This window comes from Drosophila takahashii, chromosome 3R (genome assembly GCF_030179915.1).
Source record: "Drosophila takahashii strain IR98-3 E-12201 chromosome 3R, DtakHiC1v2, whole genome shotgun sequence".
In the NCBI taxonomy this organism is placed as follows: domain Eukaryota; kingdom Metazoa; phylum Arthropoda; class Insecta; order Diptera; family Drosophilidae; genus Drosophila; species Drosophila takahashii.
This window is the reverse complement of record NC_091681.1, coordinates 3,345,703-3,489,881: the sequence shown is the minus strand read 5'-3', so window position 1 is coordinate 3,489,881 and position 144,179 is coordinate 3,345,703. Positions and strand designations below refer to the sequence as shown.

Genomic DNA, 144,179 nt, shown 5'->3' with positions numbered 1-144,179 from the left:
AACCATCAACTGATACAGTTTCAATAGCCACTAATCATGCGGTACCTTCGATTTCATCAATTCAATTGCCAAAGGTTTCCATTCCAAAATTTGATGGTAACTACTTAAAATGGCAACAATTCCATGACATTTTTAATAAAATGGTTCATGAATCAGCGATACCAAAAATACAAAAAATGTGGTATCTTAAGGCTAATCTGTCTGGAGAAGCAGAAAGATTAGTAAGGCATTTAGAGTTAACAGAAATTAACTACGACACTGCCTGGACAATGCTGAAAGAACGTTTTAATAATAAGCGTGTGCTGTCTACCGCAATATTTGAAAAACTTTTTGATCATCCTAACGTGTCAAATGATTCTCAATCAATAAAAAATCTGCATGACAATGTTAATGAATCGTTGCAAGCATTAAGAAATATGGGAATTATGACTGACACATGGGATCCGGTTCTAATTTTTCATATGACAAGAAAATTAGACCGAATTACTCATACTCTTTATGAGCAAACAATATTAGACACAAGGGAAATTCAAACAATAAAAGAATTTCTTGCGTTTCTAGAACAACGATTTCTGGCACTTGAAGCCATCAGTGGAAAGGCGCATAAGGAAAAACATAGAACAAGTGCCTCTGCAACAGCAAGTTCATACGCCTGCCTGTTTTGTCAAAAAGGGCATAGCATATACAAATGCGATAAATGTAAGGAAACTTCTCCTGCTGAAAGGCTGTCTTGGGTCCAGCGAAAGAAACTGTGTGTCAATTGCTTAAAGGCAGACCACATATCCAAACAATGCATGTCTAAATATACATGCATGAAATGTAACAAAAAACACAATACGTTGTTACATTTAAGTAACGGAAAATCTAATACTGAACAAAAAACAGCTGCTTCTGCTGCGACAAACAGTATTGAGAAAAGGTACACACTGTTAGCAATGGCTAGAGTGACAGTACAAGGAACCAATCGTCGAGAAGGAGACTTTCGAGCGCTCCTTGGTTCCGGTTCACAGATCAATTTAATCTCGGAAAGATTGGTAAAGCGGTTATCGTTAAAACTCTCCCCAACAAATTTACGAATTGAGGGAATTGGAGGCCAGCCGCGAATAAGCAAAGGACGCGTCAGTGTGTTAATCAAATCAAAACATAGTGACTTCGAAACAAGAGTTGAAGCCTTTGTTCTCCCGCACATGGTGGCAGATCAACCCACTGAACAAATAAAAATAACCGATCTAAAAATATCGAAAAACATTAATCTTGCGGATCCCAATTTTGATCGACCAGTTAAAATTGATTTGTTGCTAGGCGCAGAACATCATTTTTCCATTATTAAACCTGAGCAAATAAAAACATATCCAGGTTTTCCGATTCTACAAAATACTGAATTGGGTTGGATCGTTGCTGGAAAAGTTAACATGAGTGCAAAAATGCCACAGAACTGCATGGTAGTTTCCTCAGCTGAGGAAGCGAAATCATCGTTGGAAAGGTTTTGGAAGTTGGACCAATTAGAGCCAATTAGAAAATACAGGACTCCAGAAGAAAGGCACTGCGAAAAGCACTTTATTAATAATCTTCAGCACGCACAAGATGGCAGATTAATAGTCAGATTACCGTTTTCTGAAGATCCTTCAGCCCTGGGCAAGTCTTGCGATATCGCTACAAGGCGCTTCTATTCGTTGGAAAAAAGGACCTGTCCAGAAATTAAGAGGATGTACAACGAATTTATGGCAGAATATGAAAAACTTGGCCATATGAAGCAAGTAATGCCGGAACAAATACCGAAGGCTCACTACTTCATCCCACATCATTGTGTTCTGAAACCAGAGAGCACTACTACGAAATTAAGAGTAGTCTTTGATGTCTCCTGTAAAACGTCGTCAGGAAAATCTTTGAATGACGTGCTGCATCCAGGACCAGCTGTTCAGAGTGATCTGTTCTCTATATTATTGAGATTCAGAACTCACAAATATGTCTTCACTGCAGACATTGAAAAAATGTATCGCCAAGTATGGTTGAATCCAAATGATCAATTTAACCAAATGATTGTTTGGCGATATGATTCAAATGAACCAATAAAGTATTATAGGTTAAAGACGGTGACATATGGCACAACATCAGCTCCGTTCCTGGCCACTAAATGCTTGGAACATTTAGCCAATATTAACTCTGAAAAATGGCCACTAGGAGCAGCCGCATTAAAAAACGATTTTTATGTGGATGATTGCTTGACCGGAGCAGACACGATACAGGACGCAGAAAGGATTCAACAAGAACTAAATAAAATCCTGCTGCCGTGCGGATTTAAACTAAGAAAATGGTGCTCTAATACACACCAATTATTAAAAGGATTCCTACCTGAAGACGTCGTCAGCACCATAAATTTGGGTGCAGCTTTAGAACATACCAGTGTAAAAACACTGGGAAATATTGGGCTCCAAAGGACGATCATTTGTGTGGCAGAGCACAAGAGCAAAAAACTCAGAGCATTACTAAAAGAGTGGTAGCTTCTGAGGTCGGTCAAATCTTCGATCCTCTTGGCCTGTTTTCACCAGTGATAATAAGGGCCAAAATATTTCTGCAAACCCTGTCACTTCAACAACTGGATTGGGATACGGAAATATCAGATTCCCTAAAGGAAAGGTGGGAGGCCATCAGACAGGATCTGCAACATTTAAACAAAATGAAAATTCCACGTCACATTTATGATGGGAAAGTCCCACAAAAACAGGAGCTACACATATTCGTGGATGCTTCTGAGAGGGCATTTGGTGCAGCTGTTTACGTAAGAGCCATTTATAAAAACAAACAAACAACTGTACGTTTGTTGTGCGCTAAGTCAAGAGTAGCGCCTCTAGAAAAACAAACCCTACCACGGTTGGAGTTGTGCGCGGCTGTTCTAGGAGCCGAACTAGCCGACAAAGTCAAACAGGATCTAAGACTTAGCACAGAATCCATTAAAACATTTTACTGGACAGATTCAACAATAGTACTTTGTTGGATCAATGCAAAGGCATCGAATTTCCATACATTCGTTGCAAATAGATTGTCCAAAATACAAGACACATCCAGTCCAAACCAATGGAGACATGTGTCATCAAATCTCAACGCAGCAGATGTGTTATCAAGAGGAATCCCCGCATCTCAATTAGGCGCACACACTTTATGGTTATACGGACCACTATTTCTTCACGGACCTGAAGAGAAATGGCCATCCCTCTTTAAGGCCCCTAAAAACAACAGCATCTCATTGGAGAGAAAGCTAAAAATAGTCACTCTTGCAACAAGTTCGGACGGAGACGAAATATACCGTATTAACCACGGAAACTCATTTAATCGTCTACAACGTATAATTGCCTATATGTTACGATTCTGGTATCGTAAAAACAGGAAGGATACAGTGCTGCTAGAGTTGGACGAATTGGAACAAGCCAGGAGGATAATAGTACGATATGTACAACAAGCTGACTTCGCAGATGAGCTGAAACATTTACATGGACATCCTGAACGACCGATACCCAGCAGCAGTAAGGTGTCCTCTCTTGACTTGTTTTTGGACGAAAACTCTATTATTAGAGTAGGAACAAGAATCGAAAACGCACCAATTTCTCGTGATGCAAGGAATCCATATTTATTGCCTTACAACGACGAAATTGTGAAAATGTTGTTAGTAAAACTACATACCGAAAATATGCATTGTGGCCAAAATACCTTGAAGGGTATTGCTCGACAACAATATCATATTGTCAAAGCCACTTCCATGGTTAGGAATGTAATCATGAAATGCATTCCATGCACAAGATATCGTCCAAAATTGATGTCGCAAGTTATGGGAAAACTACCTGAGCATAGGGTTTCTCAAAATAGACCATTCCTAAACTCTGGAGTGGATTTTTGTGGACCCTTGAAGATTCATCATAAGGTCCGAGGCAAGCGACCTGATAAAGCATACATCGCCGTATTTGTATGTTTTGCGACGAAGGCGGTACATCTGGAAGTCGTTGGAGATTTAACAACTGCAGCATTTCTTGGAGCGCTACAAAGGTTCATAAGCCGTCGTGGAAGGTGCAAAACTTTATACTGCGACAATGCTACAAACTTTGTAGGAGCCAACAACCAGCTAATGGAATTGAAGGAAACTATACACTCTCAGGAAGCTAAGAACTCCATAGTGCAGCTATGTAACACAAAAGGAATTCAATTTAAATTCATTCCGCCAAGAGCACCTCACTTTGGTGGGTTATGGGAAGCAGCAGTAAAGTCAGCAAAAACATTATTGTTGAAAAAGGTGACCACTGCTGAGCTCACGTTTGAGCAGTTAAGCACAGTTATAACAAATGTCGAAGCTGTGTTAAATTCCCGACCACTAAATCCAATTTCTGATGATCCAAAGGATCGGACGTTCATTACACCTGGTCATTTCCTGATTGGAGAGCCACTTGTAGCACAACCAGATCCCGAGCCATTAAAAATAAAATCCCTATCTGCACAGTGGGATCAGGTGCAGTCACTGAAGCACGAATTTTGGATGCAATGGTCCAGTGAATACTTAACAAGTCTTCAACAACATCGTAAATGGAAAAAAGCATATCAAAACGTAAAAGAGGGCATGATGGTAATTCTAAAAGAAGACAATGTGCCTATGCTTCATTGGCCCATTGGACGGATTTTAAGGCTCCTTCCAGGCCCAGATGGATATGTACGAGTTGTAGAGGTTGACACTCCAAAAGGTGTATTAAAAAGAGCGATTCATAATCTTGCTCCACTTTTTCGTCAAGAGGATCCAGGAGAAAAACGTAAGGATATAAATGACGAAGATGAGAAGGATGAGAAGGATGATCAGGAACCAAAAAGGCGCAAAGGCACAACCCTTCCCCTCCTGTCAATGCCCTTGCTAATCCTTCTACTGCTGCTACCACTAGCTGCGGCAAGTCCAATAAATATAACCAGGTTGGGATCAAAACCTGGAATTTACTATGAAAAACTTGGGACAACTCAACTGGAAACTGCTGATTGGACAATTATCGCATATTACGATTTAAAACCTTATTTGGAGGACGTAAAAACATTTTACCTTGGAACGATAAAGGTCGGCCAAATGTGTTCTCACATACAACCAGTACAAGCATGTGCTGCGTTATACATGCATTTTCAACACGTCGACGAGGAAATCCGAACTGAGAATGAGTTACTCCATATGTCCAGGAATAGACGCTCGCCGCTGAACATTGTTGGAAATATTGCCAGCAGTCTCTTTGGAGTATTGGACACGGAGTATGCCAAAAAGATGTCGTTGACCATTGAAAAGGTCAAAACGAATGAAGATTATCTCTTGGAATTGGTGAAGAATCAAACATCAATAATTGATTCCACCATAAATATAATGAAAAGAGATGAGGCCGTCATTGACAGAAGAATCAGAATCATGAACCAGCAAAGAGTGGATTTAACCAACGCGCGACTTGATTCGTTAAAAACCTTTCAATGGTATATAGCACTAACCAATCAATTGAGTGTATTGGCGGCCAGTATTCAAAGAGTCCAGTCAGAAATTTCGCATGTGTTAACAAATGTTTATTACAATGAAATAAGTCCGCTGCTCGTATCGCCAAAACAACTTCAAGAGCATATACATAAACTTAAAACTCATATGCCTCAAGGAAAAATGCTTCCCATGGTTAAGGACGATGTGTTACAATTGTACAAGTTGATGAAAGCAGAAGCAAAGGTTGTAAAGGATTATGTCATCTTCAAAATTACACTGCCTTTGATCTCAACGCAGCTTTTTGAGCTTTATAATTTGGTACCAATACCTGTGATAGTCGACAACAAAATGATATCACTGGATATTGAACATCCAATTATAGCTGTGAATCAACACAGAGATCAATTCATTGCTATGACAGCTAAAGAATTTGATCAATGCAAGTCCATTAACGAGGACGTATATATTTGCTCAGATAAGCAAATGATATTTTCAATTGACAATCACTGCGAATTTCAATTAACAAATCGTCGTCACTATGCCAAACTGTGACATCTACGAAATCCCTTTCATGGCAAAGACTAAAGGCCAAAAATCAATGGATTTTCTCAATGCAAGCACCAATGGAGCTCTCTGCAGTATGTGGCGATCAATTATCAACCATTAATATTGATAATACTGGACTTCTAGTTTTGGACCCAAAGTGCACTCTACGAAACTCAATTCTTAGTGTGATTGGTCATCAAGTGACGTCAACAGGAGCGATGAAATTGTCATATGCTCGATTTGGCAATTTAAATCAATCGTCTGCAGCGGATACTAAGATTTCAAATTTAAATAATTCATTGAAGTTGAGTTATAATGAGCTAAATGATCTTAGTAAGGAATTACTTCCCAGGCTCAAAATAAAAATGCCAACAGAGATCATTGATCTACCACACCACCACATAAGTGCCTATGTTGCCTTGGTTTTGTCACTCGGAGTCATAGTCGTTTACTTGTGGAAACGATTCCAAAAGAAGACACCTCCACAAACGTCATCATCTTCAAAGGACATCGAACTAGCAGAACAACCTCGGTTACTCAGCTCATCAAGGATGCACCATCTGATGCCTTCGTCCGACGCCTTTGAGATCAACATTGGATGATGTTGAACACCTGTTCAACGGCCGGGAGTATGTTAGCGCCTGCACTTGAGTCCCTAAGATGTCAACAGCAGCCACAGCCAGCACCAGCTCAAACCCCGCTACCTGCCGTTCCAGCATTCTATTTTTACTAACCCTAGCCTATTAATCCCTTGCATGGGAGACAAATTGTATGACTTTGTATTTCTGTATATCTTAGAACCTAAGTGATGCAATGTATTTATAACTAACAAACCCCCATGCGATACCTTCGCCATGGTGGCCCCCTTGACTCTGAAATCATGTATATAAACCCCAGATATTCCCAAATAAAATCAGTACTCAAGCAATACTTGTGTATTCAACATCTCCGAGTTAACCCAATTCAAGTGTTGGTTTAGCGGCCTACTGTCACTAGATTATGTTCTAGGGGCAACCTAAAATTATAAAACAATAAAAAGTAATTCTACGAACAGTATTTTTAACGAATTTATTTTGATTTCCTAAGGTATTGCGTTGCATTTTTTGGGAGCCCGCCGAGAGAGCGAAACCCAGAGAGCGGATGCCAAGAGAGCAACGGCCGAGAGAGCAACAGCCAAGAAATGGGGAAGGGTAGTGCTGTAGGGCAAGGGGAGGGGAAAGAGGCAATTTAAGTTAAATTTGTTTTGGATTTTAAAAACTTAAACTCCGATCAAAACGATTTTCGATCAATAGTCAGTCCTGTGGATCAAATGCTTAGGTTTTATTTTTCATTTGGTAGCAGAAGTAAGTACCTTCTTAATTTCCACCATGGAAGAAAATAGAAAATTACTACAAATGCTGTAAGCAAAGCCAAATGTTTCCAAGTTAAATATTAATCTTAAGATTCGAACTTTTGACCAAATACGTATGTACATATGTATATTTGAATATGTTTTGATTTGCTTATATGTATATACAATACATGTACATACACACACTTAGGATGTTCAATTGCGTTGCAAACATTGTATAGTGTAAAAGTGTAAATCAATGCCAACAACAATTTCTATACAAAATAGTTTTCAAAAGTAGGCCTTTAAATTATTTGAAATGGGGCGCATATTTTGTCTCTTTTTGCTCGTATACGTTTTTCACAAGTGCATTCACCTGCGCTAGAGAGAGACGGAAGATGTGCTAGGCAGAATTGAAAGTTCTAGAAAGCCTCTTCTAGAAAGAGATCCCTGGGTAAAAATCGAGCGGCGAAAAGCAATATGCGTTCTTAATATTTCTATTAAGTTGTTTAGCTGAGTAACGGGTATCTAATAGTCGAGGCACTCGACTATAGCGTTCTCTCTTGTTAAATGTAAAATTAAACAATTTTTAAATGTAAAATTAAACAATTTTTAAGAGAATTGTCCAGCTAAGCGCTTAGCTAGACCGCGCAACACAGCTAAGAAGAAGAGCGTCGCATAACAGCTGTCCCTTGTTGTTGTTTTCGGCTGCTGCAGCGAGTCATCGGCTGCGTCCGATCGTAATTCAGTTCGTTTACTACCTCTCGCCTTTTCGTTTCGCATGCAAACGGCAAGCATTTGGCCTGCCGTCCTTGCAATCATTGAATTGAACTCATCAAACTTTGTACATACATTCGCCAATAAACAACGAATACTTATATTGTTAATTCGGACAATTTGTTTGTATTCAGTGGTTTAGTTATTGGATTCTCGAGCGCCGTATTGGGCAAAAGTGCTAGTGAAAAAGCTCATTCTAGCCGCAATATTTGGTGACCCCGACGTGATAGCAATTCGGCTATCAAATTAACAAATAATTAAAAATCAGTGCGAGCGTGCATTTTAGAATTGTCGCACACATTCATACGCGCATACAGTGAACGGGTTCAAATACAGTTTCGTGAACACCGGTCTCGCTGCAACGGTTCTTATCATCTGTATCTCATTCCACCTTCTTCGCGCCCGCGGCAACTGTACTCGCGTTCGAATTCGACTTTGGTGTTGAGTGCTAACAGAACATTGCGGTAAACTATGTCGGACGAAGAAGTGGGAAGTGAGACGCCGACGCAAAACAGGGTGTCTTTTAACAAACGCAAAGTAAATGCCCTTATTAAGCGAGTGCAAAGTATTAGCAATGAGCTTTCCCAAGGCGCTATTGGGGAGCTTAGTACCATTGATTTAAAAGTGCGTCTAAATTTAATAAACCAATTAGCAACTGTGATAGAATAAGTTGCACTCCGAATAGTTTGTAGTTTAAGTTTATGATCTTTATTTTATAGAACCGGCTTCTTCCACAGCTAAACACAAAGTGAATCGCACAGTCCACGTTCTCTCTTCCGCCCGCTCCTTCGTAAGAGCGGGACGGATATATGTATACAATTTATCTCTTAAGCTAGAGTGAAAGCTAGAAAGGGATGACCATATTACATTTCCAGTTTACAGTTATAATTACAGTTAACTTTATCGTTTAATTTAAAGTATAGTGAGTCTAAAAGAGAGTGTATGTGTGTCGGTATGTGTATGGGTGTGTGTGAGGGTATTTTTTTTTTTTTTTTTTAATCAGTCTGTTTATTATGGGGAATGGGTTTATAGAGATCTGGGAGTGGTGTGTACAGAGTTTTTTACATGGAAAATATAGTAAGACAGAGAATATAGAAGAAGAATTTGGTTCCTGATATCCCTGCGGGACTACCGCGTGGCTTTGCTTCGCAGGGTCAGGATTTACTCTGGGGCTCAGGGGCTCATCTCAAGGTCCCTCGTCGAACTTCGTCTCGAGCTGTCTCTATTTTCCGTAGGGTCTTCATGACTACGGCGGCATAGTTGCTCATCTGGGCCCAGAACTCTTCATCCGAGATCATGCGGTCTCCCAGGGCAACAGGGTCCCTGGTCTCGCCTAGGAATTCTTCCCTTTCACGCTCAAACCGTGGGCAGGTGAAGATCACGTGCTCGGCGGTCTCCTCCACTCCACATTGGGGGCAGTTGAAGCCCATGTCCGCTTAGGATCTGCGTTAGCCAGAAGTTTACTTCTCCTTTTCCTCTTTGCATCCACCTCTTAATGTCGGGAATGACCTGGAAGGTCCAGCGTCCTTTCGTGGATTGCTGCCAGCGGGCCTGCCATGCTCCTAAGCTCCTTTCCCTCGCCCTAGTTTTGATGTCGCGTCTCTGTAGGGGAGTGCATCGCCTTTCAAGCGCTTTGACTTTTTCGTGAATCTCCCTAGCCTCGATTGCCAGAAGGTCTATAGGGACCATTCCGGAGATCACAAGGGCTGCCTCATCCGATACCGTGCGGAATCCGGAGCAGACTCTTAGAGCGCATAGCCTGTAGGTTGATACCAGGCCCTTTATATACGACTCTGTGCCAACAGCTTCGGCCCATATAGGGGCGGCATAAAGCATTGTTGCCCAAATTACCGACTGCAGAAGGAGTCGACGCCCTTGTTTTGGTCTTCTTGTGTTAAGCATTATACGCGATAGAGCTCTAGCGGCATTTGCGGCCTTTTTGTTCGCTTCGAACAGGTGCTCCCTGAATGACAGTCTCGTGTCTATCAAGACTCCCAAGTAGCGTATTGCTCTTGCTGAGCGTATATAGGAGCCTCCAACTTGGATGCTCGCAGTCTCGACCGCCTTACAGCTGGATATGAGGACCGCCTCGGTTTTGTGGTGCGCTATGCTGAGACCTACCGACGAGAGCCACTCTTCGATAATTGCCACTGCTTCGTTTCCGAGTTGCTCTGCTTCCGGAATGGTTTTGGCCACGCTGGTTCTTCCTGGTAGTGCCAACCATAGAACTCCGTCGTACATTGCATTCCAGAGCAGCGGTCCAAGAACAGATCCTTGGGGTACTCCACAAGTAATCTTGTGCTCCATCGTCCCTCTGTCCGTGTCGTAGAGTAGGGTGCGGTCGCTGAAGTAAGACTGAACGATGCCTACTAGGGTTTCCGGTACTCCTAGTTGTCGGATTGGTTCCAGTGTAGCATCCCAGCGCGCTGAGTTGAAGGCATTTCTAATATCCAGGGTCACGACTAGGCAGTACTCCTTACTGCCTCCCCGCCATCTTGTACCTTCTATTGCCTTCGAAGCGATGTCCTTTACTGTCGAGATTGCATCCACCGTTGATCTTGCCTTCCCGAAGCCGAACTGCATGGGTGACAGGTCCCCGGCTGCTGAGATGGCTTCCTGCAGTCTGTTGCTGATGCACATTGCATTCCAGAGCAGCGGTCCAAGAACAGATCCTTGGGGTACTCCACAAGTAATCTTGTGCTCCATCGTCCCTCTGTCCGTGTCGTAGAGTAGGGTGCGGTCGCTGAAGTAAGACTGAACGATGCCTACTAGGGTTTCCGGTACTCCTAGTTGTCGGATTGCTTCCAGTGTAGCATCCCAGCGCGCTGAGTTGAAGGCATTTCTAATATCCAGGGTCCCGACTAGGCAGTACTCCTTACTGCCTCCCCGCCATCTTGTACCTTCTATTGCCTTCGAAGCGATGTCCTTTACTGTCGAGATTGCATCCACCGTTGATCTTGCCTTCCTGAAGCCGAACTGCATGGGTGACAGGTCCCCGGCTGCTGAGATGGCTTCCTGCAGTCTGTTGCTGATGCACCGTTCTAGAGCCTTGCCTACATGGTCGATCAGGCATATTGGCCTGTACGACGACGGGTTCTCTGGCGGTTTGTTCGGCTTGGGTAGCAGGACCAGCTTCTGGATCTTCCACCGCTTTGGGAAGGTATTTTCCCCGAGGCAATGGTTGAAGACGTCAGCGAATGCTTCAGGGTGCTCGAGCATCGCCAGCTTTACTGCCCTGTCCGGGATGCCGTCCGGACCTGGAGCCTTTCCTACGGGCAGGTCCCTGGCTACCTTCAGTATTTCATCCGGTTGGACAATACTCAGAGATGTAGCTGCTGCTGCTACCTGTTCGCGCTGTGGAACTGGGCGCACTGTTGGAAACAGGTGCTCTACTATCTCCTTCGTTTTGTTGGCTTCGCCTGCGGCGAGGGGTTTTGCCTGGCTCATCTTTTTGACCACCACTTTGTATGCTGAACCCCAGGGGTCCTGGTCGGCTGCATCGCACAGTTCCAGGAAGCATTTTCGCTTTGTCAGCTTGATGAGTCTCTTTAATACTCTGCTGGTTTCGGCGTATTCCTGCCTCCTGAGCTCAAGGTTTATGCGACCTCTCGCCCTCTGATGTAGCCTTCTGGCGCGCAGGCACTCGCTACGGGCTGCTGCAATCTCTTCTGTCCACCAGTAGACCGGTTCTAGGTCATGCTGGCTCTGCATGCCGTTGCCATGGCTTCCATTAGCTTCTCAGAGCTCCTCTCCACGTGCTCGCCCAAATCCGGGTCTCTCCATGTCCTGCGGAACGCGTCCTCCTGGAGCGTCTTTGGATTGAAGCGGCTGTGTGTTGGGGCTGATGCTGGCGGTCTATTTCGCGTTATTTCGCAGATTATGGCCTTGTGGTCGCTCGCGGAGTAGATCTCTCCAAGGCGCCATCGTGCTTGTTGAAACAGCGAGCTGCTGCAGAAGGTGAGGTCCACGACTGAGCCGGCTCCGCTTCTTCTGAAAGTGTGTTCCGATCCTGTGTTTAGTAGGGCTACATCGAGTGACGCGATGGTTTCGAGCAGGGTTTTCCCTCTCGCGTTCGTGTAGGCCGATCCCCACTCCTCTGCCCATGCGTTAAAGTTCCCAGCAATGACCACGTTCCTCTTTCCCCGTGCATCATCCACCAATTCGTCCAGAACTGATGTAAAGTCCGGGAGGGTGAGGCGCGGTGGCAGGTAGCAACTATACATGAGGAACTCGTTCACCATGGCCCGGATGAAGTAGGATCCGACGCGCACTTGTTGGGGTCGGGATGAGCCGATCGTCCAGATAGCTGTACACTTCTTCGCATCCAAAATGTAGTTCTGCCCGGCGGTCTTTTTGTATGGCTCACTGATCAGCGCTACGTCCGCATGGATTTCGCGCACGGTCTGGCTTAGCAGATCATGCGCGGCTTCGCAGTGGTTGATGTTAATCTGGATGATCTTCACCTCTCCGACGATTTTTTGCTCATGGGGCATCTCCTGCTGCCCGCGATGTGCTTCACGTCTGCCTTCCTAGCTCGGTCGCAAAGAAAGCATTTTGCTTCCTGCGAGCAGTCAGCGACCTTATGCCCGGGTTGCCCGCACTTCAGGCAGCAGTCGCTGCGGTCTACTCCGCTCTTGCACCGGAGCGCTATATGCCCAAACTCAAGGCACTTGTAGCACCTCCGTTCGGATGCCCTTTCTCGGACCCGGCAGCTCGACCAGCCCACCTTTACCCTCCCTTCTGCGAGGAGTTTTGCTGCTATTTGCGGCGCAAGTGCGAGCACCGCCATTTTTGTGCCCGCGTAAGCCGGGCGAAGCGCTTTGACGCTTGAAACGTCCACCTGGTGGCCCGTTAGGGCGTGCACGGCTGCTGCTACCTCCTCCTTGGTGGTCAGGTCGTCTAAGTCGCGTACTTCAACGTGGGCCTCTTCCACAACTGTCCGGACGCAAGCCAGGTCTCCAAGGACGTTGCCTAAGCTTTCCTTGATGGACTGGGTGTCCTCCCTTGATGCGCCATCCAGTTCCAGGAGGAGATCTCCCTTTGCTGTGCGCTTGATCCGGCGAACGTTCTTACGCACATCTTCCAGCTTGTTGTCCTCTCTCCTCGTTACCAGGTTGAGGATTTCGCTGTAAGAGTGCCCTTCAGTTCCCTTAATGATAAGGGCGTCAGGGCGGACCCTCTTGCTCGGCTTGCTCTTCTTCGGAGCCGTCTGCTCGGACGTCCTTGTCCGGACTCTGCACCACTCCGTGAGGGACCTTCCTGGCTCTGGCCCACGGGTGTTTGCCTCTCTGGCAACTTGGCTGTATGAAGCTAGGCCTGGCGTTGTCTGCGTAGCCGTGCGGGTTTTCAGCACCGCCGATTCCTCAACTTGCGCGCTGAGCTCTATCTGGATCTCCTTGATGCTCATCAGAGTATCTTTCATACTCTGGTTTATATGGCGCACCGCCGGCTTCTTCTCGATGCATGCAGCTATCAATCCATCTATGAGGCTTTCCAAGTCCTTCACCAGCACCATTTGGGATTTTTGGCGCTTGGTCTTCTTGGCCTTCTCTGGGCTTGAAGGGCTCGTGGGCTCCCTGCCCCTTTTTGGCGTCTCGCTTTCTCCGGTCTGCTCGAAAGGAAACATTTCCCCAGCCAGGACCGGCGGCGCTGAAGGTGGGGGCGTTCGACCGACCTTCGGCCGTTTGTCGAAACCCGTGAGGCTGCCGACTTCCGCCGCGGAGTCCATCGGTAAGCCTCTTAGCGGTCGCCCCTACCGTTGGCTGCTAATCGGTGAATTTCTTTTCGGTAGAACTCCCTCGCTGGCCGAGAAATTTCTTTCCGGCGCTCGATGGGGGTTTCACCGCCTAGGCCGCCTAGCGGTGGGGTTGGATGACAGTGCGATCCTTTGTCTTTACCTCTATTGTGCTACCGTCGAAGAATTCAAACCGAAATTCGCCTTGGCGGGCTTTGTTGTAAAGCAGTGTCGCGCTGTCAAAAGCTCTTGGCTGCGACACCTAGCAGAGCGACTACGGGTGTCTCCGATGTGGCAGCACTGGCCAAAAATGGCAGCACTGGCCAGGTGGCCGCACTGGCCTCTAGTGCGGCGGGGTGGCAACGCTGGCCTTGATCAGCTGGGCTCTGCTCGGGGTTTCTCAACACTAATCAGCTGTGATCGTGGGAGAAAAAACCGTGGAAAGGAGGAAAAACCAAAAGCAGATGCAGAAAAAGCGGAAAAAGCGGAAAAACGCGGGATTTGGATTACCCCCCGGCCCTGCCTCCTCTGTCCAGCAGAGAGATGCTCAGGGGCAACTTTCCGGATCTCGGCGGCTGTAGATTGGAGGATCTCACCCTGTGTTGGTTGCGTGAGTACCAAGCTTGCCGAGGTGCAGCAGTTTTCCTTTTTTTTGCAGCTGGGATTCCGATGCCCAAGAAGATTTACGGGAGAGCTACTTGAAAACACGTCCGCGCACTTTGAATATCACGCACATCTCCGTGTGAGGGTATGTGTATTTCTTAATACTTTCGAAATTACATAGGGTCCTTTGTTCTTTGGAATTAGTTTTCTTGATACACCTGCTGTGCTATCGAAATTCTTGACCATTACATAATCTCCTTTTTTATATTCTGACGGTTTACTGGCTGTCTCATCATACTGCAGTTTGTTGTAGGCTTGTGCTTTTTCCTGACATTTTTCTGCTTCGATCCTAATGGTTGTCAAATCTCTGTCTATCGGTTCACTGTACAATTCTTCTAATTTATCTTTCAACTCGTCTACTATTTTTCCTCTTTGTTCTAAACCAAATAACATTTTGCTTGGACATTGTCTAATGCTGCGGTGCTGTGTGTTATTTAATACATGTTCTACTTTATCTATTACCAAGTCCCAGTATATACCTTTTTCTGGTTCTGTCAGTTTTGCTATCATTGGTCCTAGGCTTCTGTTGATTCTTTCGACCTGGCCGTTTGCTTGGGGCGATCCCGTCGCTATCTTCATATGCTTAAAATAAAATCCATAATGCCATAAAATCGTCAAACTCTTTAGACGTGAAACAGCCTCCTCTATCTGAAATTATGCATTTGGGCTTGCTATACGCTCTAAAATAATCCTTAAGGGCTAAGATAACTTCCCGGGTATTTGTTGTTTTTGTTGTATATAAACGTACAAACTTTGTGAACCCGTCAACGACGACAAATATGTGTTTCTTTGATCTGCCCGAATCGACTGGACCATAATGATCAATGTGGATAAGTTCAAAGGGTTTGCTGCCCTTTGGAATTGAATGTAGGAATCCTTCTTTACCTATTTTGGGGGAAAATGCTATACATTTTAAACAGTTGTTGTTTAGACATTTATCCTTGGCATTTGGAAACCAATAACTTTTACCAATTATGTCTAACATTTTGTCTCTTCCTATGTGACCGATCTCATTGTGGTACTTAAAAAGAATATGCTCTTCCATATCTGTAGGTACGTAGAATAATAACCTGCCATCGTTGCTTTTCCTATAAATTATTCCGTTTCTCATCTCGAATAATTTGTGCTCATTTTCCTCTAACTGATTTTTTATCACTTGTATTTTTGGATCTTTGGCTTGGCAAATAACCAGATTGTCTTCGAATGAATTTGTTTCTACCACTAAGATGTTTGTACACCTGCTAAGAGCGTCCACGTGTTGCATTTTGTTGCCTTCCCGATGTATCAAATCGTAGTCGTAATTTTGTAGCTCTAATGCCCACCTAGCTATACGCGGGTTGAGTTCAATCTTGTTAAGCGTTAATGTGAGAGAGTTACAATCGGTAATGATCTTGAAATGCCTACCAAATAGATATATTCTAAGTCTACGCAATGCGTGAATAATTGCCATTGTCTCAAGCTCAAAACTATGATATTTCGATTCGGCAACGGTTGTGCGCTTGGAAAAGTAAAAAATTGGGTGCAGTTTACCGTCTTCTTTTTTCTGAAGCATTACGGCGCCAAAGCCCAGAGAACTGGCGTCGCAGTGTAGTTCTACCTCGTCCTTGTAGTTGTATATGGCTAATACTGGTGCTTTTACAAACTTATTTTTGAGCATCACAAAACAGCTCATTCCTTTTGTCCAAAATGGAATTTCTCGTCTTTTCTTAACAGATCATATAACGGTTTAGCTAAAGTCGAAAAATCTTTAATGAATCTGCGGAAATATGAGCATAGACCAAGAAAACTTTGGATTGCTTCTATTCCCTTGTCGTCTGCTCTAATGCCCTCGCCGTTTATAATAAAACCCAAATATTTAATACTAGATTGGAGAAACTCGCATTTATCCATTCGTAGTTCCAATTTATTTTTAGCAAGTCTAAAGAGTACTTCTTTTAAAATCTGGAAATGTTCATCAATATCCTTGCTAGCTATCATTATGTCGTCCATGTATACAATCACTTGATTGTTTCTAATCAGATCGTCGAAAATTTTATTTATGAATCTTTGAAACACTGCTGATGCAGTTTTAAGACCCATTGGCATTCTAAGAAATTCAAATTGACCTAATGGTGTCACAAATGAAGTGTACTTAACTGACTCCTTATTGACGAAAACGTGAAAATAACCGTTTTTTAAATCAAGTTTAGAAAATACTTTCTTATTTACTAATTTGTCTAGTAAGTCATCGATTAGGGGTATTGGATAATTGTCTTTAATTAAAACGTTATTAAGCTTTCTAAAATCTATACAAAGTCTTATGTCACCAGTCTTTTTCTTTACTAATACTATAGGCGAAGCGTATTCCGATTGGCTTGGCTGTATAATTCCGTTTTCTAAATAATCGTCCAATAATTTTTGCAATTTTTCTTTTTCGGCATAGGCGAGTCGTCGTGGGGCACAGCTAAAGGGTTTTGAATTCTCTAAATTGAGTTTTATTTCGATTTTAATCAACGGTTCTTTTGGTTTATCTACCTTCACGTAATGGTGTTCAATTATCTCTTTCAATTGTCGTATCAAGGCTGTATTATCATTTGTACCGCATAAGTAATCGGCTCTCTCGTCGTCAATATGGTTAATGTTCATAATTTCCTATATTGCAATTGTCATATCATTTTCGCTCTTATTGTTTGGTAAAACGTTATTACCAACAGGGTTGGAAACCGTTGGACCAATTGATTCACTAACAAGAGAGAACGCTTTAGTCGGGTGCCCCGACTATCAGATACCCGTTACTCAGCTAAAGGAAGTGCGATAATAGAGATAAAAACTTTGATCCGCCGTAACTTTTTAACGACTGGTCCGATTTAAAAAATTTCTTCTACGTTTCGATAGGTATTGATAAACACCATAAAACTGCATTTTTACTTCTCCGAAATATTGAAATTTCTAAAATCGTATATATGCGATTGTGGGTGTTAGAGGGGCGTGGCACCCTTTTGAAACAAACTTGCGCTGCGTAGGAACTCCTAGAATCTGCATGCAAAATGTCAATCTTCTAGCTTTTATAGTTTCCGAGATCTCAGCGTTCATACAGACAGACAGACAGACAGACGGACAGACAGACGGACAGACGGACATGGCTGGATCGACTCGGCTAGTAATCCTGATCAAGAATATATATAGTTTATAGGGTCGCAAACGCTTCCTTCTACCTGTTACATACTTTTGCACGAATCTAGTATACCCTTTTACTCTACGAGTAACGGGTATAACTATGGGGCTGCCTGATTTATTGCCTGTATCACCAACTATCTTACCAACTACCTTGCTAATTGTTCCATTACCTTTATAACTGACCGTCTTGCTAGTTGTATCACTAACTGCTTGGCTCGCTGCATTTGTGACTGTCTTACCGACTGTTTCAGCTGTATCTCTAACTGTGTCTTTCACAGTTTCACTAAATGTGCTGCTAACTGTAGGACTAACGGTTTCACTAACTGTAGGACTAACGGTTTCACTAACTGTAGGACTAACTGTAAGACTAACGGTTTCACTAACTGTAGGACTAACAGTTTCGCTAACTGTAGGACTAACGGTTTCACTAACTGTTTCACTGACTGTTTCACTGACTGTTTCACTAACTGGAGTACTAACTGCTTCACTAATTGTAAGACTAACTGTTTCCCTAAATGTAGGACTAACTGTTTCACTAACTGTAGAACTAACGGTTTCACTAACTGTTGCACTAACTGTTTCACTAACTCCAATAGCATTTTTCGGAATTTCGATAGCACTTTTCGGTTCGTAATTGATACTTAAATTTTGTGTTAAATTGCAGGTATTAGGATTGAGGGTATTATTCACATTCACAATATGTTCAGTATTCGCAGACTCTATTGTGACCATTTTTAGAACACTTAAATCTAATTATAACTTGCAAGCATCCATAAAATTTCTCCCAAGAACAATATCATGGCTCATAGATTCGGTAGGCACAATGTACAGGTAAAAATAACATTTTAATTTTTCTTTTATTATGTAACATAAAATTCATCCATAAATTTTCAGTTGGCTTTTGTTTAGCCCGAAGTAGTTTTCAGAAACGATATAATATTGGTTTTTGCGAATGATATAGGGCTACCCGTGTCTATGAGGCATGCTGAAATTAATTATTTGTATTTGCGCTCTTGCGCTCTGGGCATTGTCCCACGAAATGTCCAAATTTCCCACATGCGTAGCAGGAACTGGGCTCCCTTTTCGGTTTGCGGCAGTCTATGGCGTAGTGTCCCTTAGAATTGCAATTGGCGCAGCGGAAATCCTTGGTGGCTGCAATCTTTTCCGATGAGCGCTGCGAAGAATTGGCTTCGAACCTACGTTCAGGCAAACGAATTCCTGCAAAAGCTTTAAGCATTTGCATTGGTTCGGAGAAACACTGTATGCGCGCTTGATCGAGCAGTCCTGCGGCTGGAATCCCTTCGATGATGTTCTCTAGAAGCTCTTCTTTGTCGATGTTTATGTCGTTCGCCATCATGATTTTTTCATCGAAGTATGAAGCGAACTTTACTCCGGCACGCCACTGACGACTGTGGAACGCGTTCCTTAACTCTCCTTTTGTCATTTTGGCTCCAAAGGTCAAGATCAGCTGTTCACACAGGCGATCGGTCGGCTCCAGAATCCGGGTGGCGTTTGCGTGCAGCCAGATTTGAGCCTTTCCTTTGAGTTTGGCAATTAGGAGCATTCGCACACCAAAGGTATCCAACTTGTACACTTGCACTATGTTTTGTAGTTGTCGTAGTCCATTGTGACTTCTTTTGCCAATGCGATCGAAGTTGTTGGAGATTCCAGCAGTTTGTTTACATTTGGGACTTGGCGTTGTTCATCACTGTTTCCAATCTACTTTCCAGCACTGGATTTATCGATATCGATGCCTCTGTTGATGTTAGCCTCGTTGCTGTTAGGGTTAACAGTGGTGCTGTAAGCGCAATCGTTAGGGTTGCCGGACTTCTCAAAGCTGTTGTCGATGACGTCATGATATATATGTTGTGCAAGATTGGTTTTGTTCCTGGTGACGTCAGCGATCTCCGATTGAATGCGTTGTAACACGGTTTTATTTGCCTCGATCTCGTCTCGTATTTTCTGCAACATGGCCCTTTCGACGTCCACAAGAGAAAGCTGCTCCATGCGGATGTCGTAAACTGGTGACGTCACTGGATCAGGGCCGATTAAAGCCTCCAATGCGTGTGCGCTTCCCAATTGCTGCTCCATGGGCAAAGATGCGGCTCCGTCTGTCTCGGCTTCTGGCGGCTGCTCATCCTGAATTGTTGGTTTATTTGGTGGATTACCACGTGTCTCCGGTGAGACGGTTTGCAGACGCGCTATCAATTCCGCTTTTGGGCCCGAGGTTTGTAGCCCAAGCGCACTCAACCAGGTCTTTAATTGAACGACCGTAAACTGATTTAAATCGGTGTCAGGCATTGTGAGTAAGAACCACTTCTGATATTGTGATAGAATAAGTTGCACTCCGAATAGTTTGTAGTTTAAGTTTATGATCTTTATTTTATAGAACCGGCTTCTTCCACAGCTAAACACAAAGTGAATCGCACAGTCCACGTTCTCTCTTCCGCCCGCTCCTTCGTGAGAGCGGGACGGATATATGTATACAATTTATCTCTTAAGCTAAAGTGAAAGCTAGAAAGGGATGACCATATTACATTTGCAGTTTACAGTTATAATTACAGTTAACTTTATCGTTTAATTTAAAGTACAGTAAGTCTAAAAGAGAGTGTATGTGTGTGGGTATGTGTATGGGTGTGTGTGAGGGTATGTGTATGGGTGTGTGTGTGGGTATTTTTTTTTTATTAACAAGTTTAATACAAGTAACAGGGGTTGGGATGTGGGTAGGGTATGGATTGGGTGAGGTGTCCAGTCCCGCGGAACCGCCGCTAGGCATTACTTCACGGGACGGGAGGGGGGTCAATCATAACTGGAGTTCTGGCCCATTCTCGGTGTCGGAGCTCCTTCATGATGATAGCGGCCTTATTTGCCGCTGCTTTCCATGCAGCCTCGCTCGATAGCATGCGCTTCACCAGTGTGTCTGGCGAAAGATCCGGGATGTCATCTTCTAGGCGGCGCCTTTGTCTGCTGAAGAGTGGGCACCTGAAGAAGGAGTGCTCCACGTCTTCTATTTCCCCGTCCTTGCAGTACTCGCAGAAGGGGTCATCCGCATGCCCGAACCGATTGAGGTATGCTTTGAAGCAACCATGCCCCGTGAGTACTTGGCTTAGGTAAAAATCCACCTGGCCGTGTTTCCTGCGAGTCCATGCGTCTATGCTTGGGATGAGCCTCCGAGTCCAGCGGCCTGCGCTGGCATTATCCCACCTTCGTTGCCAGCTCTCGATGGTTTGGCATCGCTGTTCACGTGCGACGGAGTTTCCGGTTTGTCTCTCGTCAGCTTGTAGGTCTAGTGGTATCATACCGGATAACACCAGTGCCGCTTCCTCTGACACTGTGCAGAAGCAGCTGGATACCCTGAGGGCGCATAGCCTATAGCTGCGTCTGCACTCTTTGCCGTACGACTCCATTTTCATAGCTGGTGCCCAAATGCTCGATCCGTAGAGTATCACCGAGGATACTACGCTTGCTATGAGCTTCTTGCTTCGCTGTCTCGGCCCTGTCGTGTTTGCCATCATTCTGCTAATGGCACCTGTGGTTCTTGCAGCTTTTTCTCCGACGTATTGCAGATGGGCTTTAAATGTCAGCCGATCGTCAAGCATGATGCCGAGGTACTTTATGGACCTTCCAGTAGTGATTTCTGTAGCTCCAACGGTGACAGTAGCCTGCTCTACTTTTGTTCTGCTGCTCACCAAGACTGCCTCCGTCTTGTGTTCAGCCAGCTTGAGCCCGTTGCGTTGTAGCCACTGGCAAATATAGCCTACAGCGGCGTTGCAAGAAGCCTTTACTTCTTCGAGCTCCTTCCTCACCGAAACCAAGGCGATGTCGTCCGCAAAACCGATGAGGGTGCAGCCCTCCGGAAGTGGGAGCCGCAGGATGTCATCGTACATCGCGTTCCATAGCGTCGGTCCAAGAACTGAGCCTTGGGGGACACCTCCAGTCACTCTGTGTCGGCGTTGGCCTTGGTCCGTCTCGTAGATCAGCACTCGATCGGTGAAGTAGCTGCGTAGGATATCGATCAGATACTGTGATATCCCCCGCTTTGTGAGGGCCTCCAGGATGCGACTCCAATTGGCCGTGTTGAACGCGTACTGGACGTCTAGCGTGCACACAAGGCAGTAGTGTTTGTCCCCTCCTGCCCATCTGGTACCTGCAATAGCATCAGAGGCGAGTCTCACCACCGTGCTGATAGCGTCTACGGTGCTGCGCTTCTTCTTGAAGCCGTACTGCAGCTCGGAGATCCCGCGTTTGGCCGCTAGTTCGGTTTCCAACCGGTTGCAGACTATCCTCTCAAAGATCTTCCCTATTGAGTCTAGCATGCAAAGCGGGCGGTTTGCCGACGGGTCGCTAGGGTCCTTGACTGGTTTTGGAATAAACCAGCTTTTGGAGTTTCCAGGCCTTTGGTACTACTCGCTCTGTGATGCAACAGTTGTACATCTGCGCAAAGACCTCAGGGTGTGCGGCTATTATGTGCTTTAGCGCTGAGTTTGGTACTCCGTCGGGTCCCGGTGCCTTCCCATTTTTTAGTTTGGCTGCTGTTTCAAGGACTTCACGGTCCGTGGTTAGCTCTGCTTCTCCCAGAGTGTTGGGGTCTGGGCCTGCCTCAAGCGGTGCTTGGTTTGGGAAGAGCGACACGACTATGTCTTCCAGCTGAGCAGGGTCTCTGGGCATAGGAGGTCTGCATAGTTTCCCAGTTACTAGTTTATATGCAGCCCCAAATGGTTGGGCGTCTGCTGCATCGCACAGTTCCTGAAAGCACCTCTGCTTGCTTCGCTTGATGGCATCTTTAAGGGCCTTTCGCCTTTCTCTGAGGAGGACTTGGGCGTGGTCAAAGCTCCTTGAGTTTCTAGCTCTCTGTGAGAGCCTTCTGGCTGCGTGGCATTCCTTTCTTGCTTTGGCAATGTCTTCGTTCCACCAGGGTACCGGGCAGTGACGTCTTCCACCAATCCTAGCTTTCGTCATCGCCGCCTCGCATGCGTCGTTGATGGGTCGTGCCGTCAGGCCTTGTACTGCGCGAAGGAGCAGGCTTTGATTCAGCGTTCCCTCTCTGAATCGGGTGGCTCCGGATGTGAGCGAGGTTGTGGCCCTGCCGGCACCGGTGTCCGTGATCACCGCGAAGTGGTCGCTATGGGTGTACAGGTCTTCTACCGTCCATCTGGAAGTTCTGAAGATGACCGGGCTCGCAAAGGTCAGATCGATGATCGACTTCCCTCTTGCCTTTCTGTACGTTGGCTGACTTCCGACGTTCAGCAAGCACACATTTAGGGCACCAAAGGCATCCAGCAGGGATATTCCTGGTGGCGTTGAGCGGCTGGAACCCCACTCCGTAGCCCAGGCATTAAAGTCTCCCGCGATGATCACTGGTGACTTTCCACTCGCATCGCTGACCAGGTCGAAGATGATATCCTCAAATTCCGGTAGCGTGAAGCGGGGTGAAATGTAGCAGCTGTAGAGAAACGTCCCATTATATTTAGCCCTTGCGTATCCAGGCTTGGCTAGTCGCTCGGTTAGCTGTCCGCTGTTTGGTGAGCAGCTCCAGATTGCTGCGCCGCCGTCATGGCTTTGTAGCCATACTCCGTCATGTTTTGCTGTATATGGCTCACTGAGGATTGCCACATCTATGTTCTTCTCCAGGACTGTTTGCGCGAGCAGGTCCTGCGCTGCTCTGCAGTGGTTAAGGTTTAGCTGCAGTACCCTAACCATCTTTGAGCTGGGCTAGTGCCTTCTGGTATTCCGGGCAGCGTCGGTTGAAGACCGAGTGACCGGTTTCTGGAAGCCCCTTCCGAGTGCATAGCAAGCATTTCGGAGGGTTGCTGCAGTTCCTGCTATTGTGACCAGGCAGTCCGCATTTGAAGCACGTGTCCTTAGAGATTGCGTGTTTCGTGCGGCAGTTTCTGGCGGTATGTGCGTACCCCATACACTTAAAACATCTGGTTACCTCCAGTTTTCGTCTTATTCTGCTGACTACCCATCCGATGCGCATTTTACCGATTTTCAGCAGGTGCTCGGCGAGGCTGGGTTTAAGCCTAATCACCGCGGATTGCGTTCCTCTCATTGCGCTTTTCATTGTTGATGAAGCCTCTACTGGTATGTCCTCATCCAGAGAGGAGTATAGGGCCTCTAGGACTTCATCGCCTGTAGTTGACTCGTCGATATCCAGTATCTCAATCGGGGTGGTGTCTTGCATCGCCCGGACCTCTGCTTGACCTGAGAGCGCTGTCTTCATGGCCTCTTGGACCTCCTGGTTGTGTGTGTGGGTATGTGTATGGGTGTGTGTGTGGTTGTCCTACCACACAACCTCATTTAATATTGCGCACGATGCGCTTGAAGAATTAGACAACGACGAAATCGATAGCCAAACTCGTGAAGTTTTCGACAATTGTGTAATGGCAATTATATTGCGTGTTCGCAGCCAACTGCAGATTCGTAGGCCGGAGGAGCCGCCCTGCTCTACGTTCCGCCATGAAGACTCATCGGATCGGCCAACCGTCGTTGTGGCCAACAGATCGCGCGTCCCGGAAGTAAAATTGCCAACCTTAGCTGGCGGCTACACGGAGTTTGCAGGTTTCATCTCCGTTTTCAGATCAATAATACATAACGATTCGGAATTGTCAAATATCGAGAAGCTTTAATATCTGCGATCCTTCGAATATGGCCCGGCGTTAGATACAATCAGAGCGCTGGAGATTTCTGACGCAAACTATCTTGCAGCGCTAGATCTATTAAATAAACGTTTTAGTAACAAGCGTCTTGTATTTCAGGCACACATCAGCGTGATGTTTGGGCTTGAGAAGGTGGAGGTGCCGTCTGCAATAAAACTACGGAAACTATCGGACAAGAAATGCACATTTGCGCGCTCTTCTGGGAATGGGCACCTCGGAGGAGTTTTCTGGAGCAATATTTGCCTACATACTTCTTCAAAAATTGGACAGAGCTACTCAATCTAAATGGGAAGAAAATGCATCGATGGGGGAAATATCGAAGATCGCGGATTTCACATCGTTTTTAGAAGCACGATGCCATCGCCTGGAAACTATGGAACATGCCACGGCCACATACGCGTCTGGCAAGCAGGTTGGAAGGAACAAACTTAACAATAGTAGAAATTCATTTGTAGCAACTAATTCCAACGGTCAGGTTTGTGATTTTTGTAGAAATCCTAGCCACTCTATATACTCATGCACATCTTTCGGCAACCTTGCACCGTCTGCTCGATTAAGGGAGGTCAAAAAGGTTGGGCTATGTATCAATTGCCTTAAAGGAGGCCACCAACCCGCCGAACCACCTTCTCCAGTGGAAGAAACTTATTCGTCCCGCATTCTTATGGCCCAAAATCTGAATCAAGATGAAGTGCCTCTTGCGACAGTAGTCTTCCTTGCAAAAAAATTTGCTGAATTCTTCAGGCCTCAGCGCATTGATCTTCTCATAGGATCCAATTTGTTCTTTGATCTTCTCTCAGTCGGCCAAATCAGGTTGTCTCCGGAGCTACCAATACTTCAGAAAACGCGTTTCGGTTGGGTGGCTGCAGGAGGTAGCAGACAATCTCAGAGGACGGCATTAGTTGCAGCTCAATCCACGTCGCAATATGAACAAGAAGCTGATGAAAGAATCGATATGCTGCTAAGGCGTTTTTGGGTTATTGAATCTTGTGGCTTAAACTTGGAAAAGGTCAAACAAGAATATATAGATGGTGAGAATCACTTCAAATCCAATTTTTCTCGCCTTCCAACTGGGGAGTTCTCTGTAAGTGTTGAGGAACCCTATAACTAATCATAATAATTTGGTATATTTTATAGCATGTAAGATATTCCCTCTTGAGATGGTCTGGTCTCGCTATTTTTCTCTCTCTCTCTCTCTCTTGTTTCTGACCACGAACGGTCGACATGAAATAAAGCGTTCAATCTTTTTGTGAAATAATTGTGTATTATTCGATCAACCCAATTCGAAAGTGGTCTTACAAACCATTTAGCGTGATCTATTCACCATCATTGTCTGGTCCTTCGAGAGCCGGAACACTTTCGCATCCTTATAATTGAATCTGCACACCATGGAGCAACATATGCTTAAACGTCTTATCCAAGCACGTGGTCGGCTAAAGGCTACCACAACTCGCTTGGTGAATTACATCGAGAATCCACCTCCACAGAGCACTTACTCCGTAGTCGATGCCATGCTGGAACGGCTAAATCAAGCATTCAAGAGCCTTGAGGAGGTCACCGACGAAATGCACTTGTACGATAATGTTGAGGGTTTCGAGGATCCTAGCGAAGACTTCCAAACGTATGAGGAGAAGTATTTGCACGCGCTTACCTTATTCGCGTCGTTAAAGAGCAACCTTCAGTCAAGCGCCATACCGCAAGCGGATCAAAACATTGCCACATTGCTGCAACAGCAAAGTGAGTTCCTTCAGCGACTTTCTGAGAACGGAACATCTACCTTGGCCATGCCGCCGCCTGCTGCAGTTTCTTTAACTGAAAATCCGGAGACTACAAGGAATGGAAAGCCTTTAAGGATATTTACGAGAGCACCGTCCACAACAAGACTCATCTGGGAAAGATTCAAAAGTTTCACTACCTTATATCTTTCATAGTTGGTGAAGCAGCCAATCTTCTCAGTCACATGTCCATTACGGAATCAGCTTATAATTCAGCACGGGAACTCCTCAATGAACGCTATAACCGCCCAAGGCATATCGTGAACTCCCTACTGGACACCTTCATGGAACTGGTTGCTGCCCCCAACGGCGAAGTATCTAATCTACGCAAACTTACTGATGGCGCCAATAATATCATTCGTGGGCTAGATGCAGTTGGGGAGACCAGCCGTGACTGCTGGGTGATTCATCTTGTACTGGCTAAAATTGATTCCGACTCTAGAAGCAAGTGGATAGAGGACACCAGAGGCGCTGCGACGCCAACTGTTACAGACTTGTTTAAATTCCTTGATGATCGTTGCGAGGATTTTGAATTAAGCCAAGCTACATCGGCAATCCAACTCGATCCTGGCAGCCACACAGACAAGCCTGCCAAAACGAAGCGCGCACTTATTGCAGTGAAAAGTGGCAATTGTGGTAAGTGTGGCTCTGCTGACCATCAGCTATATAGATGCTCTCAATTTCATAATCTGAACATCGAACATCGGCGCTCCTTTGTGAAAGGAAAGTCGCTTTGCTCCAATTGCCTACGCCCTGGCCACCGATCTTCGCAATGTAAATCGAAACATTCGTGCAAGCACTGCAATGGCCGTCATCATTCTCTTGTACATCCTGAAAACATGGATTCCATGACAATTGCTTCTGCGGACACTGCACAGGCCAATTCTCAAACTTCTGGATGTAGCTCAACTTTGGTCGCCCAGACGCAAAACAGCACATCATTAACACAGTCACCGGGACTCAAAAGAAGCACATTGCCCACAGCTTTGGTGTATGTCCAAAACACTAAAGGTTCTTACACAATTTGCCGTGTGCTTTTGGATAGCGGTTCTGAGCTGTCATACGTTTCTGAACGATGCGTCAACGCACTTGGGCTCGCACGGGTGAACCTCAAGAATACTAGTTTCCGGAATATCTTCCGTCAAGGCCGAAACTACTAGAGGATTGGCAACGCTGCATATCAAATTAATGGTGTCACTGCATACGATTGTTGTCGCAGCCCATTTGCTGGGCAAAATCACATCATCACTTCAACGGGACGACATTAACGAAACAGCTTTAAGGATCTACGATGGACTCCAGTTAGCCGATACATCGTTTAACACATCTTCACCAGTAGACATCTTACTGGGAAATGAACAAATTTGGTCCGTTCTGTCAGGTGATAAAAAATATGACGCCGATGGAAATATTATTCCCATCAGCTCGATCTTTGGATGGATAATCACTTCCGTTGCAATGCCGCATCCATTAACCGCCAACACGCTCGTGACTACTGTTGACATAAACGCCTCTCTTCAACGCTTTTGGGAGATCGAGGATAACACTGACCACACACAACAAGACCCTTCGCACGAAAAGGATGAGCACCACTTTTTGACCACACTCTCCCGAGACCCTGACGGCAAATACATCGTTGAATTGCCTTTCAAACACGAAAGCCAAGAGTTTGGAGATAGCCTGCCGGGCGCTGTCTCACGCTTCTATGCTGTGGAACGTCGCCTACAGCGTGATGGAGCTACGCAAGCAATATTCAAAATTTATGAACGAATATCTAAGCCTAGGTCATATGCGTAAGCTGGCCCCAGAAGAATGCAATACATCAGGCAAAACGTTTTACATGCCATACACATTGGCCCAGCGTTCAACGTAACCTTTTTCACGTATGCCTTCGCTTTCGAATGCACAAGTTTGTGTTTTCGGCGGACATAGTCAAAATGTTTCGCCAGATCTGGGTTGCCCCTAAGCACCGCAACTTTCAACGGATCGTATGGAGAGATGCTCAGAATGATCCTCTTCAACACTTTCAACTCTGCACAGTTACCTATGGAACAAGCTGTGCACCGTTTCTTGCTGTCAGGGTACTGGAACAACTAGCGCGAGACCACCAGGATGAGTTTCCCACAGCATCAAAAATTGTGCTTGAGGACTTTTACGTAGACGATGTCCTTACTGGCGCAGAAACTGAAGACGAATTACTTAGCCGCCGCGACGAACTCATCCAGCTGATGTCCAAGGCTAAGCTTGAGCTTGGCAAATGGGTGTCCGACAGCAGCCGTCTCAGCCACGAGAGACAAGGGGAGCTTCCAATAACTAGTGCGGTGAAGGTTTTAGGAATGCATTGGAATCCCCAAGACGACGTCCTGTCCTACAAGACTTCACTTTCCACGGAAGCAGATGCTACTAAACGGCAAGTATTGTCAGATGTCTCACGAATTTTCGATCCTCTAGGTATTCTGGCGCCTGTGGTAGTACAGTTCAAAATCCTTTTCCAAGAACTTTGGCTACTTGACCTGGACTGGGATTCAAAACTCCCACCGAAGCTGGCTGAGTGGTGGCAGACCTGTCGCGACGATATTAACTGCATAACAAACCAAAGGATTCCACGTTTTGTACCCAGCGAATCGGGAAAAATCGAATTACATGGATTTTCAGACGCGTCTATAAAGGCATATGCCGCTGTCGTATACAGCCGTGTAAGCAACGCAGACGGCACCTGCTTGGTGTCACTTATGGCAGCCAAAACACGCGTTGCGCCACTAAAGCAACAAAGTCTTCCTCGGCTGGAACTCTGTGGAGCGCTATTGCTCACTCGCCTTCTCCGAGCTGTTAAGGAGGGCTTACAGCACAAGGACATAACTGTGCATGCTTGGTGCGATTCCACGATTGTCCTTTCGTGGCTTTCGCCCACCCCATCAAAGCTGAAAACCTTTATTGCCAACCGCACTTCGGAGATCCTGGATGTCATACCACGCAGCGCATGGCATCACGTTGGCTCAAAGGATAACCCTGCCGATTGCGCATCGAGGGGAATGCTAGCAGCCAATCTCATGAGCTATGAGCTGTGGTGGAAGGGTCCACATTGGCTACACCATAACGATCTGCTTGCTTTAAAGCTTCGTAGTGGCAACAATCCCAACACAATTTTGGACACGCCCATAATGGAAGGGCTGAAATCCTCTTCACTATGCAGCCGTATTGAATCTAATCCTGAAGCGTCCTCGATTGAGTGTCTATCGCTTCGAGTTTCTTCCTGGACCAAGCTGATTCGCTGCACTGGTTATGTTCTACGCTTTATTAATCGAAGCAGAATGATGAAGCGGATTCCGTCAAGCCTCACACTCACGTTTGAGGAAATCAGCGAGGCCCGCATTTATTGTCTCAGGCACGCTCAAGAAGGCTTCTCATCCGATATACACCTGTTGCAAAGTGGAAAAGCTGTTGCAAATTCGTCAACACTTCGAACACTTTCACCCATAGTTTGCAAGAACTTCCTGCTTCGTGTAGGTGGACGCCTCTCAAACTCGCTACTACCGGAGGAAGTCAAGCATCCAATTATTCTGCCAAAAGGTCATCGCATTTCTCTGCTTATTTTGGAGCACGAGCACAGGATACATCTTCATCCAGGTTTGACAGCACTTTTCGTCATCGTTCGGCAACAATATTGGATAGTTGGCGCACGCAACATGATTCGCAAGCCTACACATTCTTGTCACAAATGTTTTCGCCAACGCCACAAAACAGCTGATCAATACATGGCGGACTTGCCAGCTGTTCGGGTACGTCAAGCATATCCATTTGACAATACTGGGTCCTCCGCAATTAATTTGGAGTTGGCTACAGATCTCGGATCACGGAGACATTTCTCGCTGCACTTCGTCGTTTTATCTCCCATGCAGGCAAGTGTACCCACATCTTCAGCGACAACGGTTGCAACGGACATGTATAAGCTCATCCTGTCACAGCAGCATAACACTCAAGTAACTCAATCGTTGGCCAGCGAGGGTATCAAATGGAGTTTCATACCACCGCACGCACCCCACTGGGTCGGAAAATGGGAATAAGCTGTTCGCTCCGTAAAGCTTCATCTGCGTCGTGTCATCGGGAATTCCATCCTCACATTTGAGCAGATGCACACCCTTCTGGCTCAAATTGAGTCCGTCGTCAATTCACGCCCTCTCTTTGCTACGTCAGACACCGAGGTTTCCTACTTGTCACCCGCACACCTGCTGATTGGACGCCCTTATACATCAGTTCCAGAGGGCGATCTTGGCCACATAGCAGTTAACCGACTGGATTACTGGCAAAATGTACAGGCAATGCTACAAGGCTTTTGGAAGAGATGGCATCAGGAGTACCTCACTACACTTCAACAGCGCCCTAAGTGGAATACGGAGAGGAAGAACGTTGCTACTGGGGATATAGCGATCATCAAGGATTCAAATACACCCCCCGCCGCTTGGGCTTTGGCGCACGTAATTGGAGTCTATCCAGGCAAGGATGGGCTGGTACGCGCCGTAAAGCTGCGACTTTCATCAGGAGAACCTGTTAGACCCATTTCTGAATTGCCATTCTGCCTAATTCAGAAACTTAGTTTCAGGGTGGGCCGGGATGTTGAGGAACCCTATAACTAATCATAATAATTTAATATATTTTATAGCATGTAAGATATTCCCTCTTGAGATGGTCTGGTCTCGCTATTTTTCTCTCTCTCTCTCTTGTTTCTGACCACGAACGGTCGACATGAAATAAAGCGTTCAATCTTATTGTGAAATAATTGTATATTATTCGATCAACCCAATTCGAAAGTGGTCTTACAAACCATTTAGCGTGATCTATTCACCATCAGTAAGGTTGCCGTTAAAACGAAACTTGGATGTTTTAGGCTATTCTTATACACAGGCTTTTCGACGTTTTCTCAACTTGGAAAGAAAACTGGACCGGCATCAACAACTAAAGAAAAGGTACGCAGCGTTCATCAAAGAATATCGAGATTTGGCTCACATGTCGAAGCAAAGAGTCGGTGCCAATATTATTTGCCGCATCATTGCGTCGTTAAGGAGGACAGTTCGACCACGAAGCTTAGGGTTGTATTCGACGGCTCTGCTGCCACGTCCACTGGATTTTCGTTGAACGACGTTCAACCGGTCCCACTCTTCAAGCTAAATTGTTCTCTGCTCTGCTCTACTCTGCTGCGTTTTCGAACCTTTCGAGTAGCATTAACCGGGGACATTTGTAAGATGTACAGATGTGTTCGCGTTGCAGAGCCTGATAGCTTCCTACAGTGCACCTTATGGAGAGACTCTTCACGGGAGAAAATACAAACCTATAGACTCCATACAGTTAGATACGGAATCCGATCAGCGGCCTTTCTTACCACACGTTGCATGCAACAGTGCAACAGATGCATATAGATCGGCTCTGTCATTCTAAATCGTGATTTTTACGTCGATGATTTAATGAAAGGAGGCAAATCTATAGAAGAGGGGGCTGAGATCATGAAGCAGACAATGGAATTATTGAAGGAAGGTCACTTCCAAATCAGAAAGTGGTGCTCTAACGCATCAGAGCTTTTAAATGGAATTTCTAGACAGGATAAGAAGAAGCTACTTAGGTTTCACGATGGAACAGACTTCACAAAGACCCTTGGGTGGCTTTGGGATCCCGCTTCAGATCGATTTCTCTTCTCTGTCTTGCCCGGATCGATGTCACCTACGCCAACGAAACGCTCTATTCTGTACATCATCGCTCGCTCTTATGACCCCCTTGGATTGGTTGGACCCATCATAACGAGAAGTAGCAACTTCATCGAGAGGAAAGCTTGCCGGCCTCGTTGGCATCTGCTTGGATCGCCTTCTATGATAGTTTGTCTAACTCTCCACGTTTCGCCTTTCCGCGGCTAGTTGTACTTCCACATACTCGCATATGGTGCTTGCATCTACATTGTATCAAGAGGAAAGGGAATAACTCAATCGCAGCTGCTGTGCTCAAGATCTCGTGTGGCACCTCTTAAGGGTATGACAGTTCCCAAGCTGGAGCTGTGCGGAGCAGAGTTGCTCGCTCAGCTTATTAATGAAGTAGCAGGCATGAAAATATTCGCCGGAAGATTCTATTGTTGGTCCGACTCAACCACTGCTTTGTCGTGGATTCGCAGCGAGCCCACCCGGTTTACTGTCTTTGTATCAAACAGAGTCGCCAGCACTCAGAAGCTGACGTTGACTTACGCAGATTGGCGCTACATACCCACTAAATTGAATCCGGCAGACACATTGTCAAGGGGAGCTCTTCCTTCGGAGCTCATAGGCTTAAAACTATGGTTTGAAGGGCCAGCCTTGCTATCCAAGGATCAAGCTTCATGGCCAGTATCTATAATTTCAAAGGAACCATTACCAGAGCTTCGTAAACGAGTCTTCCTCGCAACATGTCCATTTGCGGATCTAACGGAAGGACACAAATTCGCAAACTCCTTCTACAAATTACAGCGTTCTTTTGGATACATGTTTAAGTTTCATCAGAGGACCAAATCAAGCGGGTTGACAGTGGCCGATTAAGTTGGAGGCACTCGAATGCTTGTTCGGTCGATCCAACAAGTGCACCTGTGGAGCGACTTGATATGCATATCCGAAAAGGGCCAGGTTGCGCCGTCCAGCTCAACATCGTCACTCAATCCATTCGTTGATGAATTTGGGATTCTGCGCGTCGGCGGAAGACTTAAGAATTCAACTCTGGACTTTAATGCTCGTCATCCTATTATACTTCCAAGGAGCCATCCTGTCACAGTCGCTATGATCTTATATTTCCATGAAAGGAATCTCCACGCTGGACCTCGTGCGCTGCTTGCTATTATTCGTCATCAGTACTGGCCGGTCGGCGGGCGCAAATTAGTGGCCAGGCCGCGTTTACTCCAGAACATCATGGCAGACCTCCCCTAGGAAAGATTGGATGACGGATCGTACACTTTTATGATCACCGGAGTAGATTTCTGTGGCTCCTTTGCCTCGCAACGAAGGCCATACACCTGGAACTGGTGCAGGATTTGTCTACTCCTGCTTTTATTAGCGCCCTTCAGCGGATTATTTCTACTAGATGCCGGCCCAGAGAAATATGGTCTGACAATGCGACTAATTTCGATACGCATCAGAAGGCAGTACAAGACTTCTGTGTAGCGGATCAAATCGATGGGCGTTTTATACCTCCTCGCTCTCCGCACTTTGGTGGGCTGTGGGAGGCCGCGGTAAAAACTGCTAAGTACCACTTCTATCGCTCAGCTTCTAGCTCGATCCTCACTTTTGATGACTTACGTACCCTAGTTTGCCATATTACTTCAATCGTAAACTCACGACCCATAATTTCTATTACAGAGCATCCAGACGACTTGGATGTACTGACTCCTGCTCATTTTTTGGGCACAACTCCACCCAAATCTCTGTCAATTTCAGACGTCACTGGATTAAACTTCAATCGCTTTGATCGTTGGCAAAGAGTTTCCTATCTTCAACAGACATTTTGGTCCCGCTGGTAGGGGGAGAACCTCACCCTCTTACAAGAGAGGTCTAAATGGAGATCAAACCAACCTGGACTTGCTGTCGGTGATATAGTCCTTATCAAGAACGAGAACTCACCGCCTCTTAGTTGGACATTAGCAAGGCTGACCAAGCTAACCGTCGGAGATGATTGTGTTGCAAGAGTTGCTGAGCTTAAGACCGCACTGAACACCGCAACTAGGGCTGTTGCCAAGCTTTTTCTGCTGCCTAAGATGGATGTTGGAGAACCGTGCCCTCCAACGGGGGGAGTATGTCCAGCTAAGCGCTTAGCTAGACCGCGCAACACAGCTGAGATATATCAGTTATATTGTTAATTCGGACAATTTGTTTGTATTTAGTGGTTATACCCGTTACTCGTAGAGTAAAAGGGTATATTGTATTCGTGCAAAAGCTAGAAGGAAGCGTTTCCGACCCCTTAAAGTCTATATATTCTTGATCAGGGTCACTAGCCGAGTCGATCTAGCCATGTCCGTCTGTCCGTCTCTCCGTCTGTCCGTCTCTCCGTCTGCCCGTCTGTCTGTCCGTATGAACGCTTAGATCTCGGAAACTACAAAAGCTAGAAGGTTGAGATTCCCCACACATATTCTTGGGCTTCCTACGCAGCGCAAGTTTATTTTAGCCGACCGCCACGCCCCCTCTAACGCCCACAATCGCCCACTAACGATTTTAAAATGTGTCTGGCGCCCACACCTTTAAAGATTTTTGAGAAGTATAAATGCAATTTTGTTGTGTATATGGGCGGTTCTTTAATAAACCAAACGGATTTGGCCAAAAAAAAATTTCACATTTTTGATTTGCCTGAAACTTTTTTTACGTGTACTATTCGGAAAATAAGTAAACACGTGTATCAGGATTTACCCGAAAAAAAATTATTTTTTTTATTAAGAATTCTTTTTAGTTTGCCAAAAAACGTGAATTTTGAAAAAGTACCCTCTCATTGAAAATCTGTATTTCCGGTTGTAGTAATCCGATTGACTTCGTGTCTTTTACATTAATAGCTCTACAACCTCTTCTTTCAAAAAAATAATTTTTAAAAAAAGAGTTTTTAATTTCTTAAAAATAAAAACAAACAAAAATATTAAATATGCGCTATATTGTTAGTTTCAATCGGTTTTTGTCAAAAAGGTGGAGCCATGTTTAGTTTTTAAAATATCAGATTTCTTTTAACAAGGCCTCGGCTTTTTTCTATGAAAAAACGTCTCACTCTTATCGGATCCTTATGGAATAAATGTTTTTTGAAAAACTTTTTTCATTGTTTACTAGTCCTTTAACAATTTTTAATGAGAGTTAACTTTTAAGTGTTTTGACAATTTCTGAATGACAAGAAATAAAAAGTCATTTTTGAATCTATTAAAAACTTACATTTATTTATTTAACCATCCATTTAATAAACAATAATTTCAAAATTTATTTATTTATTATTTTTTTGTTTTATGTAATTTATTTTTGTTACTCGCTTTATCATAAAACTTGAAAACAGCGTATTCTTTAGAAACCGCGAGTTCTTCAGAAGATGATGGCCATTGTATATATGTATTTACTCGTAAACAACATCACTTAGAGGCTTTATTTTACAAGACTTAAATCCGCAAATTCTTCAGGAGATGATCGCCATTGGTGCTTTATCATAAAACTTGAAAACTTGAAAGAAGATAATGGTAACAGCAATGCACCTGGTGCTAATAATTGTTATTTACCATATATGTATTTTCAAATAGATGTTATATTAGCTTACATTTTTAAAGATGTAAGGCAAAGGAAAGGCAGAACTGTCAAAACAGACCGTTCTGAGCATTTCAAAGTTTTGTTCATCTAATAACAGTTTTCTGGGACCGTTTCATACAAACGGTCCCAAAAATCGGTTTTTTAAGGACCGAAAAAATTTATTGACAGTCGAGAACGGTCAACCGAAAACCGTGCACACGCCGTCGGCGCACATCAAGTAAAAAAAAAAAAATAAATACATTCTTTTTGTGCAAGCCGTGGCGGTGCGAAATATATTTATTTCCATATTCCTTGCGCTTACTTCCGCAGCTTAGCATCCAACTGCAAATATCTTGCAGAACATTTTATTCCGGATTTTCGTTATTTACTCGCACATCAAAGCAGTTGTTCCTAAAACTTTTTAAATTTGTACAACTGTTCCGTTTAAACATATTCCAAAAGTAGACCGGAGCTACGGCGCTAAGAGCGAACACAAGCGGACCGCTTGCAATTGTCTAAAACGAGGAAACGAAGTAGTCATTGGGATATACTCATTTTTTCTTTGGTTTTGTTTTTTAAAACAAAATCAAATTAATTCGTTTCGATTTTTTTCGCGTCGCATACATTGACATTGTTGACATTCTGCAATTAGAATTTTTTGATATTTTTGGGGCCGCACCTGTATCTATCAGAAGTTAACGATTTCATGGTTCGGTTTTTTTGTAAACCCACCCCGGTGATCCGCACTAGCGTGATTACATCCAGGAGATAAAACAAAGTTATCGGTTCCGTCTGCAAATAAAACGCGATCACTATCCGCATCTCCTCGCGCGCGCACCTCAAGCCCAGTAGCTCCAAAATCAATATCGAAGGCAAAGAGCGAAACTTCATTAGCCACCCAAGAAGGTGACAAGAAGTTGTCTGTTCCTACGAGCCATCAGAAACGATTGTCTCTAAGTCCGCTTACGCCTAAGGTTAGGTCGCAAATCCAGACCAGTCCGTAAAGTCGCTAGCAACTCGTTCTCAGTCAAAAATGAGCAACGACATTGCAATTGCAGCCCTTGCGCGGCTTATCACGGTGTCCGACCGTATGACCCATTTTTTTAGCGACCATAGAAACTCCAGGAGCTGCAGCTCCGTCCGTCCACACCTGCAAAGTCCGTAAGGAACAAGTCCGTTCACTCTGGGACAAAGCCGAGAAAGATTTCCAGCATTACGACTGAAGGAGCGGAAGATATTCGGCGACTCTGCACCGAAAATATGAATATTGCTATTCGGTGTACGAGGAGCTATCGGTTCAGCTCAGCAAGCTAATGGACCAAGCCACTTTGCAGCATTCGACAACGAGCGCCACTAATCAGTCCACTTACATTCAGTCAGGTTGCCGGTTACCGCAATGCGATACTGAAGTATTCGAGGGAGATTATCTAAAATGGCCAAAACTTAGGGACCTTTTGATAGCAGTTTATGTCAACAATCCTAGGTTGACACCGGTCGAAAAACTTTTTCATCTCAACGGTAAAACTAGCGGCGAGGCTAAAGCAATCGTAGCCAAGTCCCCTCTCACAAATGAGGGTTTCGATTCAGCATGGGCAGCGTTCAAAACCGTTTCGAAAATAAGAGACTGCTAGTAACAGCCAACTCACACTCCTTTTTAATTTGGGGTCCGTCAGTTCCGAATCAGGCCAGGCTCTGAAAGATCTTCAGAACACAATCCAAGGGTGTTTGAACGCTCTGGCTCATTCCAACAGTTCCACAGAGAACTGGGGCTGTCTCCTGGTATTCCTGTGCGCCAGTAGATTACCAAAACTGACCCTCTCCTTAAGGGAGCAGTCCCTTTCATCCAAGTCCGACATTCCGACTTGGAATGAGATGGTGACCGATACCGAACGCTAGAAGCGACTGAGGATATGAAACCAAGCCGCAGCAATCACTCTACCACTAAGAGTCGACCCGTCTCCAGAAAGCTCAACTTCTTCGAAGCTAAGGTGGTCACAAAACCAAATAATTGCGAGCTGTGCTTAAAGGAGAGTCATCCAGTACGCTTATGCCAGCGTTTTCTCCAGATGTCTGTGGATGCGCCAACGAACTACATAAAAAAAAAAACTGCTTTGCCTAAATTGTTTCGCGAGAGGCCACCAGCTACGTGAATGTACTAGCTCTCACAGCTGTTTCACATGTCGAGCGCGGCATCATACGTTGCTGCATCAAGGCAACCCCAATTCCCGTGGGTCAACTGTCGGAAATAGTTCTTCTGCAAGCCCACAAAATCCAGCTGTACAGAGGGCCGCCAACGCACTATGGGTAATTTGACCACTTTTTGTGGCATTAATTAATAACTCGAAAACGAAGCAACATTTTTGGGCTCTGTTTTTAGAATTAAGTTAATAATAATGAAATCTATTAATTTTATCTAAAATGGGCGTGGTCGTCATTTTTCTTAATTTTTTTTAATTTTTTTTTGTTTTGTAAGATTAACTGTAATATAATATTATTTTATAAAAAATAAAAGTGGTCCTACCTTTTTTTTTTAACGAAATCTAATTTTGTTTATTTTTCCACACATTTTTTCAAAGATATACAGAATAAGAAGGTTCAGGAAAGTAGGAAAACCTGTAATAGAAAATTCTAGAATTTGGTTTTCAATAATGTGTTTATTTTGCCCACCTATTGTTCATTGTCTTCGTTTTCCATCTGAATATCCCATGAACCTTCAAAAAGATTATCATCCACTCCATAATCCTCCAACTCGCCAGTACTTTTCAGTTCGCAAGATAATAAATTTAAAACCTCACTTGGAAGGTTTAATGTGAGATTTGATATTCGGCTACATTTTCTGGCATGATGCAATCGATCGGATTTGTATATCTTATTTCGGGACTCGGCACCTTCTTCTCCAAAGTAGCCCACTGGAAGGACAGTGTTCTCAATAATATCGGCCGAGTGTACAAGGATTTTGTGTACAGTTGCTGTCATTGGTAACCAAGGATATTTGTCTATTATAATTTCCGCAGTTCGGTAGCAGAAACTTTGAAATTTAGTAACCTCTATTGGCAATTGACTTGACAGACAAATCAAAATAGTCCCCAGGTTTTTAATGAGCCTGAGATCAATTCCAGCTATTTTCGAAAATGTTTCAGGTTCACTAAAGGCTCGGCGGGCGGTGTTTCCAACATTGGTGCTGCCAAAGCCCCCAACTTTTGGTTGATCTACTCTCAGTTACAACTGCTTCCAAAACGTATCTTGAATAACCGATTTTCTTAAAGCAACTTCTCTTTTGTCATCATCGTTTTCGTATTTGGCACTTGTAACCGGCATGCAACACAAAGTAAAAAAGACGAATCCAGCAGTGCAATGGACTTAAGCCGTAATTGAGGTTCTTCATTACTGGGAGGAACTTTTCGCATTTAAAATGTTTATTGTTTAGGAAATCCTTGGGTGTTGCCCCACAAATCGGACACGCTTGAGAAGAATTAGTTCCAGTCAAGGCGTTCAGAACTTTTCCGTCGATAACCGTTAAGTATAGACGGAACCTTGCGTAAATAATTTTTCCGTCACCTAAAGTTATTTTACACGACTTTAAATTATTTATCTGCCCCTTTAAATATTCATTTTCATTAAGGATTAACTCTTTACTTTCTTTCATAAAAGCTAATTTCAATGGGCGGCAAAAACGAATGAGTTGCGGTGTCTTGTTGTTCCACAATATGTTGCTAGAGGCGTCTATAAGTCTCAAGGGTGTTACTGTAGTAGCAAAAATACTCGAGTCGCCATTGAAGGGTTGCTCTGATGAGTATCCTTGTTTGTAGTTTGACTGCCCAGAGCTACCATCAAACCCGTAGCTTAGAATCAGATCTGCCGCTAGGAAATCTGTGCCCTGATTTCGCATCACGGTCAGAAGTACTTCTTCTTGCAAGCATGCAATTCGAGCTGCCGTGTGATCAACAAGGTTTTGTAGAGGTACCTCTGCCTTTGTATCTGAAATTCGTAAATCAGTGGGCCGGCAATTCTTTTTCTGATCGGCCACGTCGTGTATAATGGATATATGTTATTTTTGGATTGCTCCCTGATAGCGCAATATTGCTGCTTAGTTAAGCCCTGGTCTAAAATGAGAGCTAAAGCCTCGTTAGTGGAAACTTTTGTTGGCTTGGCAATAGGCTGACTTAAAGCTTTTCTGATAAATTTGGCTTTTTCCGGACATAAAGCCAGCAACTTTAAAACGTAAGCCAAGTCAGGTTGTGCGCGCTTCCGAGCAGCTGCGCTTGCAGCTTGAATTAATAAACTAACATTGCGTGCCTTAAATGATGCTAGATCGGAAGCTTCTTTTCTCTGGGTTTTTTCCTTTTTTGATAGGTAAGACAGAGCTGGCCGTCCAACAGGTCCTTTTCGTTTTTGAATGGGTACAACTGTATGGGAGCTTAGCCAAGAAGAATGACATCGCTTGAATTGCTTTAAGTTTATTTTAGCCTTTAGCCAGTAATCGCATATTTTATAATAAATGATTTTACTTCTAGCTTCTAAAAGAGAAAGTGCGCAAAAGTGCACTTTTATACTAACTGAGTATAATAAGAATTGACTACTCTACAATATAAAACAAGTTTTAGAGCTGGAAAAAGCTGGACTCACTTTGTAGCTCTATTTAAAGATTATAATTTATTACATGTTTTAAGTTTTTTTAAGGTTAGAACTTACACAAGATTATAGGGACACCACAATCAAAATCTACAATTCACGATCACAAACACATATTACTAACCACTCCATTACAAACCACTGCCCGGCGTACAGAATTATTTCGCAACCGGTGCAAGAGCGGTTTTGCTAGGCACGGCCATTATCGACATATGCCACTTGGGCACGAACTACAGGACTCGCGCTCTAATAGACTCGGGTTCTGAGGCTACGTTTATTACGGAACGCCTGTTCAATCTATATAAGCTGCCATTCCGCTTCATTCAAGCCCAAGTTTCCGGTTAGAAAAGTTAGAAAAACTTCTCACTAAGTTTTGGGAGCTGGAGATCATACCCACTAAGAGGGTAATGGATTCCTATTGCAAGACCAATTTTCTCCAAACTACCACTAGACACGCAAGCGGGAGATACGTGGTAACTTTACCGTTTTGCGAACCGGAAAATTGCGGATCCCAATTGAGTCACTTGCGATCCAGTGCCCTAGCTCAGTTTCTTAGAAACGAAAACCGTTTGAAAAGAGACTTTCCATTAAAAAAAAGTTTGACTCAGTCATTCAAGAGCATTTGCATCTGGGTCACATGAGGGAAATTCCCCCGTCGTACGATTCTCCAAACTATTATCTTCCACACCACGCGGTGATCAAACCCGAGAGTACCACCACCAAACTTCGCGTGGTATTCATTGCCTCTAGCCCTTTAGCAAATGGGACAAGCTTGAACGATATTCTTCATGCTGGTCCAGTCTTACAATCTGATTTAACCATTCAGATCTTGAAGTGTCGTTATTTCCAATACATAATCAACGCAGATATTACCAAAATGTACCGTCAAATCTGGGTCGATCCCAAGCATACGCCATTCCAAAGTATTTTATTTCGGAATAAAGAAGAAGAGGTAAGCGATTTCGAATTAAAAACCGTTACCTTTGGTGTCAATTGTGCACCATTTCTAAAACTCCGCGTACTCCAACGATGACAAAGAAAAGGACTTCCCTATTCGTCACTTTATGTACGTAGACGACGTTCTGGCAGAAACCACTTCCATACAAGAGGCTCGACTTGCAATCAGCGAGCTTCGCCACGCTTTCAGCCGCGCCACTTTCTCATGAGGAAAATAAAAAAGCCAACCAGAAACGCATACTCGAAGATATCCCAAACGAGCATATACTCCACGAAGACTTTCGAGATCTTCATTCCGAAAACTTTCCCAAAACACTTGGTGTTTGGTGGAATGCGCCCTCGGACGAGTTCTATTTTGTTCCACCGCCAGTTTCGATTCAATCCACTCATACGAAGAGAGAGGTTCTTTCCCAAATTGCGAAGCTTTTTGACCCAGCCGGATGGCTGTCCGAGATGATTGCAGCTATCCTTCCGAATATGCCAATTTCCAATTCCAACATTTTCTGCTGGACTGATTCCACCGTCGCCCATGCATGGTTGAATAAGCCGGCATGCCACTGGACCACTTTTGTAGCCAACCGAGTGACCAAGATTACTCAGGTGACGAGCGCTGAGCATTGGGCGCATGTGCGACCTGAGCACAACTCTGCGGACCTGGCCAGTCGAGGCGTTTCGCTGCGGGAGCTGGTGCATAGCCAACTCTGGTGGGAAGGACCGGGCTGGTTACAACAGCCAACGGACAAGTGGCCAACACGGGGTCTTGAGCCTCCAGTCACAGACTTAGAGCAGCGTGCTGAGAAGGTCAATTTTGCAAAGGCCCCAGACCGAAGATTTGCTGGAACGATTCTCCGCGTTGGACAAGGCTTTGTGGGTCCTTTCGTACGCATTACGATTCATTTAACGCTGCCGCAAGATGCCGAGGGACTCTGCTGATCGACCCACCAAGGAAGAGGCCCGGGAAGCTGAAATAGTCCTCATTCGTTATGCTCAGCGGGGAGAATATTCCCAAAAGCTCCAATTCCTAAGCAATAAGCGTCCGATTCCAGTTTCCAGCCCGATCGCCAACCTGTTTCCATTTCTAGACCAACAAGGCCTGTTAAGGGCATGTGGTCGCATTCAAGCCTCAACTGCCCTTCAGTATGACGAGCGGCATCCTATTATACTGCCATAAAACTGTCGGTTAGCTCGTCTTCTGTTTTTCACACCATATTTCCCAGCATGGCGGCAATCAACTAGTGGTACGCCTCATCCGATCGAAGTATTAAATTCATAAAATTTCATGCAGACGATCAAAGAAACCTATAGCCTCCAGGGACTCTTGTGGCGGTTCATTCCACCAGGAGCTCCACATATGGGAGCATTGTGGGAGGCTGGAGTAAAAAGCTTCAAAGCACTCTTCTACAAGCCAACGTCAAGTCGGAAGTACACGTTTGAAGAGTTCGCCACTCTTCTCGCCAAAGTTGAAGCATGCCTCAATTCCAGGCAGTTGTCTCCCATGTCCGAAGATCCTTCTGAATTATTGGCATTCACGCCAGGCCACTTTCTAATTGGGGGGCCGTTGCTTTCCACAGCTGAGCCCGAAATTAAGGGCGAAGTGCAGTCGATTACAATAGTTCAGCAAAAAAAAATAAACATTGGGACCAATTTTGTTTGATTAGTTTCGAGTTGCTGATTACGCTGAACAAATAAAAAAAATTCTCAAAGAACCGTTCTGAAGATATTCGCAAAAAACCAGATTTTCAGAACTTCTTTCAAAAGCCCTTAAACTAATAAACGTGTAACTTACACTATTTAAAAGGCAATAGATGCACCTTTCCGAAAAGCTATTACTCGTTGTGATCGGGTCGCAATTAATGTAGGTACAACCCGAGAAAGTAAAAAAAAAAAATTAATTTCTGGCGTTTTTTTGTTATAGCTAGTTTTCATTTACTTAAAAAAAATACAAGTAAAAATGTAAAAATTATTTTGAGCTTTTAGATCTAAAGGCTCTTTTGTTGTTAACAAGTTAAGGACATTTATTTGCAAATGGAGTGCAAATTCTAGGAGATATGCACTTTAAGTGAAACAACACTTGAAGGCCCTGCATCAGCAGTTCAGTGCGCGATGGAAAGAGGAGTACTTGAAAGAACTTTACAAGCACAATACGTGGCAGAATCATTCCAAAGACATCCAAGTCGATGATATGGTGGTCGTCAAAGAAGACAATATGCCATCAAACGAATGGCGGCTCGGGAGAGTTATATATTTTCTTCCAGGAGCCGATAGTTGAGTTTGCGTAGTAAAGATCCTTACTGCTCGAGGGACAATAACACGTCCCATCCACTAACTAACTATTACTTCTTTCTATGGAGGACAAGGCATTCTCCACTTTTCAAAAATAGTGCCTTCTGTCCTTGTGTTTCAAAATCCGTTCACAATTGATACTTAATTCTCTTATCATTTTTTATTAAAGCATCAACACCATGGCTACACGTCCTCGCAGCGCCCAAACTTTGGACGACAGACGTTCACGAGGTACTCGATCCTACCGCTGCCGAGTCTGTCGGGGAATCCATCCTCTACGGAAGTGCACCCGCTTTCTCAGGCTCAGCACGGAGAAGCGGCTCCGCGCCGTCCTCATCAATAAATATTGTCCTCATCAATTGTCGCAGTAGCGACATGTGCAAAAAGTGCAGGCAGAACCATCCCAAGCTGCGCCACCTGCACGAGATGTCCGAGATGTCGTTAACTGCCCATCCAGCAACGTCGTCAGCCGCCGTCCCCGCCACGCCGCCAATCGCCTTTCCCGCATCACCCCGACGTAATCCGGACCGGGTTCCCAAATATACGTGGTGGGCTGCCCGTCGCACAGGGCACAGTGTTTGGATGGGTCGTGTCTGGAGCATGTAGACACGCCTAAGGATTAATCCGTTTCTACGTTCGCCCGCTCAAGGGGGGGAGAATGTTAAATGTCTCTCCACTCCGCTCTCCAAGCGGCTCTTGGAACTTCCACCCTGTAGTTTTAAGTTAGTTGTAATTTACCAGTGTAACCGCAACAACGCAAACCAGTGAATAAACCGAGAAGTTTTTTTATAACGTGAAGAGAAATTCGGCCCGCGTTTTTAATTAATCAACACACCCCTGCTGGAAGAACCGCCCCACTCCATTTCAACGGGTATTAGATAGGCGGGACACCAACCCGACTTTAGCGTTCTCTCTTGTTTAATTTCTTATATTCACCGGTGCTCCTGTTATACTTCATAATTTCTTTTATTGTAGCTCGGAGCAATATGTCCACGTTGGCTTAAGGACTCCTTTTACAAAAATATTTTGTTCTCTAATTTTAGTTTTGTAATTTTAGCTTCGATTTATATATATGCATATGTTTACGCCAAGTGTGTCGTCTATCAAAGTGGACTCCCAGTTTTTTTTTTATTAAGAATAGTTATACCCGTTACTCGTAGAGTAAAAGGGTATATTGTATTCGTGCAAAAGTATGTAACAGGGAGAAGGAAGCGTTTACGATCCTATAAAGTGTATATATTCTTGATCAGGATCACTAGCCGAGTCGATATAGCCATGTCCGTCTGTCCGTCTATCTGTCTGTCTGTCCGTCCGTATGAACGCTGAGATCTCGGAAACTACAAAAGCTAGAATGTTGAGATTTTCCGTACATAGTCTTGGGGTTCCTACAGAGCGCAAGTTTATTTCAGCCGAGCGCCACGCCCCCTCTAGCGCCCACAATCGCCCACTAATGATTTTAAAATGTGTCTGGCGCCACCACCTTTAAAGATTTCCGAGAAGTATAAATGCAATTTTGTTGTGTATATTTATACCTACCGAAATGAAGCAGACATTTTTCAAATTGTATACATCCATATTCCTCGCGCACCCCCTAGCGGAGTGACGGGTCCCGACTATAGCGTTCTCTCTTGTTATAAATGACCTTCGTCGAGTAATTTCAAACTCTTCCATCCTCATTTATGCTGCCGATGTTGAAATCAGTTTGTCCTATTCAGATTGTTACCCGCACACGCGCCTTCAGCTTGACCTTGATGAATTCCAGAATTGGTGCCAAAGTGCTCTTTTTTTTAACCGTAAAAAATGTAAAGTTATGATTTTTCATACCCTTGATCGAATTTTTGTGACAAATGACCTTGGTGTTCACAAACTGTGTTTCAATAATCATATTACAGCCATGGTAAACAAGGCCAAGGGTGTCTTAGCATTTATAAAACGATGGTCCAAAGAATTTGATGACCCGTTTACTACCAAGACTCTGTATGTATGTTAGTGCGTCCGATTTTGGAGTATTGTTCTTGTTTTTGGAGCGCACAATACATAGAACAAGAGGTTATTATTGAATCTGTTCAAAAGCAATTTTTAATTTTTGCATAGCGTAATTTAAAGACGTAAACCATAATAGTTATCCTACATTATTCCTCTTCACAAAAAAGGGTTGAAGGTTTGTCCACCGAAGTAGGCTAAAATTAATTGGCATGCCTTCTCTATATCATCGACAAATTTGTAATGGCGTTATGTTTGTTCATAAGCTTCTTCTTGAACCAGTCGATTCACAAACTCTGCTTTCCTATATGGATCTTACAGTTCCTTCAAGATTTACACGCACGTTTCGACCTTTGCGCTTACCAATATATGATGGACGTTGATGCACTACGAGCAGTACAGACACCAAGCACGTGATTGTTACGCGCGGGATGCTCATTGATAGATGTATTCTTTGTTAGTGATTTGTCAAAAGTTCTTTTATATGACCAAATATGTGTTCCTGCTTTTTTCAAACATGACCTGATATTTATGACGTATGATTTTATCTCTGACAACATGCCATCTGTAATTAGCTATAGGGATTATAAGTCACTAAATTACGACAACTTGCAGGCTGAATTTGATCATTATGACTGGACTTTCATTTACAACTTGACTTCTGCTGAAGACCAACTATTACTTTTAAACTCTAATGTTAGACAACTATTTGAGAAGTGTGTCCCAGCTAGAACTAAAATTCTAAAGCCAGCAGACCAGCCTTGGTTTACTTTAGAAATAAAGGGTCTAATTCGATTGCGGGACGCAGCCTTTAAGCGCTGGAAACGATATCGAACTGACCATTTGTACAATAATTTTAAACAGATCAAAACTGATGTCACAAGAAAGATAGCGGTCTCCAAAAGAAGTTTTTATAACCATAAATTTGTAAATGCATATATGTTTGGTCAGGTTTGGAAGGAGCTTAGAGGTATGGGGATAGGCAAACAAACTCAGGCTGCTAGGTCAGACCTAGATGTGGATGCTCTCAAGTTTGCTCGCGTCAATTCTTCTAGTCCTCCTCAAAATATGTACCTGAATTCGACAACCATCTGTGATAATATCTTTAGCTTTATGTGTGTTCGTCCAAGTGATGTTCTTGAATGTTTACTAAGTGTTAAATCCAATGCAGAAGGTCTGGACAACATCAGCCCCAAATTTGTAAAAATATTGGTACCAAAGTTAAATTATCACATCTCGTATATCTTTAATACCATATTCACCACTTCTACTTTCCCCGATGTGTGGAAAAGGGCTAAGATACTCCCGATTCCTAAACCTAAAAATGAATTTCGTTTCATCTCAATACTCCCATTTCTGTCCAAGTCATTTGAACGCCTGGTTGCCCAGCAAATTCAGTCATAGTAAAGTGACACCTTTTAACCCTTCTTGACTTTAGCAAAGCTTTTGACTCTATTGACCATGTGATTCTTTGTACCAAACTGCGAACGCTGTATAGTTTTTCTCCATGTGCAATAAAGCTTCTCCAAACCTACCTTACAAACAGATTGCAGGCAGTTGTCTCGGGAAATCTCAGATCTGATCCCTTGCCCCTAGCACATTGGGTCCCACAAATGTCAGTATTAGGCCCATTGCTCTTCTCCTTATACATCAATGATCTTCCTAAATGTATGTCTGACTGTGATGTACACCTTTATGCAGATGATGTCCAGCTATATGTAAGTCGTCCCTTACGCCAAATTAATGAATGTATTAGAATTAGCAACAATGAAATCCAAAAAAAAAGTAATTGGGCGGAGGCGTACGGGCTGCATCTAAATCCCATTAAAACAAAATACCTATTCATAACATAAGTTGATATTCAGGAATGAACCACGGTACCTAACTAAACTCTTGCAAATGTCAGTCTCTGCTAGAACAAATAATATTATTTCCAAACGATTAAAACTAGGATCGGCAGAAAAGCACTTCTTTATCCAAACTGTTCGCTACTGGAATGATCTTCCAAATAATCTTAAAAACATTAAAAATGATACAAAATTCAAAACTAAATTTTTTTCTCACCTTCAAGGCACACTCTAATTTTAACTTTAATTTTTTCTATAACTTCTTTTTTTGTTTTTGTTTACTAACTTCAACTTTAATTTATAATTTCTGAAAATCCACAACTTCTTGTACGTTTAAATTTTTTGTTTTTCAAATGACTACCCTATATATTTTTGAATTGTAATAAAAATGTTTGCTTATGTTTGTTTGCTTTTAAGATTTTATAATGTTAGTAAGTAAGACAAAATGACTAATGTAAAAATATTGTACCCGAAGTGACTGGTGCCATAACTAAAGGCATCACTTAGCCTGTAGCACTCAGATAAAACCAAAATAAAATCAAAAAAAAAATATAAGCGTAAAGAAGCAATTAGGAGTGAAGCAGATGAGCTAAAATATTAGTTTTTACTACCGGGATAGAAGTTGAGATGCAAATTAAATGAAAAAGGATGTTATAATTATTACAAAGAACGCGAAAGGGCTCGTGCAGACTAAAATTTGATGTACAACGTGGTAAATTAAGAGGATGATAATTTCGTGTTCGTCTAAAGCGAACATTAAAAGTTAGGCGGCTTACAAGTTCTACAGAATCAATATCACCACTTATAAGATTATGCATAAAAATAGTACCAAGCATTATTCTACGATTTGCAAGTGTTGGTAAATTATGCAATAATAATCTACATTGGTAGGAAGGTAGCATTACGTTTTGATCCCAGTTCAAACTACGAAGAGCAAAAAGAAGGAATTTTTCTTGTACCGACTTTATACGGTGAATGTGCACTTGGTATTGTGGGCTCCAAACCGAAGAACAATATTCCAATATAGGGCAGACAGAAAGGTAAAAAGTAATATGGTTATATAAGGGTCGTCAAATTCTTTTGACCAACGCTTTATAAACCCAAAAACACTCATAGCTTTGTTGACAGTCAGCATTATGTGGCAGTCAAATTTAAGCTTCGGATCCAGAAGAACGCCTAAATCATTTACTGAGTATATACGGTCAAGTGGAAAATTCTGAAGCAAATAACTTATAAACATAGGAGTACCCCTATGAAAGGTCATTAAGTTACATTTTAGGCAGTTCAAATCTAAGAGGTTATTTTCACACCATACTTGAAAATTATCAATGTCTGATTGTAAGCCGAAACCAGACTCTTTATTATTGTATGTCAAACAAAGCTTAACATCATCAGCATACATTAGTACACGAGAATTTGTTATGATAGAGGGAAGATCGTTAATAAACAAAGTAAACAGCAAAGGGCCCAGATGACTACCCTGGGGCACTCCAGATGTCACGTGGATCTTTTTAAAAACAGCGTTCTTAAATATAACCCTCTAAATCCTCCCATTCAAATAACTTGAAATCCAAGTTAAAAGATTACAAGGAAACCCAAGCAAGTCTAGTTTGAATAAAAGAAGAGAGTGGTTAACGGAGTCAAAGGCTTTACTGAAATCTGTATATATAACGTCGATCTGCATTTTATTGTTAAATCCATTTATTACAATAGATGACAATTCAAGTAGGTTGGTGGTAGGTTACCTATGCTCAACACGAACCTTTTCATGTTCTTTGCAATAATTACAATACTTTGCCTGATATCCTGTCCCCGAAGGTAACTTTAAGTTCTTTACCGTGTAAAATTTACAACTACCTAATTTCTAACATGTTCCTAAGAGAAGAAGGTAAAATAATACCCTCTGCAAGGGTATAATAATTTCCACTTCTGCATATGCATGTGGGATGTGTTTGCTTTTGGGAAGCGACCATCCACAATTCCACAGTTTACTCAAGACAATACCTTTAGAGCTAAACGTGACATACGACGATAAGCTGAATAACCCATATGAAGAAGCAAAGACGAAACACTAGAAGGGAGAGTGACAAAAGACGAGAAGAATAAGAAGAAAGACGAGAAGACGACGAGTAATGACGGACGAGTTGAGTTCGAGCCTTTGAAGAGAACGGAGGCGTTGGCAAGAAGACGAAGGAAGACATGTGAAATTCAAAATATCTTTATATACTTTATTTTATACTTATCAAACAGTTTACGTTTGGCAGTCAAAGCGATCGGTCGTGTTTTCTCCCAAATCGAACTTAACAGCGTGTCAAGCTTAAGTGACAAACAAACATTCGAATGCAGCTATATAAAGCTATAATAACGCTCTGCTAGCAATGCGGGATCCTCCAGACATCTGGAGGGGAAAGCCTTCACCTACCAGTAAATTCTTGGTCGTAACCAGAATTAATGATGTAGAAACCCAATCCGAAGTCCCACCAACCCTAGCAGGTGTTTCACCATTCACTATTAAAAAAAATCATCGATCTTACATGTGGAGGTGAAATAGTGAGCTGCAAGAAAACACGCGATGGAAATCTCCTCGTTCAAACAAAAGATCAACAACAAGCCGAGAAATTAATTAAACTTACCAACATCCCTAACTACATACCAGTAGCAGTATCCGAACATCGTACGATGAATTACTCAAAGGGAGTAATATATTCAAACGATCTTCGAGGTATAAAAGAAGAAGAAATCCTAGACAATTTAAAGTCCCAAAAAGTCTGCGAAGTCAAAAAAATCATGCAGACAGTATATGGCAGCGACCCAACCGAGACTGGACTTCTAACATTCGCCAGACTAGATTTGCCCGAATACGTATATATATATTGGATACGAGAGAGTCGAAATTCGTCCTTATATTCCTTCCCCAATGCGATGCAATAACTGCCTACGATTGGGACATCTACCAAATTCCTGCAAAATTTCAGAGAACTGCTATAGGTGTAGCCAAACCAACCATATCGACCTGGCTAAAGGTGAAAAGTGTGAGCGTGCCGCAAGCTGCATAAATTGCACTGACAAAAACCTTCCTAACTCCGACCACCATCCCAGAAATAGAAAGTGTCCAGTATTTCTCACGCACAAAGAAGTACAAGCCATCAAAACCCTTCAAAAAGTTGACTACAAAACGGCCTGGAACATCCTCAAAACCTTATACGCATCGGCTGCTAACGCCTCTAATCAAAGATATTCCCGACCTCAACAGCTTAGCCAGAACACACCATCCACTTCAGCTTCAACCTCTTATAACACATCACCAACAACAAACACAGGCAGAAACATAATTACTTACGACGACAAGGAAGACGAAGCAATGTCGACAGACCCTGGCGAAGAACCTACTATCAACGGTAAAACAAACAAAATCAACATCCTGCCAAGAACCATAAGCAACAAAACTAAAAGACATTTTATTAACAAAGATAAATCGACCACTATGTTAACTAGATCTATGATTAAAAATATCACTAGCTCAAACGCAACAAACAACTAATAGCGAAACCTAGCGAACACTCCATACCCTATAATATTAAATATGGCACTTACTGTATTACAATGGAATATCAATGGCTATTTAAATAATTATAATGAACTACTAATCCTCTTAAAACTACACAAACCCAACATCATTTCACTACATGAAACTCACATTACACTCTTTCAAAAATTTACTATCCCCGTTAACTTCAAAATGTATAACACAATTTCGGCTACAGCTAAAGGGGGAGTTGCTTTACTGATCCACAAATCAGTGCAGCACAAACCAATCACTGCAGGTCAAGTTTTCGAAACTACTGGACTAGAAATACAGTCCCAAAAAAAGCTTAATATTTTTTCAGCCTATATACCACTAACATCCACCATTTCAACGGACTCAAAACCAGAAATGATCTGGAATAAAATAAGACAATTCTGTGGGATTCACAAATCAACACACATACATTGTATCCAGGACAACACTACTAACACAATGGTATCAAAACCAGAAGATATTGCTACAGCTTTTGCCAAACATTGGTCATCTCAATCCGATGATCAAAACTTCTCTCAAGCATTTCTAGAAGCAAAACACAACACATACAGACAAAACAACGATGAACCACCAAAAGAAACAGCAGACTTCATGGAACGAGTCATTGACTATCTTGAATTTTCTGTAGCTTTAAACAGTCTAAAAGGTAATACGCCTGGGAATGACAAAATCAATTATACAATGATTCAGAAATCGGCAAAAACAGTTAAACTTAGAATAATAAACTTTTTCAACTCAATCCAAAATTCATTTATCCCTCAGGCCTTTAAAATTAGTACAATAGTCCCAATTCATAAACCTGGCTAAGATAAAACAACTATTGGATCATACAGACCTATCTCCCTTAACCCTTGCATCTCTAAAACGCTTGACAAAATCATCTCAAAACGACTCTGGTGGTTTGTTACTTCCAACAAACTTCTGAACAGTCGTCAAATTGGGTTTAAAAAGGGAAAATCTGTGAAAGACTGTCTATTATATGTAGATGCTCTGATCAACAAGGCCCTTTCAGAAAAAAGACACGCCTCAATCATATCTCTTGACTTTGAAAAAGCGTTCGAAAAAGTAGGTTTACACACGATTAAAAGTCAATTGATAAAATGGGGCTGTGGGCCAAGATTACTCAAATACGTAACCCAGTTTATGACAAGTCGAAAAATCAGAGTTAAAGTCAACCACAGCCATTCTCTAATACAACCACTCCACAACGGGATCCCGAAAGGATCCCCTCTATCTGTTATTCTTTTCCTCATCGCATTTAACAGCCTATCAGACATAATAAGCAAACACAAAAAACTTAACTTCACAGCATTTGCAGATGACTACAACATTATAGTTGACCTTAAAAAAACAGAAAGACCAATCTATACACCTAAACGATCTTTTTGAGGACATCAACAACTGGAGTAATTTGTCTGGAGCGTCGCTATCGGTCTCCAAATGCAAAACATATGCACATTTGCAGAAAGCACAACTGTCACTCTCAACTTTCTTCACAGACAAACTCGATATGCACAGTACCGGAACTAACGATGTTAGGCTTATCCTTCGACTCAAAACACAAAAGGAAGCCCCATATAAACAAGTTAGCAAAATCCCTAACTAATTCTGTCAATATAACTAAAAGCCTCTCAAACGATAAATATAACACTCAACCACTGACCTTAGTTCAAATTGTCAAAAGCATTTGCCTGTCAAAAATAGACTACGGCTTACCATTATATGGTAGTGCACCGACAACATATATCTAGAATCTAACATAGCACCCTTAGGGCCGTTTTCTCGTCCGTCCTGCAAAGTAAAATTTAGCTAATAGAAGGATAAAAAAAAACTCAAAATAAAAGGCGCACTAATTTGAGACTGGGTGGCAGCCCCACAATAGAAGAGTTAACTAATTGTCAAAAATTAATCGAAAAACTATCGAAAAATACCATAAAACAGTCATACTAACAGCTGATGATATAAACAAAATTTCAAACTAATAAAAAACAATGTCGGCAGAAAGAAAGTTTCGCGGTAAAAATTATACCGATGAACAGGACACAATTCTTGTAGAACTGGTGTCTTCGGAATCAGAAGCAGAATTATAACTATGATGCAACCTTAAATGCAATTATATGGAAGGGCATCTAAGCAATTTTTTGACATAGGTTTTATTACAACTGAGCACAGACCCTCGAAGATATCCTAAATCAAAAAATTAAATGTTGCTACTTTTTTCAAACCGCTATTGCACAAATACCACCCGTTAAACTCGAAAACTAAGTATGCAGATATGCTTATATCCGTCTATATTAACACAATTTAATGCCCATAGGGCTGCACCAAAAACACTGTCGGCCTGTGTAATCAATACAATATTACCAGAAAAAAAAAATTACAACAAAAAACTTTTAAAAACACGGAGCGGCCGCATTACTACATTACCAATTTTGTGTGGTTTCTCCCTTAAAAAAATCCTAAATTTTTTTCAAGTATGGGGTTTTAAAGAGAAAACTTTGACATCAAAAAAAACCATGAATCCGTTTGCCTGTGATACCTCCGGAACAGTTTAACTTTGGAATTTGTAACGAATTAAACAATATAGCATGTTGCATAGTGTAATCGTTATTTTTTATTTGTTTTATTTTATTTTTATGCTTATTATATTTCTTAAAAATAAAGATTATCATTGAAGAAAAATATAAAAATTGAGATTTAATAATTACCAAGAATTTTTATTATTTAACTTATAATGATAAAAACATTTTGAAGAGGCGTGTAGCAGCTATGCAGTTACTACACGACGACTCCCTAAAATGTTTCCTTGCTGCTGCTTTGATGAAGAAGAACCATATTGCTTCGACCGTCGGCAGCTCTCGTATTTTGCTTTTGCTTCGACTGCAACTGCCCGACTTTTTCAGAAGCAGCAGCAGAAGCAAAAGCAACTTCCTGAAATTTATGCTAGCTGCTGCTTCGACTGTTGCTACCGACTGAAAGCAGCAGCACAGCAGCAGCTAAAAATCAGAAAGTAACGACTTGCTACTGCTTCGATAGTCGGCAGTACTCGGATATTGCTTTTGCTTCGACTGTGACTGAAGCATGGTACAATTATAGAAGGTAGTCTAGTCGGCAAAAAGCAGTCCGTTAACAATACTCACAACAAGTGCGAGTGAGAGGAGTGTGCGTAGTAAGTGCGAGTGAAACGACAATAGAGCTTGTTGTTTAAGGCTTAGTACTCAACCCAACAAAAAGTCGTCCAAAACAAAAAACTTCATATGAAAAACAACGTCAAAAAATTTTGTTTCATATGAAGTTTTTGTTTTGGACGACTTTTTGTTGGGTTGAGTACTAGCCCTAACCCTTAAATGGTGCATGGGGCTTAAATTGTTCATTTATAGTAAAGAGAGTTAAAGTTGTTTATAATTTAATTTTTAATAGTTTTGAATTTGAAATTAATCGTTGTTTTTGTTTTTGTATAGTAAAAAAAAATGCGAATCTTAAAGAAAAATTTCTTAGTATCTAAATTAATGTTTTTGTAGCAGCTATTAACAGTTTCTCCTTTAAATTTTTTGTTATGCTAATATAATCTGAAACGACATGTGAAAAAATACACGCACGTGCTTTCGACAGAGGTTGCAGAACGTCATCTTTACACAAGGGTTAGTAGTCTGAAAAAATTCGTCCGCACACAACCTTTTCCTTTGACAAGCGAGAACGCACTGACAAAAAGCCGAACGATTAGGCAGCGGACGAGACTACCTTCTATAATTGTACCATGGACTGAAGACTTTTTCAGAAGCAGCAGCAAAAGCAACAGCACATATTAAAAAGTTACAGGCAGTCAGAGCAAGAAAAATTAAAAATTATGTGACTTTTGCTACTTCGACTGCAGCATTTTAAACACTGGCAGTCAATTTAGTCAAAAACAAGAAAGGAAGTTAACTTCGGCCAGCCGAAGTTTGTATACCCTTGCCGGTATGCCTACTTAAAATGTTGGGTAATACTATACATAAGCGGACTCACCCCCGAAATTCGCGAAAAAATTATCCTCGATGGACCGCGATTTCTTAAGAATTTACGTGCAAAGAGAATTTGGCGGTCGGCCATGGTTCTCTTGTAATTGAATTTCAAAGTTCCCGGGTTTGCTATAAAAAACAAGGGTGCTTCACAGCTAGTCATATATACAATATTACATATTACCACACTTGAACTTTTTGTAATCCCGCGTACTCTTGCAGTTCTACTCCACGAAACACAATTATTTATAGATTAACTTCAACATAAAACATGGTTCAATAAAACAATTTGATACACCACGAAACAAGATCATTTTCAATTTAAGTCTTTAAAGCAATATTATACATACCTTGACAAATATTTTCCATAACACCAGTTTACAAAAAAAATATTGATGAAAATACGCACTTTATGAAACTATGATTTTCGGTTAAGGTACATCTCCCTGAGTAAGAAAAGGGCATGTTATTCCGCAGGCGAAGCTGCGGGCTACCGACCCCGGTAGTTTATTATATAGCTCTGCCAGTAGCCTTCTGATTCTCTCTCTTGAAGGATCTTCTACAAAGGTTTTTTACACAAAGGTTTTCAAAAAAAATCGCAAATAAAATATAACTATCTTAAAATAAGGGGAATATAATTTAAAAAAAACTCGCCTTTTTTCTTAAAAACAAATATTTAAATTTAAAAAATAAAGAAAAAACTCTTTTCAAGAGGCGAATTGTTTTATGCTGGAAAATATGCCACATGTTTGAAAACGATCGGTAGAGCCGTTTAGAAATGCCAATGAACACGGACTTTCAAAACTTGGTTTCGAGAAAAACTCACCTAAATGTGTAACATGTACTTTCAGGTTTTGGAAACCAACCTGAGGTTACATTTTCCGTGTTGCACTGTGTTACCGAAACAGCACACATTTGGCTTCGCTTGAAATTTTCAATATTAATATTGGCTAGTTAGAGGCGTATAAAGAGTGGGGTACGGGAGGTTAGGCCTTCTCGTTTTAGGATATGTTATAAAAGCTCATATATGTTTTAGACTATTATCTTATGCTATTTTATTGAATTATTTTACACAAGGATAAGGAGGAAATTTTACGACGTTTTTGCTTAGTTGAAATACTATATGTTGAGATGAGCAAATGCTTTTCAAATCAGCTGTTATCGAATGTGGATGTGAATTGTGCTTTGTAGAAACTCGAGTTTACGTATGCATACTCGGTTTAAGATATGTTATAAAAGCTCAGATATGTTTTAAACTATTATCTTATGCTATTTATTGTATTATTCTACAATAAGATTAGGAGAAATTTAACGTCAGTTAAATTCAGTTTTGCCGAGTTAAAATCCCCCTTCGTTAATGTTGAGTTGAGCAACTGCTCTTTAAGTCAAGCGTTTCTCCCGGATAAACTCTATGGCAAGAGGCTATTAGCGGCAACTGTGGAACGGTGGAATATGGAACATGGGGCCAATTATTAATTTTTGATTATTCGGCTTCTGGTGGCCAAACTGAACAATTTTAGATGCGAAATGGTGTAGAATAAAAATATCTATCAATCGATAGGTTGCAAACATATCCGACTTCTAGAAATATATTAAAAATCTTTTTAAAAAATCGGGTCCCCACAATTTTGTTTATTGCTCCCCTCACAGAGGTTGCACCAATATGCACGGTAAACATGGTTATTGGCTGTTAATTCAAGCTTCTTTTCAGAAACTATTATTAAGCTAAAGCCGTCAGTTTTTGAGAAAATCTCCTAACAGTGAATGCACCTCGGATTTTTCCCATACAAAAATAAGGGGACAAATATTTAATTGTACCAACATGCACGGTATATTGGCATATATAAGACTTTCACTAGTTTAAAAATATTATTCTTTTGTTGTCTGATTAAAATTGTTTGAGTTCACCCGCTTTGCATGTAGCATGGTCTTATTGTAAGCCAGCTGGGTTCACAATTTTTTATTGGCACACCGCTCCTGCACATACACAGAAAAAGATAAAATTTCTTATTCTGCGGGCCGCGGCTAAAATGCTAAATCTGGTATTTTTTTGGTCTTTCCTTACCATTCCCTTAGCTCAGCTGATTACCGCGGTGGAAAAAAGTCCCAGCTAATGGCGTTAGCTACCTATTTGACTCTCGTTTACTCGTTTTCGCCGTACTGAGTCCTAGGCTAGGAAAAAAACAGTCAAAAGTTATTTCCATGCTTTGATAAAAAGCTAATAGAAGTGCCGCCAAACTGAAATTTGAACAATTAAGTTCGAAGACATGAACCACTATTTAAAATATGTATTCATAAAACCAACCATATGGGAAAAAATTCGGTTTAGACGCTAATAGCCTCTTCCCATAGAGTCCATCCGTTTGAAACGGTAGGGATTTTTGACGAATGTGAAACTCGTGTTCCCACAGAGCTCCATCCACCATCTACCATCCAATAACAGCTGACTAAAGAGCAGTTGCTCAGCTCAACATTAACGAAGGAATATTTTAAGTCGGGAAAACTGTCGTAAAATTGGGTTCTCCTAATTTTATTGTAGAATAATTCAATAAAAAGATCTTACTGCGTCTCTGACTAGCCAATATTAATATGAAAACTTTGTAAACAAAACCAAATTTGTGCTGCTTTTGGTAATTTATAGCAACTTTGGAACTTTATAGGATTACAAAGTACACTTTAAATTAATGCTAGTTATATTTACGAAGTGCAGAAAATATTTTGACACTTTGCTGCAAACATTGATGTTTTCGTACGCACAACAGCTTACATTTTGGCCCACACATAGCAACCTGCTTGCGAACGCTTCTCCGCTCATAACAAACTACAAATTATTAAATAAAAACGAAGAAACAATGAGCTGAAGCATTATTTAATTTTTTCCCGCCATCGATTTGATTTGTTCTCGCAGTCATCGTTCCAATTTTCACAGTCAAGAGGAAGAATTCAGAGTTGCACCGAGAAAACATCGCCTAACAATCGCATAAAAGAGCGCGTCAAAGTCCGTCAAAATTGGATTGCGGACTAACTGGGAAATTTTCGGAACAGCAATACCTTACGGACCTTCCGTTCAACGGATGGTAGATGGTGGATGAAGCTCTGTGGGAAGACCCTATTAGAGGCCTTGAAAAACGAATAGTACACACACTTCATAATCCTATAGGACTCATATTGCTATCTTAGCACTATAAAGTATCCACATGTTATCGATAATTATCTATGTAATTAAAATAAATATTCCATGGATATGAAGCCATATAAAGACGTTAAATAAAATTTAATATTACACATATTAAAATGTTTTATGAACACATTATTTTGGCCAAGAAAGGTCCGTTGGCCAGGATCTGGTTAGCAGCACATTGGGACAAAAAGATAACGAAAGCCCATGTGTTTGAAACTAATATTGAAAAATCGGTGGAAGGCATACTGCAGCCCAAAGTAAAACTGGCGCTAAGAACGTCTGGCCATTTGTTGTTGGGAGTTGTACGCATTTATTCCAGAAAAGCTAAGTATTTATTGGCTGATTGCAATGAAGCATTTGTTAAGATTAAGGTAGATACCATTTATTAAAGCGATGTATGTATGTACCTATTTATAATACCTCTTTTTGTAGATGGCTTTTCGACCTGGCATGGTCGATCTACCAGAAGGTCACAGAGAAGCGAATGTTAATGCAATAACACTGCCTGAAGTTTTTCATGACTTTGATACAGCGTTGCCCGAACTAAACGATATCGATATTGAAGCTCAATTTTCCATTAATCAGTCCAGAGCTGACGAGATAACAATGAGAGAAGATTACGGCAGCTTGACGATTTCTTTACAAGATGATGGCTTTGGCGATATTGGCTTCGAAGCGGAACCGGCAGAAATAATGCGAGGATCTATACCTTCAAATATAAATGTAAGTTCAATATAGTATTTATATAGTCTGCTAATTGGTGGTAACACAGAAATTAATTTCAACTCTACTAGTTAAAGGTAACAAGAAATCACTGTGAACGGCAGTCCACGTAGTGACGAAGAGCGAGGAAAACTTTATTGGTTTAGGAGACGTTTTAGTGAAAGTAAATAAGAAAGAAAAGGTAGACAATTATCATTAGGGAGACCGGTGGATCCGAACGACTTTTTATTTAAATTAAAATTTTTTCCTATTAAAATTCGCGTCGAACGAGTCGCACTTTTTCCCAATAGGAACCCTTTTCAAACTAAGATTTTTGCGATTTGTGCGTCATTTTCAAAGTAAAACAGTTGGAAGGAAGCATTTCCGTTCCTCTTAAGTATATATGTTCTTGATCAGAATCATTAGCCGAGTGGATTTAGCCACATCCGTCTGTATGAACACTGAGATCTTGGAAACTACAAAAGCTAGAAAGTTGGGATTACCCACACATTCTTGGGCTTCCTACGTAGTTTGTTTCTAACGCCCACAATCGCCTTAAACGATTTTAAAAGGTGTCTGGCGCCCACACCTTAAAGGATTTCGTAAAAAGAAAAAATTTTCATCGTCTTTAAAGGACTTGTGCAAATAGATTTGCACAGAAAGAGATAAAAAAAAGAAATTAAATTGGTCATTAAAAAGATAAAAAAAAAACAAGAGAGAACGCTATAGTCGGGTTGGTGTCCCGACTATCTAATACTCGTCACTTAGCTAAAGGGAGTGCGAACGCTGTACTCGGGTTGGTATCCCGACTAATAATCGCAACTCAGCTAAAGGGAGTGCGAGGGAGATAGATTTATAAATTTTGATTGCGTATAACTTTTTAATGAATGGTCCGATTTGAAAAATGTCTTCTACATTTCGATAGGTATAAATATACACAACAAAATTGCATTTATACTTCTCGAAAATCTTTAAAGATGTGGGCGCAGGACCTATTTTAAAATCGTTAGTGGGCGATTGTGGGCGTTAGAGGGGGCGTGGCGCTCGGCTAAAATAAACTTGCGCTGCGTAGGAAGCCAAAGAATATGTGTGGAAAATCTCAACCTTCTAGCTTTTGTAGTTTCTGAGATCTCAGCGTTCATACAGACGGACAGACGGACATGGCTAGATCGACTCGGCTAGTGCCCCTGATCAAGAATATATATACTTTATGGGGTCGGAATACAATATGGGCACTTCCACCAAAAGGTGCACCAAGCCAAAAAACTTGAAACTTGAAAAAAAACATATTTCCACATGATTTTGACGCCATATTAGTTTCTAATTAGTTGGATCCTGAGCTAAACTAAAAATTTGTAGTATAGTTTGATTATTTTTATGACAAACCCCAATAATATAAAACAAAAGTAAGGTTTTGGCTATATTTTTGTTATTTTTTGGACCTGTCTTCTGCTGTTAGTTTATCCTATAGGAATGCTAATATGTGACATTTTTCTGTACTGAATGCTTCATTCACATGCTAAACTATTAAGTTAAAAGCAAAACATCCAGCAATTGAGAGATAGAGGTAAAGAAATCCGCTCTACAAAACAGTCGGAAAAAATATCCCGAGCCAATGTGGTTAAAACTGCATTAAAAAAAACGGCAAAGAATTTTTGAGTAAAACCAAAAGCATTTCACAGCGACATGTTTGAACAACATTCTAAAAAAATCGCATTCAAATATTCCATCAGAATTCGCTAATTTCTGGTGTTGTATGAACTTCCCCGAAATCCACTTCTATTTTTGTCCCGAGCGAATACGGCAGTTTTTTAACGATATCTTAAAAACTAAAAGTGGTACAAAATCAAGATTTTTACAAAAAATATAGCTTGGGAAGAGTGAAAAGAAAAGCCCATAATTAAAATTAAAATCCATTGTTTTACAATTTTTTTTCAACTTTAAAGGTGTGCAAATGTCCAGAGCGACATTTTGGAAGTGCCCATATACCCTTTTACTCTACGAGTAACGGGTATAAAAAGTTTGGATGTTTTCTGAGATTTGATCTCAATTTGCCTGTCGCGTTTCACATGGAATGAGCCATACACAAAAGAGTAAATCTTTTAAAATTCAAGAAAAATATAAAACAAGTAAGGAAAAAGTTGGGGTCCAATTGGTCAAAGTTATTTGCAAACTATAAATTATAAACTGTATCAAATTCATATAAATATATAAAAGCCTACAAATAATTCTTAAAAAAAGATATCAAAGATAAACAAGTTTAAAGTGTCTATCTAATGCAGTTATAATTGGCAATAATACTGTGCAACAAAATGAATGCTTTTTATACCCGTTACTCGTAGAGTAAAAGGGTATATTAGATTCGTGCAAAAGTATGTAACAGGTAGAAGGAAGCGTTTCCGACCCTATAAATTATATATATTCTAAATCAGGATCACTAGCCAAGTCGATCTAACCATGTCTGTCTGTCCGTCTGTCTGTCTGTCTGTATGAACGCTGAGATCTCGGAAACTATAAAAGCTAGAAGATTGACATTTTGCATGCAGATTCTAGGAGTTCCTACGCAGCGCAAGTTTGTTTCAAAAGGGTGCCACGCCCCCTCTAGCGCCCACAATCGCTTATATACGATTTTAAAAATTTCAATATTTCGGAAAAGTAAAAATGCAGTTTTATTGTGTTTATCAATACCTATCGAAATGTAGAAGAAATAAATATATAGGTATAAATATACACTACAAAATTGCATTTATACTTCTCGGAAATCTTTAAAGATGTGGGCGCAAGACACATTTTAAAATCGTTGGTGGGCGATTGTGGGCGTTAGAGGGGGCGTGGCGCTCGGCTGAAATAAACTTGCGCCGCGTAGGAGGCCCAAGAATATGTGTGGAAAATCTCAACCTTCTAGCTTTTGTAGTTTCCGAGATCTCAGCGTTCATACGGACGGACAGACGGAGAGACGGACAGACGGACATGGCTAGATCGACTCGGCTAGTGACCCTGATCAAGAATATATATACTATATAGTGTCGGAAACGCTTCCTTCTACCTGTTACATACTTTTGCACGATTTACTCTACGAGTAACGGGTATAACAAGAAAGGAAGCTACCTTCGGCCAGCCGAAGCTTATATACCCTTGCAGATAAAGTAATGCTCACTCGGTGCAGTTCCAGGGATTCAAGATTCAGCGTTTCTTTTTTTTTAATTTTGTTTTTAAGTAGTCAAGAATTAAAACGCCTACTTCCTACAAAGTTACAATAGGATTTGACCCAAATGGGCCTGTCACGTTTCACGTGGAATTACCCATTATCAATAAACATTTTCAAACATATTTTATGTTCTAATCTTAAAACTTTTTATAGGACAAGCTATTTGACAGTGATGTGTTGGAAAATATTGAGTCACTGGATCCACATGCAGCTGACGACCATGCAGATTTACCTGGAGCTCGGTTAGATGGTGATGGATTTGGAGATTCTTTTGGTCGTAAGTAAAATGAACCGAACAGATCTTGTCTAGTTTTCCGAATTTTAATTTTTGATTGCAACGAATTCTTTTGATTTAGTTGTATGTAGGTAGGGGAGTTTGGTACACCTTTTGTTTTTGATCTGCAATATGGTCATAAGCTTCGGATACTTTACGTGCTAGGTATCGAATCGAAAGTTTAGTGCTTTAGCTTTAAAGCAGCGTTCGGCACACACATACAATGACATTTTGTTTAATATTTGTATGAGTAAATTGCACTGGGGAGATGATCAGAGTGTGTGTGCACGCCGCTGTTCTACAGTATACGTAAGAGGCAGAGGATTCCCTATGCTCACTTAATAGGACGCTGCCAACCGCTGCTTTAAAGTAACAAAAACAAGAAAGGAAGTTAGTTTCTGCCAGCCGAAGCTTATATACCCTTGCAGATAAAGTAAATACCTATAGTTTAATGCTCACTCGGTGCAGTTCCAGGAATTCCAGATCCAGCGTGCCTATTTAAATTTTATTTTTAAGTTGTCAAAAATCAAAACGCCTACTTCCTACAAAGTTACAATGAATTTTCTTAAATTTTTTTTGAATATTCCTATGGGAGCCTTAAGATATAGTGGTCCGATCCGGCTCGCTCCGACATATGTACTACCTGCAATAGATAGAAGACTTTCGGGAAAGTTTCATCGCGATAGCTTTAAAACTGAGAGAGAAGTTCGCATAGAAACGGACAGACGGACATGTCTAGATAAACTCGGCTATTGGTGCTGATCAAGAATATATATATACTTTATGGGGTCGGAAACGTCTCCTTCACTGCGTTGCAAACATCTGACTGAAATTACAATACCCTCTGCAAGGGTATAAAAACGTAATTAATGAAAACTACAAATTAATTTTTTTTGAAAAGTGCCAATAAACGACATTTTAGAAAAGAGGTCTATAAGTTGAAACACTTAAAGTCAATAAAACTAATACCAAACGTACTCCAAACTTGTATAACTTTTATGTTAATTTAATCAATCTTAGTTCGTTTTAGCTTGTGTCCCGTCCTTTTTTAATTAACTTAGACCAAATAACAATTCAAACCAAAATGGTCTTTGAACAATTTGCATTTCACCTAATTTCAAAGAAATGTACTGGGCAGAAAGCGACCAACTTACACTCTCAAAGTGTTCCAACGAAATTGAAACCTCCTGATGGAGATCTAAATAACGGTAGAGTTAAAAAAAGAAATTGTGATATAGTAAAGCTATCCAGCTTGAACAAGGAGGGCTTGCTTCATAAATATTCTGACGTTGAACTTACTAACAAAAAAGTGCGAATTGATATCTCAAATTTTGTGCAAGGTCAAGGTGGGGAAAGTATAATTGCGAAGAGCAGCAACCCTAAGGACAATTAAAACGACTCTGACCAACCCATGGCAGCTGGTTCTGGCAATGAAGGACAAGGAAAAGAGAAAATATGCATTAATGAAACTAACGATATTTCTAAACTAACAAATAATACTATTGAATTTGGTAGTAAGGGTAAAAATCAAACTGAACGTCGTAATTTCTTGTACAATACGTGAAGCTGCGGTGCTTGGCTCAACCAAGGACAGCAGTCTTTTTGAAAATGTGAGAGCTAAGAGTGGTCTCTTCCTTTATGAAAAAATAGGGCATATCGAAATTTCTGATTTTAAGGAAATCGTTGTTGCTCTATCGCCGCACCTTTATAAGATTTATTTCAAAAATTCAAAGGGAGCAAATTCCTTTGTACAAAATGAAGATTTAAAAAAGATGAACATTGTAGCTTTCATTCCAAGGAATTTTGTCGAATCGTGGGGGATAACCAAAGGAGTTCCAACTGGTTTTTCTGATCAGGAAATTTTGGAAAATGTTTTTTCGCCGGTTAAGATACATTTTGTTGAGAGAAAGCTTTTAATGACAATATGCAGGGTTTCAAACTAGCTCCTACTGAAAAAGTCAAAATTGGTTTTGACGGTGCACTATGGTTTTTTTTCGCGTTTTATTTTGGCATAAAGTCAATTGTTTTTTTTTTTTGTATATTAAAATTTTTTTATTTTTAATTTTTTAACACCCTAGACAGATAAAAAAATATGTAATTTTAACATATGGAGCAACACTGTTCTGCTGCCGAGCTGTTAAAGTCAGCCAACTATGTACCACCTGTTTTGTTTGAAATTTTCGAGAAAAATTGTGCGACTTTGATGGTTTTTTGTGGCTAAAGTTTACGAAAAATTTTAATGAATAAATATGGACAACGATTGTCCAGGTATGTAAAACTAAAGTTTACCAATGTTTGTGTCGTTGTTTTGTGTTTTTGTCCAATTGAATCGTGTTTTGTTTATGTGTATTTTTAGAACGAGCTTAACAAGTGTAGTTGTGTTCCGTGGATCAGTACTTTTGCATGGCAAAGTGTTGCAAAAAGTTGTAAACGAGAATCTATTAACCAAAATGTGCAGATTAATGAGAAACTAACCCTTTTTGTCCAAATCCACACGTTTTCGAAAAAATCAAAATTTTCTAGTACAATATGTGTTCAGTCGTGCTGAGCTAGTTGACACTTGTAGCAACAACAACAAAATTTTGTAAAATGTATATTTACTTTCAGAATGAAGCACTAATAATGGAGCTGAATACTAAAATGTGATTTTTTTTTTTCATTAAATATAAAGAAAATAAGAAACAAAATTGTTTAATGGATCTTTTTTGCATGTCGGCCAGATCGGTTATATGCCAGCTATATAAAATAGTGATTTAAATCATTTGAAACTTGGTAGGTCATCTTAAAAAGGTATAAAAACCAAATATCAAAGAAATAGCTTGATAAACAAAAAAGTTGGAGCAAATCGGCCAGATCGGTTATATGGAAGCGATATGAAATAGTGCCCCAAATCATTTGAAACTTGGTAGGTCATCATGGGAGCTTAAAAAATGTATTCAAACCATATATCAATTCAATATGTTTAAAATTAGAATTTATGCAAAAAAAACGGAAAAAAAAACCATAGTGCGGTGTAGAGTTTCCCGAAAAAATCTCTCTGCCTGTTCCCTGAAAGTAAGCCACTACATACCTAAGATTCGCTAATGTTTTAAATGTGGACGTCTTAATCATACTTCTGATAGATGCAAGTCTGTAGGACGTTGTATTTAGGGGTTATATACCTTTTTGAGCGAAAAAATTGAGGGAACTTTGGATTTTTTTCAGGTGTGTAGCAATTAATTTATGACACTGAAGTTATTTTTTATTGATAGTACATGTTTTTATCGACACAACAAGCGTTTGTTCTTGAAAAAATATGAATAATTTACGAAGTAATGGATATTCTCTCGGAACCCTTTTTTTTATAAGGGCTTGCGGTGACCACAATGGAAGTCCAGCAGGTAAATTAAAATTAAAAAAATTAGAAATTTTTTATTAGTATAGTATTGTTTCCAGTTCGTGAACGATTATTTTTAAGAATATTTGAATTTTTCTGCATACAGTAACAATTTTTCCAAAAAGTTAATTTTTCGAGTTCTAAAAATTTTATTAAAAAATTCTGATCTGCGAAATCAAAATTGGCGCAAAAAAACTGAATCGTTCACGAACTCGGCACAATCATTACGAATAATTTAAAAAAAAATTGAAGAAGATCGATCAAATAGTTCTTGTGCAATCGTGGTCACAGCGAAGACACTTTTGGAAAAACACGACTTTGAGATAATCGCATTCAAAGTTTTACGTTGAGTATATGCAACTAGTGAAGTCGAGCAGGCAAAACGCTGTTTTCCTATCGAACTAAATCTTTATGAAAATTTGGGAGAATGTTCTCTAGGGGATATACTTTAGGATTCAGCAAAAAAAAATTTTCGTTTTTTTGAAAAAAGAAAAGGTATAAGGTATAAGGTAAAAGGTATATAAAGTGTGGTGCACAGGACGATTCAGCAAAACTAATCACGTGTTGACAATTATGAGGAGAATTTTCCAGGGACTGCAAATAAGTGTTATGAGTTAAAAAAATTGATAGTCAAAATAGCGTCCAAAAAATAAAGGAAAAAAACTACTTACTTAGTATGGTTCGGCAAACGGGAAAACGTGATAAACCTTTTTTTTCAATTTTTATTTTATAAATTAAAAATAAGTCTTATTTTTTCAATTTTTAAATTAAAAATTGAAAATAGGTCTTATTCTTCAACTTTTATTATAAAAATTAAAAATAAGTCTTGATTTCCAATTTGTGTAATAAAAATTGAAAATAAGTCTTATTCTCCAATTTTTATTATATAACTTAAAAATAAGTCTTATTCTCCAATTATTATTATATAAATTGAAAATAAGTCTTATTCTCCAATTTTTATTATAAAAATTGAAAATAAAAATTGAATGCAAATATCTTTTAAACCAATGGAGTATGGGCCAAAATCTAAAAACAGGATTGATCTTCGAGTCAATACCTTTCATATGAGCTATGACATGACTATGTTCAAGGATATTATAAGGAATTATAGCGCCTTTTAATGTTTTATATATGTAACTTCTATGTTCGGTGGAAGTACATGACGTCAAAAAAAACCATTTAGTACCAGAAAATCCAAATAATAAGAATAAATATCCCAGTCGAAATGCACCTGTCCATCTGTCTGATTCTGCATAAAGTAATTAAAAATGAAAGTCGCGAATTTTCAATTATTTATAAGTATATTTAGTTAAGTTAAGTTATGTATGATCCACACAAATAAATCCTCTTGTTCCTAAGAATTCGCGGTTTTTTAAGAATCGACATAGAATACATATTTAGGTATCTGAAGTTAAGTTATGTAAGATTTACAAAAATATATCCTCTTCTTCCTAAGAATTCGCGGTTTTTAAAAAATTGATCTCCTTAGTTAAACTGTGTATAATCCACTCAAGCTAATCCTAAAAATTCGCGGAATACATCTTTCGTAACATCAAAAGTGCATCAACTATCGCTTCCTGTTTTTCAAAATGAAATCACCAACCTAATTGAAAAATTAGATCCTTTGGGCAAAGTAATCATTGCAGGAGATTTTAGTGCCAGGTCTACATCCTTTGGTGATTATATCGACAGTAGCAAAGGTGATTTTTTAATGCAAACAATGCGTAATGCTGGTTTCTTCCTATTAAACCTACCTTTAGGAGAAATATAGATGCTGCCCAAGGATCGGTATTAGATCTAACTTTTGTTAAAGGTATTTAGTGTAGTGAATGGTTGTGTGACTATATACTTAGGTGGTAGTCATCATCATCCAATTACCTTTAAGATTGCTGAAGATCTTAGATCTCCAAAACAATTTTTATCCAAAAAAAGGCTAGAAAGAAATCCTAATAAATTAGTAAATAATGGTAGCATTAAAACCTTAACAAAAAACATGAATAAAGAGATTAAAGAAGCGACATACATAGTTCAGGAAAATAGGACTCCTAAGTACTGGTGGACTGAAGATCTAATGAATCTTTTTAGAGTTTTTAGAAGCAAACAGAAAACAGCGTGTTCATAGCCTTTGTATGAAAACTACGTTAAGGGGCTGTCCATATATTACGTAATCACGTTTTTGGTGATTTTTGACCCCCTCCCCCCCCTGGTGATCAAACGTAATCATTCAATAAACAACCCCCCCCCCCCCAATGATTACGTAATCCCCAGAATAAAATTTTGTTTCTTTTAATTTGTGGATTCAAACGGAGATGCAACCCAATCTTTAATATTGTTTATAAATGAAGTTTGGTATGACACATTCGGTTCGTCTACGCTGATATTATCCCCAACATACTCTTCGTCAAGCCATTCCAGGTCTTCGCGTCCTTCGTGTGATTGAACCACTAAGCATTCTTTTTTTCGCCGCACAGCCACTACAAAAATTTTTTCTCTGCTTTCCTATTTAAGTTTGTAGCAGGGACCGTAACTGTTATAAGTTTTATTTTAAAAATCACACTTTAACAGTTATTTTCTGATTTGTAAAGTAAAACTCAAGGAATAACTGTTATTTTTTGAGTTTTATAATAAAAGTTGGCAAATAACAGTTATTCGTCGTGATCAAAAATAAAACTCAAACTTGATTTATGGCGATTTTGTGGGTAAAATAAATTTAAAAAAAATATAGGTATAAAATATGCACGGTTGCCTTTTTTAACAAATTTTTAGTAAGTTATATAAAACACGGGAATCATGTTTTTTTTAATTATTTCATTTTTTCAAAAATGTCAAGGGAATAACTGTTATTCATAAAAATCAAAAAATAACAGTTATTTTTTGAGTTTTATTATAAAAATCAAAAAATAAAAATCATTACGGATTTGTAAACTACAATGCGTGATTTTTTTGTATGAAAAATTTACAATAACACTTATTTTTGGTCCCTGGTTTGTAGATATAATTAAAGGAAAAAAGTTTTTAAATAAATTCTTTAAATAAAAAAATTAATATAAAATGATTACGTAATCATTGTACAAGACCCCCCCCTCCCCATGTAATCAAACATAATCATTTCAATGACCCCCTCCCCCCCCCTAGGTGATTACGTAATATATGGACAGCCCCTAAGGCTATCAACTATAAGTTGAAATATAAAAAAAACCTGTAAAAATAGCTAAAAAGACTAGTTACCTTAGGAAAATTTCAGAACTAAATACAAGAAAATCCTCCGGAGAAATTTGACTTAGATAAATCAAATCAATATCTGTTTTTTTTATACCCTTGCAGAGGGTATTATGATTTCAGTCAGCATCACAAGACGAGTCGATCTAGCCATGTCCGTCTGTCCGTCTGTCCGTCTGTCCGTCTGTCCGTCTGTCCGTCTGACCGTCTGTCCGTCTGTCCGTCTGTCTGTTTCTACGCAAACTAGTCTCTCAGTTTTTGAGCTATCGGGATAAAACTTTCCCAAAAGTCTTCTTTCTATTGCAGGTAGTATATATGTCGGAGTCGACCGGATCGGACAACTATATCTTATAGCTCCCATAGGAACAATCGGAAAAAAAAAACTTTAAAAAATTCTAGCTTCGGTGTTTTTTGAAATATTACCTTCTACTTTTGGGGATGTTATTTTTTAATTATTTCTGAATTTCGAATTAATTATTTAAAAAATCGGACTACTATATCATATAGCTGCCATAGGAACGATCGGAAAATTAATGGAAAAGTAATAGGAAATAAATTCTAGCTTCTTTGGTTTTTATTGTACTATCTTCTACTCTAGGATATGACTCTTTTTAAATATTTCCGAATTTCAATTTTAATTTAATCAAAATCGGACGACTATATCATATAGCTGCCATAGGAACGATCGGAAAATTAATGGAAAAGTAATAGGAAATAAATTCTAGCTTCTTTGGTTTTTATTGTATTATCTTCTACTCTAGGATATGACTCTTTTTAAATATTTCCAAATTTTAATTTAAATTTGATCAAAATCGGACGACTATTAATGAGAAATATTAGAAAATTGAACATTTTTGGGATTTGTTAATTAATAGGAATGATCTGCAAGGGTATATAAGCTTCGGCTGGCCGAAGCTAGCTTCCTTTCTTGTTTTTTTTTTTGAAAACCAAATACTTTTGGAGAATCAATTTGTGGATGAGAGTTTGATTGCCACGAAAAACAATAATAGTCCAAATTTTCTGTAGAGATGAGATCAGCGCACTAAACCTCGAAGCCAAAAAAGAGCTGGTCATGTTCTACAATGACCTAGTGGCCAACTGTAATTTTCCAAAGGAATGGAGAAGTATCAAGGTTACACCTATTCCAAAAAAGGAGAAGGACTTGACAAATGTTGAACATTTCAGGCCAATATCTCTCATCTCTGTGTTGGCGAAAATAGTAAACAGCCCTGTTAAAATGAGACTGGAAAAGTTTACTAAGGATAACGAAGTGTTACCTTATAGATCGTACGCATATCAAAAGGGTAATTCTGCATCGATGGTCATTAATGATGTGATAAATGCAAAAGCATCAAAGAAAATGATAAAACAATGGCGGTTGTAGACTTATCAAATGCCTACAATTGTGTCAATGTAAACTCTTTAAAGGTGATAATGAAAGGTGAGAACTATCCAAGGGTTTTAATCGACTGGTGCCTCAGTTTCCTGTCAAAACGGGTATTGAAATTAGGAGAAGCCGCTCAAACTGTCAGTGGTGGCATTCCGCAGGGATCGTGCTTGTCCCCTATTCTTTTCAACATTTACACGAAAAGACTACATCAAATATGCAATAACCAGACCCAAGTAATGCAATTTGCGGAAGATTTTGTAATAATCTCCTCGGGGCAGAATTTCAATAGAACTGCAGATAACACCAGTTTACAAAAAAAAAATCGATGAAATATACCATGAATGAAACCTTTGTTTTCCGGTAAGGTACGTCTTCCTGATTAAGAAAATGGCACATAAAATTTTTTTTATGGATAAAATTTTTTTTAAGTGAAAAAACGTTTTTTACACTTTTTTAAGGGGTTATATACCTTTTTTTTTTTTCAAAAAAACGAAATTTTTTTTTTGCTGAATCCTAAAGTATGTCCCCTTGAGAACATCTTCCCAAATTTTCATACAGATCCGAATAATAGTTCGATAGGAAAACAGCGTTTTGACGCGCTCGACTTCAATAGTTGCAACGTCAACGTAAAACTTTGAATGCGATTATCTCAAAGTCGTGTTTTTCCAAAAGTGCCTTCGCTGTGACCACGATTGCGCAAAAACTATTTGATCGATCTTCTTCAATTTTTTTTTAAATTATTCGTAATGATTGTGCCAAGTTCGTGAACGATTCAGTTTTTATGCGCCAATTTTAATTTCGCAGATCAGAATTTTTTAATAAAATTTTTAGAACTTGAAAAATTAACTTTTTGGAAAAATTGTTACTGTATGCAGAAAAAAGGAAATATTCTTAAAAGTAATCGTTCACGAACTGGAAATAATACTATACTAACTAAAAATTTTTGGTTTTTTGATATGAGTTGACCTGCTGGACTTCCATCGTGGTCACCGCAAGCCGCTATAAAAAAAAATGGGTTCCGAAAGAATTGCCATAACTTCGTAAATTATTCATATTTTTTTAAGAACAAAGGCTTGTTGTTTCGATAAAAACATGTACTATCAATAAATAATAACTTCACTGTCATAAAATAATTGCTACACACCAAAAAAAAAATCCAAAGTTCCCTCAATTTTGTCGCTCAAAAAAGGTATATAACCCCTTAATTTCTAACTTGAGTTGTGGTTAACCGATTTCAACCATAAATGACTCATTTTACAGGTTATAGAATGCCCTCCAACTTTCTTATACACTGCATTGAGTTCCATTCATTAGTTTAGAAGCTACATTTCGTCAAAGTTGTAAAAGTGAGAAAAAATTCAAAAATGCTGGCATAAATGGCTTCGTTAAAAATACACGCCTAAAAACCGAAATTAGTTTTATGACTTATACTTAAAGATACATCTTTAAGTCAATTAACAAGACCATCAACAAAAAAATCAATCAATAGTTCGATTTTATATCGATTTTTTACGTTGGGAAAGCGGGTATTACAGCCCTGTTAGAGCCCTGTTGTGTCAGCTGTAAACGGCCAAAAAAACACCGTTGTCGCAAGCTTCAAAAATGCATATCAAATTAATTTGCTAGTGGATTGTAATGATAGCTTGTTTTTTTTGTCAAAGCACCTTCTACCGGTAGAAGTTATAAAAATAATTTCGGTTTTTAGGCGTGTATTTTTAACGAAGCCATTTATGCCATCATTTTTGATTTTTTTCTCACTTTTACAACTTTGACGAAATGTAGCTTCTAAACTAATGAATGGAACTGAATGCAGTGTATAAAAAAAGTTGGAGGGCATTCTATTACCTGTAAAATGAGTAATTTATGGTTGAAATCGGTTAACCACAACTCAAGTTAGAAATTAAAAAAGTGTAAAAAACGTTTTTTACACTTAAAAAAAATTTTATCCATAAAAAAAATTTTAAGTGCCATTTTCTTAATCAGGAAGACGTACCTTACCGGAAAACAAAGGTTTCATTCATGGTATATTTCATCGATTTTTTTTTGTAAACTGGTGTAATCTACAAAGTAAACTTATAGACTTCAACTTGCTATGCCATGACCTAGGTTTCTTAGGTAATATAGGCAAAGGACGCACCCGGGTAGTAGAAGTGATAATTGAAAATGTTCCAATTCCAAATCGAAAGAATATACTTTTTTTGGGGAGAGTCTTATCTGCTAATATGTCGCTTACTAATCGTGTAAAGAAGGTGAAAGATGACACCAAAAAGAGTAAAATAATTATCCAGTATGCAACAACCATCAAATCAGGTCTTAAGCCGGGAATAAGCACTAATCTATTCGAGCCTTGCGAATATGGGTATTGGGGCAAGCAGGAACTTAGAAATTGCTCAGGCAAGTGTGCTAAGTATACTCTAGGGAGGAAGTGAAGGCCATATACAGTGAAATAGTAACTGGGTATTTGGACAGGGGTTGGGAAGTTCTATCCACCGATGCCCTCCTTAAGTCCTGTTGCTAGCGGAATTGGCATTGTTGAGATGCCTAGTGGAATTACGCACAAATACAAAGTAGAGTCGTCCCTATCCTCGGTGAGTGCAGAGCTTGCTGGTATAAAACTAGTCAGTGAGATTTGTCGTAGGAAGAATTATATACAGGCTGCAATTCTCTGCGATTGTTTGGGTGCTGTCAATTTAGTCAAAAACAAGAAATATATTCTTGATCAGGGTCACTAGCCGAGTCGATCTAGCCGTGTCCGTCTATCCGTCCGTATGAACGCTGAGATCTCGGAAACTACAAAAGCCAGAAGGTTAAGATTTTCCACACGTACTCTTGGGCCTCCTACGCAGCGCAATGCAAATTTGTTGTGTATATTTATACCTATCGAAATGTAGAAGACATTTTTTAAATCGGACCATTCATTAAAAAGTTATACGCAATCAAAAAAACGGTATATAACTTTCTCCCTCGCACTCCCTTTTACGTTTTTCGTTCGAATATTAGATAGTCGGGACACCAACCCGAGCACAGCGTTCGCACTCCCTTTAGCTGAGTGACGGGTATTAGATAGTCGGGACACTAACCCGACTATAGCGTTCTCTCTTGTTATACCCTTGTAGAGGGTATTATAATTTCAGTCAGATGTTTGCAACGCAGTGAAGGAGACGTTTCCGACCACATAAAGTATATATATTCTTGATCAGCACCAATAGCCGAGTCTATCTAGCCATGTCCGTCTGTCTGTCTGTCTGACCGTTTCTATGCGAACTAGTCTCTCAGTTTTAAAGCTATCGCGATGAAACTTTCCCGAAGTTATTCTTTCTATTGCAGGTAGTACATATGTCGGAGCGAGCCGGATCGGACCACTATATCTTAAGGCTCCCATAGGAATATTTAAACAAATATAAGAAAATTCATTGTAACTTTGTAGGAAGTAGGCGTTTTGATTCTTGACTACTTAAAAACAAAATTTAAATAAATAGAAACGCTGAATCTGGAATCCCTGGAACTGCACCGAGTGAGCATTCTTTTATCTGCAAGGGTATATAAGCTTCGGCTGACCGAAGGTAGCTTCCTTTCTTGTTTTTAAATGTGTTTGTGATTTTTGACGAAATGAAATCGTTAACGAACCAAAAAACGAAGTCATAGGAGCTATGATTACAACTTCATTAACGAAAAGCAACAATCGTTATCGATTACGTTTTCTACACTTGTAATGCATTTTTTCTATAGACCCCATTCACATGTTCGCCGCTGGGACATTGTAACTGTTCGTGCGTTTAGTTGTTGGTGCCCCACAAGCCACGCTCAGTCGATTTGAACACTTTTCTCTCGCGCTGTCCTGCTCTCGACTTAATTCGCGATCTCGCGCTCTCATACTTTCGTGTTTTTGCGGTTTTGGAATTTGATCCCAGTGCCAAATTTACTTGAGGTATTTTCACATTTTCATATTTTTATTTTTTTTTACTCTTTTTAATTACTTTGTTTCTTATAATGGCTCCCGTCGGTTCTAAAAAACATTGTACTCTTTCGACGACACCTAAAGACCCTTTTATTTTCTGTTGGCTCTGCGAAGGGAAGATGCACGTTAAATGTGCAGGTTTTACCGGTAGAGTAAAAGACTACATTAAACTGCGTACTGGTCTCATGTGGACATGTGAGTCCTGCAGGGAATTGGCAGCTGAGTTGAGCAGCTTTATGGGGCAGACTCGAGACGGCCTATTGAAGCTTTCACGAGATTTAAAACAGCTTAATGAAGGGTTCAATTCCGTTTGCGACCAATTTAATAACAAAACACTTTTAACCGAATCGCCCAAGCGAAGAAAAGCTAGCTCAACGACAGTAAATGCGAATGTAGAAGCCACCTTAAATCCTAACCTGGTAGCTGCAGCCGTTTCTGCTGACACAGGGGTAAGTGAACTCCCTGTGCCAATAGACACAGCTAGTTCCGGTGTAGTCCCTATATCTGAAAGTCAAGCTCCAATAAAATCCTCAGAGCCGGCGGAGTCAATCAATTCGGTGCCGACCATGCCCACAGGTTCAGTAGGTGCTGTTTCTGTCTCTCAGCCGAGTGACGTTCAGACTGCCGTTTTGAGGCGGAAGAAACTCCCAGTTGTACCCAAACGAGCCGTTTCTGCTTCTCAGCTAAGAAATGTTCAGACCGCTGCTGGGGGCCGTAAGATACTCTCAGTTGTCCCACATAGGAAGCAATTGTTTGTTTCAAGACTTACGCCTGATACCACATCTGAGGATGTTTTGGAATTTATTCGAGAAAAATTCCCATCCGAGGATATTGCGGTGGAACAATTTAGATTTTCATATGTCCGTAGGATATCGTCCTTCAAAATTTTTGCCCCGCCTGATGTGTTTAATATACTACTTTATAAAATCTTTTGGCTTAATGATGATCTGGTAATCAAAGAATTTGTTCCAAACAAACCGAGATCAAATAACAGGCCTTCCACGGCGCCAAAAAACTAAAAAGTTTATTTTTGGCTTACCAAAATGTTAGAGGACTTAACATGAAGCTACCCAAGCTTTATGCTGACTCCTCGGCATTTACGGAAGATATGTTGGCTTTTACAGAAACTTGGCTGAAGTCAGAGATAACCGACTCTGAAGTTCTGTCAAACAACTTTAATACCTATAGAACCGATCGCCTTTCCCGTAGGGGAGAGCGGCGTTTTAATTGCCGTCACCTCCACCATAAGTTCTGAGAGAATTCACTCTCAAGTCTCTAATGACATTAAATTTGTTTGTGTGAAAGTTTCTCTGCAATCCTTGCAATTTATGAGCAACATCTATCTACCATTAAATCTATTCTATCCTTTTTTTCCAATAGGGACCTTTTCATTATTTTGGGTGACTTTAATCTCCCTGATATATCTTGGCATATCTTGACAATTTGCCTCCCCATCGCGATAGCATTAAAACTGAGGGACTAGTTCGAACAGAAACGGACAGATGGACAGACGGACATGGCTAGATGGACTCGGCTATTGATGCTGATCAAGAATAGATATTCTTTATGTGGTCGGAAACGTCTCCTTCACTGAGTTGCAAACATCTGACTGAAATTTTAATACCCTCTGCAAGGGTATAACAAGGGAACTGAATCTTATATGGTACAAGAAATACACGACATAGTAGAGAAATCGGTTTTACAAGATTTTACTGTTATATGGATTCCAAGACACAAAGGAATTGAAATAAATAAAAAGACTGATTCTGCAGCAAAGTTGGCTGTCAGTGAGGGTATTACTGTTGACATTAAATTTAGCACTAAAGATGCCTTACGGGAAATCAAAAAGATATAACATCACAATTGGAACGTGGTTTACAAAAGCAAAAGTACAAACAAAGGGTCTAACCTTATTGATAATGCATGGTCATGGCACTTCAACCTCAAGTGGAAAGCCAAAAGTATGAAAGTTCTAAATAGATTAATGGTAGATCATACGTATGATAAAGTGTTTTTAAATAGAATAAAAGTTACTAACTATCTGTGATACCTGTAATGTACCTGAATATGCTGAACACCTAATATTTAACTGCCAAAAACTAACTATCATCAGAACTAAATTTGGTCTTGTAAATTGGTGACGTACCAGCCATTGTACTGAAACCAACAACATATCATTAAACTTCCTCGGCAAATCAACCTGGAGGATTAACCCAGAATATCAACCACCTACTTTATCTGGTGACATCGCGACATTGAGAGCAACATTCTGGAGGAATATTTTTAAACATCACTGACATTCGAACATTGAGAACACCTTCGAACCACCAGTATCTGGACTATGCGGCAGTGTTGTTGCGACCAACAGCTCTATCATCCATGCGCTGCTTTAAAACACAAAAAAAAAGAAAATAAAAACAAAAAAAGGCTACTAACACCAAGTTTTATAAAAGTTTTTTTTTTGTATTATCTACATTTTAATAAGCAATTCATATGTTTTTAAAAGCAAGTAACATCTTTTGTATCTTAAGTCTACCACCAACTGTGGATCAATTACTTTATTTCTGCCCATTGTAAATTGAACACGCTTTTGAGTTGTCGGTGCTATTTGTCTTTGACAATATTGTCAATGATTATTTCCTGACTCATGATAAATATTTTTCGATCAGTGAGCTATATGTATATATAGGAGAAAAAGTGGCCGCGGCTAGCGTTGTTTGCGATGTAGGGTAGCACTTTATTAAGGGGTCGCTCAGGCTGTCTAGGGAAGAAAGGGACGAGCGACCAAAGGGAGGGCGGGCGAACCATGACCTTCACGACATCCAAGGAGGTGAAAAGGTGAAATCAGGCGAATGTGGAATTAGTAGGGAACTTACGGTAGTATTTTAATGTGTGTGTCTTTCTTAACCCGGTTTCCAGTTCGGTGATGCACGCGAGTATCTCCTTATTATTAGCAAAAGGCATCACGAGTCATCGGCAAGGCCATCACACCCATTGCCGAGAGCCAGAGCCGGACAGATTTTTTTCGCGTGCGCCGATGGCTCGGGACAACAACTCGCCTAGATTTATGAGTATCAACGTAGCGAATCGTTACAGTTATAAGTCATAAATTAATAAATAATAATAAAAAGATTGGCTGTTGAACATTCCGAGTGTGGTCGCGTGTGATGCGGCCAGACAGTGGCCTGTAAGGATTTCCACTAACAGTCTGCAGTCTTTCCGTGGTAGACGTGATAGTTCTTGAGATTCGGCAAGTCCACCAGCTTTTTGCTCGCGTGTCCGCCTGCTTCTCCAGGTCGCTTTGACTTCTTCGCAGAGAAACCGGCATGTTCTGTCGTTCGTCAGCTCTAGGCCCTCCTTTACAAGAACGTCAACTGTCCCATTGACATCGATGCCCTAGTGGCTGGAAACCCAAATAGATCCGCACTGTTTTTGTCATGCTAAGGTTATCTAGAGCCTCCCTGCTCGCCATTACATTTTTGGAACTGACGGTTGACGACTGCATGGATCTTATCACCGCTTGGCTGACCACTTTAGCAGCTTTCCTTATGGCGAAGACTTCCGCCTAGAATATGCTGCAGTCGTTGGGTAGCTCGGGTAGCAACTCGTTTTCCAGTCATCTGGGCTCATGAACGAGGTTGTTTTAACCTCCGGGCACGTTCTGGGGGTCATATAGTCCGTTTTATTGATCATGCTTCTGCCGATTAAACTATGCCCGAAGCTTTGCGTCGACATGTTACCTGATGCAACTGGACGCTGAGATGCCTTTCCTGCAGTTGGGATTGGGTTGACCTCAGCGCTCCCGTTATGCAAACTGATGCCTGCCGCTGAATTCTCTCCATAGCTCGGTGTAAGTCGGACGCACCACCGACCTGTAGATCCAGTGCATCAGAGTAGTTGCACTGCTGCTAAGCATCTTCTTGGGTGCATATAGCGCCCCGGTGGCCTTTCTCACCCTTTTTACTACATTGTTACTGTCTATGTACTGTCTATGAAAATTTTTAGGCGGGGGTCCATTTTGGTGACTTGAATCTATTGATATTGCGTTCCACCTTTTCCGCCCACTCACATATCTCCCTGAGTGTTGTTTCCATTGTGGAGCCCTATGTTACTCTTCTCTTTGAATTCTTCCATCTCTTTTTGCATTGCTCTTAAATTTGTAATTTGTTTTGCTATATGTAAATAAACGGTATTTCAGCGGTGAAAATTGCCATTACAAAATGGATTACAAATGCATTACTTCTCCTCTAATAACACAGGTACACAGCCAAAAATTTCCACGAACCATTTCTAGTTTTCCATGATATTTGTGTGCTCCTGAGTAAAAGTCCCATACAAACTTATGTCCCATCACCTACACTTATAAAAATTAATTTCTAAATTTTGGAAATCTCGCCATTGAATCGGCCTACCTTTAGAAAATTTGCCTTTGAATACAGAAAATCTTTCTTGATGGAAAAAATGCAAGAAAGAATTTTTCTTAAAAATGGAAAAATGAAAATCTCATACGTTTGTTTTGCCATCGCAGCCAAAACATGTTCTACGTATTTAAGGACAAAGTCACCTTTGAATATATGAATGAAATGACCCTAGAATATAGAAAAGTAGCCATTGACTTCCTTCGGCTGCCGAATGTTAACGACAAGAAAAACGAAGTGGGACGAAGGGCCTATTCGACCCAACTACTACCCGGCTACCGACTTCTCTGATCACCCGAGCGTCAGTTGTGAAAAAATTCGTAAGTGATGGACGCGATTTTTAAGCGGATAAGAGGTGAAGCCTTTTTCCAAATATTCAAAGGTATGTAAATAAATAATTTTTTGTATAGCGCGCGTACACTTGTATGTATGTAATTAAAGGATAAATTCCAAATCTCTTACCAAGCTTATACCAATTTAGTTGAATTGTTCTTTAGCTAAGAGCTACGTACATACATACATTTGTACATAAATTTGTTGTTCTATAATAACTTTATCTTATTACTCGCATTTTATTTATTTTTCAGAGTGAAAATACGTGCAGTTGCATCAGCCAAATAATTTGTTTGGCGAAGCTGTAATTTTGTTTTAAAACCTTCTAAGGTAAGAAAAATATGTTGTATTTGTTTTACATACTCACAGTTGCGAAAAAAATAATAGCACCACTTCGTCACAGGTTCTTAATATTAAAAAAATATGTGGAAAACGGGGATTTTTATATAAGAAGTGTTTTTTATTATCTTGATTAGTATTCCACCTATTTGAAAAAATTGATACGGATATCGAAAATATTGTCTACATATAATTTTTTCAGATTTTAAGAAAAAAAGTCAAAAAAAGGCCGAAAAAAATAATAGCACCACTTCCGTTTTCTTTAAATAAAACGTTACGATGCGCCAATATTCTTGTGTATAAAGGATATATTTTATGAGATTTGACTAAAACTAACTTCTCCTGATATCCAGACATCAAATTGATTACCATTTGGCAATACAAGGACATGTGGAAAATTTTCCAAGTCGGAAAAGAAAAATATTCAAAAAAGAAACATTGGAAGAAAAACGGTCATGAAAACCGGTTGGATTGGTTAGGTTTTGGATCATCTTCATTAAGAATGGCATAAACTTTGAAGAATAACACAGAAAAACCGAGTCCTGGCCCATTTTTCCTTCAAAAATGTTATATCACAAAGCACAAAGAATCTTATCAGGGCCAAAACTAAACTAAAACACGTGCTTAAAATAATAGCGAATATTTTAATAGTTGGATAATGTTTCAATAAACAAATTTATAAAACATGCACTTAAAAAAAAAAATCCTATCCGAAATGCGAAACACATTTACAAGGACATAGGGCTCGTCAAAAAAACTTACAAATGATTGCCCGCAAACTTATGAGAATGTGTGAAGGCAAAGTCAAATTGGGTAAGAAGAAATCCTTTTTATAAGTCATGTGTCTTCTAAACACCTAAATTGACCAAAAACATGGTACCAAAACATCCATTTATTGAGCATGGACCTAGTATTAACATAGGCTTGTTTTTCCTTCTTGAAGTAAGATCAATACGGATGAATACATCGTTCATGAATCATCCTATGATGTAAATAGTAATACGGTAGTAATTCGTAGCTTAAACTGAATCTTTGACCAATAAAATCCGGCCAGGATCACGGTCAGGATAGCAAAGAAAGAGTTCGAAAGTACTCAGTCAGCAATATAGAGTGACTTGTGTACTCGCTTGACCATAACACAACCAAAAATCTTCGAGTTTTTTTTTAAAGACAGTTTATACAGTTAATCTAAAACGTCTTAAATCATTTCTGAACAAAATTTGAAAATATATCATGACTTTTGGGCCCCAAACCTTTATAGGTAGGGTCCTGACTTGTTTAATCGGTAGTAAGTCATTATATCCAAAAATCGCAAAAGATATTTACACTTTAAACTTACATTTACTTGTTAGCTACCGCCAACTAAAGATTAGGTTACCCATTTGTCATTTTTCTACCTTTTATTCTATTTTTAGAGAAGTGGTGCTATTATTTTTTTCGTACGTTTTTCCAGTTTTGCATAGATTTTCTTAAATAAGTCCAGAAACCTTTTATAAAGCTAACATTTTTTTTCATATTCAAATTATGTTTAGTCTTACTATTTAAAACCCGTTTTGAAAAGTTAAAAAAGTTAAAAAATGTGAGTAGGGTGACTAGTTAAAATTTTTTTGGGTTATTGGTGCTATTATTTTTTTCACAGCTGTATGTATGCATGTAAATATCTATGCATGTACGCGGCTCACCCGATCTGAAACCCGATTTTCAACCCTTTCATATTCTGCTCCTCTCTCTCGCTCGCTTGACCTACGCGTCGCGACGTTTCTCTCTTCTCCTTCTTAAAATTGTCATGATCGGCCCTGCTTACATTCGGTCTCCCATCGCGCAAAGGACTGTATGTAAATATATATGTATGTATGTAGTACATGTATGTAGTATGTACTATACATCTGCATGACTGGAATCAAACAGGCTTTGAAATGATTCCATTCGAATAGAATAGAGTTGAGTAAATGCTCAGCACACTATGACTAGAATGGATTGCATCTTGGTCCGTATAGAGTATGACAGAAAAGGCCTAAAGTTAAACGAGTGATAACGAAAACCAGAATGTCATATTTGAATAGGCTTAAATCATTCGAGTTATTCGAATCCATTCGATTTTCTTATATGACGTCATAAGGGCAAAATAAAAAATTAAATTTGTTTTGATATACATATATGTATGTCTATAAATAAGTATTTTTGTGATTTCTTATTTTCGAAATTACCAAGCTCCCCTTAGTTTAAACTCAAAACACATGCAAAAATCCACGAGAATTTAAAAAAAATATGGAAAAAAATTAGTTTTATGAACATATCTCAGAACCAAAAGATCCGCCTCTATCGCCACAGATAAAGAAAGGAATGGTCTTCCTTGGACCAAGACTTCTTAGTATAGTCATCCTGGAGTTTGTTAGATAAATTCTTAAGAAGTTGCGGTCCAAGGAAGACCATTCCATTATGCCTCTTCACTACACTATTTTGTACTTCTCCTCCTTGGTCCGCGAATTCTTACAATTTAAATATGAAAATGGCATGGTTGGATTCAGTGGCGAGCTAAAACTAAAGGTAGATTTGTAATTTAAAAAAAAAGACAAAGCCAAATATTTATGTATGTATTTCAAAACAGATTTAATTTTCCATTTTGCCCTTATGACGTCATGTAAGAACTCGAATGGATTCGAATAAATTCGTCTGAGTTGTTCGTGTACTCATTTACTCGATTCGTTTTCCATCACCATTTCTGGTTCGACTAAATTTTACGTCAGTACACTTATTTATTCAAGCCAGTTTCCCTACACATTCCAACTCATTCAACTCATTTCGAACATTGTCAATTCGAATATGTATTTTTTGTTATTCATGCAGATGTCTCTCCCGTGCCTCTCTCCAAAAAATGTGATTTTCAACCCTTCATTTTCTACCTGTCTTGCTCCTCTCTCTCGGTCGTCTGACCAACGTGTTTGTATTTTCGCTATTATTAACATTGCATTATTTCAAAAAGTTTTTTATCTAAAAACAAAACATTGATATCCCAATAACTCTTTTTTTCTAGATGAGGAAAGGCGAAGAAAATGGATCACCTTAGGTCATATGAAGTTCAACAGACTTTGGGTAATAATAATGTTTTCTTAAGTCAAAAATGTGTTATTTAAAAATGTTTAAATGTTAAGTGTTAAATGTTTTAAATGTAATTAAATATAATATGCAAAAGAAAAAAACAAGTTACATTTTATTTTTAGGGTTTCAGTGTTGATATAAAACTTCCTTTCAAGACATATTGGTTCTTAAGTCAAGAAATAAAATTTCTTGAAAGGAAATTTGAACAAGATAGAATTTTCCTTGTTTAAAAGATGCCTTTCTAAAAAACCCTTTCTTGAAACAAGAAATTTAATTTCTTGAAACAAGAAAGAAAGCACCTTTGAAATAAGAATAGCTATTTTTGTTTCAAGAAATATTTTTTCTTCTTTTAATGGTGGGTTTCTAAAAAACCATTTCTTGTTTTAAGAAATTTAATTTCTTGTTTGAAGAAATATTTTTTCTTGTTTTAAAGGTGCCTTTCAAAAAAAACATTTCTTGAAACAAAGGCGAGGTCGTCTTGTGCAAAAATTCAAGAAAAAATGTTCTAGATTTAACGGAAATTCTTCGATTTTTTTTATGAGTGTACAGGTTCCGCGGTACAGATAAGAATACAAAAATCCGCTGTTTGCCGACAGTTTGAATTATGTGGCCGATATAATTTGACTTACCTTAAATATTTTCTCTGAAATCTACTCTCACTACATCACGGCATTCCTAAAAAATAGTCCCCATTGTGAACCATTGCCCATGTCTTTGAAATTCGACGCCAAAGTTAAAAATCCCAAAATTGCAGAGACTTTTCTGATGGAAAAACAATTCTAAGGATTAAATTTTGAATGGAACTAATTTTAACTATTCATTGTATCTATTGTTCACTATTTGCTTTAATTTCGGTTTGAAGCGTTTTCATGAGGACATTTTATCGGATTTCTTATACTAATAAACTGTCAAATTTTGAATAAGGCAACCTCTAGAACTAAAAAAATAAATACGTTCACTGAACATACATAGAGAAATGTATTTGTTTACTCCCATTCTGTAGGACGCCTTGACTTATTTAAAATTTGACAACATTTAGGAGTAGATAATGAAATAAAAAAAACGGTTTTATTAGTATAATAAATCCAATAAAAACAAGAGAGAACGCTATAGTCGGGTTGGTGTCCCGACTATCTAATACCCGTCACTCAGCTAAAGGGAGTGCGAACGCTGTACTCGTTGGTTGGTGTCCCGACTATAATCGTAACTCAGCTAAAGGGAGTGCGAGGGAGATAGATATATATAGATATTTTGATTGCGTACAACTTTTTAATGAATGGTCCGATTTGAAAAATGTCTTCTACATTTCGATAGGTAAAAATATACACAACAAAATTGCATATTTACTTCTCGGAAATCTTTAAAGATGTGGGCGCAGGACACATTTTAAAATCGTGATCAAGAATAATCCGGCCTGTTCCAGTTTTCACTCGGAAGTGAATTTGTTAACATTATCGGATTTCCCATTAACAGTACTAAATTTCCCTTACTTGTTAGGGACATTTTATAATATTTCCCTTTGGTCCCTTTGCAGTTTTGAAAGGCTCCCGACAGAATAGTATTAAAAATCAGTGTGGGGAATCATAGTATTGCAAACTGCAAGAGCATACAGAGATGCCAAAGTCGAAAAACAAAGTCCCTATCAAATGTCCCCGTTCAAATTTCACATGAAATAATGTGGTATTCCGAGCCAAAACACTTATTTCGTTAATTAGGATAAATTATCTTTCTTATAATAGAATCATTAACCTTATCGGATAAGTTTAGAATAAGTCCTAAGGAAATACTAACTTATATCCATACCGTGACAACTCTAGGCCATTTTTACCAAATCCGAGCGGAATTTAGAACAAGGGCGGCGGATTTGCACTAATTGTCATAGCTAGAATTTACCGGGTTTTAAGGTGCAACCACAAAATAATTATTAATAAGTCATATATGCAAATAATTTCGATTCCGATGATGCAATTAGAAACATAAAACATCAAGGAATAGCATAAAAATATTATTGATTTATATAGCTATCGCAGAGTTTAATTAAATAATTAATTTTTATACTGCCGAATTTAAATCCGCCTGTCATATGCTTGGCGGAAAGTTTCCGTGTGAATTTTTCGAAAGTTAACAGAGTAACAACAGAGGGAAATTCGATTTCGTGCAGTTCTTTCGGAAGTGAGTCTTGGAACAGGTCTGGGAAATTCGAATCCGTGTGAATCTTTCGGAAGTGAAAACTAGAACAGGGCCTTCTAGCTGTTACATACTTTTGCACGAATACAATATACCCTTTTACTCTACAAGTAACGTCTAACATGGCCAGCCGAAGCTTATATACCCTTGTAGATAAAGTAATGCTCACTCGGTTCCAGGGATTCCAGATTCAGCGTTTCTATTTTAATTTTGTTTATACATAAGTAGTCAAGAATCAAAACGCCTACTTCCTACAAAGTTACAATTAATTTTCTTATATTTGTTTGAATATTCCTATGGGAGCCTTAAGATATAGTAGTCCGATCCGGCTCGTTCCGACATATGTACTACCTGGGAAAGTTTCATCGCGATAGCTTTAAAACTGAGGGACTAGTTCGCATAAAAACGGACAGACGGACATGGCTAGATAGACTCGGCTGTTGGTGCTGATCAAGAATATATATACTTTATGTGGTCGGAAACGTCTCCTTCACTGCGTTGCAAACATCTGACTGAAATTATAATACCCTCTACAAGGGTATAATTATATCCTAGAGTAGAAAATAATACAATAAAAACCAAATAAACTAAAATTTATTTCCTATTACTTTCCCATTATTTTCCGATCGTTCCTATGGTAGCTACACCACTGGTTACACACGTTACATCCTCACTTGCTAAGGGATATCTCTATAGTTATTGAGGCCAAAACTCCCAAACTTTTTTATTTTGAAAGGTTATTTTGTTCTGCAATATTTTAATAAAAAATGGATACAGTAAAACCTGTCCATTCCATGTTAGCCATACATTTGTGCGAAAGATCGGTTTTGGTGTGGTCAAAATAATAAGTACACTTGTGGTCTTTATATATTTTAAAATATTAAATCTAGAATGGGGCTAAGTTAAGATCATGTTTATAAGAAATCTGGGCCAATTGGACGATCCAAAAAGTTTCTAGGATTGGATTTGGTTACCTTAAAGCAGCGGTCGGCACCCACATACGTTGACATTTTGTTTATATTTGTGTGAGTAATTTGCACTGGGCAGCTCATCGATGTGTGTGTGTTGACCTCTGTTCTACGTTATACGTGTGCGAGCAGTGCGCCGGCAGAACAAAACCCTATGCTCACTTAATAGGGCGCTGCCGACCGCTGCTTTAAAGTCATCATCCATGCTAAAATCTGATTTGCAGCTTAAAAGGAACTTTAACACTTAAGTATGGCTTGAGATTCCCTAAAATTTCTTTAAAAATACTACTCTAAATGAATAAAATAGATTTGGAAAAAAATGAGTACTTACACCGACTAAAAAAACAAGAGAGAACTCTATAGTCGGGTTGGTGTCCCGACTATCTAATACCCGTCACTCAGCTAAAGGGAGTCCGAACGCTGTACTCGGGTTGGTGTCCCGACTATCTAATAATCGTAACTCAGCTAAAGGGAGTGCGAGGGAGATAGATATATAAAAAATTTTGATTCCGTATAATTTTTTAATGAATGGTCCGATTTGTAAAATGTCTTCTACATTTCGATAGGTATAAATATACACAACAAAATTGCGTATTTACTTCTCGGAAATCTTTAAAGATGTGGGCGCAGGACCCATTTTAAAATCGTTAGTGGGCGGTTGTGGGCGTTAGAGGGGGCGTGGCGATCGGCTGAAATAAACTTGCGCTGCGTAGGAAGCCCAAGAATATGTGTGGGAAATCTCAACCTTCTAGCTTTTGTAGTTTCCGAGATCTCAGCGTTCATACGGACGGACAGACGGACATGGCTAGATCGACTCGGCTAGTGACCCTGATCAAGAATATATATACTTTATAGGGTCGGAAATGCTTCCTTCTACTTTTGAGAGAAATAGCTGGCCATATAACCAAACAAACAACTGCTTTGGCGTAATGCATGAATTTCATACGAATTTAAAAAAAAACGAACCTTCTATCTAAATAAGAAAGTTTTTATACCCTTTTCTCGTTAAGTTGTTGACCGATTTTTATAAACGATACTTAATTTTGTTGGTTGTTTTATGCACTTTAAGACAACAAAGTAAAGCGCCCTGAAAGTGGGACTCGAAAAGGACTTTTGGTACCAAGAGGACAACGAACCTAAACATTTCGCCCACAAAACAAAGCTTTTATGTGTAAAACAGCTACATTCGCCATCAAAATAGTATATCCCAATCCCGTAAAGCATTTTTGTGATGTCCTGGAGGGCAGGACTCGCCTTCACACCCTTGCATCCAAGGATATCCTGAAAAAACTCAATGTCGATGAATGGAAGTAAATAACAGCGAAGCATGCAAGGACATTGGTCTAATCGATGCCAAATATGTAGACTGAAGTTATAAAACATAAAGGGTATCAAACTCCGTACTAAACTCGACGTACTTTGCCCAAAATATGGCTTTTTCTAATACTATATGGGACGCTCCATATCAACCCGGCCACCCCCCTTTTTTTTTAATTTTCTATGTGGACAGTACCACATTGATTGCAAAGCCCCTTGCTTCCAATATTTTACCTCATACCCATTTTTTCAATGTTACCACTCTTTCGCCGTATAATCGCGTTAAAAAGAAAACACAAAATAATTTTTATCCTGCGAACGGAAGAAACAATTGGCATGGTTCGAAATCAGCAAAACCTGTCTTTCCATAGCCGATTACGAGAAAAAAAATAGATTTTATTGGACCGTAGATGACCAAGCGATCGCGTTTTTAAAGTCTAAAAGTGGGATTTCGTCCAAAGGGCCAGTCTGCAAAAATACCATTATATTTTTCTCAGAAAGCCTCATATTTAACGGATTTTATGCCACTGATTTCAAAGTGGGATCTCTCTTGAGGAATTAGCTATGAATTCCTTTGTACGTTTTTGTAGTAGTTAACTGTCAGAAAAAGCTAATAAGTAATATAAAATAATCGTATATGCTTTGGAATAAATTAACAAATCAATGAAAAGAATTCATAGCTAATTCCTCAAGAGAGATCCCACTTTGAAACCAGTGGCATAAAATCCGTTAAAACTCGGGCCTTTTGAAAAAAATATAATGGTATTTTTGCAGACTGGCCCTTTAGACGAAATCCTACTTTTAGACTTTTAAAACGCTATCGTTTGGTCATCTACGGTCTAATAAAATCCATTATTTTTCTCGTAATCGGCCATCGAAAGACAGATTTTTCTGCTTTTGAACTATGCTGATTGTGCCTTTCGTTCGTAGGTTAAAAATGATTTTGTGTTTTCTTTTCAGCGCGAATATACGGCGAAAGAGTGGTAACATTGAAAAAATGGATATGAGGTAAAATATTGGAAGCAAGGGGCTTTGCAAACAATGTGGTACTGTCCACATACAAAAAAAATCAAAAAAGGGGGTGGCCGGGTTGATATGGAACGTCCCATATGCATTTGTACGCATACTTTTTCTGCTGCGAAATCCGGCCAATTTGTACATTTTTGTTTATATTAGAAAAAGTAAAGGTGCTAGAAATTAATGAGTTACGTCAAATTAAAGCCTAATATGTGTACTAAATGTTAAAATTAAAATGACATTTTTACGAATTTTTTTAAGACGTATTTTTAAGCTCTAAATTTGCGAAAAAATATTTGAACGCATACTTTTTCTGGCAAGTGTATATACTTTATGTGGTCGGAAACGTCTCCTTCACTTCGTTGCAAACATCTGACTGAAATTATAATACCCTCTGCAAGGGTATAAATATAGAAAATTTGTATAAGCATATAACATACAAAGGGCACATATGGAACGGATATATCTTATAGCTCCCATAGGAACAATCGGCCCAAAATTAAAAAAATATTTGTTTCATGTTAAGATTTTATTATTTATGTACAATGTACATTGTACATAAAAGTAACAAATTAAGAAAGAATGGAACATATTTTTCATATTCATATATATTATCAAATAACCAAAAACAAAATCAAGAAACAAAACAAATGAAAAGGGGGAAGATACATATAGAACTAAAAAAAATTTTTCAAGTTTTTCACGATTTTTTTTAAACAAGTTGGGAAGTTTGCAACTTCTTATATAATTTAAACCAATTTTATTTTTTTTTTGTAACTTTTAAAATGGTGGCCGTGGGAATTTTTTTGTAAGCCCTTTCTTAAAAAAAGTAGGCCAGCTGCGGATCGTCTACAGGTCGCTGTGTGGATCCGATTTTGAACAAATTTATTTTGTTGAGAGATAATGTAGAAACTGTCTGAACCTAACTTACATAGAATATCTTAAAAACTCTGGTTGGAGCACTATTTTAAAGTCAAAAATAAATTTTTTTCTTATTTTTCTTGTTGTTTCTTGCTTTTCAAAAAATACTTCAACGTACAAATTTCTACATAAAGTAGGTTCAGACAGTGGGCAATTTCATTACAATCAATTCCGTAAAAGCAGCATGATGATCGAAGCATAACTTTTTGAGATACACGATCCGCAGCTGAGGAACACATGGTTTCGAGAAAAACGCATTTAAAGTAATGAAATATATCTACTGCACAAGGAAGATGGGTGCCGTCATACTGGAATAAGTTCCAAAATAGTTCGAATTTCTTCGTAAAACTTTCATGACACATTCTTAAAGAGTTATACTACCAATTTAAATATAAAAAAAAATTAAATTTTTTTTTGTTTTCTATATGTATCTCCCCCCTTAAAGAAACAAAAATTATAAAGTATCATCAAGTAATTCATACACAGACTCGACTTATCTTTTTTTGGAAGTTGTCTCTGTCCTGTTAAAAATAGATCTGAACGCAATAACAGGTTGTTCATGACATCTGTGTTTGTTAAAGTACGTGACACTTTCTACATATTTTAATTTCCTTGTTATTTGACTTTGCAGCATCCTCCGAAAGCTCTCCAATCGATACTAAAGCATGTTCTATTACAGACCCATGAATCAATACTTTATGGACGGTAGCCGGTAAATAGTACCATGAATGTGCATCTATTAAATGATTAGCTGTGTCCAGCGCGTAATTTTGAAACTTCGCCACATTAATTTTGTATCCCGATGCCATGGCTTGCAATAATGTTGTACATCTGTGAATTTATTTTTTATTTATTTATTTTATTTATTTAGTATCCCAGCGCTACAAGTGAACACTTGTAATTACGGCGCTAGTCACATTGATTTGATATTTATAGCTTATTATTATTTTTAAAATATTTATATTTTAAAATATAAATATTTCCTTAATTACTTAATTACTAACATCAAATATTTTGTAGTTTTCAAATTACTAGTATATTATTTTAAATTTTTTTTTAAATAGTTTTATTTTTTTTTTTATTTTTTTATTATTATTATTATTTTTATATATTATTATTGTATTTTATTGTTATTTTTAATTAAACTTGCGATTTTAAATTATCTTTAACTTTATTGTAAAATTGAGTTGCGCTCCTAATTGTTTTGATTTGGTGCGAAAGATTGTTCCATAGCAGAATACCATTTATGAAAAATTGCCTTCTTGAACACAGTGTTTGTACTCGAGGGCATATGTAATTTTTGGTTCTTAGGGATGTTGCTGGGGTAAGCTTATTAAAAAGATAATTTGGTTCTCCACTCGTTACTATTTTATGGAAGAATGTTAAAGTTCTAAGATCGATCCAGGAGGTCAAATTAAGGTCAAGTAATTTAAATGTCATTTGTGATACATGGTCAAAACGTCTTAAGTTAAACACATAACGGACAATTATATTAAAAGCTATAGTTAATATGCGCATATCCCGCGCATCACAATGACCAAAAATTTCGATGCCATAAAAGAGAGTGGGCATGAGGATAACTTTGGCGATTAATAATCGAACTTCCTCAGATAGAAACGATTTGGTAAATTAACAGAGCATATGTACGTCCTGTCGCTTTGACTATGTGATTGCTCCAAGATAAAGTATTGTTAAATGTTATCCCCAGATTAACTGCACTTACTTCATAGTTTATCAGCGTATGGTTTATGTATAATTTTTGAAGTGAAAGTGTTAAAATTGGCTTTTTACCAATTACCAAGCACTTCGATTTCTTCGGATTTATACCCAAGCCATTTTCCTTTGCCCATATTTCAATGAGTGACAACATTTTATACTTATACGGACACAGGCATGTATTTCGGTTACGGGTCTACTTACATATATTTGGACATCGTCAGCATATAAATGTACTTCACACTCAGACAGGATACTAGGGAGATAATTGACATATATAGAAAACAGATCCCTGTGGCACTCCCCTGGTTAAGTTTCGGAGGGACGAAACTTGCGTCCGAGAGACGACCGCTTGATATCTATTCGTTAAGTACGACCTAATAAGCTTTGTCGCATTAGTCGAGAAATGAAACATGTTTCTAAGCTTGGTAATGAGAATATTATGATTCACAGAATCAAAAGGCCTACTATGGTCAAGGAGCGTTAGAAACGTTACGCAGTTCTCATCCAGTTTTTTTCTTATATTCTCAACAATATTAGTGATTGCAGTAATACAACTCCTTTTCTTACGGAATCCAGATTGTTTTTCATTTAGTAAGGAATTATTAGCTAAGTAAAGTTGAATCTGAGAGGACATAAGCTTTTCAAAGACTTTTGATAGGAAAGGTAATATTGAAATAGGCCTATAGTCATTGTTTAGCTTGGGAATTGGGAATATTTTGGCGTTTTTCCATATTGTCGGAAATGTAGACGTAGTAATAACAGTGTTAACAAGAAAGGAAGCTACCTTCGGCCAGCCGAAGCTTATATACCCTTGCAGATAAAGTAATGCTCACTCGGTGCTGTTCCAGGGATTCCAGATTCAGCGTTTCTATTTTTGAATTTTGTTTTTAAAGAGTCAAGAATTAAAACGCCTACTTCCTACAAAGTAACAATGAATTTTCTTATATATCTCTGAATATTCCTATGGGAGCCTTAAGATATAGTGGTCCGATTCGACTCGCTCTGACATATGTACCTGCAATAGAAAGAAGACTTTCGGAAAAGTTTCATCGCGATATCTTTAAAACTGAGAGACTAGTTCGCATAGAAACGGACAGACGGACCGACGGACAGACGGACAGACGGACATGGCTAGATCGACTCGTCTAGTGATGCTGATCAAGAATATATATACTTTATGTGGTTGGAAACGTCTCCTTCACTGCGTTGCAAACATCTGACTGAAATTATAATACCCTCTACAAGGGTATAAAAATATATGTAACATGGGGTAACATTAAGGGGTTATATACCTTTTTTGAGCGAAAAAATTGGGGGAACTTTGGATTTTTTTTTCAGGTGTGTAGCAATTATTTTATGACACTGAAATTATTATTTGTTGATAGTACATGTTTTTTAGTGAAACAACAAGCGTTTGTTCTTGAAAAAATATGAATAATTTTTTTTATAGCGGCTTGCGGTGACCACGATGGAAGTCCAGCAGGTCAACTGATATCAAAAAACCAAACAATTTTTATTAGTATAGTATTGTTTCCAGTTCGTGAACGATTATTTTCAAGAATATTTGGTTTTTTCTGCATACAGTAACAATTTTCCAAAAAGTTGATTTTTCGAGTTCTAAAAATTTTATTAAAAAATTCTGATCTGCGAAATCAAAATTGGCGCAAAAAAACTGAATCGTTCACGAACTCGGCACAATCATTACGAATAATTTAAAAAAAAAATTGAAGAAGATCGATCAAATAGTTCTTGTGCAATCGTGGTCACACCGAAGGCACTTTTGGAAAAACACGACTTTGAGATAATCGCATTCAAAGTTTTCCTATCGAACTATTATTCGGATCTCTATTAAAATTTGGGAAAATGTTCTTTAGGTGATATACTTTAGGATTCAGAAAAAAAAATTTCGTTTTTTTAAAAAAAAAAAAAGGTCTATAACCCCTTAAGGGTAGCAAAAGCTTTACAAATTTTGGACACATATTATCGAGACTCACAGCATTGGACTTGACATGCAGAATACTATCTAGGACATCACTTTGATTTATACATGTAAAGCTAAAACTAGTATCACAGAGGGGTTGAGTATTCAGGTACGGATTGCATGTTGCTTCAGGTACATCTATTTCCAAAAACTTTTTGTTTATTAATTCAACGTCCACCTCAGACAGAGTGTCTGCTGTTTACATTTTTCAATTCCTAACTGTTTTAGCTTGGTCCATCTATTCTTACTTTTTTCTTACTTTTACCCTAGCCTCTTTGTATTGCTTGCGATATTCATCAGTTTTGTATAGCTTCCACCGGAGGTAAGCTACATCTCGCTGACGGGTTAGGTTTTTAATTTCGCTACTGAACCACGGATTTCGCATTGGCTTAATCACCTTGGTCCTTAGGGGCACAAACTTGTCTAACAAATACTGGATATTGTTGGTTAAAACATCTAATTGACAATCTACATGACAAAGATTGTAAATACATGACCAGTCACAACAAAAAAAACAATAAAGGAAGCTACCTTCGGCCAGCCGAAGCTTATATTCCCTTGCAGATAAAGTAATGCACACTCTGTGCAGTTCCAGGAATTCAGCGTTTCTATTTAATATTGGTTTTTAAGTAGTCAAGAATCAAAACGCCTACTTCCTACAAAGTTACAATTAATTTTCTTATATTTGTTTGAATATTCCTATGGGAGCCTTAAGATATAGTGGTCCGATCCGGCTCGCTCCGACATATGTACTACCTGCAATAGAAAGAAGACTTTCGGGAAAGTTTCATCGCGATAGCTTTAAAACTGAGAGACTAGTTCGCATAGAAACGGACAGACGGACAGAAGGACAGACGGACAGACGGACATGGCTAGATAGACTCGGCTATTTGTGCTGATCAAGAATATATATACTTTATGTGGTCGGAAACGTCTCCTTCACATCTGACTGTAATTATAATACCCTCTACAAGGGTATAATTAAGTCTTTAATTCATCACAGTTTTTATTTTTGTAGTCTCTATACGTAAAAGAATTAATTGTGTAGTCAAAGGTCAAGTCATATGTTAAAAATATTAGGTCATGTCTGGAGAAGGCTGGTACTGAAACCTGGTCATAATGTATGATTTTGCTGGGGTCATTGATAAGAAATAGGTCAAGTAATGTCTCACAGTGGTTACTATAGTGCGTCGGAATCGTTTCGTTTACTGAGTGCAGACCAAGGGATTTAAAGTTATCCACGAGATGGCTTTCTGAGAATAGGTTACTGTTGAAATCGCCTGCCAATATGATGTCAGTGTACTCCAGCGAAATATCTGAAACCACATTTAGTAATGAACCGTACTCAATTGTCCGATTCGGTCTATATATGCAACAGGTACAAACCACGTTTCAGACACACATATCACATCGACATTAGACTGGGTGAAAAGGAAGCTAAACTCATCAATCTTCTTTAACAGACTTTGTGCATTTAAATGAACGATCTTGAGTCCATTTTTATAGTTACTAATAGTTTTTATCATGGCACTAGCTATGGAACAAACTTCCTCATCCTGCATTGTTGTTATCAATGGTTATTAGGGGCGCAATCTCAATATTCAAAGCATAAGTTCTTAATTTATCAAAGTAAACTATTTTTAGACCTATCTTAATTAGGAGGATACAATTTTTACGATTAAGAACGAAAGCTATCAGCTTCGATTCCAGCCGAAGCGTTAGTGAGAGATGTAGAAAGTGGATCAGGCGAATGATTAACGGACGTGAGTGACGAAAGTTCCTCCATACTCTTGATGCAAATGACGCCCTCTCTTCGAGCGCAGCGCACGTGCACAAGTCCGCGTTGTGTAAAGACGGCCGTGAGAACTTTGTGCTTTTTCATACGCATAGCTTCTTTGAAAATGAGATAATGTTTTTTTAACAATTGCTCATTAACATAAATTATCGCTTCTGAATTGAAACCCAGAAACTGCAAGCTAAGTTGTTTCTTGTGCTCGCTCCTGTACATTCAGATTTGACCAAGCAGCCTAATCTTTTCGCGTGGGTTTAACATTTTTATTATTATTACTGGATCCACATGAGTTTGTTGTGATTTCCTTGCTCGGAAGATATCGGAAACTTTTGGTGGTGGAGTCAGCTGGAGATTAAAGCATAGCTTGTGATAGAGCGCTTTGAGATCTTCACCTTCTACATAGGGAACGCCATGAACCCTCAGGTCACACGAGCTAGTCTCCCTGCATTGCGTTGCCAGCCTGGACTCCAGTGCACCCAACCTCTCGCCTGCTGCTTGTAGATTTGCCACCTCCCTGTTCAGCGTCTCAACGCGCTCACCCATTCGGTCCTTGATGGAGCGAAGATCAGCAACCTCACGCTCCAACGTCAGGACTCGAGCATCCATTTGTTTTACTTCCCCGGCGATAATGTCCAAGCGATCCATAAGGCGGCTGAGCATTCGCTGTTCAGCTTCCCGAACGGCCGACTCAATTTTTTCCGTTTGTTCCGAGTCGAGTCTTTAAAGCTCCAGCAGCTGTAGCGAATTTACATCGGAGTTGCGTTCGCTGGCTGTTCCGGCGTTGTTGCGGGTACGTTTAGTTGGCGGAGCAGTTATTTTTATTTGTTTATTGTTTGATTTAATGTAAATTTATGTGTATTTGTCGGTTGTGTTTGTATTGTATCTTTCAGATTGTATCTTTTTAAGTTGTATGCTAGCTTAGCTAGCAACCACTCCACTATGGGGAAATATTCAGTCTTTGAGGCATAAACTCCAGTTTGAAAGATACAAATCTAAAATTTTTGTTATATACTTTTAAGGCTAAGATGTAGTTTCGGTTTTTGTTGCTTTTTGACGGACCACATCTTCATCCTACGCCCACGCCGCATATATACATTTGAAGGCAAGGATTTAAAGAAAATGTTATTTGTGTTGGTAACTGTAATACAATTTCTGTTTTTGTTAAATTTTGAATTGAACCAAGTCTCCATCAACCGCCAAAGCTGCATATTTACTTTTAAAGGCAAGGATCTAAAAAAAAATGTAATTGTTAATAAATATTTCATATTTAACGCCTTTCGCAACAAAACTGAAGTATCTTCTTGTTTGATATTTTTTGCCAAATAGAAGCACCATGCAAAAGCAATGGCATCGAATTTTCTTTTTCTTTCGCCAATTGAGATGCCACCTTACGCTTTAATCGTGGTCCTGCCTCATTAGAAGTTAGGCATTTGCGACGAGGTTTGTCGCTTGGCAAGCCCTTTTCCAAAAATGAAATTTTCATGTTCGACGAAATCCACAGGGAATGATTTTCCTTGAATCGGTCTATTATTCTATGACATTTTAACAAATTACGACTAAGAAAGGCAACAATATGCTTAATTTTTTTTTTACTATTGTGTGCTGACTGTCGGCTAATTCGATTCCGTTCATAGTTTGCAAAACAAATTCCATCACAGCGGATTGTTGCCGGTTGTTGTCGATCCAAACATTAAGCAATGTGTAGTAACACAACTCGAATGCAACTACAACATGGAGGTTTTACGTAAAACGTGCAAAAAGTATTGATAGGGTTCGATTAGCAATTGTTTTGTTTATAACTTCCTATTTTTACCTTGCCTATACTCTCCTATACTCACAACTTACACTCCACAGAAAGCAAAAATTTATTTCTTATTTGTCATCTAAAAACTAAGCGACAACACATTAAACAAATGGACAAAAAAACACATATAATAAATATTCAGTGCTTATAATTTATTTAACAATCCTTCACTCTTTATATCCATATTTATACTTTTTTGGTTGGCTTACAATAGCCAAAGAAATCGAGGTGTGAAAACTACAAAGGTTTTCGTCCCTTTTCGTAAACGTGTGACCCTATTTCAAACTTTCGAATTTCTTAAATGAAAAACAGCGAAAAACGCCAAATAAAATTCTTTGAAAATGGATTTTAGGTTCCTTTAAGTATTGTAAATAACCACAGAAGGTCATTTATGTAATACTGAAGAACAAAAAAATGTAAAAATGTCTCACTTTCGAATTTTTTGCCCAAAGTGCACTCACTTCTTTGCCGACAAACTGCCTTATCGACAATAGCGTATAACTGCCTTATCGGCGGTAGCTTAACTGATGGGGCAACCTTTTTCTCTCTTGCACTCCGAAGATGCTGCCGCACCGATTGTCTCTCACTGAAGGTGCACGCACAACCGCACTTGTTTTTCAGCAAGAATTTATTTTCGGATTTACAGAGTAAACTTTGTTTATTAGCACTGTGTTGCAATGTCCGCGTATAGAGCTGGTAGTATATTTCACGGTTATCGACTTTCTTGAATTTTATAGATGTAGTTTTCGGTAGAATATCGTTTATTTTATAGAGCGATCGAAAAAGTGACTGCACGCGAGAGAGAGAGAGAGTCTATACTGATGTTTTGAATCAAAAATGCATCATTATTTTGAAGCTCAAAGCTGCATTAGAAAAGAATTTTTTTTTTTGAAATTTTTCCAAGAAAGTGCAATTGTTTTGCAGAGGTTATCAATTTTTTTTGACACTTCCCTCAACGCTGGAATAATGTAGCCGTTGTTTCCAATGTTCGCTTGCATATCGGAAATCAATTTCTTTAATTTTTCAGCGTTGGTTCCATTTTCCGTGCACCACAAATTAAAAATATAATGACGTGAAAACACACACTTTTGCGATGCACCTACCAAAATCAAATATGATTTAAAAGGGAAAAATAAACAAAATTTTAAAAGGAATTTATAAATTTATAGTTTTGCAAAAGCACAAACCACGAAAGACGAAGACAAAGCAAAACCTCAACATCACAATAGGCAAAGAGTCACCTTTGACTGCTTTGATTTTTTTACCACTAAACACACATCTGCAAGTCTCTGCAGCTAATTTTAAAACATTTAACACCTTAAAAGTAAGACAAACACAATGACGTAGGGGAGAGTGGATGAATTTCGTCACAGGGGCAATTTCGTCACCTGCAATATCTCGGAATCCATAAGTCGTAAAAATATATAATTTTTTTGTTTTAGTCCTTCAAGACGGCCAGACACAACCAATGCATTTGTTTTGCACAGAAGGCCAAGATAATTAAGCTATCATATTAAATGTGTTTTAACAGTTCAAAAGCTACATTTAGTTCTCGACGAAATTTTTTCTGTATGCCACAATTTAAAAGGAATAAGATACACGATTTTTTATATAATACATAGTGCTATAATGTGCATTTCTGCGTCAGTGATTTTTAACTTCGCGCCTAATTTCGGAAGAAAAATAATTATTTCTAAAAAAGTACGGTCTGGGGAAATTTCGGCACCCTACGCTAAGGGTAAATTTGCACCTATTTTAAATACATATTTTTATATTTGACGAGCTGGCTAACGAACAGACTACCAGCAGCAGCAACAAATACAGGACGTCAACAAAAATGGTACGCTTGATCAGTGTAGCATATTTACAGGCGTTAAACTCCCTACATTTTTCAGGTGACGAAATTTCCCCAGTTGTGTGGTGATTTTACCCCCCTATGTGGTGAGATTGCCCCAGTATATTGGTTTTACTTTTTAATTTTTTATAAATCACCAAGGTTATTAAAAAAATAGGGGAATGTCACATTTTAAAGCTTAGTGCTAACCGCATTCAACAATAAAAATATAAATATGATTACGTGTCTCAAGATGGACAAAGAATAGCTTTGAAAAAATGCTGACGAAATTCCCCCACTCTCCCCTACATACCAATTTCTGGATTTATATGGAACACAACTTAAACTTTAACTAAACATAAAAAAGACTTTCACAAAATACACTGTTTGATCCCAAGCGTGGCTTGTAGATCAATATAAGTTTGTATACGAGGCCTCTTCCCGGAGGTCAGAAAGGAAGACCGCGGAGTTATAAGATGTGTTGATAACTGATTTATTGTGAATTTGGTACTAGCTTATATACTACTTGGATAACACGGAAGTTTAGTGTAAAGAATAGTGGAATTGGTTGTAATCTGGAGTAGGTCAGAATGTTTTGATTATGGTAGCAGTTTGCATCGTTGGGTCCGTTGACTCTGCAGAACGTTCTGACTGCTTGGCGGGTCAGTGAGACATCGAGTCAACCGTTGACATTGAATATGTAGAACATGCTGATCGGCCAATAGTATCTGCCGTGGGTGTAACTGGACGCCTGATACTGTTACCATTAATACTACTGCTAGAGTTGTTGGTCGTGGATCATGTTGAGCAACATAGAGTACGAACGTTGGTCATGTTGAGCAACATTGATAACGAACATACACAAAAAGGGTTATTCGATCAAATTAATAAATTTTGACAGGAAAGTAAAATATTAATATATAGTTTTAAAGTGAATACATTCAACTTCAAACTCCATATCATACACGAACATACACAAAAAGGGTTATTCGATCAAATTAATAAATTTTGACAGGAAAGTAAAATATTAATATATAGTTTTAAAGTGAATACCTTCAACTTCAAACTCCATATCACAAATTATTAATTTGGACACGAAATAATGTAAAAAACACACTTTCAAAGCTTAGTGTTGCTGCGAAAAATTAGTGATGCGCGCAGTTTTGCTTTGCAACTAAACACGTGCTCACGACTTTAGGTCTATTTTTAAAAAGTGCCGATAGTTTTCCAGAAAAATCTGGTATGTCACGAGGAACCTTGGGCATTTTAGAGAAAAACTGCGTAAATAGAATTTAAATATTTTATGATCGGTTTTGATTTTTTGGCCTCTGACGGAACCACTGTGCAACGGTTCAGAAAATCTGCCCGGTGTACAGAATTATTTCTCAACCAGTGCTAGAGCGGGCCAATTCGACGATCCAAGTTTCCAAGCCTGGATTTGGTTACTTCAAACTATAGTTTTTGTTATTGCTACGGCTCCATACAGTATTCTGACTATAGCATTTCAAAAATGCTATGCTCTAGGCTTAATAGATATTACTATCGTACCAATAGTATATCCTTTTTATACCCTTGCAGAGGGTATTATAATTTCAGTCAGATGTTTGCAACGCAGTGAAGGTGACGTTTCCGACCACAAAAAATATATATATTCTTGATCAGCATCAATAGCCGAGTCCATCTAGCCATGTGCGACTGTCCGTTTCTATGCGAACTACTAGTCCCTCAGTTTTAAAGCTATCGCGATGAAACTTTCCCAAAAGTCTTCTTTTTATTGCAGGTAGTACATATGTCGGAACGAGCCGGATCGGACCACTATATCTTATGGCTGCCATAGAAACAATTTACAAAATAATAGAAAAAACTTTATAGAAAGTAGGCTTTTTGCTATAGGGAAGGATAGAAAAAATACTGTCAAAATAATACGAAATAAACAATTTTTGCGATTTGTAAGTTAATAGGAATGATCTGCAAGGGTATAAAAGCTTCAACTGGCCGAAGCTAGCTTTTTTTCTTGTTTTTAAATCAATTCCCGATTTGTACCCTTTTTGTTCTTGTTGTTTTAGAACCAGAACTTTTTGAAGACGACCTTTTTGGAGAACCTTCTCAACCAGTTGAGCAGATTGCCGAAGAAGCTACAGATGTTGTTATCGCAGATGATTCTGATGAAGATGCCATTGATAATTGTAATAACGTTCCGTCCCCAGCCACATCATTTATTAATTCAGTTGTTGATGACAAAGGTGGTAAGAATCAATTTTTTTTTAATTTAAAACTGGGTTCTAAATTTAGTATTTACACAAAAATGTGAATAAATATTTATTAGAAACTAATTTGCCGGAACACTCCAATGTCACTGATAATGTGCCAATAAATGAAATAACTCTTGTTCCAAACGAGGACGAGGGATTTGCATTGGCTCCGCTTGATGCAACCGTATACAAGGGCGTAACAAAGGCGAAACGTAAAAGAAAACTCATTATTGACGAAATCAAAAATATTTCTGGAGAAGAAATGAAGGCTCAATTAGCCGATACATCTGATATATTAACTACACTGGATCTGGCTCCACCCACAAAAAGGTATTCATTTAATATTATAATAAATTTAATTTATTATATTATTTTTTTACTATTATTATATTTAGATTAATGTATTGGAAAGAAACAGGAGGTGTTGAAAAACTTTTTTCATTACCATCGAGATCCATACCAGCCAGATCCTTACTTACTAATTACAACAGACAGTTGTTTTCACATTCAACATTCTTTGAGGACTTTTCAAGTGTTGCTCCTATGGAAATTCTTGCCCTGGAATTTTATGCACAAGAAAACGAGAATTCCTTAATTATTTTTAATAAAAAAGGACGCAAACGTAAAAATGATCTTTCTACCAATCAGTTTTTGGACCATGTAGCAGATTCCTTTATTCAAAGCTTAGAGGCCCCTGAAGCCTTAAGAGAAGACCAGAAGTCTCTTGGGTTGTCTGCCGTTTCTTTGGACATTGTTGCAAAAGAGCAAGAAAGTATTCCTTGTCGAAATGAATCATCTCTTTTTGATAATATGCGAAGTCCAGATTTATTATCTTTAAATGAAATCGAACAATTCTCATCCATAAATGAACTGCCATTAACACCAAGAAACACAAGTCATGACATTGGGGATGATTTTAATCAAGGAGACTCAACGCCGACAGGGTTGGATCATGGCCAAACAACTCCACATCATTCAAATATTGTCGAGATGGACAATATCCCCAATATACCTACAGATCAAATAAGCGCCATTTTTAATGAATCTGTGGACCGATCTTCAATGATTGACAATGGATTTTTAAAAAGAACAAACAATGTCTTAAAAGGATGGAACAACTGTGAAATTCCAACATTTGTTGGACAGGTATGTTATTAAAAATAGTATAAGGCTGGGTTTACAGTGGGGTTGAGTTTTGACTTTCGGAACAAGCTTAGATTCTTTTACATATGTTTTGCATAGAAAAAGAATATGTTTAGAACGAGTCTCAATTGAGTTACGCTAAACAATAAATGAACAATGCCTTATTAAATCAGGGACCCTCGAAGATATCTTAAATCAAAACATTAAATGTTGCAATTTTTTTCAAACCGCGACTGCACAAATACCACTCGTTAAACGCGAAAACTAAGCATGCAGATATGCTTATATACGTCTATATTAACACAATTTAATGCCCATAGGGCTGCACCAAAAACACTGTCGGCCTGTGTAATCAACAACAAACCTTTAAAAACACAGGGCGGCAACACTACTACTATTTTGACCGCAGCTGTATGCTTTTATGTTTTTTGACTATGTTTTCTAAAATTTGTTTCTCCCTTAATCAAATAAAAACACCTCTTAGGGCCGGTTTCTCGAGTGCCGGCTAACATTTCTCGAACAGATAAAGTCCCTGCTAAGTCATTTTGGCTTTCTCGAGCATAAATGTGAGAGCTAACTTTGACAGGGACTCGGAGTCCCTGTTAAGCGTTTTCGACTCGATAGAATGACAGCTGATTTCCCAAAGCCAACTAAGAAGAAGAAACGAAATCACAGCTGACTTTTCCTTTGAATTATATCCAAACAGCTGATGAAATAATCGAAGCATGCCATTTTTTGCACTTTACAGTGCGTTAACAGCACTCTGTAATTGTTTCTCGTTCAGATAAATTAAAGCAGTCGAGAAAGCGGATTTGCTTTTACGAACAGTTTATCTGGTATTTAAGTTTTTCGAACAGATAGCTATCAGGGACTTTGACAGGGACTCGACCCTTAGGGCCGGTTTCTCGAGTGCCGGCTAACATTTCTCGAACAGATAAAGTCCCTGCTAAGGCATTTTGGCTTTCTCGTGCATAAATGTGAGAGCTAACTTTAACAGGGACTCGGAGTCTCTGTTAAGCGTTTTCGACTTGATAGAATGACAGCTGATTTCCCAAAGCCAACTATGAAGAAGAAACGAAATCACAGCTGACTTTTCCTTTAAATTACACCCAAACAGCTGATGAAATAATCGAAGCATGCCATTTCTTGCACTTTATTTTATTAGGTATAGCATATGTCTGTAGCTTTAGTAGTGTAGAACTTACAAACTAACGAAATGTAGCTATTTTTAGCTTTTTTCCCGCTTAAGTAGCGGGTTTTTCCAAAAGTCGTAAAACAAAAGGTTTCTTTATGGAACTGTTAAATGCAAATTGACTGATTCCATGACCCTAAAATACAGTTTGGATACGCACATACTAAATTCAATGCCTAGGCAGCGTACGTTGTTTTGAGCTGGCAACAGTGGCTGTTTCTGAATAACTTTTAAACGTGATTTTTTACAGTAACACGATATATACCAAAATATACAGTTTTAAAGGAAATCGTTAAAACCGTTTTTGATAAAAATAAAAAAAGCTAAAAAAAAGTTTTAAAACAATTTGTTTTGTGCATAAATTTTTAAATATTACATTTACACAAATTACACATGAAAGACGCTTAAAGCATTTTAAAATACCTTTCAAACGAGATACAGCACAAGTCTGTAGATTCAGTACTTTAGATGTCACGGCCTTCCGTATTTTAGCTATTTATAGCTGTTTTCCCGCTAAACTAGCGGGTTTTTCCAAAAGTGGTAGAACTAAAGTTTCTAATATCGAGCTGTTGCACATCATACCAAATTTTCAGGACTTTAAAACCAAGTTTTGGGACACACAGACAAACTGACAAAAATAATTAAATTTTAATTTTGACTAGGCCCCCGCAAATTTGTTTTCGGTATAACTTTTGAACGGAGCGTCCGATTTTCTGATATGACCCCTCATATTTTCAGTAGGAATACAACTAACATACTGCGAGGGGCCAATTATCCCCACTGTCTCCAACAGATCCCAATGTCTAATTTTTCACTTTTTCACTTTCACCGCTCTCTCTCCCAAACCAATTGATTTTCTTGAGGTCTTGGTATGCAATCCTTTAAGTTTTACCAATACCTTCAATTTGATGTATTACTCATTACGATCAGACTATCACAGCAGATTTTCAATTTTGCGGCTATATAATAGTTGTCGCCTTTGCACACTCTGCCGTCCATAGTAATACAAATCCTAAAATGTTTCTAAGTATGGGGTTTGAAAGATAAAGAGTGTATCTTTTAAAAAACTTTAAAATCGAATCTGAGAGCTCCGAAAAGTTGGCCAATTTCAGCCTTTTTCGAACTTTGAGGTCCTTGCGTCGGGGAACTTTTTGGAAAACGCAGTTTAACTTGGGAATTCGTAACGAATACAAAAAATATAGCATCCATCGAGGTACATTTTTGTTGCTGCATAGTGTAGTAGGTCTAGCAATTACAAAAATTTTATCTTACCATTTTGTGAAGATTTGATGAAGCAATATGGAGATAATTTTTTTATTCACAAACCGCGTGTATTCCGGCGTTCAGAATTTTTTTAATTTTAAATTCATTTAAAAATACTTAATTTAAAAATTAAAAATTTTTTTAAAATATTTTTCTGAAAGATATTAAGATGTCCGACAAAGTAGCTTAATAAATATTAAAATAACTCAAACGAGTCTCAAGTGCTGCATAAATTAAAATACGGAGCTTAATTCTAAAAAAATGTTTAAAACTAAACGGTAAGAGATTAAAACAAGAGAGAACGCTCTAGTCGGGTGCCCCGCCTATCAGATCCCCGTTACTCAGCTAAAGGGAGTGCGAAGGAGATGGAGATAAAAACTTCGATCCGCCGTAACTTTTTAACGAATGGTCGGATTTAAAAAATTTCTTCTACATTTCGATAGGTATTTTTAAACACAATAAAACTGCATTCTTACTTTTCAGAAATATTGATATTTATACCCTTGCAGAGGGTATTATGATTTCAGTCAGAAGTTTGCAACGCAGTGAAGGAGACGTTTCCGACCCCATAAAGTATATATATTCTTGATCAGCATCACTAGACGAGTAAGTCGGAACGAGCCGGATCGGACAACTATATCATATACCTCTCATAGGAACAATCGGGAAAAAAATGTAAAAAAATTATATCTTGGGTGTTTTTGAACCTATAACATCCTACTTTTGAAAATGTCATTTTTATCTAATTCTGAATTTCGAATAAAATTTTTTCAAATTCGGACGACTATATCATATAGCTGCCATAGGAACGATCGGAAAATTAATGGGAATATAATAGGAAATAAATTATTGCTTCGTTGGTTTTTATTGTATTCTCTTCTACTGTAGGATAACTCTTTTCAAATATTTTCGATTTTAATTTTATCAAAATCGAAGTACTATATCATATAGCTGCCATTGAAACGAACGCAAAATTAATGAGAAATAATAGGAAAATTAACATTTTTGCGATTTGTAAATTAATAGGTAAATTATAGGACAGACAGACAGACAGACAGACAGACAGACAGACAGACAGACAGACAGACAGACAGACAGACAGACAGACAGACAGACAGACAGACAGACAGACAGACAGACAGACAGACAGTCTGTCTGTCTGTCTGTCTGTCTGTCTGTCTGTCTGTCTGTCTGTCTGTCTGTCAGTCTGTCTGTCTGTCCGTCCTATAATTTACCTATTAATTTACAAATCGCAAAAATGTTAATTTTCCTATTATTTCTCATTAATTTTGCGTTCGTTTCAATGGCAGCTATATGATATAGTACTTCGATTTTGATAAAATTAAAATCGAAAATATTTGAAAAGAGTTATCCTACAGTAGAAGAGAATACAATAAAAACCAACGAAGCAATAATTTATTTCCTATTATATTCCCATTAATTTTCCGATCGTTCCTATGGCAGCTATATGATATAGTCGTCCGAATTTGAAAAAATTTTATTCGAAATTCAGAATTAGATAAAAATGACATTTTCAAAAGTAGGATGTTATAGGTTCAAAAACACCCAAGATATAATTTTTTTACATTTTTTTCCCGATTGTTCCTATGAGAGGTATATGATATAGTTGTCCGATCCGGCTCGTTCCGACTTACTCGTCTAGTGATGCTGATCAAGAATATATATACTTTATGGGGTCGGAAACGTCTCCTTCACTGCGTTGCAAACTTCTGACTGAAATCATAATACCCTCTGCAAGGGTATAAATATCAATATTTCTGAAAAGTAAGAATGCAGTTTTATTGTGTTTAAAAATACCTATCGAAATGTAGAAGAAATTTTTTAAATCCGACCATTCGTTAAAAAGTTACGGCGGATCAAAGTTTTTATCTCCATCTCCTTCGCACTCCCTTTAGCTGAGTAACGGGGATCTGATAGGCGGGGCACCCGACTAGAGCGTTCTCTCTTGTTTTAATCTCTTACCGTTTAGTTTTAAACATTTTTTTAGAATTAAGCTCCGTATTTTAATTTATGCAGCACTTGAGACTCGTTTGAGTTATTTTAATATTTATTAAGCTACTTTGTCGGACATCTTAATATCTTTCAGAAAAATATTTTAAAAAAATTTTTAATTTTTAAATTAAGTATTTTTAAATGAATTTAAAATTAAAAAAATTCTGAACGCCGGAATACACGCGGTTTGTGAATAAAAAAATTATCTCCATATTGCTTCATCAAATCTTCACAAAATGGTAAGATAAAATTTTTGTAATTGCTAGACCTACTACACTATGCAGCAACAAAAATGTACCTCGATGGATGCTATATTTTTTGTATTCGTTACGAATTCCCAAGTTAAACTGCGTTTTCCAAAAAGTTCCCCGACGCAAGGACCTCAAAGTTCGAAAAAGGCTGAAATTGGCCAACTTTTCGGAGCTCTCAGATTCGATTTTAAAGTTTTTTAAAAGATACACTCTTTATCTTTCAAACCCCATACTTAGAAACATTTTAGGATTTGTATTACTATGGACGGCAGAGTGTCAAAAAGCAAGCTATTTTATATTTTTATACCCGTTACTCGTAGAGTAAAAGGGTATATTGTATTCATGCAAAAGTATGTAACAGGGAAAAGGAAGCGTTTCCGACCCTATAAAGTACAATTCCATTATTCCTTAAAAAAAATTTTTTTTGACAACCCCTACTTGGCTATTTTGCTCAGTTTGACTGTAATCGGCTCATCAAGCTCTCGCTTACAGATTCGACCATGACACTGCGCCTATGACCAATAGTTCTACCAACCTGCAGAAGTCATAAGAAATAAAATAAAGACAATAACACATAAGGTACCCTCAACTAATTTCACCCCAGAAGGAATTTTCAGCACTTTTGCTAAATACCACGAAGGTTGATGACTAGACCTCGGATTTTGCATATTTGCATATTTTTATAGGATAAAGATAGATCAATTCCGAAAACACCAAAGTTCGTTTCAATAAAAATATAGTTTAAAATTAATGACATATTTTTTTTTTTGTATATTTGCATAAAATGCAAATGCATAAAATATGCAAAATATGTGCAAAATATATGCAAAATATATGCAAAATATACAATATATGCAAAATATAAAATAATCTCAACAATTCAAGATTGACCATTTCATAGCCAACCTAATTTACCCGAAGGAAATTGTTTGTTCTTTTTCGTCATTTCTGAGATATCTAATTTTTTACAAAATTTAAGGAAACTTTATTTATTTTTCCAACAAGTAGGCGAGATGGGTGCAAAAATAGTAAAAGGGGCAGAACAGTTTTTGGCCCTATCGGCCAAACTGCTCGTTTAAATTGCTTGCCGTGTTTACTGAAGGTTCCTTAGAATACCAGAGGGCTGCATTAAAAATTTGAGCCTCCAGTTGTTTGCGTATATTTTGCATATTTTATGCATATATTTTTTGCATATATTTTGCATATTTCCGATATGCATCCGAATTTATTACATTTGAAAAATCTGACACCTACCTAGAAATTTTGGTAAAAATCGGACCAAAAATGGACAAGTATGCAAAATCCGAGGGGTATTAATGACCTGCAAAATATTTAGTAAGAGAGCATGAAATTTGCCTTCAGAAAATTATTTTTTAAAAAAAGCACGCGAGTGGCCAATGTTTAATAAAGTGTCCCGAGCAGAAGGAAACTATTTTCAGAAATTCGACATTGACGGAAATTGGTTCGTAATTTCTTCAACTGATGGCACTTAAAGCTTAAATTTTAAGTTTCTTCATAACTGGTATGTTAAAGCAACATACTGTCCGCCTTGAATTTTAAATGAGCAGCCTGCGATGTCCTCTCCCTATAAAATTTTAATTTTTTCGACAAATTATTATATCGATATTTTAAATCGATACGATACCTTTTAAAAATTCGACAACCCTATTGAAAAGCTAATATGAATGAATATGCTAACCATAACTCTTCATGTTGTCTTGAATGCCCAAAAACCAATTAAATGAAAACAAATTCTTATTAGATATTTTTAAAGCATAAGAAAAACATACAAGTTGACTTTTTTTTAATTGAGGATTAATAAATAAGGACCGGTTTTTTTTACCGGTTCTCTTATCGTTTATTTTTAAAAATCTTTTTCCAATTAAGCTCCGATTTTTAAGTTATGCAGCACTTGAAACTCATTTGAGTTATTTCTTTTTTTGGTTTGAAACTTTGTGGGATATTTAAATATATTTCAGAACATTATTTATAAAAATTTTTAAATGTAAAATTAAACAATTTTTAAATGTAAAATTAAACAATTTTTAAATGTAAAATTAAACAATTTTTAAATGTAAAATTAAACAATTTTTAAATGTAAAATTAAACAATTTTTAAATGTAAAATTAAACAATTTTTAAATGTAAAATTAAACAATTTTTAAATGTAAAATAAACAATTTTTAAGAGAATTTAAAATTGAAAGACGCGGTTTCCAAATAAAAAAATTATCCTCATATTGCTTCATCAATTCTTCATGAAGTGGTAAAATAAAATTGTTGTATTTTCAAGACCTACTAGTAAAGACAACGATTTTAGTTAGCAATTTTGCATCAACTTTGTAGGAAGAGAACAGCAATACGAACACGGGAGAACAGGAATAGTGTTTTCCCTTTCTTAAACGTTGTTGCTTGATGCAAAGTAAAGCCGGAAACCGGATGCCGGATGTCTTCTAATATAATTCCTACACAAAGTATATAATTAAGTTCGGAATACAATAACCAATTGGTCTTGGCCTTGCCAATGAAAATATATTGATTTAAATCCTATTAGAATAATTAATATGAGTATTATAGCAAAAGTGATTGATGTTCAAAGCAAAAATTTCTGATATAAAAACGAGGACGGAAGCTAACTTCGGCAAGCCGAAGTTTTAATACCCTTGCAGATTTCACGAATGAAAATTTGACTACAATAGCAACCTGAATTAAGAAACAAAATATTTCAAAATTCAAAAAATACAATTGTTCCTATGGAAGCTATAGGATACAGACGTCCGATCAGCACGCGCTTTTACCCTGATCAAGTTACGCACAAAAAAATACGATTTGGAAAGATTCATGTCAATAGCTTTTACACTGCGCGAAATATCTTGAATTTTGCAAGTTATATCCCATTGTTCCTATGGGGGCCAAAGGGAATAGACGTCCGATTGGGTCGATTTTCAAACTTGATCTGCGTACACATGTTTTAGGATGACTGTGAAACAGAGCATGTAAAAAACAATTGACTATTTCTAGCTGTCTCAAAATAATTCTCACTTTGGGACCCTTTGAGCAAATAGTCACAAAGAAACTGTTTATTTTGTTTCAAAACGTTTTCGGTCTTTGCTCAACCAGTAACCGATTTTTATCTCAGTTACTCGTAGAGTAAAAAGGTATATTGTATTCGTGCAACAGTATGTAACAGCTAGAAGCAAGCGTTTCCGACCCCTTAAAGTATATATATTCTTGATCAGGGTCACTAGCCGAGTCGATCTAACCATGTCCGTCTGTCCGTCTGTCTGTCCGTATGAACGCTGAGATCTCGGAAACTACAAAAGCTAGAAGGTTGAGATTTTCCACACATATTCTTAGGCTTCTTACGCAGCGCGAGTTTATTTTAGCCGAGCCACGCCCCCTCTAACGCCCACAATCGCCCACTAACGATGGGGCCCACACCTTTAAAGATTTCTGAGAAGTATAAATGCAATTTTGTTGTGTATATGGGCTGTTCTTTTACAAAACGAACGGATTTGGAGAAAAAAAAAAAATTTCACATTTTTGATTTGCCTGAAACTATTTTTTACGTGTACTATTCGGAAAACAAGTAAACATGAGATCAGGATTTAACCGAAAAAAAAAATTTTTTTATTAAGAATTCTTTTTAGTTTGCCAAAAAACGTGAATTTTGAAAAAGTACCCTCTCATTGAAAATCTGTATCTCCGGTTGTAGTAATCCGATTGACTTCGTGTCTTTTGCATTAATTCCTCTACAACCTCTTCTTCTTCAAAAAAAAAAAATTTTTAAAAAGAAGATTTTAATTTCTTAAAAATAAAAACAAACTAAAATTAAAAAAAAAAAAATTTAACGGGTTCCCCACAAAAAAAAATTTTTTTTATTTAACATATGCGCCATATTGTTAGTTTCAATCGGTTTTTGTCAAAAAGGTGGAGCCATGTTTAGTTTTTGAAATATCTGATTTCTTTTAACAAGGCCTCGGCTTTTTTCTATGAAAAAACGTCGCAGCATGTAGGTCTACTCTCACTCTTATCGGATCCTTATGGAATTAATGTTTTCTCATCGTTTACTTGTCCTTTAACAATTTTTAATGATTAAAAGTTAACTTTAAAGTGCTTTGACAATTTCTGAATGACAAAAAGTAAAAAGTCATTTTTTAATCTATTAAAAACTTACAATTATTTATTTAACCATCCATTTATTTCTGCCTTAAAAAAATCCTAAAATTATTCTAAGTATGGGATTTGAAAGATAAAGAGGGTAACTTTTAAAAAACTTTAACATCGAATCAAGCCATGCATCCATTTGCCTCTGAGAGCTCCAAAAAGTTGGCCAATTTCAACCATTTTCGAACTTTGAGGTCCTTTTGCTAAGAATCCTTGCGTCGGGGAACTTTTTGGAAAGCGCAGTTTAACTTGGGAATTTGTAACGAATCCAAAAATATAGCATCCATCGAGGTAAATTTTTGACGCTGCATAGTGTTATTGATTCTTCAAAAACCGCGAATTCTTAGGGTTAAGAGGATATATTTGTGTGGATCATACATAACTTAACTAAAGAAACCTAATGATATATTCTATATCGATTTTTCAAAGACCGTGAACAAGAGAATTTATTTGTGTGGCTCATACATAACTTAACTAAGAAACCTAATAATATATTCTATATTGATTTTTCTAAAACCGCGAATTCTGCAAAGCAAGAAAGTTTTTTTTTGTGGATCATACATCTGTAATTTTTAAAAACCACAAGAATTCGGATGGGCGGAAGAAGTGGAAACAAATGTCGATATATCGTATCCTTTAATTTTAAATATTATACACAAATAACCATTTTGACCTTAAGAATTCGCGACAGGTCGATAAGCTGTGAAAATTGTGGTTATCGTCTTATTTAAAAATAAATTTTTATACCCGTTACTCGTAGAGTAAAAGGGTATATTAAATTCGTGCAAAAGTATGTAACAGGTAGAAGGAAGCGTTTCCGACCCCATAAAGTATATATATTCTTGATCAGGGTCACTAGCCTAGTCGATCTAGCCATGTCCGTCTGTCCGTCCGTATGAACGCTGAGATCTCGGAAACTACACAAGCTAGAAGGTTGAGATTTTCCACACATATTCTTGGGCTTCTTACGCAGCGCAAGTTTATTTTAGCCACGCCCCCTCTAACGCCCACAATCGCCCCCTAACGATTTTAAAATGTGTTTGGCGCCCACACCTTTAAAGATTTCCGTGAAGTATAAATGCAATTTTGTTGTGCATATTTATACCTATCGAAATGTTGAAGACATTTTTCAAATCGGACCATTCATTTAAAAGTTATACGCAATCAAAAAAAAAAAGATATATATCCATCTGCCTCGCATTCCCTTTAGCCGAGTGACGGGTATTAGATAGTCGGGACACGAACCCGACTATAGCGTTCTCTCTTGTTTTTCTTTGGGTAACCTTAAATCTGAACTGATCTACTTGAAACCCATTTGACTTGGGTCGTTTGGGTTTGCGTAAAATTTGACTCACTTACCCAAATACCCAAACCCAAACGACCCAAGTCAAATGGGTTTCAACTTGAAACTTTCAAGTAGGTCGGTTGGATTTAAGGTTTGACAAACAAGTCAGGTTACTTGTGCAGGGCTCTAATTTCTATTGCAGCGTGCCGAATGAGAAAATTTAAGAAAGTGTATTTATTTGGTCTAATGTAAATCTTCCTATTTTTATTCTTAGCTTTTATCGCTAAACTAGCGGGTTTTTCAAAAAGTCGTAGGACAAAAGTTTATTTTTTCAAGCTGATTCACACAGTAAAAATTAGTACAGGAGCCTTAAACACCGATTTGATTCATAAAAACCCCACAAACAAAGGGACAAAAGTTTTCATTTCAAAAAGAGCCCTTAAATCTTGATTTTGCAATAACTTTTGAACGGAGCATAATTCGAATCTTAAATAAGAAAGCAACTAGAGTAGTACGAGGGGGCATTTATTTATATTTATATTTTTGTCTGAGGTGTTAAATGCAAAACATGCAAATAACTGTCAACCGATTTTCCTAAGGCAGTTTGAATCTCGACAAAACCGAAAAAAATGTTCCTCACAAACTCTCTCTCTGAGCGCAACCCTTTTTTCGTTTTGCTTGTCGGTTTCAGTCCGACCGTTCGGCTCAACCGAATTTCGTCCCCAGAAAAATCTAGGGAGTTTAACGCCTGTAAATATGCTACACTGATCAAGTGTACCATTTTTGTTGACGTCCTATATTTGTTGCTGCTGCTGGTAGTCTGTTCGTTAGCCAGCTCGTCAAATATAAAAATATGTATTTAAAATAGGTGCGAATTTACATTTAGCGTAGGGTGGCAAAATTTCCCCAGACAGTACTTTTTTAGAAATAATTATTTTTCTTTCGAAAAACACAGGGCGGCAACACTACTACTATTTTGACCGCAGCTGTATGCTTTTATGTTTTTTGACTTGACTTTTGACTTTTTTGTTTTCTAAAATATGTTTCTCTCTTAATAAAAATCCTAAAATTATTCAAAGTATGGGGTTTGAAAGATAAAGGGTGTATCTTTTAAAAAACTTTAACATCGAATCAAACAATGCATCCGTTTGTCTCTGAGAGCTCTGGAAAGTTGTCCAATTTCAGCATTTTTTGAAGAAGAATCCTTGCGTCGGGGAACTTTTTGGAAAACGCAGTTTAATTTGGGAATTCGTAACGAATCCAAAAATATAGCATCCATCGAGGTAAATTTAAAAAGCACTAAAAATGCTGCACAGTGTTATTAATTACTACATAAGAAAGATATGCCAAAAGTGGATTTTTGGAATCGTAAATTATTTAAAATATGTGGAATATTAGAATTTAATGGTAAATGGGCTAATCTTACAGATTCAGCTTTGGAAAATACACATTACGTATTTTCCCTTACCCTTTTGAATTTTAATAATCAAAAAGCAATGTTACGACTGAAGCATTACTGAACAGGTCACACACACATACATTCACAAAAGACCGTTTTCCTTAACAGACCGAGAAAAGTAGTCGGTAGAAACCGAAACCGCAATAACTCTGAAAAAAAGGGTTTTACTCTGAACGTAACATCTGTTAAGCAAAAACCCGTTGAATGTGTTAGCTCACTCCCAGTTTTCATTGGGTTTGTAAATTACAGGTTTTTCCAACACTTTGAAAAAATTGACTGAACCTTGCAAGCTTTGGTTAAATGTTTATGTAGGATTGATTTGAATAACTGCAATAGTAGGCTCTGGATTGTTATTGGCAATTGGAATAATGGGTATCTCGGCATATAAAGGTGTGTATTGGGTTGGGTTAGGTTAATTGCGTATACGTCACTTATACAGGTACTTTTAAAAAAATGCAGACATCTAGCAAGAACTAGCACAATTTTTTTACGCGCAAATGAAATATACGGGACCCGTCATGTTATGTGCGTTTGAATACACAACAACAATTATTTTCGTGCTAACATATCGGCTACCATACACACAAAAAAAAAAAAACTTGGTAAAATCAAATGTAATAATTGTCAAACAGGCCCCAACCAGCAAAATTGTCAATTCTATTAAGTAAATAGTTATTTCACAACAACAAAATACACACAATTAGCAAAGACACACACCCAAAGCAAAAAGAAAATACACGTAACTATTTTAATAGTTACGTAACTATCTTTGTTGGTCAATTTTACCAAGCAATTTTTGTTGTGTATAATTATATCCTTGCAGAAGGTCAGTCAAAGGTTTGCAACGCAATGACCAGCACCAATAAGTCCATCTAGCCATGTCGGTCTGTCCGTTTTTATGCGAACTAGTCTCTCAGTTTTAAAGCTATCGCGATGAAAATTTCCCAAACGAGCCGGATTGGACCACTATATCTAATCGCTCTCTAAGGAATAAAAAAAAAAGAATAGGAAAAAAACATTGTAACTTTTAGGAAGTAGGCGTTTTGATTTTTGCCAATTTAAAAACAACATTTAAAATAAATATGGAATTTTATCTGCAAGGGTATATATTACCCTGCAGGAAAAATGCGAACTAGTCTGAAAAACAACTAGTTATACAACTAATATCACTATGGACGGCAGTCCATGTAGTGACGAAGCGCACCTGGAGAGTGTGCGAAGGCGACTACTATATATACACGAAGAAATGAAAATCTACTGTGATGGTCCGATCATAATTAATGATACACCTATCGAAAGGTATTGCGAAAACTAACAGGATTGCATACCAAGACTTTAAGAAAATCAATTGGCTTGGGAGAGAGAGCAGTGAAAGTGAAAAAGTGAAAATTTCGAAATTTGGAGCTGTTGGGGCCGGTGGGGATAATTGCCCCCTCGCAATGTTTTAGTTGTATTTCTTTTGAAAATACCCGTCTAATGAGGGGTCATTTGTCAAAATCCGACGCTCCGTTCAAAAGTTATAGCCAAAATAAGATTTTCTTCGTCTTCCCAAAATGAAAATTTAATTCTGTTTGTCAGTTTGTCAGTTTGTCCAAAACATGTTTTTTAAGTTTTGATAATTTGATATGACGTTCATCGATATAAAAAACTTTTGTTCTACCACTTTTGGAAAAACTCGCTAGTTTAGCGGGAAAACAGCTATAAATAGCTAAAATTCGGAATTCCGTAACTTCTATACTACTAAAGCTACAGACTTGTGCTGCATCTCATTTGAAAGGTATTTTTAAATGCTATAAACGCCCTCTATATGCAATTTGTGTAAATGTAATAGTTAAAAAGATATGATACGCTGCAATAGAAAATGCCTGTAAAGGGAAAAAGGCTGGAATAGTTTTGTAGGGCGGGCCGAATGAGAAAATATTAGAAAGTCTATTTAATGACGAGTGTAATAATTTTTCGTCACAAATGTTGATATCAGAACTTTTGTATGTTGAAGGCGCGATCGTCACTAGTTTTTTACCTCGTTAAGAGGTGTTTTTATTTGATAAAGCAAACTGAATTTTTCTGAAGGCATTTGGACTACAAAGGGTCTACAAAATTTGTGCTAGTCGAAAAAATGAATAATACAAAACTAGTGAAAAAGCAACTTGTCTCGGACTGGTACCTTGCTGAAAAAAAAAAACCTTACAAATATTTTATTGGTAGAACAAATACATGTTAAAGTCCAGCGGTCGGCACACACATTCAATTATATTTTGCTTGATATTTGTATGAGTAAATTGCACTGGGCAGATCATCAGAGTGTGTGTGCAGTACAGTATACGTGAGAGGCAGAGGATGGACAGAACAATTCCCTATGCTCACTTAATAGGACTCTGCCGACCGCTGTTTTAAACTTAGTTTAATCTGTCCGAGGCAAAATATAAGTGAAAAATCACTGTTTTTTAATTATTTCACGCTAAAATTCATAAACCTTGTTAGGGCATTACAAAATGTGATGCGTGTATGGCTCAATCAGTTAGTGTGTCTACAAATCCAAAGGTCCCGGGTTCAAGTCCTAGAGAGGGCGACTTGCCTTAAAAAAAATTAAGTTTGTTTTAATTCCATTTAGGGCCGGATAAAGTCCCTGCTAAAGGAATTTTGGCTTTCTCGAGCATAAATGTGAGAGCTAACTTTGACAGGGACTCGGAGTCTCTGTTAAGCGTTTTCGACTTGATAGAATGACAGCTGATTTCCCAAAGCCAACTATGAAGAAGAAACGAAATCACAGCTGACTTTTCCTTTAAATTACACCCAAACAGCTGATGAAATAATCGAAGCATGCCATTTTTTGCGCTTCACAGCACAATTCTGTGCGTTAACAGCACTCTGTAATTGTTTCTCGTTCAGATAAATTAAAGCAGTCGAGAAAGCGGATTTGCTTTTACGAACAGTTTATCTGGTATTTAAGTTTTTCATGGACTCGAGAAACCGGCCCTTAATTACACTGTGCAACATTTTTAGGGTTATAAAATGTAACCGCAATTCTGATTTCATGGGCGGAAAAAACTATAAGCTAAACCCAGCTAAAGAGTCATTTGACAATTTAGTTCCTTGGGTTCATAGCTACATAATCACTGAAGACTTGATAGACTTGATATTTTTTAAAAGTGGTTAAAAAAATTTTCAAAAAATCGTGGACGTAGCTTTGATAAGCCCTTAGACGGCTGTGAAATCAGATTGGCGAAAAGTCTTACAATAGGCCCGCGAGGATGTTTTGAGTTTTATTTTGAGCAAAAAAAATAAAAATCATCAATAATCATTATTTTTAAGTCCTATTTTTTTTGCTCAAAAATAATTATTATGCGCTAATTAAAATATAAAAATTGAATTTTAATCATTACAAAGTAATTTTTATTATTTAACTTATAATTATTACGGTCCCTGATTTATACCCGTTACTCGTAGAGTAAAAGGGTATATTGTATTCGTGCAAAAGTATGTAACAGCTAGAAGGAGCTCTGTAGTTGGCCGTGTGGTTTTCCCACAGTTTCTACACCTTTTGGCAGCTTGGTTCTTCTTATTTAGAGGACAGTCCAAAGATAAATGTACATCCCCGCAGACAACGCAGACTGCACGAAGTTTGCAGAATTTTCTCGTATGATACTATTCTTAACAATTCGTACATTGGACGGTCCATTCCCTTTAAGAAACCCCACCGTGATTCTGCGGTGCAATAGATATAAAAGCTTGTAGATTGGGTGAACTTCATTTTTTTAAAGACATATTTTCAGGCGTCAGTTCTATTTTGAACATTGGCTGGGGAATTTTGTTTCTATTTATTATGTTTATAGCCGTTTTGGCATTAAAACCCTTTTCTTTAAGACCAGCTATTATTTCAATGGTTGGAACTGTTGATTCAATTTCTTTAATAACTACTTGTAGCCCTTTGCTACTTTTGAGTTAATAGGTATAGTAGGTATTTGGCCACTGATTGATAAAACAAACTTTTAGAAATTATTTATAGAACAGATTAATGTCCTGCGTTCTTCTTGAACATATTTCCTATACTATTATATTGCGTCTATAATGTCGCGAATCGTGTTGTTCGATATACGGCAGCGCCCCTTGTTTGGTTAGGCGGGGGTGTGGCCGTGCATCAAGAACAATATCGTCTTGTTCACTCTTAAACCCTTTAGAAATATTAAAATTTATATTATTAACTTTATTTATTTACAGAGTCATTGTGAGGAACAAATGGAAAATGAAACCGATGAACAATTTGAAGAACGTGTGTTAAATAAGAGAGCCGCACAACTTTTTATTGACGTTAGAGCGCATTTTATCGCAAAAGATAATTTAGCTCTCTCTCAATTAACAATAGGAAACTCGAGAAAACAGGTAAAGCGCAAGTTCTGATGCCGAGTCAATAACTTAATTTTAATTTTTAGTAGATTACAAATAATATGTTTCCAGGGTCGGAAACAATTCTCACAAATTGATTGATTCTTTTACCATTGTTTTAATATTTACCCAAAGTAAATTTAGAAATATAAAAGGTTAAAACAAATGAGAAGTTTTCGTTGTGCACGTCTTCAAAGCAGAGCTCCCCAAAAGTGTCCCCATTTTACAGGCTGTCAGAAAAAGATCTTTTACCTCAGGACACTATCGGGGGTGTCACAGAAATTATTTTCAACCGAAATCCGAAATCCCCTTATTCGACGGGTATTTTCAAAAGGAATACAACTAAAACATTGCGAGGGGCATTTCTCCCCACCGGCCCCAACAGCTCCAAATTTCGAAATTTTCACTTTTTTACTTTCACCGCTCTCTCTCCCAAGCCAATTGATTTTCTTAAAGTCTTGGTATGCAATCCTTTAAGTTTTTGCAATACCTTTCGATTGGTGTATTACTCATTACAATCGGACTATCACAGCAGATTTTCAATTTTGCGGCTATATAATAGTAGTCGCCTTCGCACACTCTCCTGGTGCGCTTCGTCACTACATGGACTGCCGTCCATAGTGATTTCTTGTTCGGGGGTGTCACAGAAATTATTTCCAACCGAAATCCGTTAAAGTTCTTACGTGCATCAATGCAAAATCCAACCGTCTTCGGTTGGAAGAGATTTCTGTGACACCCTTGTATGAAAAAAGTTATAGAGAGACACTCTCAAAGTGTTTTTTGTTTCAAAGTGTCTTGCTCAGACACTGAGCATTTCGGTTTGCTCTGTTTCGGAACCTGTTTTCTGAGACACTTTGCCTTTCAGAATCTAACGAAAGTGTCTTTGCATATTAAATGTGATTTTCCAGTATAGGGGTGAAATCTCTTTGGGCGGAATTCGGTTGGAATAAGCGTGAACATTAACACAAGTTCCATATGATTTTTGCCCAAAGAGAATTCCGCTTACCCCCGCGGATAACAATTTCCATGAGGCCGTGGCGTCACTTCCTTGATTAAGAATTGGTAGTTTTCTAAAAACTAGTTCTAGCCAATTCGACTGAATGTTTAGAAATAAATCAACCGCGAATTCTTTGGAAGAAGAGGACCCTTTCTGAAAATGCGTTTTGGTATCTAGGAAACCACCGCGAAATCTTCAGAAGAGGAGGACTCTTTGTGAGAATGCGTGTTTGGGTCAGAAGAACTTACTCTTTTCAGACGAATAGAAAAAAACCTACCGCGAATTCTCCAGGAGAAGACTAGCCTTTACCACATTTTGTCGTTTAACAATAAATAGTAATATTCCAAAATGTTACAAAAAAAACAAAATTAAAGTACCCGCAGATATATAATGTGTGCATATACACTACTGGTCAAAAGAATAAGTACACACGTTACACCCTCACTTGCTAAGAGATATCTCTATAGTTATTGAGGCCAGACCTCCCAAACCTTTTTATTTGGAAAGGTTATTCTGTTCTGCAATATTTAAATAAACAATGGATACAGTAAAACCTGCCTAATCCATGTTAGCCCTACATTTGTGCGATAGGTCGGTTTTGGTGTGGTCAAAATAATAAGTACACTTGTGTTACTTATAAATTTTAAAATATTAAATCTAGAATGGGGCTACGGTTAGTATTTTATCTTAAGTTAGGATCATGTTTATAAGAAGTCTGGGCCAATTGGACGATCCAAAAAGTTTCCAAGCCTGGATTTGGTTATTTCAAAGTCATCATCCATGCTAAAATCTGATTTGCAGCTTAAAAGGAACACTTAACACTTAAGTATGGCTTGTGATTCCCTAAAATTTCCTTAAAAATACTACTCTGAATAAATAAAATCGATTTAGAAAAAAATGAGTACTTACACCGTAAAAAATAAGGAAAAAGGGGAAATAAATAAGAAAAAACCAAAGTTACATGCGGTTTTAATTAAAAAAAAAATAGTTAAATTTTAAATTCTTAATTTTTTTATTTTTATTTTGATAGTAGATAAAACGCCTAAAAAATGAGATATGTTTCATTAAGATCGGTAAACAACTTAAACCGTACTACATGAATCGCACAACGCTAGATATCTATACATAAATACAAATTCCCCGTCCATACAAGTTTGTATGAAATTCGTTTTTAACGATATAGCAGTTTTGTTATCGTGCACATCGTCAACAGCCATTTAATAATTTGTTGACCGATCTTTAGAGTTAGAGTTAGAGTTAGAGTTTAAAATTCAGATTTCTTAACTTTCCCTTCAGCTAAAGTTTGCTATCCGAATGTGACGCGCTCACTCTAAAGCTCTAGAATAGTTTCTAGTGGAATAGAATATACAATTTTTTCTACGATTTTTTAAAGAACTTTTTTTGGTATCTCCAAGTTTTAATTTATATCTCGAGTTGCTCCAAACCAATTAAGCATATATATGTTTTAATTAACAATTATAAAATTCCGCTTTAACTTTGGCGATAAAATGAATTGGCTACAAAGAGTACATTGGAATTATTTAAAAATTTTCTAATTGAAAGACTGCTGTTAATATCGTTAAAACTGAAAACTGAAAAATACGACAAGAAATCGAGATTTGTACCATTTAAAATTTGCCGTCAAAGCGAACCAAACAAGATACATTTGGACAACATCAAAATACCGATAAAAAAAATTTAATTAAGGGGGGAGATACATATAGAACTGCATTTTTTCATGTTTTTCGTGATTTTTTTTAATCAATAAGGGGGGACGGTGCTGGGATGTCGTAACTTGGTGAAAGGGAATCCTGTAATAAGGAAAACAACACGTTTGAGTTCTGTATAAAAACTGATTTTATTTCAATAAGTCTTTGCTTACGTAACTAACAAGAAATTCTTATGATATACTTATCTATGGTCTACATCTGTTTGCCTGAGCGGGAGCCTTATCAACGGTCTCCTGCAAGGCGACCCTTTGTGCAGGGTGAGAACTATATTTATAGTCAGGCTCAAGTAGCCTGTACTTAAGATAACAAGTGTAATCACTGCACCCTTGTAGGGTTTGAGTTACAGATCGTTATTTACGATTCTAGATCAATTAACATATTGACATCTACCGAACTCGTAAAGTATGAAATTTATTATAAAAAGTGTTCTTCTTGAACATTCTGCCAAGGGCGGCAAGACGCGGTGTAGGGGTTATCAATTACTTAGATTCATTTGTTAATAATGCAAATAAAAAATAAGTGGACGGTATATTTAATTCGATATATTGTATTTGCTTTTTAACTTATATGTTTAAATATATTGCAACGGTCTTGGACTTTATTTCCAAATTTATAATCATTAAATATTAAATCTTTAATTTTAACATGATACCTTTTCATGTATTCTTTTTCATTCTTTAACCGTTTAACATTTACTGTATAATTAAACAGACATAGTTTTATAATAGCAACTACTTTGCTTCACAAATTTATAATGATTAAACTTGGCCCGAAAGTATGACTTGATTGATAATTAACTTCGGACATTCATTTTTTAATTCCTTGTCTTTTGACTCTGCTTCTACTAAATGAACGGTTGAACTAAAAGCCACCTCACCTCCAAAGTGAGGTCCTGCCGGCGGAATATCACGGCAATGTATTTCTTCATCTTCTATTCCTTTAGAAATCGCTAAGCTACCTAACTCTTTCTCATTTAATGGAGTCGATGATACAGCCTGTGAATCTATTTTATTTTATTCTAAACTATTCTCTTTATGTTTGAATTCATTCGAACAAATAAACTCATTGACCATATTAGAAAACTCTTGCTCTGGCAGAGTAAAAAATTTCTCTACTCTAGCAACCACAGGAAAATATCCTCCAATTCTGAATCTTTTCGCTAAGGCCGTAACTATATTTAGAACATAGAATTGTAAAACACTAATGATGTCTTCAAATTCATCGCTTTCAAAATACAATCTAGCCTGTTCCTCCACAATAAACACTTTTGTAGCTAAATAGTTAATATTAATACCTCTTTTGTTGAGACAATACTTGCAGCCACCCAAATGTTTTATCGTCTCATCGATATATTTCTTTAACTGATCGACTACACTTAAAAAAGCCTGCCTTGGAATATTATTTCCATAATCGGACGACTTCGTGCTTTTTATATTACAATATTCCTAATATCGAACTTATCTGATGATAGCGTTGACTTAGTCCATTGTGATGATAGCGCTTTTCCAAGGATGTAGTCGATGACGTTCTTGTAGCGACGATTTTGATGATTCTTGGCGACGCCTTCCCTTGGTGTCCAGGTCCTGCGGTCAGCCAGCAAGTCTTCTTCCTTCCAAGATGAAATTAAGTTGTGGGGCCGAGATCGTCCTCTCGGTAGCTTGATGTATTATATTTATCCCAGTTTCGGAATATTCAAATGCAATATCGCATCTGCAGGCTATTAGCCCAATGGAATATATTTTCCCATAATCCAAATTAATAGTTAAACGCTTAAGTGCGATTCAATTCAAGGCCCTTTTGCAAAATTTATCTTTGCATTGCAGGCTCTTGTTAACCATATTCAAAGCTAATGGTAATATTATTATTTACTTTTTCTTTAATAATAATATTTTTATTTAGTCGGATTTTTAAATTTTATGCTTTATAGCTTCTTGGCTTTATAGCATTTGTAGGCACTTTTGACCCACATATTTCCAATGGAAGAGTATTGCATTTGTAATTAGGCACTTATTACAAATGTTATTTTGTGAGCACTTTTTTTTTTAATGCACTTTTCACTAAATTTTGTATATTTTTTATATCCGCTGTTTTGGCCACGGACACGCTTTACCAACTTATTGGTTTAAATATATAAATCACTATATTTCTCTATATATTAATCCGATGTTAGGGCCTCGAAAACGCCCTACCGACTTTAGCAACCTTTAGCTGTTAAAAAACAGAATCTTTAAGGTGCTTAAAAACAAAAAAGACTCTTTACTTGTCTTTTTGCTTTTATTTTGTTCAACACTTTTGTCTCTTACCTCTGGTGGGGGAAAACGGCAGAGTTTGCGTTTCAAGCACAGAATTTCATTTGTGCACTTTTTATTGCTTGAATGCCTTAGACACTTCAAACAAATGTGTCTTTTTTTTACCCAGTCATTTCTTTCTGCTGGTTCCATACCCTTAAATGTATAACATTTCTTCTTGAACACTTGGCATGTTGATTACATTGTTCTTATATAATTTTAACCATTTTTTATTTTTTTGTATCTTTTAAAATAACGGCCGTGGAAATTTTTTTGTCAGGCTATATTTTGCAAAAAAAAATATCGATTTTTTTCAACATTTTTTTCTTGTAGATTAACATCTTAAGATTATACAGAAAAAGTTTTAAGTCAATCGGACAAAAACTTTAGAAGTTAAGCTAAAACTAGTACCCCAACCTCTAAGACTTTAAGTACGTAAGTGCGTTTTTCTCGAAACCACGTTTTGAAAGCCCGTGTTCATCGGCATTTCTAAACGGCTCTACCGATCGTTTTCAAATTTTTCGCATACTTTTCTGCATAAAAAAACCCGCCCGCTGGGAAGCGTTTTTTTTATTTTTTAACTTTAAATATTTTTTTTAAAGCCGAGAGGCACATATTTTAGGTCAAAAACGCATTTTTGACTTTGGAATCTAAAAAAAAATTCTCAATAATAATAAATAAAAAAAAGGGCTTCCCAGGGGCGGGGTTTTTTAATTCTTAAGCGAAATGTAAAAACAAAATGGAAATCCGATCATTTTTAGCGGAGGTACATTGAACACGGAAAAACGCCTTTTTTTAATTGTGTTCCAGCAATCGCTTTGCCACCAATATATTAGCCGATAGTATAGGCTATAACAATTGGTGGATGTTATTTAAATAATAATATAAAAAGGTTTGAGTTAAATACATCCAACCAGTTTTTATAGAAAAAATCGCAAAGTTGGTCGATTTTTTGGTGCTAAAGACCCCTTAAGTAGTGCAAGCATCAACCAACTTAAAAAAATGTAGATACCAGCGGAATTACTAGAAATAGTTACTTTATAGATATTTTCCTCAGACGTTACAAGGTGTCCCTACTATTTTTCACATGACTGTAAGTCGGTATCAGCCAGATCGGACATATAGCTCTCATAGGAATGATCGGAAAAAAATGTATATAAATTATAAATAGTTTCGGTGTTTTTTGTCATATAGGGAGGGTCTAAATATGTCGGCTATTGTATAACATTATTTATAAAATATTTTAAATTTGTTTTGGAATTAATAAATATTTATTTTGTCTTTCAGGCGGCTCAAAAGTTCTATTCTCTTCTTGTTCTGAAGAAATTTAAGGTGCTTCACATTGCTCAATCTGCTCCTTATGCAGATATTACCATAACCCGAGGACCAACATTTGAAAATCCAAAAATTTAAGGACTAGGACTTCTGAAAATTTGATTTGTCATAATTTATAACTATAATTTATTTGTAATATAGGTAAAAAATGAATCTATGTATTTAAAAATTTTTTCGTTTTTTCTCGTAGAGTAAAAGGGTGTATTGTATTCGTGCAAAAGTATGTAACAGGGAGAAGGAAGCGTTTCCGACCCCATAAAGTATATATATTCTTGATCTGGGTGACTAGCCGAGTCGATATAGCCATGTACGTCTGTCTGTCTGTATGAATGCTGAGATCTCGGAAACAACAAAAGTTAGAAGGTTGAGATTTCCCAGACATATTCTTGGGCTTCCTACGCAGCGCAAGTTTATTCAGTCGAGCGCCACGCCCCCTCTAACACCCACAGGCGCCCACTAACGATTTTAAACAGTGTCTGGCGCCCACACCTTTATATAGTCGTAACACCTACCAATCGTAGAGCGGGAACCACTACTACTTAAATTCAGCTGTATAATATGGATATTATTCCATTCTTATATCTCACTTTTTATACCCTTGCAGAGGGTATTATAATTTCAGTCAGATGTTTGCAACGCAGTGAAGGAGACGTTTCCGACCACATAAAGTATATATATTCTTGATCAGCACCAATAGCCGAGTCTATCTAGCCATGTCCGTCTGTCCGTCTGTCTGTCTGTCCGTCTGTCCGTTTCTATGCGAACTAGTCTCTCAGTTTTAAAGCTATCGCGATGAAACTTTCCCGAAAGTCTTCTTTCTATTGCAGGTAGTACATATGTCGGAGCGAGCCGGATCGGACCACTATATCTTAAGGCTCCCATAGGAATATTCAAACAAATATAAGAAAATTCATTGTAACTTTGTGGAAAATAGGCGTTTTGATTTTTGACAACTTAAAAACAAAATTTAAAAAATAGGCACGCTGAATCTGGAATCCCTGGAACTGCACCGAGTGAACTAGAAGTATTTACTTTATCTGCAAGGGTATATAAGCTTCGGCTGGCCGAAGCTAGCTCCCTTTCTTGTTAAAAATAAACTGTGCGGCAGGATTTTACAAACGTGTCGAATTTTCAGAGTGGGCATCAACTACACATGTAGTTACAAAGAAGATTGCAGGCATTCGGATTACAGGCAATTACAAACCTACAGTAAACCCGCAAATGATTATCGACAAACATCCGATCCCGAGAGCAGAAGATATCTTTAATAATGAGACTGTGTAACGACCCTGTTTCGGGAGGCGGTATCGCTCGGCGAAGTCAGGGCTCGCGACAGATATTTATATTTCCTCTACAGATCGATTTACCTCCCTTTCCCCAATAATGACACAGAGGGATAAGACTATAAAGTAGGCATGTATTTCGAAGGACTTGTATAATAGGTGTTTGTCGTTGGGTCGGCGATATGGAATTGCCGAGTGATGAACTGCTTGCTGTCGTTGGGTTGGCGCCACGGAAGGGCCGAGAGATGAACTGCTTGCTTTGAGGGGGTTGACCGGGATATTGCGGACTCCGTGATCTGTCGCTGCAGAAGGGCCAGGAGGCGAGCTGCTTGAGTTGTGAACTGCTTGTCAGTGACGTGGCGCTACGGAAGGGCCAAGAGGTTCACTGCTTGCTGCGAGCTTCGGCGGTGCGGATCGGCCGAGAAGTCGCATCGGCGCTGCGGTGGGTCGAGAAGTCGTGTCGGCGCTGCGGAAGGGCCGAGAAGTCGCGTTGGCGCCGCGGAAAGGCCGAGAAGTAGCGTCGAGGCTGCGGAAGGGCCGAGACGTGTACTGCTTCGTCGTGCGTACTTCGCGTTCGTAGTGTTCTGGGTCGTTGGGAGCGATCACCGGGCCGGCTCAGCGATCACGACTGTGTCTGGGCTGATTTCTAGGAAACCAAACCGGTACGCAGAACCGATTAAAAACCGAGCTCTTCTTTTCTGCCTCTGGTTATATAGGCGCCGTTGAGTATGCCGAGAGCAGTCGATGTCCATAATTCCGATTTCGATAACTCGTTATCGGGTCCCGAATATAGTGATGGAAGTTGACTATCGATGTATCGGTGGGGCTAGTGCGGCCAGAAATGGTAGTCGACTATCGATATATTAGTGTGGCCAGTTTATCGTTTTAAGCGCGCTTTTGAAAAGGTTCGATTTTGGCGCGTGTTTTGAAAAGCAGCGCAGCGTAGGAAGAATAAAAGATCATTGTGTGGGTCGACGATGGGTCGACACAACTGAATTCGCTCACTTAGATGTAACTGATGCTATCGACAAGGAATTTGGTCACGTGTTGACATTAAACACTCCTACGCATGGTCTAATTCGGCCAACACGTGCAGTCTATGGCGCTGCAAATAAACATGCAATTTGGCAATCTACGCTAAAAATGTGGAAAGCTTTTAAAACCCTTAGACAAAATGCGAATTAGCCACCCGATCGATCGACTTTCTAGGTCATAAGATCAATGATCAGGGCATTCAAAAATCGAACAAACACGTTGAAGCCATCCTTCATGCACCAATGCCGAAATCAATTGCGGACGTACAACTGTTTCTTGGAAAAGCAGAGTACTACATGAACTTTATTCCAAACCTGGCCAGTTTAGAAAGACCGCTTAGGAATATCCTTAAGGAAGGCAAGTTTTATTGGACCGCAAATCACTATTCGGCACACAATAGCATGCAGAAATTGCTAGTATCACCACAAGTCTTAATGCCATACGATGCATTGCTCCCACTGTTACTAGCAACAGACGCCAGCCCAACTGGTCTGGGTGCTGTCTTGTCACACAGCCTTATAGATGGGAAAGAGAGGCCAATAGCGTATGCAAGTCGAACGATGACTGGAACAGAACAGAGATATCCCCAGATTGATAAAATTGTCTCGAAATAAAACGCTATTTTCGACGTACTAATGCAACTTCACCCCAAGCATCCTCCGTAATGCTTTTGTGTTGCAAGTCTGAACTCTTCTTAGCGACGTGTCGCAAGCGGTACCCCAGCATGTTGTTCGCCAATTTAGGGTCGGCAGAACAATAACTTTAAAGAGCTGTACTTTGGGCTGAAGGGATAATCCGCTATCTAAGCGAAGTAGCCAGTCCATTTTGTCCAGTTGCGTCCTTTCTGACTCACAGACACGGTCAATCTGACCCTTCCAGCATAGACGACGGTCTAAGTTAATACCGAGGTATGTTACTCTCTGCTCGTGTTTAAGCCTATCACCATCCAAGTAAAGACTACGGGAATCGGCCAGGTCGATAGAGACCCAACATTCAAACATGTCAAGAATGTCTGGACACGCCACGAGGCCGAGGAGGGGGTGCTGCCAACATCTGCATAGGTGGCAAGGAGAGTAGCACGAACCACTGGGTTTGGGAGATCCGAAGTGTAAATTGTGTAAAGAATCGGGCCAAGGACGCTTCCCTGTGGGACACCAGCACGAAAAACTGATAAAAGACAGCAAACGCAGGTGCTTTAATAATATATGCGAAGAAATAGACTCCAACCCATGGGGCTTCGCATATAAACTCGTCACGAAACGGCTCCGGGTATTAAGTAGGCCATCGCCAACATGCCCAGTCGGCCTAAAAAGGATAGTGGAAACACTATTTCCAGAGCAAAAAAAAATATTGCGCGAACCCCACCGATCGTGAATACTGCGAGCATAAAGCTTACAAGTGCCGAAGAAGTTTTCTGGGTATTGAAGACAATACTGGACGACAAGGCACCGGGACCAGATGGCATCCCGAATAAAGTCCTAAAAATTACCATAAATGCAAACACAAAGGAGTATGTTGACATGTATAACGCATGCCTAACAGAAGGTGTGTTCCCTAGTCGCTGGAAAATACAGCGGCTGGTATTCATACCAAAGGGGGTCAAGCCGGCGGAGGAGCCTTCTTCATATAGGCCACTCTGCATGGTAGATACGGTGGGTAAAATTCTCGAAAGAATAATCTACTCCCGGCTAGAAGGTGCTCTTTCTGAATCCAACGGCCTCTCAGAGATGCAGTACGAATTTCGGAAGGGACTATCTACCATCGACGCCTTCGGTAATATGTGCGAAATTGCAGATAAAGCCGTCGAGGGGAAAAGGTGGCTGTACGGCACTAAGCAGTACTGCATAGCGGCAACGCTGGATTCGCATTCAACTCCGCTAGCTGGCACCACACACTAAATGCATTGAGAAACCTTAATGTTCCAACGTATATACAGAGATTAATAGCGAGCTACTTCGAAGGCCGCCTGCTCCTGTACGAAACTGATTCTGGGCAATCGATCCACAAGGGGCACGACTCATTGGCTTTGCCGATGACGTAGTTTCTGCAAAGAAACTCCCAGATGCGCAGAGAATCTGCAACGAAGCTGGGGAACGAGCAAGCCCATGGCTCGACGCCAAGGGACTCACCTTGGCAGCGCACAAGACAGAAGCTGTCCTGAAAAGTAGCAGGAAGATAGTAGAGACTTGGGTGTCATGATTGACCACCGGCTAACCTTTAAAGATCATCTAGCGTACGCTAGTGGCAAGGCAGGTAGGACGGCGGCCGCAATCTCGAGGATTATGGCAAATACTTGGGGACCGAGGCAATCAGGTCAGAGATTACGGGTTAGCGTTGTCACATCGACGCTGATGTACGCTGCTCCCATATGGGCACGAGCCACTGAAACTGAAAGTTATATGCAAGAAGCTGACTCCGTGCAGAGGTTGCGTGCCCTGCGGGTATTCTGTGCGTTCCGCACGGTATCCCATGATGCGGCGTTGGTAATATCGGGAATTATACCGATTGACCTGCTGGCACTGGAATCAGTTGAGATCCGAGCAGGTAGCCCAGGAACCGCAACTGCTGAGTCCCTACAGAAAAGGTGCAGAGAACTTGCCATTGCGAAGTGAAAAGAGAGGTGTGAAAGAAGTAGCACAGGACGTTAGACGTATAAGCTTATCCCAGAACTGCAGAGATCGCTTGGACGGAAGCATGGACATGCGGACTTCTGCTTAACGCCGAAGTTTATATACCCTTGCAGGTATGCCTACTTAAAATGTTGTTTTTACAATGTCAAAAATCAAAACGCCTACTTTCTACAAAGTTACAATGGTTTTTTTTTATTATTCTTCGGATTATTTCTATGGGTGCCATAAGATATACCGGCCTGTTCCAGTTTTCACTCGGAAGTGAATTTGTTAACATTATCGGATTTCCTATTAACAGTATTAAATTTCCCTTATTTCTTAGGGACATTTTATAATATTTCCCTTTGGTCCCTTTGCAGTTTTGCAAGGCTCCCGACATAATAGTATTAAAAATCAGTATGGGGAAACATAGTGTTGCAAACTGCTAGAGCATACAGAGATGCCAAAGTCGAAAAACAAAGTCCCTATCAAATGTCCCTGTTCAAATTTCACATGAAATAATGTAGTATTCCGTACCAAAACACTTATTTTGTTAATTAGGATAAATTATCTTTCTTATAAAAGAACCATGAACCTTATCGGACTAGTTTAGAAAAAGTCCCAACGAAATACTTACCTATATCTATACCGTGACAACTCTAGGCCATTTTTACCAAATCCGAGCGGAATTTAGAACAAGGCCGGCGGATTTGCATTAATTGTCAAGGCTAGAATTTACCGGGTTTTAAGGTGCAACCACAAAATAATTATTAATAAGTCATATTTGCAAATAATTTTGATTCCGATGATGCAATTAGGAACATAAAACATCAAGGAATAGCATAAAAATATTATTGACTTATAAAGCTATCGCGGAGTATATTTAAAGAATTAATTTGTATACTGCCGAATTTAAATCCGCCTGTCATATGCTTGGCGGAAAGTTTCCGTGTGAATTTTTCGGAAGTTAACAGAGTAACAACAGAGGGAAATTCAATTCCGTGCAGTTCTTTCGGAAGTGAGTCTTGGAACAGGTCTGGGAAATTCGAATCCGTGTGAAACTTTCGGAAGTGAAAACTAGAACAGGGCCGATAGTGATCCGATCCAGCTCGTTCCCACATATGTACTACCTGCTATAGAAAGAAGACTTTTGGGAAAGTTCGCGATAGCTTTAAAACTGAGGGACTAGTTAGCATAGAAACGGACAAAAGGACAGACGGACAGACGGATATGGCTAGATGGACTCGGCTATTGATCAAAAATATATATACTTTATGTGGTCGGAAACGTCTCCTTCACTGCGTTGCAAACATCTGACTGCAAGGTATTACTAGCACCGTGACGAGAGTCAATCTAGCAAATAACTCAGTCTCGAACGGTGGGCTCCGCCAAGTGGCGATCGTGTGTTCTAAGTAAGCCGGGTACGGCGGATCTATGCCCGGGTGGACCATAAGAGCGTGGGTATTGCAATGAAAGTCCACATGCAGCCGACAAGCCTCGAAATCCCGACATATAGCCTGGGCAAAGGCGGTGATCCCAAACATGTAGAAGTCTGAGATCACCACGCGACAGCAACAAGCGAGAGAGGTCGATAGAAGTCGCGTAATTTGCGAGTTATATGTTCAAAGCAACCACCCGCGGCACATGGTGTAGGTCCTAGGCGGAAGTAGTCAATAAATAGTAAGGATCTGTAGCGCCTTACATGGCTGCCATCACCAAGGTTTTCGAGCTCTGCCGTTAGTCTGTAGGTTAGACTGGGTCGATTTGTATGGGTAAAAAAAAGTGATAAATCGTAGGGGGGGAACGCAATCTAGGAAGAATTCTAAGCAATATTGCAAAAGAAACTATATCTTGAAAACTACGTTTGACCCTCCGCATTTGCAAAAGAAAAAAACCCAGTAATTGATGAAAAATATCACAGAAGCCCTAAAATTTGTACACTAGAATGGACCTGAAAAACGTAAAAAATCGTTTGGCCGTTTGTTCTCTAAGAACCGCCTTGGTTTTGAGCGCGCTATGCTGAGAACCATGGGGAACCTAACAATCTGGCGCGGGCCCTTGGTTCTGCCTGGATGTTACACAGGGCTTAGCGGATTCCCGTACCAGTTCTCCATAAGGGACTTGGACAGCTAGAGCGGCGTCATCGGAGATTGTCCTGACAGCGCACAGGAAATACGTCGTCCACACCGGTGCAGAGCAGGGAAAATGTGATTTAACCGCACTTACGAGGAGTATCCTTTTATCCTGTGTCGGCCCTCTCGGGGTGCTCGCGGAACGACAGGCGTGGGTCCAGCATCACTCACAGATATTTTAAAGCCACGTCATCGGCGAAACCGACTATGTGCCAAATGCGGTGTAAACGGACAGCTGCCTTTTGCTGAGGTAGTTGTGGACTAAGTTCTAAGTTTCTATAACCTTGGGAAAGATATAACCTCAAAAAACATAAAAATTTGTATTGAATTTTAGTTTTTAAATGGAACTACATTTTTCCACCTCTGGAACCTTTTTATACCCTTGCAGAGGGTATTATAATTTCAGTCAGATGTTTGCAACGCAGTGAAGGAGACGTTTCCGACCACATAAAGTATATATATTCTTGATCAGCATCAATAGCCGAGTCCATCTAGCCATGTCCGTCTGTCCGTCTGTCAGTCTGTCCGTCTGTCCGTTTCTATGCGAACTAGTCCCTCAGTTTTAAAGCTATCGCGATGAAACTTTCCCAAAAGTCTTCTTTCTATTGCAGTTAGTACATATGTCGGAACGACCAGCGCAGCGTGTAAGAAGAGAACAGCAATACGAACACGGGAGAGCAGCAATAGTGCTTTCCCTTTCTTACACGTTGCGCTGTTGTTGCTCGATGCAAAGTTGCCAAACTAAAATCGTTGTCTTTACTAGTAGGTCTTGCAAATACAAAAATTTTATTTTACCACTTCGTGAAGAATTGATCAAGCAATATGAGGATAATTTTTTTATTCGGAAACCGCGTGTATTCCGGCGTACAGAATTTTTTAAAATTTAAATTCTGTTAAAAATACTTAATTTTAAAATTAAAAATTTTTAAAATTTTTTTTCTGAAAGACATGAATATATCCCACAAAGTTGCATACCAAATATTGAAATAACTCAAACGAGTCTCAAGTGATGCATAACTGAAAAATCGGAGCTTAATTAGAAAACTATTTTTTAAAAATAAACGGTAAGTTTTAAAAAAAAAAATAATAAAAACCGATCCCTATATTTCAATCCTCTATCGAAAAAAAAAGTTTCGATTGATTCTGAGATTTGACCCAAATTGGCCTGTCACGTTTCACGTGGAATGAGCCTAAAGTCAAAGTCAAGGAGAAACGGCCGTGGAAAACCAGCAAGGACGTCAAGAGCGTCAAGACGTTCGGGACCAAACAAGTCTCCGAATTGCGACACAGGTAGCTGAGGTCCTTCAATGCGACGCACGGCTAAGTCTGCAAAACATCGAGGTTGGCCTTAGTACCGACCATTCCGACTATATTGGCTGTAATACCGATTAGTCCGGCTACGTTGGCTGTAATACCGGTCAGTTTAGCTTCGTTGGCTGTAAATACCGACCAGGCTTGCTGTGCCGGCTGTAATACCGACTAGTCCGGCTACATTGGCTGTAATACCGATTAGTCTAACTGCGTGCGGCTAAGTTGCCTGTAATACCGACTGGTCCGGCTACATTGGTACCGATCAGTTAAGCAGGACATAGGCAGACTTGGCACAGGCATCCCCACCAGCAGTGTGTTGGGCACGAACAGCGGACTTCAAGGGAGCAACATGGGACAACGCAGCAACGCATCGCCCAGGACACGACGAGGACAAGCAGCCAGGGATCGCGCCGAGAGCCAGGCGTCAGGTACGATCGCAACCAGGAAGGAAGGTTAGGGTGGAACGTTCGTAAACCGGCCGTAGTACTGGAGGAGTAGTACGTCAAAGGAAACTGAGTAGGCGTCTAGCGGGACCGGCCGGGACAGAGCAAGGGACAGGAGGCTGCGGCTGGCAGGACGAAGGTCTTGCAAGCGTGATGCCTGTTCACCCTAGTCTAGGGTGACGCTTCCCTGAGCCCAACGACCCAACTCCACGCCCTCGTTTACGAGTGGCAGCGAAAATCCAGGAGCACCTGCAGCGAGGAACCATCGAGCCGAGTCGCAGAAGCACCGTCAGCACGAGTCACGATAATTATTGTAACCAAGAGCCGTAAATAAACGCCTCCTCGAACCGAATTCTGAAGGGTTGTTACTGTTAACCGGGCGGTCACGTTTATATAAATTTGGTGGGACGAACACACAAATCTACTGAGCTAGCCGCACGATTTTCGTAGCGGGCAAACCACAAAAATTAGTTCGTTAGAACATATTTTTTAAAAGGATGTCAGCCAAGCCAAATAGCTTGAAAGTTGATAAAAACATATGTTCACGCCAAAAGGGGAGGCAGTGTCGAGCGGCAGTTTTCTCCAGATGTCCACATCTCGCTCGCTCGCACTGCCCTTCGCTCTCCCTCTCCAACTCTCCCGCAACTCTACGCTCCGCTCTGGAGCCGCTAAGTTAAGCTCCATGTAATCAGTTCTATTTTCAAGTGTCAAATAAACAGCCGCACGTCGCGCAAAACCCCGAAGTTTTCTACCCGTGTTTTTCGTTACAATTTCTGCGCGGAAATTCATCCGCTTTTTCTGGGACTCAGCAGCGCTTCTACGATCAAGCCGCCGCCCCAACATTTGGTCCTTCGAGCCGGATCTTTGGACTTCCACTCCTGGTTTTTCCGAAGATAATCTCCAGCGCCTACGGTGGCTTGAACCGCTGCAGCTAAGTTCCATTTCCAATTGTTATTATTTGCCGGTCATACAGCCAGTTGTTCAAACCTCATTTCGTTCAATTTGTTGTATGATTTCTTGTCTAAATCGAAAAGCGATTAAATCCGACGCAACGGCATTTAATATATTATTTTATTCCTTTTGTTTGTGCGGCATTTTTTCCATTCCCTTATGCCGTACAAATACAAATATACAAATACAAATATTCCTAAAAACTCCAAGTGTGTGTAAAAATATAACCCAGCCGCAGTAAAAGTTTCCTATTTTTTTAAATTGTTCCGCAAAAATTGCACTCTGCATTTTTTACTGTGTTCCTGCTGCGCGTACATATTCACATAAATATTCTAATACAGTTTACTTATGCTACTCTGCATTTATAAATCAAATCCAAGACCCTAATGACACAAACATATTTTTCTAAATATATTTTCGTGGTCGATAGACTACATTTTTCCGTGTGTAAAAAATATATAGTCCAGCCACAGTGAAAATTTCAAAATAAAAGTGATCCGCCGAAATTGGCAGCTTTTGTGATTTTACTGTGTTTCCTGCTGCGTGCATATATTTATACCCTTGTAGAGGGTATTATAATTTCAGTCAGATTTTTGCAACGCAGTGAAGGAGACGTTTCCGACCACATAAAGTATATATATTCTTGATCAGCACCAATAGCCGAGTCTATCTAGCCATGTCCGTCTGTCCGTCTGTCCGTCTGTCCGTTTCTATGCGAACTAGTCTCTCAGTTTTAAAGCTATCGCGATGAAACTTTCCCGAAGGTCTTCTTTCTATTGCAGGTAGTACATATGTCGGAGCCAGCCGGATCGGACCACTATATCTTAAGGCTCCCAATCAAATATAAGAAAATTCATTGTAACTTTGTAGGAAGTAGGCGTTTTGATTCTTGACTACTTAAAAACAAAATTGAAATAAATCGAAACGCTGAATCTGGAATCCCTGGAACTGCACCGAGTGAGTAGTCTTTTATCTACAAGGGTATATAAGCTTCGGCTGGCCGAAGGTAGCTTCCTTTCTTGTTTTACATTAATATTCCAAAATACAGTCCACTTCATCTACAGACATTTTGAGCTAATTGTTTTAATAAAATCCCGCAAACATATTTTGCATTTCGAAGCTATTCCGCTATTCGCAATAAGTCTCCAGAACTCCCGCAATCGGTGACTTACATTATCCAGCTGTTAGCTAGCCACATACATACATACACACAGCTACGTACTCTCCAAGTAATCGGCAGCGCACAGTGGGTCAAGTGCTTACAATAATTATAAAAAAAAAAACGACCATAAATCCGAATTTTAATATTGTTAAACAATTAATATTTTTTTTCCTATCCGTGCACCACTGTGACCATATTTTCCCTTTGCATAATTTAATAATTATTTATTCTGTGCATACACTTAAATACTTATTTTCGAAATTATTTCAAATCGCCATACAGTTTCCTCCACACAATACAGTGTGACCGTATATCCCTACGGACTTTCAATTGGTTCCTAAATTCCAATTCACAATAATTTCCGTGTAAACGATTTCGCAATAAATTTTAAACTCCTGTCCGTAATGGCTTCTCAAGCAAATTCGCCCTAAATAAATTTATTGTCACAGCTGACACTCTGAGCCATTTTGAAGCCACTTTAAACTTTCCGGGTGCACCCACACCAACATTATCCGCATCTAAAATCCGTCGCGAGCATGTCAGTTCCTTATGCCAAAAGGTGAATGATGCATATGACACATGCTCCGAGTGCATTGTGGCTGCGGGTGACAGCGCCGCAGACACCAAATCCATCCTGAAGGCGAAATATAACGAAACGCATTCCATATACGAAAGATTTGCTGCTCAGATCCTCGAGCAAATACAACAGTGCTCCACCAAATCATCTCAACCTCCAGCATCGTCTCCCCAAGACTGCATTTCGTTTGGCTGTCAGCTTCCTCCGATTGATACGGAGATTTTTTCAGGCGATTATCTTCGCTGGCCGACTTTCCGGGACCTTTTCACGGCGATCTATATAGACAATCCGAGTCTGACGCCTGTTGAAAAGCTGTACCATTTAAATGCCAAAACTAGTGGCGAAGCTCATTCTATAGTTTCCAAGTCCCCAATCACCAATGATGGCTTCCGTTCAGCTTGGACAAATCTAACTGAGCGTTTCGAAAACAAGCGATTTCAGGTGAACAGCCACCTAAAAACATTGTTCAATGTGCAATCCATGGCACAATAGTCTGGGGCAGCCTTAAAGGAACTTCAACACACGATTCAAGGATGTTTAACTGCCTTAGAACTATCCGGCATTCAAATTGAGAATTGGGACCCTATTCTAGTCTACATTTGCTCCACAAAGCTACCAAAGCTCACGCTCTCATTATGGGAGCAATCCATTCATGATAAAGCCGAAATTCCTACTTGGCTCGAGCTTAATTCTTTTTTAACAAAACGCCATCGAACTCTAGAGGCTGTTGATAGCATCCGGCCTGCTAATTTACTCCATGTCCATTCCAAAGCCACAAATGTGTTGGCAGAACTTCCAAAGATAAATTCTTTTACTACGAGGGTACTCCCATTACCCAAAGGCTGCGATCTGTGTTTAAAGGAAAAACACCCCGTGCGTATATGTCCACGCTTTCTCCAAATGCGGGTAAATGATCGTTCAGCCTACATCCAAGATAAGCAGTTATGTTCCAACTGTTTTGCAAGCAGCCATAAATTGCAGGATTGCATTAGCGCTCACAGTTGTTTTACTTGCCAAAGTCGGCATCATACGCTGTTGCATCCAAGCAACAATTCTACAATTACTTCGATTCCATCCAAACCTCCAGGGCCAGTGTCAGCCTCAATCCAACACAGAATTTCGTCTTTCTCAGCGCGTGTTTCCAACGTTCATGGGATTAACCGAATTTCCGATCCCGACCCGATTACAAGGGTCTATCCAACAGATAATTCTTCCGATTATTGGGTTCCATATCCCGCCTTGGATGACAGACGTTCCCGAGGTATTAAATCCTACCAATGCCGAGTCTGCCAAAAGACCCATCCGCTACGGAAATGCCACCGTTTTCTACGGCTTAGCGCCCAGAAAAGGATCCAGGAAGTACATATGCATAAATACTGCTCGAATTGCTTGGCCCACGATCATTCCCAGGACTCGTGCCGCAGTGGAAATTGCTGCCAGAAGTGTGGAAAGGACCACCACACTCTTCTACACTTGGACGATCGCTCCCGCTATCCTGCAGATACTTCTCCTGATGTTTTGCTACGGTGGTCCTCGCAAGGGGGGGGGAGAATGTTCACGCCAAAAGGGCGTTTAATTTCGGGAGGCAGTGTCGAGCGGCAGTTTTCTCCAGATGTCCACATCTCGCTCGCTTGCACTGCCCTTCGCTCTCCCTCTCCAACTCTCCCGCAACTCTACGCTCCGCTCTGGAGCCGCTAAGTTAAGCTCCATGTAATCAGTTCTATTTTCAAGTGTCAAATAAACAGCCGCACGTCGCGCAAAACCCCGAAGTTTTCTACCCGTGTTTTTCGTTACAATTTCTGCGCGGAAATTCATCCGCTTTTCCTGGGACTCATCAGCGCTTCTACGATCAAGCCGCCGCCCCAACAACATATTTTTAAAAGTATTTTTTTAAAGTAGATCTTAAACGGTTTTTTACCTAAAAAAACGATGGAAAAAACTGTTGCGTGCGACATGTAGCGTGTGACAGTCACTTCAATGCTAATAAAAAAAATAGCTGCTATATATTTTTCAACCAAAACCTAATACATTTTTAAGAAGAAGGAATAAGGAACACTATAAAATTAACTGCATTAAAATATTCCTTCACGTTTCGCTACAATCGAAAGTTGAGTTGGTAATCAAAAAAGTGCGAGAGTCTTGGTTTTTATACCCTTGCAGAGGGTATTATAATTTCAGTCAGATGTTTGCAACGCAGTAAAGAAGACGTTTCCGACCACATAAAGTATATATATTCTTGATCAGCACAAATAGCCGAGTCTATCTAGCCATGTCCGTCTGTCCGTCTGTCCTTCTGTCCGTCTGTCCGTTTCTATGCGAACTAGTCTCTCAGTTTTAAAGCTATCGCGATGAAACTTTCCCGAAAGTCTTCTTTCTATTGCAGGTAGTACATATGTCGGAGCGAGCCGGATCGGACCACTATATCTTAAGGCTCCCATAGGAATATTCAAACAAATATAAGAAAATTCATTGTAACTTTGTAGGAAGTAGGCGTTTTGATTTTTGACAACTTAAAAACTAAATTTAAATTGGCATCCCTGGAATCCCTGGAACTGCACCGAGTGAGCATTAAACAATAGGTATTTACCTTATCTGCAAGGGTATATAAGCTTCGTCTGGCCGAAGCTAGCTTCCTTTCTTGTTTTATATATCTTAAAAAGAATAGTTGTTTAAAGTCAGCCCTATCATGTATTTAAGTGCTAATCAAGACCATTAATTTGGGCCTAGTGTCAAAAGAAGATCTGCAAGATGTTTTTTTCACCTGCAAAGTAGTGTTGGGTTGCTCATGAGTGAGTGAACAAAAAAAGTTGCTCACTAAACTGAGTGAGTGAACATGTTCCTTCGAACTTGTTCTTTATTGTTCACTTGTTCATTTTTGCTCACTTTCTCCTTTTTGTTCAACTGCTCAGTTTTGCTCTCTTACTTGTTTTTTTTTGTTCACTTGTTGAGTTTGGCTCTCTTATTTGATCTTTTTAGTTCACTTTCTCAGTTGTTTTTTGCTGTTTTTGGCACAAAAAGTATTTTTTTTTACTTTTAGGATGCATTTTGCACACGGTTTTACAGACAATGAGATGTTTTCTCAGAGCCAGTGAAAAATTTAAGGACAGAACAAGTGAGCAAGTGAACAAGTGAGCCCTCTCTTGTTGTTTACTGTATCTAACCATTTTTAACTTTTTAATCGCTGTTATTTATTTATTTATTTATTATTTTTTATTATATATTATATAATGTGTATTGCGTGACTGCCCTTGACCCAAGATAATGCAAGATACCCGATTAGTCGGTCTGGCTCTAGCCTGAGAAACAAATGGCCCGACAGGTCAAATCCGAGGATTCCGCCTTGTCGCCAGTCCACCGTAACTCCGACGCCTGGCACAAACTTTTGATCCGCGCGCACCTTGCTCGTCCTTCTCTTGTCCTGTTCTTGTCCTGATCTTTGCGTCCTGCAGATCTCACCGTTGCAGTCTCAGCCTTGATATAGCGTCTTGACTCTGGTATCTCGATCTGGGTGTATAGTACTCGGTTGTAATGGGAAACTCACGGCCACGTGACTTAAATTTTACCTCTGTCGACCGAAACAAGTTGATATGGATTTTGACCATGCCTCGCTTATTTTATTCGGTATGATGTAAACATTAAGTTGGTACCCGTTATGATTTTTCGACGGATTTATTTCGAGTTTTTACAGTTGACCAAAAAATACATTTTTCATCTTAGTTTGAAATTGAACATTTTGACTGTGAAACTGTGCGATTGTAAAAAGAGTTAGTGGTATTTACGTGATCTAGGGCTCCAGCACTAACAGAATTCATCAATTTGTGGGAAGCACTTCATATATTTTTCTAAAAAATAAGAAAAATTTACCCTGATTAGATCAGCTCCTCTTGTTATGGACTTGAAGAAAAATGTTCTGTTTTTCAAAAATTTTTCTTTGAAACTCAGAAAAAAAAGCCTTACATCTTAGAAAATCGCCACAATCGGTAGCCTAGGGGTCTAAAGCGAGCGGATTATTTGTTTTGTGCGCTTATATTCGGAGATGTGTGTTCAATCCCACGTCAAGGCGGAAATTGTTTGCGTCTTTTAATTTTTTTTCACTCAATAATATGTATATTTTAATACAAACTAAGATTTAGGTAATAAAACACACACATAAATGGCTAACCAAGAGTATAAACCTTAAACCCAATAGAACAAAATGTGAATGTACTTTGTACAGCGCCTCACGTGATGCTTCCCTGGCGCAGCTAGTAGAGTGTTTGACTGCAAACTGTGAGGTAAGGGGTTCGATTCCCACGAGCGACCAAAATGTTTTTCTCAAGATGGTAAGTTATTTGATTTTTATATTTATCATTTGTAAGTAATATAGTAATTTCAGTTATTATTTCAGTTATAATATGAAACTAAAGGTGTGTTTAAGTACTTACATCGTGACGTCATCCATGTGTTTAGAAACATAAGATGCGAAACGGGAACCAACAACAAACACCGTCAGAGGGGCCAAACAGGCATAATTCCCGATTCTCCGATTTCCTTCTGTCCGTCTGTCCGTTTCTATGCGAACTAGTCTCTCAGTTTTAAAGCTATCGCGATGAAACTTTCCCGAAAGTCTTCTTTCTATTGCAGGTAGTAAATATGTCGGAGCGAGCCGGATCGGACCACTATATCTTAAGGCTCCCATAGGAATATTCAAACAAATATAAGAAAATTCATTGTAACTTTGTAGGAAGTAGGCGTTTTGATTTTTGACAACTTAAAAACTAAATTTAAATTGGCATCCCTGGAATCCCTGGAACTGCACCGAGTGAGCATTAAACTATAGGTATTTACCTTATCTGCAAGGGTATATAAGCTTCGTCTGGCCGAAGCTAGCTTCCTTTCTTGTTTTATATATCTTAAAACGAATAGTTGTTTAAAGTCAGCCCTATCATGTATTTAAGTGCTAATCAAGACCATTAATTTGGGCCTAGTGTCAAAAGAAGACCTGCAAGATGTTTTTTTCACCTGCAAAGTAGTGTTGGGTTGCTCATGAGTGAGTGAACAAAAAAAGTTGCTCACTAAACTGAGTGAGTGAACATGTTCCTTCGAACTTGTTCTTTATTGTTCACTTGTTCATTTTTGCTCACTTGCTCCTTTTTGTTCAATTGCTCAGTTTTGCTCTCTTACTTGTTTTTTTTTGTTCACTTGTTGAGTTTGGCTCTCTTATTTGATCTTTTTAGTTCACTTGCTCAGTTGTTTTTTGCTGTTTTTGGCACAAAAAGTATTTTTTTTACTTTTAGGATGCATTTTGCACACGGTTTTACAGACAATGAGATGTTTTCTCAGAGCCAGTGAAAAATTTAAGGACAGAACAAGTGAGCAAGTGAACAAGTGAGCAAGTGAGCAAGTGAACAAGTGAGCAAGCGAGTTAGTGAACAAGTGAGCAAACTGAGTGAGTTGACTCATTGGGAAAAAAAGAACAAATAAGCAGTTTTTACCCAACACTACTGCAAAGCGTACGTACGTCGTTGTTCTTATTTTTTAACCCGGCTGCCATCACCACTGATTTTTATACCCGTATATTAGATTCGTGCAAAAGTATGTAACAGCTAGAAGGAAGCGTTTCCGACCCCATAAAGGATATATATTCTTAATCAGGGGCACTAGCCGAGTCGATCTAGGCATGTCCGTCTGTCCGTCTGTCCGTCTGTATGAACGCTGAGATCTCAGAAACTACAAAAGCTAGAAGGTTGAGATTTCCCACACATATTCTATTCCTACGCAGCGCAAGTTTATTTTAGCCGAGCGCCACGCCCCCTCTAGCGCCCACAATCGCCCACTAACGATTTTAAAAAGGGTCCTGCGCCCACATCTTTAAAGATTTCCGATAAGTATAAATGCAATTTTGTTGTGTATATTTATACCTATCGAAATGTAGAAGACATTTTTCAAATCGGACCATTCATTAAAAAGTTATACGCAATCAACATTTATATATCTATCTCCCTCGCACTCCCTTTAGCTGAGTTACGATTATTAGTCGGGACACCAACCCGAGTACAGCGTTCGCACTCCCTTTAGCTGAGTGACGGGTATTAGATAGTCGGGACACCAACCCGACTATAGCGTTCTCTCTTGTTGTTTACTGTATCTAACCATTTTTAACTTTTTAATCGCTGTTATTTATTTATTTATTTATTATTTTTTATTATATATTATATAATGTGTATTGCGTGACTGCCCTTGACCCAAGATAATGCAAGATACCCGATTAGTCGGTCTGGCTCTAGCCTGAGAAACAAATGGCCCGACAGGTCAAATCCGAGGATTCCGCCTTGTCGCCAGTCCACCGTAACCCCGACGCCTGGCACAAACTTTTGATCCGCGCGCACCTTGCTCGTCCTTCTCTTGTCCTGTTCTTGTCCTGATCTTTGCGTCCTGCAGATCTCGCCGTTGCAGTCTCAGCCTTGTTATAGCGTCTTGACTCTGGTATCTCGATCTGGGTGTATAGTACTCGGTTGTAATGGTAAACTCACGGCCACGTGACTTAAATTTTACCTCTGTCGACCGAAACAAGTTGATATGGATTTTGACCATGCCTCGCTTATTTTATTCGGTATGATGTAAACATTAAGTTGGTACCCGTTATGATTTTTCGACGGATTTATTTCGAGTTTTTACAGTTGACCAAAAAATACATTTTTCATCTTTGTTTGAAATTGAACATTTTGACTGTGAAACTGTGCGATTGTAAAAAGAGTTAGTGGTATTTACGTGATCTAGGGCTCCAGCACTAACAGAATTCATCAATTGGTGGGAAGCACTTCATATATTTTTCTAAAAAATAAGAAAAATTTACCCTGATTAGATCAGCTCCTCTTGTTATGGACTTTAAGAAAAATGTTCTGTTTTTCAAAAATTTTTCTTTGAAACTCAGAAAAAAAGCCTTACATCTTAGAAAATCGCCACAATCGGTAGCCTAGGGGTCTAAAGCGAGCGGATTATTTGTTTTGTGCGCTTATATTCGGAGATGTGTGTTCAATCCCACGTCGAGGCGGAAATTTTTTGCGTCTTTTAATTTTTTTTCACTCAATAATATGTATATTTTAATACAAACTAAGATTTAGGTAATAAAACACACACATAAATATCTAACCAAGAGTATAAACCTTAAACCCAAGAGAACAAAATGTGAATGTACTTTGTACAGCGCCTCACGTGATGCTTCCCTGGCGCAGCTAGTAGAGTGTTTGACTGCAAACTGTGAGGTAAGGGGTTCGATTCCCACGAGCGACCAAAATGTTTTTCTCAAGATGGTAAGTTATTTGATTTTTATATTTATCATTTGTAAGTAATATAGTAATTTCAGTTATTATTTCAGTTATAATATGAAACTAAAGGTGTGTTTAAGTACTTACATCGTGACGTCATCCATGTGTTTAGAAACATAAGATGCGAAACGGGAACCAACAACAAACACCGTCAGAGGGGCCAAACAGGCATAATTCCCGATTCTCCGATTTCCTTCTGTCCGTCTGTCCGTTTCTATGCGAACTAGTCTCTCAGTTTTAAAGCTATCGCGATGAAACTTTCCCGAAAGTCTTCTTTCTATTGCAGGTAGTACATATGTCGGAGCGAGCCGGATCGGACCACTATATCTTAAGGCTCCCATAGGAATATTCAAACAAATATAAGAAAATTCATTGTAACTTTGTAGGAAGTAGGCGTTTTGATTTTTGACAACTTAAAAACTAAATTTAAATTGGCATCCCTGGAATCCCTGGAACTGCACCGAGTGAGCATTAAACTATAGGTATTTACCTTATCTGCAAGGGTATATAAGCTTCGTCTGGCCGAAGCTAGCTTCCTTTCTTGTTTTATATATCTTAAAACGAATAGTTGTTTAAAGTCAGCCCTATCATGTATTTAAGTGCTAATCAAGACCATTAATTTGGGCCTAGTGTCAAAAGAAGACCTGCAAGATGTTTTTTTCACCTGCAAAGTAGTGTTGGGTTGCTCATGAGTGAGTGAACAAAAAAAGTTGCTCACTAAACTGAGTGAGTGAACATGCTCCTTCGAACTTGTTCTTTATTGTTCACTTGTTCATTTTTGCTCACTTGCTCCTTTTTGTTCAATTGCTCAGTTTTGCTCTCTTACTTGTTTTTTTTTGTTCACTTGTTGAGTTTGGCTCTCTTATTTGATCTTTTTAGTTCACTTGCTCAGTTGTATTTTGCTGTTTTTGGCACAAAAAGTATTTTTTTTACTTTTAGGATGCATTTTGCACACGGTTTTACAGACAATGAGATGTTTTCTCAGAGCCAGTGAAAAATTTAAGGACAGAACAAGTGAGCAAGTGAACAAGTGAGCAAGTGAACAAGTGAACAAGTGAGCAAGTGAACAAGTGAGCAAGTAAACAAGTGAGCAAGTGAACAAGTGAGCAAGCGAGTTAGTGAACAAGTGAGCAAACTGAGTGAGTTGACTCATTGGGAAAAAAAGAACAAATAAGCAGTTTTTACCCAACACTACTGCAAAGCGTACGTACGTCGCGTGCGACAGCAGAGCATTGCCCATAAGTTGTTCTTATTTTTTAACCCGGCTGCCATCACCACTGATTTTTATACCCGTATATTAGATTCGTGCAAAAGTATGTAACAGCTAGAAGGAAGCGTTTCCGACCCCATAAAGGATATATATTCTTGATCAGGGGCACTAGCCGAGTCGATCTAGGCATGTCCGTCTGTCCGTCTGTATGAACGCTGAGATCTCAGAAACTACAAAAGCTAGAAGGTTGAGATTTCCCACACATATTCTTTGGCTTCCTACGCAGCGCAAGTTTATTTTAGCCGAGCGCCACGCCCCCTCTAACGCCCACAATCGCCCACTAACGATTTTAAAAAGGGTCCTGCGCCCACATCTTTAAAGATTTCCGATAAGTATAAATGCAATTTTGTTGTGTATATTTATACCTATCGAAATGTAGAAGACATTTTTCAAATCGGACCATTCATTAAAAAGTTATACGCAATCAACATTTATATATCTATCTCCCTCGCACTCCCTTTAGCTGAGTTACGATTATTAGTCGGGACACCAACCCGAGTACAGCGTTCGCACTCCCTTTAGCTGAGTGACGGGTATTAGATAGTCGGGACACCAACCCGACTATAGCGTTCTCTCTTGTTGTTTACTGTATCTAACCATTTTTATACCCTTGTAGAGGGTATTATAATTTCAGTCAGATGTTTGCAACGCAGTGAAGGAGA

At 39.1% G+C, this 144,179-nt stretch overlaps 3 protein-coding genes across 4 annotated transcripts; 2 read left to right on the top strand and 1 right to left on the bottom strand.

Annotated features, from left to right (window-relative positions):
- Window positions 1–9,313: 9,313 nt before the first annotated feature.
- LOC123002450 (uncharacterized) lies at window positions 9,314–13,860 on the bottom strand. Its single transcript, XM_070216048.1, has 4 exons — window positions 12,760–13,860; window positions 11,888–12,661; window positions 9,597–11,837; window positions 9,314–9,526 (listed from the first exon to the last, which is right to left on the bottom strand). Exons 1-4 carry the CDS (start codon window positions 13,858–13,860, stop codon window positions 9,314–9,316), a joined length of 4,329 nt encoding a protein of 1,442 aa, XP_070072149.1.
- An 11,869-nt stretch (window positions 13,861–25,729) lies between these two features.
- Window positions 25,730–30,750, top strand: LOC138913224 (uncharacterized). The gene is made up of 5 exons (XM_070216043.1): window positions 25,730–26,078; window positions 26,273–26,752; window positions 27,336–27,845; window positions 28,157–30,162; window positions 30,247–30,750. The coding sequence occupies exons 1-5, from the start codon at window positions 25,730–25,732 to the stop codon at window positions 30,748–30,750; spliced, it is 3,849 nt and encodes a 1,282-aa protein (XP_070072144.1).
- Window positions 30,751–57,858: 27,108 nt separating this feature from the next.
- vtd (RAD21 cohesin complex component verthandi) lies at window positions 57,859–123,606 on the top strand. Of its 2 annotated transcripts, none has more exons than XM_070216357.1 (8): window positions 57,859–58,196; window positions 58,258–58,548; window positions 61,889–62,012; window positions 99,748–99,924; window positions 100,008–100,263; window positions 100,329–101,079; window positions 116,923–117,084; window positions 123,390–123,606. In XM_070216357.1, the coding sequence occupies exons 1-8, from the start codon at window positions 57,939–57,941 to the stop codon at window positions 123,513–123,515; spliced, it is 2,145 nt and encodes a 714-aa protein (XP_070072458.1). In that variant the 5' UTR covers window positions 57,859–57,938; the 3' UTR covers window positions 123,516–123,606. The 2 variants fall into 2 exon arrangements, with proteins under 2 accessions (XP_070072458.1, XP_070072457.1); XM_070216356.1 differs by having other exon boundaries at window positions 99,748–99,927.
- The last annotated feature ends 20,573 nt before the right edge of the window (window positions 123,607–144,179 follow it).

Coding starts and splice junctions, on each gene's coding strand:
- LOC123002450 (XM_070216048.1), bottom strand. CDS start 13,860: ATGGACTCCGCGGCGGAAGTCGGCAGCCTCACGGGTTTCGACAAACGG. Junction 11,838..11,887: donor ACCCGGATTTGGGCGAGCAC/GTGGAGAGGAGC, acceptor AACGGCATGCAG/AGCCAGCATGACCTAGAACC. Junction 9,527..9,596: donor TGCAAAGAGGAAAAGGAGAA/GTAAACTTCTGG, acceptor GGAGTGGAGGAG/ACCGCCGAGCACGTGATCTT.
- LOC138913224 (XM_070216043.1), top strand. CDS start 25,730: ATGGAGCAACATATGCTTAAACGTCTTATCCAAGCACGTGGTCGGCTA. Junction 27,846..28,156: donor TGTGGAACGTCGCCTACAGC/GTGATGGAGCTA, acceptor AACTCTGCACAG/TTACCTATGGAACAAGCTGT. Junction 30,163..30,246: donor CACCGCACGCACCCCACTGG/GTCGGAAAATGG, acceptor ACATTTGAGCAG/ATGCACACCCTTCTGGCTCA.
- vtd (XM_070216356.1), top strand. CDS start 57,939: ATGTTTTATGAACACATTATTTTGGCCAAGAAAGGTCCGTTGGCCAGG. Junction 99,928..100,007: donor AGTTGTTGATGACAAAGGTG/GTAAGAATCAAT, acceptor AATATTTATTAG/AAACTAATTTGCCGGAACAC. Junction 100,264..100,328: donor CTGGCTCCACCCACAAAAAG/GTATTCATTTAA, acceptor TATTATATTTAG/ATTAATGTATTGGAAAGAAA.